Raw genomic sequence first — 144,179 nt, forward strand, 5'->3', positions numbered from 1 at the left:
GTGAGAAGGTCCCAAAATGATCCCACGTTACCCCCTTTTTCTTCTCTTTTGTGAGGAATGCAACACTTGCACCATTTGTTCTGCAGTCTAAATCATCATGTTATATGGGCATTGACATCCAACATGACATCTGTAATCTACCCTGAGAATGTCTCAAGTCATCCATGGTGTTATCTGTGAACGCTATCCTTCCAGGTTGCAGACGTGCACACCTTCATGGCCTTTAGCTGCGCGGATACAAAGGTTATGCATTAGCAAGCGATGGGGGGGACATTATCTTATCATGCGTGACCTCACTGACATTAGGCTGCTACAACACAGCGCTTTTAAGGCCATAAATCACTATTTTTTTTCATCAATTGCTGTAGAATTATTATAGAGTAATACCATCCAAACTTTAGGAGGAAATAACACACATGCACCACCTCTACCGTCACGACCTGTAAGACACACACACACACACACACACACACACACACACACACACACACACACACACACACACACACACACACACACACACACACACACACACACACACACACACACACACACACACACACACACACACACACACACACCAATCCAACCAATATATGGGATACTCAAGTAACAGAGGTGGTAGAGGCGCTGCTTCGCCTTTTTTACGACTGAGTCTATGTGTGTTGTCCATGTCAGGTCCTCTGAGATGTGGACCCCCAGGTACTTGAAGCTGCTCACCGTGTCCACGGTAGCCCCGTTTATCCTCAGTGGTGTGTGTGTCTCCTGCTGTCTCCTCCTAAAATCCACGATCAGCTCCTTGGTTTTACCAATGTTCAGGAGCAGGTTGTTGTCCTGGCACCAGCGTTCCAGTACCTCAACCTCCTCCCGGTAGGCTTTCTCGTCGTTGTCCGAGATCAGCCCCACCACCACTGTGTCGTCCGCAAACTTCACTATGGAGTTGGAGCTGAACTTGGCCAGTCGTGTGTGTAAAGTGAGTACAGCAGGGGGCTCAGAACACAGCCCTGGGGGGACCCGATGCTCAGGGTGATGGTGTTGGAGGTCTGACCCCCCACCCTGACCGCCTGGGGTCTTTCACTCAGAAAGTCCAGTACCCAGGCGCTCAGAGCGGAGCTCAGACCCAGCTCGATCAGCTTGTCCACCAGTCTGGTGGGGACTATGGTGTTGAACGCTGAGCTGTAGTCAATGAACAACAGTCTCACATAGCCCCCCTTCTGGCGGTCAAGGTGAGAGAGGGTGCTGTGCAGTACTTGTGTGATAGTCTTCAACCCTCCCTAGACCGGCAAGTGGGGGGCAAATGCGTGCAACGACCAGGAAGGGAGGGAAGGGAATTGGCATAACGACTAAAATTGGGATGGGGGAAACAAATACAGAAAAAGGGGGAGAAAAAGTAGACAAAAAAAATTATAATAATAAAAAAAAAACAGGAGACAATACCTGGGAAGTACCAACATCAGTGAGGATAGTGACATGTTTATTTTTCCACATATTACCTTCTATTCCATTTACTGTTGGCTTTTCAGTTTGTGTAAGGAGTCCCATTTCCATGGTAATAATTCACAATATTCCATTTACTCAAGTACTGTATATGGGGATATTGGTGATGAAAATGCATGTCAACATTTTATCACATCAAGTCAAGTGTTCCTTTATTAATCCCCTTGGGGAAATCCTAGTGGCATAGCAGCAGGGGGGGGGGGGGTACAGGTAGGATAGGTAGTAATAATAATAGAACATAGAACAAAGTGCAAAGTAATAATGATAATATAGATAACAGTAGTAGTAGTGAACAGTAGTGGGTGGCAGGGTTCAATCAGACAGTAGTAATAAAATAATGATGATGGTATAGCCTACATGGTCCAAACTAGTAACACACTGCCCCAGAGTCCATGCTGTGTTTATTATTAAGCGGGATATGAGCTGGTATCAGTAATACTACTTAGTGCATGTAAATGTAGTCAATGCTTACTTCCATTACAAGCATCTATGGCCTTCTTACATAGGAATTCTATCCTTACTGGTTCTCCTGTTACCTACAAACCTTCATATTTCATCATTATTGTATTATACCATTTCACCATAAGCACACTACACAACATAACCTGGTTAGATTGAGTTATGTGTTGTCGACGTGTATTTGTGTAGAAAGAAATGCTAATTTGATGCTTAATATAGGCAAATTGCTATGAACACTGAACAGACTGAGACGCTGTGTGGGACGTTTATCCTCTCAGAGACTGGTAATAAGTTGATTAAATTCTGCTTCCAGCTCCAAAGACTGGGACACGTAATGGTACATCCCACTCATGGTGTCTTCAGGCCAAGGTAATACTTAAGGTATGTATCATCTTTAACATTTTAATTTTTTTAATACATCTCCCCTGATACAGTTGATTTCCTTATGGTTTTAATACTATATCCTATTCCCAGTCTAGTATGCAAATGCAGCATACCTTCTTTCTTAAAAATGGTAATCTGGGTAGACTGTATGGTTTACATCCTCCTCCCCCGCGTAAAATGCATTTGAATTATCATTCAGGATTTCCACTACGCAAAATTGAGAGCCTTTTTGTTTTTAGCAGAAGATTTTTTTTGTATATATTTATTTTTTTATAAACAAGGTAACCCCTGCATTATGCATTCAAATTATGTGAAGTATTATAAAAATCCACAGAAAAATAGGCAATTGGCGTGGGTTGTAATGAGAAGTTTTCTGTCACGTTCTGTCACTAAAAAACTATTTTATTTACTACAAACTGTGAAGATGTTGTTCATCATCTTGGAATATGCAACACTGGCCACTATAAGTAAACACCAGAACAAAATATGACAACACAGTGTATGGAAAACGTGCAACAAAATCAGTGATTTCTTCAAGACATACGCAAGAGCCCTATACAGTACATACGGCACGTGGTGTAGTGGTTAACACTGTCATCCCTCACAGCAAGAAGGTCCAGGATTCGGGGGGGAGGGAATAAGTGCTTACCCTACAGACCCCAAGAAGTGCTGTATATTTATTCTATATTGTTTAATATAAATGCATTTTTTATTCCAATCCCGATTTGTATTTGAGATTCCCAGATCCCATCGGACTTGACTTCTTTGTGTCCCTCAATGAGTGTAATACCAGCATTCAACTGTATGCGCCACAGCGGTTTCTATCATCATCATCATCACCACCCACGCTATGCATAAAATATATAGGTCCGCGGAGAGGCATGCTGAGGAGGCCGTGCAAACTGCAATGGAATATGGGGCATCTCTCTCTCTTTACCTAATATTTTGATTCTATCCTGACATTTTTCAGTTGGAAGGGCAATCTATATGCGCAACGGCAAAAAAAGACATTTAAAATTTTATTTTTTTTCAAAAAGGGCACTTTTTTTATGAGGCTCAAAAAGGCAGGTGCTCAAGCACCCCTTGGGCTCTATGTGTGCACGTGCCTGTACCCAGGTGGGGTATCTCCCGGGCCTTTCTGTGTGGAGTTTGCATGTTCTCCCTGTGCTCGCAAGGGCTCCCCCCCCCGATAAGAGAAACCCAATGGAAAAACATGCACAACCAACAGATTGCTGACGCTGTCGCGTCCCTAACGAAGACGGACAGGAGCACTTGGATTGGTCCCCGGGCATGGCCCCTCGTCGACGCCCTGTCTGCTCCCGGCTGCCCTTGGGGGGAAGGACGACGGGATGGGTTAAGAGCAGAGCTCAATCGCATCTTTCTTTCTACCACAAGACGCGGCCACTGATGGGTCCATGGGACTTGGATAAGTCCTGTGGACCCAACTCTGGCCACTGACCACATGAGCGAACGGGTACATACGCACACAATACACGGCCACTGATGGATCCGTGGGACTTGGTAAAGCACTATGGACCCAACTATGACCACTGATAAAAACGTAACTACACTAGCATTATAAGACCTAAACATTGCTACCTACCATACAAGTGCATTGGTTTAGTGCATTTCCGGTTGCCACTGAGCGGAAATGTTTGTGCGGACCTGTTCTCCCAAACTGGTAAGCAAATGACTGTTTTTACGTTATTTTCATTTTTACGTTACTATTATTATTATTATTATTATTATTATTATTATTTTTAACATTGATCTTAACTGATCACTATGACTTTATTGCTTTTATCGTTATATATGCCTATAATTGTGTACAGCACTTTGAGCTACATGACATGTATGAAAGGTGCTTTATAAATACTTACTTACTTACTTACTATATATTTTATGCATAGCGTGGGTGGTGATGATGATGATGATAGAAACCGCTGTGGCGCATACAGTTGAATGCTGGTATTACACTCATTGAGGGACACGAAGAAGTCAAGTCCGATGGGATTTGGGAATCTCAAATACAAATCAGGATTGGAATAAAAAATGCATTTATATTAAACAATACAGAATATACAGCACTTCTTGGGATCTGTAGGGTAAGCACTTATTCCCTCCCCCCTGAACATTTATGGAGATGTATGGGCCTTTTAAGTCAGTGATAAAAGTGTCTTTCAAGGATAAGTGAGCTCCTGCACTGATTATTATAGTTCAATATTCAATATTTGATCACCAAAACCCCCCAAAAAGCATACAAATCGGGCTTGCGCGCGCGCTCGGTTAAAACACACACAGGTACAGTGCCCTTTTCAGCCTTTGAGCACCTGCCCCTCTAAAGTCCTGTGCATGTCCCTGATGAGAACAATGGACAACCAAGCTGAAATTAACGTTAGATTGCTCTTACCTGTGGCCGATGATAATCCAAAAAGAATATTCCAATTATTTGATTGCCATCTGCTAGATCGTATGTCCATTTGGCCCACGTCATAACCCCCAAAAGCATAATGATTCTGGCGTCCAGAAGGCGATTCAATGCGATCGGGTGTATATCTTGATCCACATTACAAGATAACTCCGCCCGGATGACTTTCAATGACACACAGAGTCATACTTCCTTCAGAAAGTAAGTGCAACATCGGCCGCATACCACCAGGCGGCGGTATCGGACCGTTGCGATCTCAGACACATTGCCACTCAGTTCCACAGCATACCAGGATGAATTATGAATGGAAATAGCGAATAAAAGAAATAACGATCATAATAACATATATATACGTGGTTGGCGTTCAACGATTGGCGGGCTAACACGTATTAAGTCGTTGTTGGCGGCCATTGAGTTAAAGGAGTTGTAAAGGATATCAGCTAGCTAGTCCACAAACAAGTAACGCTACAATGCGAAAACATCCACAGCAACTGTGACAATTTATTTATCACAGGTTAACCAATGATAATCTAATCTCCCATTGCAACTGATCACACTGGTCCCATTCATTTGTTTACATTTGAAAGCTTCACGTATTACAATACTAACCTGACATCTCCTTTCAATTAACAGAGGGCCACGCCCCCTCAACACACTGAGAGTCGGCTGTGTGCTAAAACACTTATAACTAGAAAGGTGCGCTCAGTAGAGTGTGAATCGCCATCATTCTCACATAGAGCTAGGTTTCACATCACCAAGATGATGATGGCATTAGCCAAAAAAAAATACTTAACCTGCAAGCACATGACTGTTCTAATAGCACAATAGTGCTGTAACACAAGTCTGTTCTGACAGCACTATAGTGATGTAACACAAGTCTGTTCTGACAGCACTATAGTGATATAACACAAGTCTGTTCTGACAGCACTATAGTGATATAACACAAGTCTGTTCTGACAGCACTATAGTGATGTAACACAAGTCTGTTCTGACAGCACTATAGTGATGTAACACAAGTCTGTTCTGACAGCACTATAGTGATATAACACAAGTCTGTTCTGACAGCACTATAGTGATATAACACAAGTCTGTTCTGACAGCACTATAGTGATGTAACACAAGTCTGTTCTGACAACACTATAGTGATGTAACACAAGTCTGTTCTGACAGCACTATAGTGATATAACACAAGTCTGTTCTGACAGCACTATAGTGATGTAACACAAGTCTGTTCTGACAACACTATAGTGATATAACACAAGTCTGTTCTGACAGCACTATAGTGATATAACACAAGTCTGTTCTGACAGCACTATAGTGATGTAACACAAGTCTGTTCTGACAGCACTATAGTGATGTAACACAAGTCTGTTCTGACAGCACTAGTGATGTAACACAAGTCTGTTCTGACAACACTATAGTGATGTAACACAAGTCTGTTCTGACAGCACTATAGTGATGTAACACAAGTCTGTTCTGACAGCACTATAGTGATATAACATGTAACACAAGTCTGTTCTGACAGCACTATAGTGATGTAACACAAGTCTGTTCTGACAGCACTATAGTGATATAACATGTAACACAAGTCTGTTCTGACAGCACTATAGTGATGTAACACAAGTCTGTTCTGACAGCACTATAGTGATGTAACACAAGTCTGTTCTGACAGCACTATAGTGATATAACACAAGTCTGTTCTGACAGCACTATAGTGATATAACACAAGTCTGTTCTGACAGCACTATAGTGATATAACACAAGTCTGTTCTGACAGCACTATAGTGATGTAACACAAGTCTGTTCTGACAGCACTATAGTGATGTAACACAAGTCTGTTCTGACAGCACTATAGTGATGTAACACAAGTCTGTTCTGACAACACTATAGTGATGTAACACAAGTCTGTTCTGACAACACTATAGTGATGTAACACAAGTCTGTTCTGACAGCACTATAGTGATGTAACACAAGTCTGTTCTAACAGCACTATAGTGATGTAACATGTAACACAAGTCTGTTCTGACAGCACTATAGTGATGTAACACAAGTCTGTTCTGACAGCACTATAGTGCTGTAACACAAGTCTGTTCTGACAGCACTATAGTGATATAACACAAGTCTGTTCTGACAGCACTATAGTGATATAACATGTAACACAAGTCTGTTCTGACAGCACTATAGTGATGTAACACAAGTCTGTTCTGACAGCACTATAGTGATATAACACAAGTCTGTTCTGACAGCACTATAGTGATATAACACAAGTCTGTTCTGACAGCACTATAGTGATGTAACACAAGTCTGTTCTGACAACACTATAGTGATGTAACACAAGTCTGTTCTGACAGCACTATAGTGATATAACACAAGTCTGTTCTGACAGCACTATAGTGATGTAACACAAGTCTGTTCTGACAACACTATAGTGATATAACACAAGTCTGTTCTGACAGCACTATAGTGATATAACACAAGTCTGTTCTGACAGCACTATAGTGATGTAACACAAGTCTGTTCTGACAGCACTATAGTGATGTAACACAAGTCTGTTCTGACAGCACTAGTGATGTAACACAAGTCTGTTCTGACAACACTATAGTGATGTAACACAAGTCTGTTCTGACAGCACTATAGTGATGTAACACAAGTCTGTTCTGACAGCACTATAGTGATATAACATGTAACACAAGTCTGTTCTGACAGCACTATAGTGATGTAACACAAGTCTGTTCTGACAGCACTATAGTGATATAACATGTAACACAAGTCTGTTCTGACAGCACTATAGTGATGTAACACAAGTCTGTTCTGACAGCACTATAGTGATGTAACACAAGTCTGTTCTGACAGCACTATAGTGATATAACACAAGTCTGTTCTGACAGCACTATAGTGATATAACACAAGTCTGTTCTGACAGCACTATAGTGATATAACACAAGTCTGTTCTGACAGCACTATAGTGATGTAACACAAGTCTGTTCTGACAGCACTATAGTGATGTAACACAAGTCTGTTCTGACAGCACTATAGTGATGTAACACAAGTCTGTTCTGACAACACTATAGTGATGTAACACAAGTCTGTTCTGACAACACTATAGTGATGTAACACAAGTCTGTTCTGACAGCACTATAGTGATGTAACACAAGTCTGTTCTAACAGCACTATAGTGATGTAACATGTAACACAAGTCTGTTCTGACAGCACTATAGTGATGTAACACAAGTCTGTTCTGACAGCACTATAGTGCTGTAACACAAGTCTGTTCTGACAGCACTATAGTGATATAACACAAGTCTGTTCTGACAGCACTATAGTGATATAACATGTAACACAAGTCTGTTCTGACAGCACTATAGTGATGTAACACAAGTCTGTTCTGACAGCACTATAGTGATGTAACACAAGTCTGTTCTGACAGCACTATAGTGATGTAACACAAGTCTGTTCTGACAGCACTATAGTGATGTAACACAAGTCTGTTCTGACAGCACTATAGTGATGTAACACAAGTCTGTTCTAACAGCACTATAGTGATGTAACACAAGTCTGTTCTGACAGCACTATAGTGCTGTAACACAAGTCTGTTCTGACAGCACTATAGTGATATAACACAAGTCTGTTCTGACAGCACTATAGTGATATAACACAAGTCTGTTCTGACAGCACTATAGTGATATAACACAAGTCTGTTCTGACAGCACTATAGTGATATAACACAAGTCTGTTCTGACAGCACTATAGTGATGTAACACAAGTCTGTTCTGACAGCACTATAGTGATGTAACACAAGTCTGTTCTGACAGCACTATAGTGATATAACACAAGTCTGTTCTGACAGCACTATAGTGATATAAAGTCTGTTCTGCTGCATTCGATTTATTTTTTAACACAGGAAAATGGCTTCACATTTGCATACAATCTCTGGCAACATTGAAGAGGGACGATAATATGAATTCATCCCAAACTCGTGACTAAAATGTGATATACAACAATGAAAGGGGAAGATCAACCTGAATCCATCCCAAACTGATAAATAATAATGTGATATACACATCAACATTGTAATGCTACAAACAGCAATGCACGTCACTTGACTGTATCACTAACCGCAAAGGAAAACGATTCATCATAATCATTTTCTGATTATTTCCTGAGCTTACATCTAAAACACACCACTCTTTCCTCATTGACATGCATGGCTCTTCAAGCTGCCATCGCATAGTTAAATACAGACTATTCTCCAGATATGTCATGCAAATTGAATGAGATATGATCAACAACTGAGATACAGATGTAGAGTCTGGTTAGCAGCAGGGCACCTCAAAAGCAGATACACTGCATACTGTACATACATGAATGCAAAGTAAACATACACATATCAAGCAACCATCTGCATTTGTCACAGAGGCCTGTGTTATGAGACTAAATGAATTAAAGCCCCAATGTGGGATTTTGAGCGTAGCAATTATGGGTATGGGAAGATTATTGAAGAATAAGATGAGCGCTCTCGTTCATTCAAACAAATAATCGAAACGCAGGCCTGTTTCACATCAATGTTTCATTCTGGTAATCTAGAGCATAGGGCTGTGATGAACAAACTCATCCACTCCTTTTCATGGAGTATATGTTACTAATCATGCCAGGAATAAAAAACATTGAAATTACACTGCATCTAATCATGAAAAGTTTGTGAATTCCAGTTCGCATAATTGCATGCGTTCGTGTCCCTGCAGTAATTGCATGCATTGGTCACACCGTTTGAGGAAGTCGCTGTTTTAATTACTCAAATGTCTTGCAGTGTTGCACAATGGTCTTCATACTCCAGGTACACAATGAACACTACAGAGATGCCAGAGAGTCATAATGGATAGTTAAAATTGTCAAATAATGCAGCTGAATTTGGGAAATATTCATTCAGATCTTGTAACAAGATAGAAAATACAGCAAGTGATGGAATGTGGTTGAATTGCTTTGAACCACAAGGGACGTCAACGCAGTGGGTTGAAAAGTTATCCTTGGTGGAACCGAGTCAAACCTACGTATGTCTGCACTTTATGTGCTCATTTCATGTCTATTCTATTCTACTAAAACTGAATCGAACCATAAACAAGGTGGCCTGTTGGGATGTTATATCCTAATGTGAAAAACTGTGATTGTATGTATTTGTGCTCATTTTACCCTTGCTATTTTTTTTTTTGCATTTTTACAGATCATCAGATAGGACAGGCAGAGGAAAGTTGGGAGAAGATTTGGGGAGGACATGCAGCATAGGTCCCCGGGCCGGATTCGAACCCCAGACGCTGTGATTATAGTGTGAGCGCACTTACGTGGTGCGCCACCGTTTTATTATTATTATTATTATTATTATTTATTATTATTATTATTATTATTATTATTATTATTATTATTATTATTATTATTATTATTATTATTATTATTATTATTATTATTATTATTATTATTATTATTATTATTATTATTATTATTATTATTATTATTATTATTATTATTATTATTATTATTATTATTATTATTATTATTATTATTATTATTATTATTATTATTATTATTATTATTATTATTATTATTATTCAAGTCGATGTTCTGAGTCAAAGAGGTCTCAAGTTAAACCCGAGTTCCCAAGTCGAGTCAGATAGTTGAAATAAAAGTCGTCTAACCATCGCGACCTCGCAGCACAAACAAGCTAATCCCAGTACAGACTTTTCAAACAATCAGCAGCCAATGTTGAGATAAGAGATAAGATAAGATATTCCTTTATTGATGCCCTTGGGGGAAATGCGGGCATCATAGCAGCATGGGGCAGGGGAGGTACAGATATGGGCAGGGTAATAGTAGAAAGATGTAAATATAGGCAATACAATTAGATCTGAATATAAAAGTATGAGAAAAAAATAAACTGTGTAAATAAACTCTAAAATAAACATTTAGGTGTTAATTGGTGCTGATTACGCTGTGTATGGTTACTTGTGTTCATTTCTTTTCAGGTGAACACTTTCGTAATTCGGAGACCAAACAAGGCCTTCACGGAGTTACTGGGCCGACGAGCTCCTGGGCTTAGCAGCTCTCTCCGCTCTGCTCGTCACGCGCCAGTCGCACATCTGCACGGACTGCACCTATATATCAAAGCCGCGCACGAAAACATTCCTGAGCGTAAAGCGGAGGTGATTTGTGTGCCCTTCTCCTCTTTTTTTTATTAAATTTCATCTGTGATCTAAATGTTCGCTTGGGCTAAAAGCGAGCCCCTTTTAAATCAGTCATCCGTCCCGAACTTAGACCTGCACCACATTAAGACCCCGGCACTGACATCACGAGCCCCCCCTCCCCCCTCGGCTCCCTTCATATATTTTCTGTTGTCCTCAACAGATGGACAATCTTGCAGCCAGAGGTTTTTTAAAAAAGTGTTTAATAAATGTAATACAACCTATATAGTGTTGAAGAAAGGGGCCTAAACCAGAAGCAGGTGCGCGGCTGCGGCGAGAGACTCGGGGAGGACATGGCGGCTGTTACAGAGGAGACCTAATATGGCTCAACATGTGGACCCGGCAGCCATGCAATAACGGCCCCCGCTTACATCCTGGACAGTTTATGGCCGTCAGAGTTGTTCCCTCGGAAAAAAAAGGAGAGCGAGGCCATACGTTGCCGCTCGCTAATTTATAGCGTGATGTTTTATTTTATATACACCAATGTGTACTCCGTCAGAGGAGAATAATATATAGGTGACGTTGAAATGTGGCGTCTTTGATGTTTTTTTTTTAATCTCGGAAGGATGGAGTGGGATTGTTCTCCTATAGGGGGTGGGTACGTTAATGAACGTTTTTGGTGAGTTATTGTCAAGTTAAGGGGCAGCGTCGTCATGACCCTGGTGGTGTATACCGGGATGCGCGGTGCCATTTCACTCAACTCAGCCTGACACACAATTAACCGCGACGAAATACGGTGGTAAAAGAGGAATGTCAATCATGGATGGAACAGGATCAGCCGGGAGTTGTACATTATTGTGACTTGCATTAGAGCCACGATTAGCCTATTCCATAATTACGCAGTGTGTATCTCTGTTGTATAATTATAATAATTATGCCAAAGTATAATTAAAAGATACATCTTGTTTGTTTTAATTTTTAATTTTTATTTTATTATCTGCCATGATCATACCTATCAATCTAGCATCAATTCTGACCAGAAGCTCCTCCATAGTACCACGCATGAGCAGGGTGTGTGTTTCTGGGTGCTAGAGTTGGCTTTCTCCCGGCTGAAGGTCTATCCAATGCTATAGCACACAACAGTGAAACACGCACCTTGTCATAGATGCAAAGCTATAACTGGTTTTACACAAAGTGCATTAGGGGCAGAGTGGCTAACCGTGAATGAGTGAATGACTGAATACGACAAGACAAGACAAGATAAGATAAGATAAGATAAGATAAGATAAGATAAGATAAGATAAGATAAGATATTCCTTTATTGATCCCCTTGGGGAAATCAATTCAGGCATCAGGCAAATGCAGGCATCATAGCAGCATGGGGTAGGGGGGATGGAAGGTACAGGTAATGGGCAGGGTAATAGTAGAAAGACATAAATACAGGCAATACAAATTCTAGTGCAGTAGACAAGTAAAAATAGGCAGTGTAAACAATATAACAATATAATTAGCTCTATATAGTATAAGCATATGAGCAAGTAAGCAGTGTAATCAAAGGTGCAGATGAGGGTCTGTATGCCCTATCAGTTATATTATACATTACTATAAATATGGTTACAATAAACACTAGAATCTATATACTATGAGTAAGTAAATCAAAATAGAGGTGTTGTAGAGGTGTCGTAGATGTGTCGTAGAGGTGTCATAGTGTCTATTTGTATGTCTGCACTTTATGCATTGCTTTTATGTAGTTCTCTGCTCATTTGATGCCTGTCTATATTTATGCCAATTTTATGCTCATTTTTGTGAGGGCTGGGTAAGGACTGCATGCTGCCCAACAAGGGGGTGTGCCGAACATTCTACCTCACGCACCTGTGAGTGGTTGGCAATCAGCTCATAGGGAAACTACTAGTACTGCTGGTTGCCTTCCACTCATTGCCAGGTCGTTCTGTACACTACCATCTACCGCCGTTTCCTGGAGTGGGACATCGTCTTCGCTCTCTATACTTCCACGGGAGGATCCCTATGTTCTCACTCCAGACATCGTGCCATCCGTTGCTACCATCTACCGCTGCGTCTCTGGGGTGAGACGTCGTGCCCGCTACTGCCCTACTCCCTCTTCGTGGACCTCATTCCTGGGGTGAGGCCTCGTCATCGCTCTCTATAGTTCCACGCGAGGATGCCCGTGTTCTCACTCCGTTCCCCTTGGACCCCCTGTTTGCTGCTTTGCCCGTCGGCAGCGTTCTGGTCGGGAAGATGCCCGTGTTCTCACTCTGTTCCCCTTGGACCCCCTGTTGGCTGCTTTGCCCGTCGGCAGCGTTCTGGTGAGTCTGTATGAGACCAGACTCCGAACTTTCGTTTTTCATCCATGGACTCAAGAAGATTTTCCTGTGTACTTTTTGTTCGCTCTTTAAAGGGACAGTGCTGCATTTTTTGTGTTCATGGACTCTAGTTGTATTTCACCCTTAAAGGGTCAGTTCATTATGTCTACATTACTGCTGTGAAGCATGTTGGGTTGTAATTCCTGTATGAAAGGTGCTATACAAATAACATGTAATAATATTATTATTATTATCTCCCTTCCATGCATTTCAAAACACAAAAACAATGGTAGTTAAAAACAATCTAAGTCAGGTAATCATTAGTCTATATTACTACCTTATATTCTGACTATTTTGGTTCTTGAAGTGGTTTTTCTATAGCGAGGTTTTAACATTAAAGTGAACCGGCACGTTTGCTTCTTCCCACCAGCCAGTATGGTGGCAGAGTGAGTACAACACAACAAGCTCATTCATAGATAACTGATCGATTGGTTTAGTTTAGTTTATTTTGACAATCAATAACAAATGCACAGCCAACAGTCATGCGTACATTATAAAATCAGTGATAATGTAGCAGTGAACAGTGATAGAGGCAAAGGGGCGGTACAGGGATAAGGTGGAGCTTCAGTTTGAACAGGCTGAGGTATGTGGCAGGGCCTCAGAACGATGACAGACTACAAAGGCAGCCCCCCCATGCTGAACACTGATGTCTCCTTGGCAAATGAGCTCAATACTTTCTATGCACGGTTTGAGGCTGTAAATTCCAACAACAGCCTACAGGCCACTGCAATGGAGAGTGGAGCCACTGCCGGTGGAGACTCAGGGGGCTTTCTCATTAGGAACGGTTGCTCCGCTCCGTCCTCGCTCCGTCCTGAGTGCGAACTCCAGTGCGAACTCCCCCCCTCCCTCTCCCCCCCTGGTTTGTGTACACACTGCAGTCTGGTTCGCTCCGGTTTTTGTTTACGGTTTGCGTTTTGAGCGTGTAAGCTGCCGTAGGCGATGATGTCACTCTCGAACGTCAACAGGAAGAGTTTAACACACGGTGATGGAAACTGGATGCTGATATAAAGAAACGAATAACCAATAAATATGAAGTTATATTTGAACCTCTGTTGTCAAGCCTTGTCAATATAACCCACCCCCTTCCTTCACAAATGGAACTGGTGTGGAGTCCGCTTTGAGCGTTTCCTGGGTTAGCGGCTAACGCTAGTTAGCTTAGCCTATTTATGGGATAACTTCGCAGCTAACATTAGCCCACTGCTCGCGTCAATTATATTGCATGTCACTGGTCTATAGAAATAAATGCATTCGAACAAGAAACCAATGTATAGACATAGCAATGGCAAAAAAAATTGCCAGGCCTAATGCGAGTCAGGGAAGTCTTGTGCTTGTAACGTGGCTTCATCTCGAAGTTTTCATCCACTGAGCCGTGAGGCTCAACATGCTTGTTTGGTTGAGGTCTGAACTCGCCAAATTGCCCATAAATATTGTTTTTGTGGGTATTGTCCAGTTGTTGCTGTATGTTTTTATCTGCCCAAAATTCAAGCAAACATGAAAGCATTACAGTAAGCTTGCCCCCCTCTCCTCCCGCGCGCACCCGAAACCACCTATTCCAGCGGTGCAGGTTTGGAGCGAATCAGCGTCCCCGGGGACGGGGGGGAGCGTTCTCATCAGGGACGATCACACCCTATTTTGGTGCGATCGTGCTCTGATTCGACCCCGAATGGCTATGTGAAAGCCCCCTCAGTGTTCAAGTTAACAGAGCATGAGGTGAGGAGGACCTTTATGAAAGTGAATACCAGGAAGGCAGCAGGACCGGACGGCATCCCCGGTCACGTCCTAAAAGTCTGTGCCGACCAACCGGCCCCGGTATTCACTGACATATTCAACCTGTCCTTAGAACAGTCTGTCATCCCCACATGTTTGAAAAAGTCCACTATTTTCCCTGTACCCAAAAAATCCACGCCCGCTTGCCTCAATGACTATCGCCCTGTAGCTCTCACCTCCATAGCCATGAAGTGCTTTGAGAAGCTAGTGAACGGCTACATCTGTTCCTCCCTCCCCAACACAATGGACCCCCTGCAATTTGCATATCGCCCCAACAGGTCCACGGAGGACGCCATAGCCCATGTGCTGCATCACACCTGGACAAGAGGCAGGGGAACTATGTGAGAATGCTATTTATTGACTACAGCTCAGCATTCAATACCATAGTCCCCTCCAAGCTTGTATAAGCTCAGAGACCTGGGCTTGAACTACGACCTCTGCCAGTGGTTCTTGGACTTCTTGATAGGAAGAACCCAAGTGGTGAGAGCAGGCAAATGCACCTCCTTATCCATCACTCTCAACACAGGTGCCCCCCAGGGCTGTGATCTGAGCCCACTCCTCTACTCGCTTTACACACAGGACTGTGTGGCAAAGCACAACAGCAACACAATCATCAAGTTTGCTGACAACACAGTTGTGGTGGGCCTGATCTCTGCAAACGATGAGAGGGCCTACCTGGGAGAGGTAGAGAACCTGGCGCTGTGGTGCCGGGAGAACAGCCTCTCCCTGAACGTCAGCAAAACGAAAGAGATGATTGTGGATTTTAGGAGGTCGGGGGCTAGGGACTACAGCCCCCTCAGCATCGACGGGGCACCGGTCGAGAGAGTGAGCGGTTTTAAGTACCTCGGAGCCCACATATCCGAGGACTTGACATGGACCACACACATCAACAGTGTAGTGAAGAAGGCACGGCAGCGCCTCTACTTCCTTAGGCGCCTAAGGAAGTTCAAAATGAGTCAGAAGATCCTTAAGAACTTCTACTCATGCACAATAGAGAGCATCCTGACTGGTAACATCACCTCCTGGTTTGGAAATAGCACCGCACACGACCGCAGCAGACTGCAGAGAGTGGCCCGTTCAGCCGAGCGCACAATTGGAGGTGGACTTCCCACTCTCCAGGACATCTATACCAAGCATTGCAGGGCCAAGGCTAAGAGAATAAGACTCTAGTCACCCAAACAACTGCCCCTTTGCACTTCTGCAGTCAGGCAAGGGCTACCGGAGTCTCATGGCCAGTACAGAGAGACTCAGAAGGAGCTTCTATCCCCAGGCCATCAGGATGCTCAATGACTCTATGTAACATCATGAACCCATCCATCTACAATTCTACACTCATTGCACACACATTCACATGCACACACTCATTTTAAATAAACACTCACTTTAACACTCACTTTAGACACTACATTATATTTATCTATTATTAAAGGATTTGCACTACATTTATTCCTCATTTGCATTTGCACTTTGCCTTAAAAGTTTTGTACCTCATTAAGTCTGCATTTGTATCTCATTGTCTTTCACTGTACTTAGATTGTACTTAGGTTGTACTTTAGTTTGTATATTGTATTGTATATTGTATATTGTATAGTGTTTACTTTACTTTACCTTTACTTTTTTACTGTATGAAGCACATTCTCAGGGGATCATACAGAACAAAGCATTTCACTGTGAAGTACATGTACGTTTATATGTGACAAATAAAAAACAAACTTGAAAACTTGAACTTGAAACTTGAAATCACAGAGGTTGACACCAGTGGTGGTTCTAGACCCTTTTTAGGGGGGCTGTAATATTAGCCCCCCTAAGATTACATTTTTCTTTTTGGGAATTACATTTAAAAATTTTGTATTCTTGTTTTATTATTATTATTACAGACATGGATTGCCGGTAGTAGCCTGTTGACCTCATTGGTTAACTATGAAAAAAAAAAAGAGTCAAAGACGTTGGTAATGTCAAGTCCGACATTCAACACAAGACGTGGAAGCAGATGTAGCTAGCTACCTACTGTAACTAGTTTAGTAATAGTGAATTTGCCAGTGCTGATGGGCAACAAGACAAGTATGTTGAAACGTTAGCTAGCACTATATAAAATTACTGACTATTCTGACAGAGAACGTTGTCAAATTGGTCATTAGTTCCATGGTGTTGGTGTAATAATAGTGTCAAAGAACGTTAGCTAATGTTAGCTAGCTGATGCTATTCGCTAGTTAACTATCAAGCTAATGTCAGTTCAGCTAATGTTAGCTAGCTAGCCCAGCTAATCTGCTTGTTACAAAGGCTTGTTGCTGCCACGCAAAATGAAAAAAATATGTCGTGGCCTCAAAATAGTATTTTGTTAGCTCAAAATGTATTTTGTTCCCCCAAATTAATCAATTTGAGGCCTAAAAATAATATTTTGTGGCCTCAAAATAGTATTTTGTTCCCTCATGATTTGAACAAACCTTCACTCACTGGAAATGTCTTTTTCCCATAGATGGATATACGAAAATGTGAGTCTCTCTCTCTCTCTCTCTCTCTCTCTCTCTCTCTCTCTCTCTCTCTCTCTCTCTCTCTCTCTCTCTCTCTCTTTCTCTCCCTCTCTCTCCCTCTCTTTCCCTCTCTCAAAAGCAGTGAGCGCTCCGTAATATGATCATGATCATTATGATCGACTGGAATATTTTTTTTTTATAATAATAGGTTTACTACTTACATACTGTAGTTGTCTACTTAATACTGTAGTTGTTCATTAATGTTACCTAAATATCAAGTGAATTGTATAGAAACAACTCAAAATTGACTATTGCACAACTGATTTGACAAAGAAAATCCACCAACCAGCATTTATACAGGTTCTGTGTAAAGATATAGAATACAGGGGTATTGTAAGGTCAACCAGGTAGAGATGGAACGATAGGTTATGTATATAACCTAGTTATATGAGTACTGGCTGAGCGTCCTGCTCTTCGCCATCGAGATATACCTCATCTCCAGTACCTAGTGTACTCCATCAACGAATAAAAACAAATACACCCAGCACCTGCCAAGCCCCGCCCTAGTGACGTACTATATAGCACTAGGCGTGGTCACCACTCGTTCTTCCTCGGAAAAAAACGTTTCCTAAGAAAAGTTTCCCCAAGGGACCTCAAGGCAAGCTAAGAGCAGGACGCTCAGCCAGTACTCATATAACTAGGTTATATACATAACATATCGTTATATTAGTCGTACTGGCGAATCGCGTCCTGCTCTTCGCCATCGAGATATGGGGACAGAGAAGACGCGAGGACCGACAAATGCACCCCCTGAGGACCCGAAAGCCCACATCAGGGGGGAGGGGAGTCCCGTCACCCCATCCTTCCTAATGAAGAGGGGGCAGCAGTCAACTCCACCCGAGTGCGAACAAGAGGGAACTAGAACCTCTTGAACGCACAGCACAGGCGGAACCACGTGTGACACAACACATTGTGGCCCACACCCACACACCCCTGCTACCCCACCAAAGGACGGGAAGCAGGAGAGGTTCCAGACCTCAGAACCGCCTGGGAGACAGAAGTCAGGAGTCATGTCCATGAGGTAAAACCTTACGAAGGGACCCGGTGAGGACCATGAAGCCGCAGCACAGATGTCCTCCACCGAGGCCCCACCCAGCAGGGCGGCAGAGGCCGCCACCCCACGAGTGGAGTGCGCCCTGACGCCCCCAGGGGGAGCCAGCCCGGCCAACGTGTAGCAAAGGGCAATGCCCTCGCACAACCAATGGGACAGTGCCTTACCAGCACGAGAGCCACCGTAACAGACAAAGAGCTGATCGGTAGCCCTGAGGCCCTAAGTACGGCTGAGGTAAATCCCCAAAGCCCGGACCGGACATGACAGGTGAAGGCCCGCCTCCAACTCACTAGCGTGAGGAGGCGGATGAAACGCCTGAACCATAATATCCCTGGAGCGGAAAGAACTCCAGATATTTTTTGGCACGAAGGCTGGATTAGGCCGCAGAGTGGCACCGCTATCGGAACGAATAGACAGGCACTCGGGCCGCACCGAGAGAGCACAAAGCTCACCCACGCGCTTAGCGGAGGTGATGGCCAGCAAGAGCGCAGTCTTGAACGACAGCTGTTCCAACGGCGCTTGCTCAAGAGGCTCAAACGGGGCCATGGACAACCGACCGAAGACCAATTGAAGATCCCAGCTCGGAGCCAGAGAGCGTTTCACCGGCTTAAGGCGTCGAACGCCAAGCAGGAAACGCTTCACAAGAGGGTGGCTGAACAATACAACACCCTCCGGGCAGCATGGATCGTCCAGCTGCCCCCCACTGCGTCGGTCCAACACGTCCCTCCCCAACCCGTGAGGGAAGCGTCGGTGAAGACCGTGACGTGTGAACGCCTGCTGCCCATGGGGACCCCATTGGTGAGGATACCAGGCCTCCTCCAATGGGCGAGATCCCCCCATATCGACAAAGGAACCGTCAACCGTTTCCATTTGTCCCTCACCGGGTCTATTCTCATACTGGAGAACCACCTCTGTATCCTCCTCATGAAGAGGAGGCCAAGAGGGACCACAGCGTGAGCAGATGCCATCATACCGAGCAGGCGCATCACCTGCAGCGCTGTGACCGTCTTTCCAAGACGGAAACCCCAGAGCGCGTGGAGGATAGACACCCTCCGTTGCGGGTTGAGGGTTACAATCATGGGTCTTGACCTCAGAGTCAAGCCCAAGTACTCCACCTGTTGACTGGGAAGAGGCGTACTCTTCTTCCAGTTCACAGCAAAACCCAGCCTGGTGAGGAATTCCACCACCAGCCTGGTATGAGACCTGGCAACCTCCTCCGACCGGCTGCGGAGCAACATGTCATCGAGATAGAATAGAATTCGTATCCCCTGACGACGTAGAGGCTCCAGCGCAGTCTCTACGCACTTGGTGAATGTGTGGGGAGCCAGAGAGTAGCCGACGGCAACCTCTGGTATTCGTACGCTATGCCCTGAAACAGGAACCATAGGAACTTCCTGTGAGGAGGGAAAATCGGGATGTGAAAATACGCATCCTTCAGGTCTATGGAGGTGAACCAGTCTCCCACCCTGACAGCAAGTAGCAGGTGTTTGACGGTCAACATCCTGAATGGTCTCGCCACAATCATACGATTGAACGTGGACAGATCCAGTATAGGTCTGACCCCTCCCGTTTTTTTGGGCACCAGAAAATAACGGGAGTAGATGCCTGACATCGCGTCCTCTCTCGGGACCACGACTACGGCCTGCTTCGCCAACAGAGATTGGATCTCGTCGGCCAGAGCTGTCACCGCTGCTGACCCTGACAATAAGGTCTGCACCAAACCTGAAAACGGAGGGTGGGGTTGTGCGAACTGCAAAACAAGCCCCCGCCTCAACGTTCTCTCTACCCATCCCAACAAATGGCATTCTTGTCGCCATATGTGATAATAATCCCAGAGCGCACCCGCCGTCAACTGACGCTGGGCCGCACGGAACAGCAGATAGGTGGCCCGGTCCCTCCCGCTGTGCGTAGCCTCTGACCCCGCCAAAGCGGACAGGGCGTTCGCACCCAAGGGGGGACCCCGACAGAAAGGGCCGGTTTGATACGGGAGAAGCTGCCATCAAACTAGTTGACACACGCTCCCCCACTGAACACCCCTCCAGAGCATGCTGAGGAGTTGTTCTGCAGCCAGACATGCAAGGCGTGAGGACCCCATGGGTTCCTACACACCGTAGCCCTGCAGTGATATTGCTACCACCCAAATCACGCGCGCCTCTTCTTTGCAGACCACTGCCGATCTCGCGGGAGTGGGAGGCATCAACGTGATACCCCGCCTGGCGAAGGCGAGGTCGGGGTAACCCGTGCTGAGCATTCTTACGAAGAGGCCTCGAGTCCCCCTGCTGACCACTGTCAATAGTGGCAGCCGTAACACCAGGCTCACCAATCGCACAACGTGTGGTGCGGGAGCCACGTGACAGCACAACATTCTCACGGACAGACCCAGGCTCAGCCATCAACTGGGTGTCAGCCCCTGTCCCCATGAGAAGCGAAACGTGGGGCCGCATGCGCTTCAATGAAGGTTCGCGGCCCGCAGCCAAAGGAAAACGATCAGAGCCCCTCTTCCGCTGGTGACGGAGAAAGGAGAGATCGAGGAGCGGGCTGCTCGCGGCAGAATGGCGACGGCTTGTATATTCCAAGCCGAGCACATCCAACATGGCCGATCCCTCGGCCGCCAAGGCTGTCGGCCTTGTGGACCCCTGGTGACTCTCCGCCCAGGGTACCACTGGCGGGGGAAAACATGGCCGCCTGTCGAGGGCCTCGCCACAGTCGCTGACGAGGCCGTGCTCCAACCTCTGGCTGCATAGCGTGAGGCGGTGTGGGACCTAGGTCAACAACCGCCTGCGTCTCCGCAGAACGACCAAAGAGTCCTTCTGTGGAAAAAGGAACCGTGAGGAGAAAAAACCTTTCTTCCTCCCCAAGAGGAGATTGCTCCAACCAGAAATGCCTATTAACAAGCGTTGATAGCATCCTAATCCTCCCCGCAGTTACAGCTTGCGACTGAGTCAAGATCTCTATAACACCAAAAACATGCAAAATGTTTTCAGCGTCGGCTGGTCCTGTAGCCCCACTACCCGACGCTAATGTGGACAGAAAAACAGTCAGCTGAGCCACAACACTGGCCGCCGCTAAATTCCATCCTGTAGCAGTATAACTCTCATCAGTCCATACTGCCACCCGCCGGGCCGACTTGCTCTCAAGCATCGGCTTCCGGGTGGGACACCGTTCAACCCCGCCGGGGCACAGGATCGATGCTACCTGGCTATCTAGCCACGGCACACCCGCCCTGCACCCTGTTGTCAACCCATTCACCCGTAAAAAGGGTAAATAAGACTCAGCAAAACCCCCCACATTAGCTACCGACTGACCTTCATCAATGAACCGGTTAAGAGGAGGGAAAAGCGGTGACATCCCACGGCGGGGAACATTAGAACAGTGACCCAGCATTATAGCATTAGTGTTAGCAGCGCGCTCCAGGATCGCCTGGAAAACGTCCACTTCAGGGGAACGTTCACCAAAACATCCCGCCCCTGGCGCCGACACACAACTCGGTTGTGTAACAAAACAACCAGCATTACTAACACTAGCATTAATGCCTGATGACACAGGGCCTACCTGTGTACGAGCCGGCTCGATAGCCAAACCTCGCACGCTGTCCCTCGATCTGCTGCCACAAGACGAGGAAACATCAAGATAGACCCTACGTGTCGTTGGAACATGCCGCGAAGATTCCAGGGGTAGGCAAATCTCCGGTAAGCACTCAATATTGCGTAATTTCTCTAAACTTTTCATAACAACTAGTTGCAAAGGGTGCAAGCATCCGCTATGATGGAAACGAAAATAGAGGAAGAGCGAGTGGTGACCACGCCTAGTGCTATATAGTACGTCACTAGGGCGGGGCCTGGCAGGTGCTGGGTGTATTTGTTTTTATTCGTTGATGGAGTACACTAGGTACTGGAGATGAGGTATATCTCGATGGCGAAGAGCAGGACGCGATTCGCGAGTACGACTAATATAACAGGATGAGGCTTTAAGCAGTTCCTACAGTCAGGTGTTTATTTGCAGAGGTGGAATCCATTTTGTACGTTTTTAAAAAGCAGACAGATGTGCCGAAAATGAAGAAAGAAAAAAAGTTAAAAGAGTAAAAGAAAAAGAAACATCTCAATGACAGAACAAGCAGGAATAAAAAATAGCTGTGACATTTTTGTGATAGGCCACTCCCACGACCACGCCCCCTTTTAGCCCCCCTATGACGCCCACATTTCCCCAAGTGGATCAATAAAGGAATCTCTTTACCTATAGAGCTGCTGGTCGCAGCTAAAAATCAAACCAACAAATGCCTAGTCTGCACTATAGATTGTGCCCATTGATTTAGGCCCTCTGCAGAAACAGCTGACCACCCCCTTGGTAGTCAAAACAGTCCTCTACCTTAAATCAATTAACCCACCGTAAACTATTTGACCTGAGATGCAATACGTCAAACATTACATAATTAATTAACAAACTAAACAAGCAGTTGACATTTATATTTACATTCAGTCAATTAGCTGCTGCTTATATACAAAGCGACTTACAAATTGTGAACAAGTCACCAGGAGGGGTACATCTCTGGCAGCTAAGGGTCAGTGGCATTGATCGTCAAACAGTGTCGAACTTGAGTGTTACACTCTGAGTGCATAGTAGTATAGACATACAGTATTAGCATGATACTGTAGGTAGTAGTATAAGGATAGTAACATAGTACATTGTAGATAGTGGTAAGGTACATAATAGTAAAAGATGAAGGTTAATTTTTTTGTTTTGTTTTTGTTTATTATTTCAGATATTGATTGATTGTTTTTAGTTGACGGCGGAAAATTGTCCAAGTTTCATCTGTCCTGACTGTGGTGGGAAGTTTACAAGTCACCATTTCAATATTATGGGTACTTCCCAAATACTAATTGCAACACCCCTTTACAACACTTGGCACATACTCCAGGGAACCTCTAAAAAAAAGACTTGGTTTGGCATTTCCAGGTCTTTGGTCTAATACAAGGAAACGTGAGGGGTGACAGACAATTAATTGCTGCACATTTCAACTATATTCAACAGTATTTCCTAGAAAAATATATCTGTAATTTGTTCAAGGAAGGTATTGAAAGGAAATAAAGTTTGTGCACCACCAGACCACATGCAATGTGATGTTGTAATGCTATTGTTGGCAGGCCTCTCGACGTAATACTCACTCTGTGATTGACAGTGTGCTCAAGTAAGCATTTGCCATGCACAGGAAGCAATTAACAAACGTTTCTTTATTCTGGCACGGTGTAATTAATCAATCAGTTGTTCTCTGCCCTGGTTCCGTGGTGGTGGTGGAACAACCTTCCCACCACAGTCAGGACAGCTGGAACACGCTCGATCTTCTGCCGCCAACTAAAAACACACGTACTCAATCAATATCTGAATTAATAAAAAGAAAATAGTAATAACATTTTCTCGGCTGCTATAATGCACTCTTGAGTGAAGCACTTTGAGTTTGGCACTATTAGACAAACAATATACCACGTAGCCTAAGACCCCTTTCTGGCTTTGTTCTACACAATAATGTAAGTCGCTTTGGATAAAAGCATCAGCTAGATGGCTAAATGTACATTTTAATTCAAATGAATGCCAGTGCAAAGTGTGTATAAAAAGGTGTGTGCATTTTACACAGATTACATGGGTATATTTTGCAGTCATTGGTCATTCCATTCAATAACCCCACAACTTTAATAAAAATTTTAAAAAAAGAGCGAGAAAGTATAACATTTTATAAAAAATTATTCTTTGTTATAATTGTTATAATTGATGTTTCCGAACAACAACCGATGCAAAACAGAGACGGCGATGAGATACAGATTTATTTCCGAATCACTTGTTATTTCTGTGCGGCCTAATATTTCACTGAGCCGCAGCATTTCATTTGGAGATGTGCTCGAGATAAGAGCAATAATCTCCCCGTGATGGACGGCCCAACCTCGACCCCCGGGCCTGTGGTATGTACACACCACTGCACACTCGCAGCGCACGGAGAAAACCAACATCGGCAGGTGTGTTTGGTTAAGATGTACTTGTCAAGTGGGGTGACATGCATGTCTGTATTCATTCAACTGAAACCCTTATCTGCACCTCCATGCCCCCACTCAGAGACAAGGAGAGGTCCCATGTTTCTATGATTTACCTCTTCCAAGTGCCCCCCCACCCCCCCCCACCCCACCCCACCACACACACACACACACACACACACACACACACACACACACACACACACACACACACACACACACACACACACACACACACACACACACACACACACACACACACACACACACACACACACACACACACACACACACACACACACACACACACACACACACGTTGACACATACAAGCACACATGAATGCATGCATGCATACATGCACACAAAAACACACGCAAAAACACACACCTAGACACACACGTGAATGCATGCATGCATACACACACACACACACACACACACACACACACACACACACACACACACACACACACACACACACACACAAGCACACACACAAGCACACATGAATGCATGCATACACACACACACACACACACACATAAACACAGACACTCACACACCCATTGTACATATGTATATACTGAACACTGTGACTTCTATTTTTACTTCTATTTTTACATGCTATACTATTTTATTTCACACTTATCTTGTCCTGCACAGTCTCTGGAGCGTAACAGTAAGAAGCATTTTGTATAAAAGTATTCTGTACTTCTGTATGACAACTATTAAAGAAACTTGAAACTTGAACTTGAACTCACACACACATTGACACATACAAGCACACATGAATGCATGCATGCATACACACACACACACACACACACACACCCCCTCCCTGTCGACGCACATACACAAGTCACAACATGTTTACAGGAACGTTTCGGAGTTGTATTTGGAGTGTATTTCGTGACTGTTGGGAACTAGGCTACACTGGCACACCTACTTCCAGTGAATGACGCTAAGCTAGGCTAACAGTGCGGCTGTTCCCTAAGCCTAATGCATACACAGAGAAGAAGAGGGTATGTATCTGCTTGTCTAACTCCAGGGTAGCTGGCAAATAAGCTAATTTCCCAAAAGGTTGGCGTTAAACATTGGACTTACCCCATTCAGTGCAATGTGTGACACCACTGAGACACAATTCTCTTGTAATCGGGCTCTGTGCTACCTGGAAAAGGTTCTCCAAATTTACATTTTGAGCTGACGCTTTTATCCAAAGCGACTTACAAGTTCGGCTTTCCACTGACACGATGCGTGCACATGGGTGCAGAGTTCCACACCCAGACCGTTCCACACCCAGACCGCTCCTCCACACCCAGACCGCTCCTCCACACCCAGACCGCTCCTCCACACCCAGACCACTCCTCCACACCCAGACCGCTCCTCCACACCCAGACCACTCCTCCACACCCAGACCGTTCCTCACCCAGACGGTTCCTCCACACCCAGACCGCTCCTCCACACCCAGACCACTCCTCCACACCCAGACCATTCCTCACCCAGACGGTTCCTCCACACCCAGACCGCTCCTCCACACCCAGACGGTTCCTCCACACCCAGACGGTTCCCACACACCCAGACCGTTCCTCACCCAGACGGTTCCTCCACACCCAGACCGCTCCTCCACACCCAGACGGTTCCTCCACACCCAGACCGGTCCTCCACACCCAGATCGCTCCTCCACACCCAGACCACTCCTCCACACCCAGACCGCTCCTCCACACCCAGACCGGTCCTCCACACCCAGACAGTTCCTCCACACCCAGACAGTTCCTCCACACCCAGACCGTTCCTCCACACCCAGACCGGTCCTCCACACCCAGACAGTTCCTCCACACCCAGACCGGTCCACACCCAGACCGCTCCTCCACACCCAGACCGGTCCACACCCAGACCATGGCTGATGGATGCAGTTAGAGAAGAAGGACAGAGCCTGAGACCGCTCAAAGAGGAAGTGCCAAAAGACCCGCCTCCCCGGTGACATCACTACTTATCATGACATCTTGTCAGCATTCTCCAAAAACATTATTGGTGCCAAAGCCTGCCAAAGTGATGCCACTTTTATTTATTTTTTAACCACTTTTTCTCCCATTTTCTATATTTTCTCCCATCCCAATTTCGTATCATCCAATTCAACCCTGCCCTGTCACGAACGCTGTTTCTTGCCTCCCACAAGCCGGCTGCAATGTGGACTAAGTCATACATAGCACAAGTCCCCTCCGGTACTTGAGGTAACAGCAGTCGCATCTTTTCACCTGCGCAGCTCGATCTCTCAGTGGCGAGGAGTAACGCGTGGGAGGCTCACGCTGCCCCCGACACTTCCTGATTCTACTGCGCAGGCGCACCAACCGACCTGTAGGAGTCGCTGTCCACAACGCCCGATCCCCACCCATCAGTTTCCCACCCCCTAATACGGCCAATGTGTATTAGTATGAAAGACCAGCTAAACTGAAAGCAATGTGGAGCGCTGGGCTCGAACCGGCAAGCCCAGCGTCTCCGTCATTCGTGGCGAGCGCCATGCCCACTACGCCACGTAGCCGCGCCTAAAGTGATGCCACTTATCGATTTCATGCAGTTATCGATAAATCGATAAGTGGTCTCAGCCTTTCTTTCACCATAACATTGAGGTCCCACTACATGCCAGCTGGACCCAATACCCACCCCACTCCTCCAGACCATCGCAGACCATCGTCTCAAGATGGCGCAGCTCAGGTTAGTCGCCGTCAGTTTTGCTCAGCAACGATTGTGCACACTTTTAGTTATTATGTTTGTTTTTACTACTTTTTTTATAGAAACATCACTGGCGGGGATGTCATACGACCGCCAGTCACTTATTGACCTAAACTCCGGACTTAAAGAGGAGTTTAGAGACACTTTATGCCTAGATTGGCCATCGGAGATCAGGCGGGACAAGGACAAAGGAGTCGGCAAGAAGAAACACAGAGGGAAGAGAGGAGGAATCAGACTGAGGTTAAAAAGATCTGCTTACCGCCCGGCAATCCCATCCATCTTTCTGGCGAATGCACGTTCGTTGGAGGGGAGGATGGACGATTTGAGAGCAAGGGTCCGATTCCAGCGAGATATGAGAGACTGTAACGCTATGTGTTTCACGGAGACATGGCTGAAGCGAGCGACCCCGGACCATAGCGTCTCTCCCTCGGACTCCTTCACTGTCTTCCGAGCGGATCGCACGGAAGCCTCCGGTAAGAGCATCGGCGGGGGTGTCTGCCTCATTACCAACAACGGCTGGGTTAATCCCAAGGAGGTAAAGGTACTCTCCCGTTCATGCTCGCCGGATTTGGAACATCTGGCCATTCAATGCCGCCCATTCCACCTACCCCGAGAATTCACGGCCATCATTTTGACTGCAGTATACATCCCTCCCCAGGCAAACACCGCCAGGGCCCTGGCGGAACTGGTGGAGCATCTCAGCATTCATCAGATAAAACATCCGGATGCAGCCATGATCGTAGCTGGCGATTTCAATCAGGCAAATCTGAAAACATTATGCCATCCTTCTTTCAGCACATCGCCTGCTCCACCAGAGGAGGAAATACGCTGGATCACTGCTACACCCCGTTCAGAGCCGGCTACAAAGCTGTACCAGCTCCGCCACTAGCGGGGGCGACTAGCACGTCCGACCATGACTCCATTTACCTGATCCCTGCGTACAGACAGAGATCACGTGACGCCGTCGTGTCACGTGAGGCAAAAAAATTGTCCGACCAATCAGAGGCCACACTTCAGGACGCATTCGAGGACGTAGACTCATGGGGGATGTTTCAAGGAAGCGCCAGTGACGTCAGCGAGTTCGCGGACAGCGTTGTATGCTTCATTACAACACTTGCGGATAGTATTATCCCCACAAAGAAGGTGCGGGTGTTCCCAAACCAGAAGCCGTGGGTGGATAGTACTATCAGAGCAGCTCTGAAATCTCGCACCACTGCCTACAACCTGGGCAGAGAGTCAGGAAACATGGAGGAGTATAAGGCTAAAGTCTATACTCTGCGCAAGGCTGTTAAACTTGCAAAACGGACGTATGCTGACAAAATGGAGACACAAATGGCACAGAATGACACAAGAGGCTTATGGCGAGGACTGAGGACGATAACTGACTACAAAGTCAGCGCCCCCTCAATGGGGAGCGACGACGCCTCTCTCGCGGACAAACTCAACTCTTTCTACGCTCGGTTTGGTGCAGACAGTGGAGCCGCTAGCTCAACGGCTAGTGACGTCACTAGCGCGTCGGCTGTTGTGGAGGGGCATCCGCGGGGGGGGGCAGGGACGCTCTCTCATTGTCGGTACACAGTGTGAGAAGATAATTTATGCAGGTGAACACCAGAAAAGCTGCTGGCCCAGATGGAATAACAGGACGCATACTTAAGTCCTGCGCTAACCAGTGTTCACTGCCATATTTAATCGATCCCTGGCGGAGTCAGTGGTCCCTGCCTGCTTCAAGATGTCTACCATCATCCCTGTACCAAAGAAAACCTCCCCAACATGTCTCAATGACTACAGACCGGTGGCACTCACCTCTGTGGCCATGAAATGTTTCGAGAGGCTGGTCAAGGATCACATTTGTGCCTCCCTCCCCAGTGATATGGACCCTATGCAATTTGCATACAGGCCAAACAGGTCCACTGATGATGCGGTCTCCCAAGTACTGCACAGCACCCTCTCTCACCTTGACCGCCAGAAGGGGGGCTATGTGAGACTGTTGTTCATTGACTACAGCTCAGCGTTCAACACCATAGTCCCCACCAGACTGGTGGACAAGCTGATCGAGCTGGGTCTGAGCTCCGCTCTGAGCGCCTGGATACTGGACTTTCTGAGCGAAAGGCCCCAGGCGGTCAGGGTGGGGGGTCAGACCTCCAACCCCATCACCCTGAGCATCAGGTCCCCCCAGGGCTGTGTTCTGAGCCCCCTGCTGTACTCACTATACACACACGACTGTGTGGCCAAGTTCAGCTCCAACTCCATAGTGAAGTTTGCGGACGACACAGTGGTGGTGGGGCTGATCTCGGACAACGACGAGAAGGCCTACTGGGAGGAGGTTGAGGTACTGGAACGCTGGTGCCAGGACAACAGCCTGCTCCTGAACATTGGTAAAACCAAGGAGCTGATCGTGGATTATTACCGTGGACAGGGTGAGCAGCTTTAAATACCTGGGGGTCCACATCTCAGAGGATCTGACATGGACAACACACATAGACTGAGTCGTAAAAAAGGCGAAGCAGCGCCTCTACCACCTGAGACAGTTAAGGAAGTTCAGAGTATCTGGGAAGATACTCCAGTCCTTCTACTCCGGAGCTGTAGAGAGCATCTTGACTGGAAACATCACTGCCTGGTATGGAAACAGCACGGCACAGGACAAGAAGGCCCTACAGAGAGTGGTGCGCTCAGCTGAGCATACTACGGGTATTGCACTACCACCCCTGCAGGTTCTATACAACAAGAGGTGCAAATCCAGAGCCTGCAGAATAATGAAAGACCCTCACCACCCCAACAACAGCCTGTTCATGCTGCTGAGGTCAGGCAGACGCCTGCGAACACCAGCTACTATGACAGAGAGACTTTGGCTCAGCTTCTTCCCCCAGGCCATCAGAGCCTTGAACACTGAACTCTGACACACAAGCACACATGAGCACACACACGACACACACACTGTACATGCTCACACACTAGCAGCCACTTTAACATGAGCAAGCACACACTCATGCTGCACACGCCCACACGTATGGCCACTAAGGAAAGGTCACTTTAAGAATAGTATAGTATAACTGAGATTGTATAATATAGCATGTACAGAAAGACCCAGTGCCTCAACCGTAGCTAACAGTGTATTGCACTACCACAGGACCTAGCATGTCCTACCATGCTCTGTAAATAACTTATGTACATATACCGATATGCCCTACTCTGTTTACTTGTTTTATTGCACAATGTCGTTCTATTGGATTCTATTATATGTTATTACTATTGTATTATGCACATCGTTGCAGGCAAGACCACCCGCATTTCATTGTATACTTGTATGCCGTGACAAATAAAACTCTTGACTCTTGACTTTACTTGACTCTTAACTCACCAGTCATCCTCCCATTCCTGCCTGCAACCATCAACTCCTCTCTCAACTCCGGGCTGGTTCCCACCTCTCTGAAACAAGCCAGAGTCGCACAGCTCATCACAAAAAGCCAACCCTGAACCCCACTGTCATAGATAACCATCACCCTGTCTCTCTTCTCGCTTTACTCTCTAAATCACATGAAGGTGCCGTATCCAACCAGCTCACTGATTATCTATTACAGAACAACCTCCTAGATTGTGGGGCGGCGTGGCTCAGGGGTAGAGCGGGTCGTCCAATGATCGAAGGGTTGGTGGTTCGAATCCCGCTCAAGCCCATGTCCATCCCACTGCCGTTGTGTCCTTGGGCAAGACACTTAACCTACTTGCCTCGTATGAATGTGTATGCATGTGAATGAATGTTGGTGGTGGTCGGAGGGGCCGTAGGCAATGATTATTCGCCACGCTTCCGTGAGTCTGCCTCAGGGCAGCTCTGGCTGCAATTGTAGCTTACCACCACCGGTATGACTGTGTATGAACGAATAATGGACTCTGTAAGCGCTCTGGGGTCACTGGGGTGTCATGAAGAGCGCTATATAAATCCAATCCATTATTATTATTATTATTAGATCCCTAATCAGTCAGACTTCAAGACTGGTCACTCCACAAAGACGGCCCTCATAGCGGTCACAGAGGCTCTTCACTCAGCAAGAGCGAAAGGCCTCTCCTCTGTCCTGATTCTCCTGGACCTGTCAGCAGCCTTCGACACATCAACCATCAGATCCTCCTCACATCCCTTGCAGGAATGGGAGTTGTAGGTTCTGTGCTGACATGGCTGTCATCCTACCTCAAGGACTGCTCCTACTACCAAGTATCATGGAGAGGCACCCTGTCGCTAGACGACCCACCTGTTGTATCCCCGCACAGGGAGCCCCATGTCCCCGCGCCAGAACGTTATGATGGAAACGTCTCTAGGTGTCGAGCCTTTCTTTTTCAATGTTCATTAGTATTCGGGCAACAGCCACACACCTTCCAGAGTGAGAAATCCAAAGTCTCCTAACTGTCAGGTCTGCTCACGGGTCCCGCGCTAGAATGGGCAACCGCCCTCCACTTTAGTCGTTCCTCCCTCTGCGATTCATACTCTGCATATATCGGCGACATGCGAAAGGTCTTCGACCACCCTCCCGGGGATTCAGATAGTACGGCCGCATTGTTTACAATCCACCAAGGTAATCGCAGCGTGAGCGAATATGCAATTGAATTCTGTATCCTAGCAGCAGGTTCCGAGTGGAATGACACGGCATTACGAGGTGCTTTTCGCCAAGGCCTCAGCGTCGTCCTAAAGGATGAATTGGCGTCTAAGGAGAAGCCGTCTTCCCTTGACGAGTTAATTAATTTAGCCAGAGAATTGGACACGCGCCTCCGCAAACGCCGCCGTGAAAAGGTTAGTGCCGCCCGCCCTTCATTGCCCAGCTCGTCTCGCTCCCCTCCCTCTGGGCGCGCTGTCAATAGTGTGCAGCTGCAGAGCCACAGCGCCAAAGACTGGGAGCCTATGGAGCTTGACCGCTCTCGCCTCCCTCTCAGCGAACGCCATCACAGACTCAAGACGGGGGCATGTTTGTACTGCGGGCAACTCGGCCACTCCATCGCTTCTTGCTCGATTCGCCCAAACGACGGGGCTCGACAGTGACGCTGGGCGCATGTACGAGCCTTAATTATGCTCCCAGCTCCGGTCCAAATATGCAATTCAATGCCACGCTTTGTCACAATGGTCAATCGCTTCCTCTGTCCGCGCTGGTCGATTCAGGCGCTGACGAAAACATCATTGACGCTGGGGTAGTATCCCGCTTCCGCATTGCCACTGACGCCTTGCCAATTCCCTGCGATGCTCTAGGTCTAAACGGGAGGTTCCTCTCGCGAATAACCCGCCACACCAAGCCTCTCCGCCTCCAACTCTCAGGGAATCATAACGAGGACATCCGTTTCCACGTCACTAATTCCCCCCATAATCCTATCGTTCTTGGCATGCCTTGGCTAAAGCTACACAACCCTGTAATAAACTGGCCAACAGGCTCAGTCATGAGCTGGAGTGCTCACTGCCACGCCTCTTGTCTACAGTCAGCTCGGCCGCCACTGGGAATAGCTGGTTCTCCCGTTCCCGACGAACCTATTGATCTTTCAGCTATTCCTCCAATTTATCATGATTTAGAGGCCATTTTTAGGAAACAACAGGCTCTCTCCTTGCCACCTCATCGCCAGTATGACTGTGCTATTGATCTGCTCCCGGGAGCAACGCTCTCCGCTAGTCGCCTGTTTAACCTCTCACGCCCGGAGAGGGAGTCCATGGAGAAATACGTCCACGAGTCCCTGGCCTCAGGCATTATTACCCCCTCCTCCTCCTCTCCAGTCGGCGCAGGTTTCTTTTTCGTTTCCAAGAAGGATGGCTCCCTTCGCCCCTGTATTGATTACCGGGGTCTCAACAACATCACCATGAAGAACAAGTACCCTCTGCCATTGATTAACTCTGCTTTTGAACCCCTGCAAGGTGCCACCATTTTCACGAAGCTGGACCTTGTCCGTGTCCGGGAGGGGGACGAGTGGAAGACGGCCTTTAAGACCCCGCTCGGTCACTTCGAGTACAAGGTAATGCCCTTTGGGCTGACCAACGCCCCTGCTGTCTTCCAGGCCCTTGTCAATGACGTTCTCCGTGATGTCCTTAACCGCTCTGTTTTTGTTTATTTGGATGACATTCAGATTTTTTCCCGCTCTATGGAGGAGCACGTCCAGTACCCTTACACTGGTCAGATTGGCTGTGGGAGAGAATGTTTCACCATAGTCTATCCCCTCCCTCTGACTGAAACCCTTAGCTACAAACCTAGCTTTGTATTTATCGTGGCCTTCAATTCCCTCCTTGATTGAATACACCCATTTTCCTCCCACTGTCTGTCTGCCCTCTGGTAACTTGGTTAGTGTGAAGGTGTGGTTGTCCTCTAGGGACCTCATCTCCTCGTCCATCGCTCTCTCCCATTTACTTGCTTCAGGGGACACTATGGCCTCTTTAAAGGTCTGAGGGACCCCAATGACTACCCTGTAGCAGTAATCAACGGTGATGGGTGTACTGTCCTCCTCATCACTCCCTTTCCGGGCATAGTCTGTCAGATACTTTGGGGGTTTGTGTTCCCTTGAGGGATACCTCCCACTGCTTGGGGCACTTGACGTCACCCTCGGGTGCTCCTCGTCATCGCCCTCTGGGGGTTGCTGACTGTCTGCCTGCACGACCGTACTAAGTACACTGGGTTGATGTGTCTCTGTTTCTACACACCTTACTCTGGAGTCCAGCTCTGGCTCCTCTGTCTGTGACAAACTTGACTAGCCTATGTTTCTGCACTATCCCTTTACCGGGATAATAAACCAGGAAAGCGGGGCTTCCCTTGTCGTGCCCTACAAAGAGCCCTTTTACACACCTGGACTCTAGCTTTCCTCTGTCCTGCAGGTACGCATAACACTCTGATCCAAATCGGTGCATTCTGGCTAGATTACACTTCTTTCCTGTCAGTGCTGTATATGGGGTGGTGCCCGTGTGCTTATTGAAGCACCTGTTTCTGGTGTAAGCGGCTTCTTGTACCGCATAGTGCCATAGGCTCTTAGGTAAGTTACTGCCTACTAGCTTACACCTAGCCATCTTGAAAAGAGTGCGCCATTCTCTCTCTGCCACTCCGTTCTGGTGTGGGGAATATGGACATGATGTCTCGTGTCTTATCCTGTTCTTCCTCAATAGTGATTGAAACTCTCTGTTTGTGAATTCGGTCCCGTTGTCGGACCTCAAACATCTTACTGTACCATAAGGGGCTATGTCCGCCAGGAATTTTTCCGTGACCTGGAGTGTGTCACTTTTTGCTTTCAGAAAGTAAACAAACACTGCCCCTGTGTACACGTCTGTAAAAGACTGTACATATCTAAAGCCTCCTATGGACTCATTCCTTACTGGACCGGCAATGTCTGTGTTAACCAACGCAAGTGGTACTTTAACTTTTTCTGTGGGATTCCTGTTTCTCGATTGAGCAAACTTCCCCTTTATGCACACAACACATTCTTTATCAGGTCTATGCTTTTCGCCTTCAATGTGCATGCCACTGTCAGTAAATCCTCGTAATTACAATGACCCATAATCTCATGCCATATCTGAATGTTGTGGCTGACGGTTACTTTACACATATTATTGTCATTACACTCTGTTCTCAGGTAATACATTCTCTGATACACTTCTATGTCAAATTGCATACCGTTGGGCTCTACAAGAAATGTTTTACCTTCCATGAATGACACTCGTTCGCAGTAGCAGCTATTACAGAGAATAGTCCTTGTGGGAACGATGGCACATAGAGAGCGTTCCTTAACATCACTGTACGCCGGCGCCCCCCGCTGTCCGTGAGGTATACCTGTGCGTCCCCTCTTCCTCTCGCCAACCCGTGGATGCGCCTTCCGTCTGCCAGCTCCATGCTGTGTCCCTCCGGGCGGAAAGTTCTTCAAAGTTCTTAAACAGACTCCTGTCGTTAATGACGTGGGACGACGCACCTGTGTCCACGATCAGTCCCTTCCTTTGGGCCTGTTGCAGCTGCGTTGGCCTGATGACGTACGCCGTCTGCGCCCTGGGTATGAAGTCCTCTCGTTCCGCTACTCTCCATTCGTCGCCTCGATCCGTCTCACGCCGACCATTGCCGCCATCTTGTTCATGCGCGTGTCGCGCGCCCTGGTCGCGTTTCATCATGCACGCTCTGCTTGCGTGCCGCGTGGATCTGCAGGGGCCACACCAGACAGTCCTCGTGCAGTTCCTTCTCCGATGGCCTTTCTCTCCGCATCGCCAACACGCCTGCTCCGTCGTGGTTCTGGTCCTCTCCCTTGGCGCCCTCTCTCCCGCCTCCGCGGCGGCTGGTTGGGTATCTTCTGAGGCCTCGAAGTTCCTTAACTTAGCCTTGATCTGTCCCAACGTCATGTCCGTTGAACCGTGTGTTACCAGGAGTGTGAACGGTTTGTACAGCTCCGGTAGTCCTCTCATTATCATCGCCATCATTAGCCCATCGCTTGGTGCTTCTCCGGCACCCCTCAATGGCGTCGTGATCCGCTCCGCTCTGTTGACGTATTCGGTCACAGTCTCGGTTGGTCCCTTCCTCAGGGTCGTCAGTGCTATGTAGAGGGCCATGACTCGGGGTCTCCCTCGCCCGATGAAATGCTCTCTCAATACCGCCAGGCTTTATCTGCCTCTGTCTTTAGTGTCGCGGAATATCAGCCCCAAGCTGGTGTCGTCGAGCATCGGCGCTAACTCACAGTACGTGCTTGCGTTACACTGGTCGTCTAGGGCTTGCTCTCCCGCCGTCAGTTCTCCCATGGGGGCCGCCAGGATCGTCTCCTTCAGCCCCCCGTACCGTGCATGTAGCATAGCATGCGCTCTTCCCAGAGTTCATAGTTCTCTGCTTTTCCATTGAATGGTGGCCCTTTGTTCCTCCCTCTGGCCGCCACGCGTTCTAAGGGGTGGTTCTCCCCCTTGCCTCCGTTGTGTTCAGCGGGCCCCACGCTTTCTGAGGTGGGGTTCTCCCCCTCGCCTCCGTTGTGCTCAGCATGCTCCGTCTCCCCCGGTGCCGCCTCCTCGGGGCTCTTGGTTGCTGCCTTCCAGCGACTCCCGGCTGCTGCCTTCTTGACTCTCCTGTGAGTCTTCTTGGCTTTCATGTTCACCGTTGGTGGTAGGTGTAGCTTTAGCTCTCGTTGGCCTAGCGTCTAGCCGCGCGGTGCTCCCGGCGCTAACCTAGCCTATACTTCAGCTAATCTTGCTACCCTTATTATTTCGCCAAGGCGTTATCTGGGCCCATAACCAGTTAACAGAATTCGGCTATAGGGCAACAATAATGTGGTCAAGATGCATGGTTTCTATCTTGAGCCCAAACTGGCGTGGTTTATTTATTCACATGTTCAGCAGCAGTTATTACAGGTCCTCTCTTACTGAGAGACATGGGGGAGAGAAGGAAGTGTTAAGGGATACATTCACTTTTATACTTGCCCCAAGGAGGTGTACCTGGGTGGTTCCGCCTAGAGCGCCCTCTAGTGGGAACAGATATATATGCAACTAGACAGTCACTGGTGGAGACAGTTATATATGCAGGTAAACAGTTACTAGTGTAAACAGCCATATGTACAGTTAGACAGTTACTAACAATCCTACACAGAACCTCTGATCTCAACAGAGGCGCCTTTCAAAACACCCAAGGTCACCTTACAGGGCATAAAAACAAAACAGTCAAGATTAAAACAATGATCTTGGCAAAAGTGTCAGTGCAGTTAAAAACAAGACAAACAATGTATAAGTATGAAATGTAAAACAGTGGCACACAGGGTACAGTTGTAGTGAGTATGCCCAGTATGCAAGGCAGTTAAAAGACAAGGTTAAGAAAAGAATAAGATAAACAACAAGAAGTATACAAAACAGTGAATTTAAAATAACAGACAAACAAACAGCAGGGGGTATTGGGCAGTGACAGAGATTATAGTATAGTGAATATGCGAGTTTGAACAGATGGGTTTTCAATTGTGATCTGAATGATCGTTTCCCTCCGCCCACTCGCTGACCACTTAGAATGCTTTCAAAATGGCAGCAAACAGCCGAGAGATAGTGGTTTATAGCCACAGACATGGGCCCAACATGAATGCTGTGTTGTATCAAATGGAACAAAAGGAAGAAAGGAGGGTTATTACCAGTCGAGGATAGAGTCAAACAATTAAAACTAAACCACATGTATGATATACAGCTAATGGTAGAGCCCCAGAGTACATGTCCTCAAATGTGGATATGGTAAGAAACAAACACCACTGTAACACAAGAGCCAGCATTATGTCCTGCTGTGTTCCTGGTGTAAAGAGTAAGAGGGCCAGAAACTCATTATTTTACACTGGTATCTTATGGAACAGCCTGCCTATATGCACATCAAGCAAAGCCAGACTAAAGCGCTTTTAAAAACAAAAGTAAAGGCGCTTCTTTGGGAAGGAGTGTAGGTTTGAGATTACATTTTTTTTCCATCTTCTCTTAGTGTAGTGCAGAGTACGAAACATATTTTATGTCTTCTCTTATGCCTTTTATTGCGTTTCTATTGTGTTTATTTTTTATTGTGATTTGTTTTTATTGGTATTGTGTTTTTTTTTATTGTGTTTTACTGTGTTTTTATGTTTTACATCGAGGACCACTTTGGAAATAAGTGTTTTCCAGAGAGTGCAGGGTAAAGGAAGGAAAAGGACACTTTAAGAAAATAACTTGTTGTGATTGTTGTATAGTATAGTAACAGCAAGTATAGCATAGGGATATAGAAGAAAAACTGCACATTGTATATGTACATAGGATCCAGTGCCTTTAAGCGTTTTATTAACATGTCTATTTACCATGTCTATTCTTTTTTTTTTTTTTTTTTATTATTATTACTATTACTATTGTTTTTATTGCACAATCGAAGCGTGCATGGCTAACCGCATTTCACTGTATGCCCTGGTATGTATGTGATGAATAAAACTCTTGAATCTTGAATCTTGAATGATACTTCAATGTTATGTATGATACTTGTAATTTTCCTAATCAAATCAAATCAAATCAAATCAAAATCAACATAAAATAAAATTACTGTAGCATTGTCCGACTAACACTGTTAACGTTAGCTGGACATTTACGGTGGCCAGTTTCGAATAGCAGCCTCCCGTATGGTGCTCTTTAAGAGCAGTTTTGAATGTGGGTAGGGATTCACACTTTTTACGGCTGTGGGTAGGGTGTTCCACATTGTTGTGGCATAATTGCGAAACATGTTTAGTCCCTTGTTTGTGCCGAATCTGGGTTGCACATGATTTGTGGAACTCCCTCTGGTGTTGTGGGCGTGGTATTCACTGACCTTTGGGAAGTATTTCGACATGTACATGGGTACCTGAGTGGTGTAGTGTATCTTGTAGACCAGGCCCATTGCAAGTTGCTGTACTCTGTCGTCTACTGTAAGCCATCCTAGGTAGTCAAAGTGGGCAGGGGTGAGGTGGGTTTTAGGAGTAAGGTGAAGTAGTAGTTTGATTGATTGATTGAAAACTTTATTAACAGATTGCAGAATGGGTACAATACAGTACAGCTCAATACACACAATTGTTAAGGGGATGCAGACCAGAGAAAGACTTTCGTCTTGTTTACATCAGGGTCCCCCATTTTCAATTCATCAGGACATATATGACATACATGACATACAGATAGTCAGTACTGCTACATCTATACATTTTTGACATACCAGATTTGCAAATACAGTACTGTTTGTGATACAGAAGGAGTCAAGAAAAGGGAGTATATACATTTGACGTAGAAACTGTACATTGGAGGAGGTTGGGTGGGGGGGTTGGGTACATTGGGATATTGACAACCATACTGACCAGTTTGTTTTGTGATGTTTGTAATCTTGTTTTTAGCGCCTTTGAGGTGCTTTGGTACCATGAGGTGCAACGTGCAAGCTTAGTCGTAGTACCCTTGGATGAATGCTCCTGCCAGAGTCTTCAGGGTATTCTTGTTTACCAGAGAGGAGATCCGGTACAAGAATCTAGTTCGTTGGTTGACTTTTTTGATTACATTGGATGCCATTTTGTCACAGGAAAGATTTGCCTCTAGGATGGAACCCAGGTATGTAATTTCATCTTTCCTTGTGACAATATTGTCACCCACTGTAACTGAGAAGCTGTCGGTCTTGCTGAGTTTGTTATTTGATCCGAAGAGAATGGACTCTGTTTTACCCAGGTGTAATGATAGTTTGTTATCAGCGAGCCAGGTACAGATTCTGCAGAGTTCTGAGGTGAGGGTTTTTTCAACCTGTAACTTGTTCTTGTCAGAGATTAGCTAAGTGTCTAGTACAATCACAAAGAGGGTCTATGACCATTACATTTTCTGGTTCACAGACTTCCTGTCCACATGTGTACCAAATTTGAGGTTGATATGTAAAATGACTGACATTATATACAGTAATCACTAAACAATCTCTAATTACTATGTAATTATTAATAGTAATTACTAAACGATTGTCTCACTACAATGAAATGGCTATACTATGGGGACTGACATCATCACACATGAATACAGCTGGGCTCATTGGATCCACAAGAGTATCAGCTTTCCAGTCATATCAAATTCATGCAATTCCGTTGTAGAAATAGTCAATTTTTTTTTTTAAATAATTGTAGGTGAAAATAACATATTTGTACTTCATGCAAAAAGCTGCATGGCATAACGTGGGCATGTCTGTAAAGGGGAGAGCCATTTTCAGGTGAGAGGTCCAGGGATTCCTTTTATTTGTTTCTCCTCGTCAAAATGTACCATATGGAGCATTAATTAGCCCCCCTCCTGACGAGCTATAGCATGACAACGTCACTATAGGGGACCTGGACAAAGTGGTTAAAAACATTTGTGGAAAATCTAAATTGGAGACTATAGCCTATAGCCGCAGCATAGTCATAGCCAGGAGGATGTGGGCCTGGTGTATAATCAAGTGGGCTGACGATGCATCACTCTTGTTTTTGTGTCACGGGCAGCTTAACCAGCCCGCAGAGCGACCGGCCCGCCCGCCGGGATTTCACTCACGGTGCTCCTGATGACCAGTCTGCTATTACGGATGCGCATACACATGCGTGCACGTACACACACACACACACACACACACACACACACACACAGACAGACACAAACACAGACACACACACACACACACACACACACATACACACACACACACACACACACACACACACACACACACACACACACACACACACACACACACACACACACACACACACACACACACACACTCACTCACTCACAAAGTGTATTCGATAAAATAATTATGAGCTGACTTCTAGGCTGACTATCTACTCCACAGTGGATTTTTTCATTTTCTTTTTCTTTCTTTCTTTCTTTCTTTCTTTCTTTCTTTCTTTCTTTCTTTCTTTCTTTCTTTCTTTCTTTCTTTCTTTCTTTCTTTCTTTCTTTCTTTCTTTCTTTCTTTCTTTCTTTCTTTTTAATAATAATAATAACAATACTAGTAATAATAATGATAACAAACAAATATAAAAAATGTATGATAATAATAATAATAATGATAATAATATACGTATAATCTAAAATAATAATTCGAATGTGTTTTAAAAGAACACGTTATTATTATTATTATTATTATTATTATTATTATTATTATTATTATTATTATTATTATTATTATTATTATTATTATTATTATTATTATTATTATTATTATTATTATTATTATTATTATTATTATTATTATGGAGAAAGAATAACACAATGAAAGGGGGTGGCACTTCAACTTTCACCGATACTAGGGGATGTGACGTCAGACGCGGAAGTGAGGCTGGCCGAAAATGGATAGCAACAGCTAGCTGCACTGTGGCTCAGATCTAAGCGCATACACAGGCTATTGTGTAACGGATATTTAATAAGATGAAGGAATGAACGACTTTCTAGAATCGGTGAAAATGACACTGAGGTAAGTGGCGATGTGTGTGCTGCTTTGTGTGTAAGCTAATTGTTAGCTAACTAACAAGCTGCTGACATGGCTAGCTAATGTTAGCTCCTGTAGTACAGTCTTTCCCATTCGAAACCATAGCACTGCTTAACGTTATCCAGGGTTGTGTGTTTAACTGCTTATTAAGTGCTTACCGCTGTGTGTTTTTGTTGAAATGGCTAACTAAATAGCCATATGACTTAGTCATGAATCGGTTATGAATGTGTGGTTCGTAGACGGTAAGAGAAAGGCAGAAATAACACGTTGCTTAAACCGGTAAGCCAACGTTAGCACTACATAGCTGCATGACAGCACTGCTACTGTGTGTATTAGTCATGGTGCTGCTGGGAATAGTCATGTAACTCTCATTTCTTCTCTCCTGATTATGTCCATTCAGATGACTCACCAACCATCGGCTTGGACATCTGTGATTCGCGACGAAAGGATGAAGCTAAGTTAGCTCTTGTTTGTCAGACAGCTGCCATGGCTTGAGAAGACTGGCTACTGAAAAGCACACAAGACGGGACACACCAACTGGGGCAGCCGCTAGTGAATCATGTATTTGCATTCTGCACCGTAACACTTAATAGAAAGTGAACGACTCTCTGACTCCACATCGATTTGAATGGCTAAGAATAGATGAACTGAGCCGACCATGTCGCTGGCTGAGCAGTCCCAGAAGTGGTTCCCGACCCACGTCCAAGCCACCGTCCTCCAGGCCACAGAGTTACAAGCGAAGGGCAAAAATGCCTCCAACGATGCTTACACCATCATCCAGCTGGGCAAGGAGAAATACTCCACGTCGGTGGCAGAGAAAACCCTCAACCCTGTCTGGAGAGAGGAAGCCTCCTTCGAGCTGCCCGGGCTGCTTCTGGAGGGCAACCCAGAAATATACGAACTCTGTCTCATAGTCATGCACCGCTCGTTGGTGGGAATGGACAAGTTCTTGGGTCAGAGGTCCATCAACCTGAATGAAATCTTCGACAACAAGGAGCGAAGAAAAACTGAGTAAGTGCCCCCCCCCCCCCACACACACACACATGATAGCCACATATTCTGATGGGAAAGGGTCAAAGAATGCTGTTACTCTAACTATACAGCCTTCCCAGAATAGACAGTTATTCAGGTAAAATGCTACCGGTCATCCCTCGATCATCCCTCTCGAGACACCGAACTGCACAACACAGTCATGAAATAAGTCTTGTGAGCCCAAGCAGAGAGTAGCGTTGCTTCACAAGAAATCACTGTGTTATTGTACCTGTGAAGCCAATGGTTTCATACAGTATGAGTTTTAGCACAAACAAAGCTACTGTTTTGCCCTGCTGCAGTAGACCCATGTCTGATACATACAGTATTTCTGACCAATTATAGAGGAACAAAGCATCCACTGTAAATGTTTAGGAGGAAGTGGAAGATATTTGCACAAGTATGCAGGAACAAAGGATAATACTAGAGTGAACTTCCTATGATTTGTTATGGTTATGCAGTATAGCCCAGCCATATTAGGCCAGGTCTTTTGTCACTGTCTCCTGAATGTAGCTATACAATTATATAAAGATAATAATAATAACTTTTGCACCTGTCGTTTGAAACATCTTTGCAGTTTGCACCACAGATAGATTGCCAAAACGGACACAACCACTTCACGTGTTACATGTTTGTTGACAGTTAGGGATGCAGTGATACTCAGCTATCCAGATTTTCCCCAATACTAAAATCCCATACCAAGAGCTATAATGCAACATGTCAGAAAAAAATCTAAGCAAAGCTCCTTCATTTTTTACACTCTTGAAAATTTAGTGTGTAGAGTGTACAAAAATGCAATCTATTTCAATCATGTCTTGTCTAGCGACCCCAAATGAATGGTCTTAAGGTACAGTCTATGTGATGGATAAGGTACTGTCTATGTAATCTATCATAACGGTACTCTGCGCGTTGGCTTAGCACTCGGGTGTCAGCGGTGAAAAAGTGTCACAGTTGCATCCCTGTTCATAGCAGGCTATTTTTTTTGATCCACCTTTTCTCCCATTTTCTATATTTTCTCCCATCCCAATTTTCTTTAATCCAATTCAACCCTCCCCTGTCACGAACGCTGTTTCTTGCCTCCCACAAGCCGGCTGCAATGTGGACTAAGTCATACATAGCACAAGTCCCCTCCGGTACTTGAGGTAACAGCAGTCGCATCTTTTCACCTGCGCAGCTCGATCTCTCAGTGGCGAGGAGTAACGCGTGGGAGGCTCACGCTGCCCCCGACACTTCCTGATTCTACTGCGCAGGCGCACCAACCGACCTGTAGGAGTCGCTGTCCACAACGCCCGATCCCCACCCATCAGTTTCCCACCCCCTAATACGGCCAATGTGTATTAGTATGAACGACCAGCTAAACTGAAAGCAATGTGGAGCGCTGGACTCGAACAGGCGAGCCCAGCATCTCCGCATTCGTGGCGAGCGCCTTGCCCACTACGCCACGTAGCCGCCCTCATAGCAGGCTATTTTACGCTACTTCGTTCATTATATCCACCCTTGTCTGGCAGTGCACCTCCACAGAGAACCGGGCGGAATCACTAATAATAATAACTTCATTTTATATAGCGCCTTTCAAGGGACCCAAGGTCGCTTTACATAGGGGGGGGGAATAACAAAGTAACAGACAGTGGACAGACACAACATATACATATAAAGTGAGAGATTAGGGGTTAAAGGCCAAGTTGAAGAGGTGGGTTTTGAGCAGTTTTTTTAATGAGTCCAGAGTTGGGGTGGTGCAGAGTTCTGCGGGGAGGGAGTTCCAGAGGGTGGGAGCTGCCACATTGAAAGCTCTGTCCCCGAAGGTCCGCAGTCTGGTTCGGGGGATGGAGAGCTGACCAGTGTCCGTGGATCGTAGGGACCGTGACTGAGTGTAGGGGTGGAGGAGGTCAATGAGGTACTGGGGTGCCAGAGCGTGAAGGGATTTGTAGGTGAGCAGGAGGGTTTTGTAGGTGATGCAGGATTTGATGGGGAGCCAGTGGAGGTGGATGAGGGTGGGGGTGATGTGCTGCCAGGGTTTGGTGCGGGTTAGAACCCTGGCAGCTGAATTGTGAACATACTGGAGCGTGTCCAGGGTTTTGCTTGGCACCCCGGACAGGACCCCGTTGCAGTAGTCCAGGCGGGAGGTTACAAAGGCATGGATGAGGTAGAGCCATATGGAATCCGCGATCACGGAATCGCGGACGGAATCGCGGAATTGAGCAATAAAAATGGAATCAACTATAAAAATAAATTAAAAAATGTTTTCCCTTTTTTTTCCTTTTTTTCCTTTTTTTTGGGGGGGGGGACTTGTACAGCACTTTGTTCAACTTTGTCAGTGCTGTTAAGTTTAAACCTTTTTAAATCTTAGACAAACAAAACACTTTGCTTTCATGAAATATTGTAAGCCGTCATTTGAGGCTTTATATAAAAGCAGCACAATGAACACAAATCTGTCAGTGCCGAGTCCGACCTCATCTTAAATAACAAACAGCATTGCTTGTTGTAGTTAACAAAGAGAGGCAGAGTTGATTTTGCTAAAATATATATAATTTTTTATTTTTTTTTGTAATCGAATTTTATTTTCATATTTGAATCCCATGCCCATCGAATGAAGCTTCGAAGTATTTAAGACAGCCCTATTAAATGGACTGTTATATCTTATTAAATTGTGGACATTTATTCATTCCCACTTATTAGACACTATTTCTGATGGTAAAATGAGCGTACAAAGCAAAATTCTGAAATATTAAAACGGAAAAAACGGAATTTGGAAAAAAATAAAATGGAATTTGGAAAAAAATAAAACGGATTTCATATGGCTCTAGATGAGGGTCTCAGCTGTGGAGTCTGAAAGTGATGGTCGGAGTCTGGATATGTTTCTGAGGTGGAAGAAGGCGGATTTGGTGACGGAACTGACATGGGCTTGGTAGGAAAGGGTGGAGTCCAGGATAACGCCCAGGTTGCAGACCTTTGGGGATGGGCACTGTCGTTCTCTAATGAATGCAGTCTTTAGTGTAGCTTACTGTAGTTGGTGAACTGGTCTGGCAAGGTCACCGCTGAACAATGCATTCATAGTCTTGTCAAGTTTCTTTATCAGTCATATGCATGTTATTGTTAACGCAAGGTCAACGGTATAATTAAATGTGTTGGGGGCGAGAGAAGAGATCAGATCAGCAGTAGGAGCACCGGGCACGTATATGGAAAAAGAGGGTTTGTGCGTAAAAGTGACTAGTGTATACATACAACAGTAGTGCACGAGTGGTATGATGAGATGTAAAAGTGACGAGTGTATACAACAGTAGTGCACGAGTGGTATGATGAGATGTAAAAGTGACTAGTGTATACAACAGTAGTGCACTAGTGGTATGATGAGATGTAAAAGTGACGAGTGTATACAACAGTAGTGCACGAGTGGTATGATGAGATGTAAAAGTGACGAGTGTATACAACAGTAGTGCACGAGTGGTATGAGATGTAAAAGTGACGAGTGTATACAACAGTAGTGCACGAGTGGTATGATGAGATGTAAAAGTGACGAGTGTATACAACAGTAGTGCACGAGTGGTATGAGATGTAAAAGTGACGAGTGTATACAACAGTAGTGCACGAGTGGTATGATGAGATGTAAAAGTGACGAGTGTATACAACAGTAGTGCACGAGTGGTATGATGAGATGTAAAAGTGACGAGTGTATACAACAGTAGTGCACGAGTGGTATGATGAGATGTAAAAGTGACTAGTGTATACAACAGTAGTGCACTAGTGGTATGATGAGATGTAAAAGTGACGAGTGTATACAACAGTAGTGCACGAGTGGTATGATGAGATGTAAAAGTGACGAGTGTATACAACAGTAGTGCACGAGTGGTATGAGATGTAAAAGTGACGAGTGTATACAACAGTAGTGCACGAGTGGTATGATGAGATGTAAAAGTGACGAGTGTATACAACAGTAGTGCACGAGTGGTATGAGATGTAAAAGTGACGAGTGTATACAACAGTAGTGCACGAGTGGTATGATGAGATGTAAAAGTGACGATTGTATACAACAGTAGTGCACGAGTGGTATGATGAGATGTAAAAGTGACGAGTGTATACAACAGTAGTGCACGAGTGGTATGATGAGATGTAAAAGTGACGAGTGTATACAACAGTAGTGCACGAGTGGTATGAGATGTAAAAGTGACGAGTGTATACAACAGTAGTGCACGAGTGGTAGGATGAGATGTAAAAGTGACTAGTGTATACAACAGTAGTGCACGAGTGGTATGATGAGATGTAAAAGTGACGAGTGTATACAACAGTAGTGCACTAGTGGTATGAGATGTAAAAGTGACGAGTGTATACAACAGTAGTGCACGAGTGGTATGAGATGTAAAAGTGACGAGTGTATACAACAGTAGTGCACGAGTGGTAGGATGAGATGTAAAAGTGACTAGTGTATACAACAGTAGTGCACGAGTGGTATGAGATGTAAAAGTGACGAGTGTATACAACAGTAGTGCACGAGTGGTATGAGATGTTCAAGTTCAAGTTTGTTTTTATTTGTCAGAACAAAATACCGGATACTTTATAATGAAATGCTTGTTTCTTATGAGCCTCTGAGAGTGTGCTACATACAGTAAAGAGAAAGTAAGTAAAAAAATTAAGAAGTAAAAAGAAGGTAAAGTCAATATACATATATACAATATACAATGCAGAGTCAAATGAGTACCAGTGAGGTAGAATGCAGAGGTACAAAACTTGGCGTAGAGGGGGCAAATGAGGTTATCTCTTTAATAATAGATGCATATAAAGTGAATACAGTGAGTGGTAAGGTGAGTGTTTGTTAAAGTGAGTGTATGCATGTGGATGTGTGTGCAGTGTATACATAACATGTAGATGATGGGTTGTTACATAGTGTCATTGTCATTGAGCATCCTGATGGCCTGGGGATAGAAGCTCCTTTTGAGTCTCTCTGTACTGTATGTAAACGTGACGCGTGTATACAACAGCAGTGCACGAGTGGTATGAGATGGATGGAATGAGATAAATAGAATGTGATACTAGGTGCATTATGACAATGAGGATTGTGTGAATAAGTAAAAGTGACAAGTGTATACAACAGTATTACACATTGGGTATGTAGTAGTCCAGGTTCAATAGTGATGTTTATGTGAACAGTGTGGACAGCAGGTAAGCAGATATGCAAATCGGTACATGGCGTTTTTTTTGTTGAGAAGCCTAATGTTCCATACACTCAGTCGCAGATGACGGTGTACAACTGTTCCAGGGCATATCGTCACTTATTGGCCGCAAAGGGATCGGACAAGTGTGCGATAACTGAAATGTAACTTGCAAATAGCCCACGTTGTGGTGAGATAAAGTGGACACGGTTTCACATGGTCAGAGGCAGTTAGCCTACAGCAGCTGAATGTGGTGGAGCTGGCTAAACATGTCTTGTTGGTCACTAGGGTGCAAGCCCAGAAGGGGGCGAAACCCTATTGTGATTGGTAATTTAATTGTAATGTAATTGTAATGCGTCACCTTTTAATGCAATATGGCCTGCCAATAGACCAGCAAAAGATACGCGATGTCACAAAAATGTGGCACTACAACAAACATTGAACATCGCACTTTCAAACGGCCATATCTCACGAACCACATACAGTAGAGATGTGAAACCTGATGCACTTTATTTCCCCTCATAATGAACAATTTAGCTTCAAGGACCCATTTAAGTCCACCATTGTGGTGGAATCCCTTTGTTTGTCCTAACAATAGCTCACACCTAGAGAGCCAATGTCCCTAAACCACACCCTGCTCTATCCACAAGAGAGCGGGATCCCCTTCGCCACCTCTCCCAGCTGGCCAGGATGGAAGCACTCCTCTCAGACAAAGCTCATTTCATCCATTACGTTACTAGGTGTTTCGCTTTTAAAACCTATATTGATCATGGAGAACCAACTACGACCATTATGGATGAGTCTGGTTCCTCGACAACCATTATTGGATTTACCACAAATTAGAATCTATAGTATATTTTCATAACTTAAACTGCCCTCGGAGGAAAATGGAGCCTGGAGCATTATATTTTATATTATATTTTAAACTAAGGCCCCGTTTAGACGGAAACGCTAGCAGGTGAATCCGCAAAAATATTTTTTCGGATGTGCCTTTCGTACGGAAACTGCGTTTTTACGGGGTGAAACCGCAAAAAAGTGAGACTACCTTCCAGGGTGGAATTCCTTGAAACGCAAAAGCTTTGCGCTCTCGTCTAAACTGTAAAACCGTATAAATCTGTTAAAACGATGACGAAAGGGTTGTCACGGCTCTGGTCGCGCGTACTGCTTACGTCACAGGTAGCAGGTATGCGCCAGTAGCCGAGACGTAAACAAAGCAAGTATGTCTGACTATTATCAACGGAGATCACCTGAAGGCTACATTGGCAGTACTTTTAACCCTTTCACTGCCACACGACAGAAGGTTAACCCTTTACTATCACACAACCGGCTGTCGTGTGGCAGTGAAAGGGTTAAATACACAAGAATCTGTCCCGCGGCGTGAGTGGACCCACTGTCTGTGAGTGACTCTGCTTTGGTGCAATCACATTCCCCATCCACAGTCTGCGAATCAGAGGCAGAGTAGGGCGGGTCTTCACAGCACGTCATGTGACATATGCGCCAATCGTGTGACAGCGGGGCTCCGTCGTTACAGCGTCGTCTGCACGGAGAATTTCACCCCAAAACGCTCGTCTAAACGTAAAATTAAAAGTGAAACCGCAAGATGACTTTTGCGGTTTCTGTTCACAAAACGCTCGTCTAAACGTAGCCTAAAATGCTACCTGAAAAGTTCCTGTTTCACTTTTGTTGCTTACAAAGGCTGCATCCACAATTCTATTTACAAATATCTTCTAGGCTTAGTTTAGACTACACTTGTTTCACAGAGCTTCATATTACTTTTGTTTTGTTTTATGATTATATAAGATAGAATCATTAACATAGTAATTATACTATTTTATGAACTAATTTCTGGTTCTGTTAATGTAAATAGGAATGGACTGCATTTATACAACAGCTTTTACCCAAAGCACCTCACAACTTATGCCTCACATTCACCCATTCACTCACACATTCATATACCGACGCCGGAGGCGACCATGCAAGGTGCCAACCTGCTCAATGGGAGCAGTTAGGGGTTAAGTGTCTTGCTCAAGGACACTTGGACACGCTGCAGGGAGGAGCTGGAATCGAACCGGGAACCTTCCGATTACCAGACGACCGCTCTACCTCCTGAGCCACTGTCGTATGTAATGTAAATTAATCCCCCTCCTCCAAAAGTGCATAGTGTCCCTTTAACTCATTCAGAGCCACGCCCCTTTGACCATATTAGGGCTAGCGTGCCAATAAGGAAGTCAATGGGAGGACGGGGAAATTTGTGAACGGTTAAACTATATCTTAAATTATGGCTATGGGTCTAAAACACCCCTCGCTTATCAATGACTTGCTTGCAGTCAACATGTACGAAACGGATTGTTTTTTCATTGGTACATTTCCGTTTTATACCATTTTGAATACGAGTATAGTTTTGGAGATGTCTAGTAATTCCAGAGAAATTCCACGATAATCGCCCTTTACTGGAATACACAAAACACGTTGTGATTTTTCGGCTGATTTATGAATCGTTTTCAAATAAACGCTAGATTATCGATGATATATGTGTACTTATGCACGCTAGAGAAGCAGGCTGAAAAATCGATTATCCAATGCCGTGGTCAGCTCTAACGTTACACACACACACACACACGATGCGATGGCGGAGAAAAAAACATCTGATTAACCCAAGACTGGTAAAATAGAGTCCTTACCTCACATCAGATGTTCTGCAAAAATATTAATCGAATTCCTGATCGCCATTCCAAATATTGATCGCGTTTATTGATCCAACGTTATAGCACTAAAACACATAATCGGCGCTTCTCCCAGTGGGGGGACTCAATGCAATAGTATTCAGCTGCATGCCCGATAAGTAAAACCTTTTTTTGATGCACAGTCCCACCCAATCCAATCCAATGATGTGCAATACCATCCGGGAGACGATAGGCGGCGGTATTTGCCCTTTTCGAGCTCAGACCCATTCCCAATGATAACGTCAGGCTGGATGGATGAAAAATGAATGGATATTGCTAATAAAAGAAATAACGATTTAAAACCCGATTTTTCTCTGGTTTTCTCAGGTCTTGGCACTCAGCGCATGGCGAGTTAACCCGACTAATCTTGTGGTTGGCACTGAATGGGTTAATAACCCGGCCATAAATGCCTTGATTTTGATGTGGTTTGGCATGTTAGAAGATGGTGCCAAGTAGGGATGGGTACCGAATTCGGTACTTTTGAGGCACCGAACCGAAACACGTCGGTACTACCGAGTATCGAATCAAGTGAGAAACCGAAAAAAAAATTAAAAAAAAACTTTTTTTATTTTTTACTTTTTTTTACTTTTTTTTCATGTCAACGTTCACACGCACAATATATGCTTACCTAGGATTTGACTTGATTCAACAACAAAGCAGTCGGAGCAATGACAAGCCGAAAACTGTCAAAATTGTAGTTATTTGAAGTTTGGATTTTTTTTACGACTGAGGTAGGTAAATAAAATTTCTTGAGACTAAAGTACAGAAAAAAGGTACCGTTGGGTACCGGTATCGATTCACAGGTACCGGTACTGTGCCAAGCCATACCACCGCAAAAACAGTGGCACAAATAATCCTCATGGGCGCCCTATAACAAACATTGAATATAACAAATTCAAATGGCTGTATTTCATGAAGCATATACAGTAAGAGATGTGAAACTGGCTAGACTTGTGTATTGCCTCATGTTGGAACAATTTTACCTCAAGGACCTATGAGCTATTTCCTGCCATTTTACCTTTTTTTCCCGCCAATTTCAACCACACTTGCAGCATAATGTTTACAGGGTATAAAATATATATTTAAAAGTATTGAATTCATAATTCTCAATATAAGGCCTTAAAATGTATTAAAAGGTCTTAAATTTCATTTGCACACGAGATTAAATAATATTAGGCCTAAATTAAATGTTTTTGTATTCAAGTGGTTGTTTTTTGCGGGGCTTCCGGGAGCTTGGTGCAGCCGCCACTTCAGTGTCGCTATGTGCTATTTTTTTACTAGTATGGTCTTGAAATTGGTAATAAACTTTGCTCTAAGTGGTATTAAAAAAGTCTTAAAGGAATACGCCAACATTTTGGGAAATGAGCTCACCGTCTTCTCCAGAGAGAGACAAGAAGATAGATACCAGTTTCCTCTCTGTGCGTTCAGTAGAAAGCTATTTGGCTGCATGTTAGCCTAGCTTAGCACAATGAATGGAAGCGGACATGACCGGTTAGCCTAGGCATTGTCCAACTAACACCTCTCCCGAAGGCTAACCGGTCATGTCCGCTTCCATTCATTGTGCTAAGCTAGGCTAACATGCAGCCTACTGAACGCACAGAGGAAACTGGTATCCATCTTCTTGTCTCTCTCTGGAGAAGACGGTAAGCTAATTTCCCAAAATGTTGGCGTGTTCTTAAAATTTTTACTTGCAGATACCCTGCTTTAAGGTAAAATAGTTTTTGTCCAAGCCAGCTGAATCGTCTGAAAAACACAGGCGCAAGTTTGTGAAAATGGCGCAAAACGCATGCATCAAAAACCACATGAACATCAAACATGGCTTCCGTGACTTTGTTTCCAATACGGAAGTCGTTCGGTAATGTCTGTCGGTTACAATGACGCCAAACGTCTGCAGATCTGTTATAAACGGCCAGACATGCATCCAAATAAAATGTCCACACGAAACGCCCATAAAGTTCATTTTTTCATTAGTTCTTATTTTCCTCCAGTTCACAAATCATAACACCAGTGTAAGTGACTTGCACCAGTGTACAGGCAGCTTGCAGCTACATTTGTTATTATTCCCACTTACTTGCACGTATTTCCAGAGATGGGAATGGAAGTAGCCTAACACCCTATTATCAAGTCGGTACTAATTCTACTCTTACTTTTCTTCGGGAGGTGTTGGCTGTAAAAGCGGATCTCTTGACACACACCCGTACGCATTTGTTTAACCGTACAGTGACTTAACCAAACAGGAACAGAATAGCGTAACCGAACTGGATCTGGTGTTAATTAGCCAACAGCACACTTCAGCATGCACAGACATTAGCACACTTCCTCTCTTGCCCATCAGCTGGGGCGCATTCGCGATATGTCATAATCAGCGCGGACGGTCGTATTTGTTTTAGGTGCTCGGGAGGTGACGACGCACCTCCAGGGTCTCGCTTCTGCGTTTTCTTTTTATTCAACGCAGAGCCGTAATGGATACGTACACACACACACACACACACACACACACACACAGCCACACAGCCTGTTGGCCTAATCTCACGTAGAGTAGACACAATGACACACAATGAGGCTCAAAGTCTAGATATTATATCCACACGACCGCACCGCAGCGATCCCGCGCCCCTCGCGGTCCCGTGGCCCGTCCGCGGTGTTTTCCGACTGACACATCAGGGGAAGGAAAGTACGTCTTGATATCCGAGTAGGCAGCCCCTAATTATCGCACACCTGTGTTTGTTGATTGTGAGGAGTTTCCCAGCGGTCCGGGCAGAGAGGGAGTATTGTGGTTCCTTCCTAGCAGAGGGAGGTTTATCTTGGCCTTGACACGCACGTGAAGCACACATGCCCCGGCTCTGGCTCCCGCTCTCGGGGGGCCTCAGGACGGCGCGCGCGGCCTGGGAATCGAGACTCGACGAAGGCCTTTTTTCATGTCTTTTCACAGGCTCTTTCAGCCACACGCTAAAGAGACTGTTTCAATTTAGATCTCTGTTTCGGGGTCGTTTTGGGATCCCGCTCGTCCCCCACGGGGGGCTTTGCCACGAGGGTTTAGAAATTATGCAAGAGTAGGAACAACGCAACTCAAATGAACACACAGCTCAGCCTAATCAGTGCAACGGCGACACAAGATGTTATGAGAAAGAAATGATATAGCGATGAAACAACTTAAAGAAGAGTCTAGGCCTATAGTTTGTAGAGAAGAGTCTAGGCCTATAGAGAAGTGTCTAGGTCTATAGAGAAGTGTCTAGGCCTATAGAGAAGAGTCTAGGCCTATAGAGAAGAGTCTAGGTCTATAGAGAAGAGTCTAGGACTATAGCCTATAGAGAAGAGTCTAGGTCTATAGAGAAGAGTCTAGGCCTATAGAGAAGGGTCTAGGTCTATAGAGAAGAGTCTAGGACTATAGCCTATAGAGAAGAGTCTAGATCTATAGAGAAGAGTCTAGGCCTATAGAGAAGAGTCTAGGTCTATAGCCTATAGAGAAGAGTCTAGGTCTATAGAGAAGAGTCTAGGCCTATAGAGAAGAGTCTAGGTCTATAGCCTATAGAGAAGAGTCTAGGCCTATAGAGAAGAGTCTAGGCCTATAGAGAATAGTCTAGGCCTATAGAGAAGGGTCTAGGTATATAGCCTATAGAGAAGAGTCTAGGTCTATAGAGAAGAGTATGTCTATAGAGAAGAGTATGTCTATAGAGAAGAGTCTAGGCCTATAGAGAAGAGTCTAGGCCTATAGAGAAGAGTCTAGGCCTATAGAGAAGAGTCTAGGCCTATAGAGAAGAGTCTAGGCCTATAGAGAATAGTCTAGGCCTATAGAGAAGGGTCTAGGTATATAGCCTATAGAGAAGAGTCTAGGTCTATAGAGAAGAGTATGTCTATAGAGAAGAGTCTAGGCCTATAGAGAAGAGTCTAGGACTATAGAGAAGAGTCTAGGTCTATAGAGAAGGGTCTAGGTATATAGCCTATAGAGAAGAGTCTAGGTCTATAGAGAAGAGTATGTCTATAGAGAAGAGTCTAGGCCTATAGAGAAGAGTCTAGGCCTATAGAGAAGAGTCTAGGTCTATAGCCTATAGAGAAGAGTCTAGGACTATAGAGAAGAGTTTAGGTCTATAGAGAAGAGTCTAGGCCTATAGAGAAGAGTCTAGGTCTATAGAGAAGAGTCTAGGCCTATAGAGAAGAGTCTAGGCCTATAGAGAAGAGTCTAGGTCTATAGAGAAGAGTCTAGGTCTATAGAGAAGAGTCTAAGTCTATAGAGAAGAGTCTAGGTCTATAGAGAAGGGTCTAGGAATAATAGAGAAGAGTCTAGGTCTATAGAGAAGAGTCTAGGTCTATAGGTCTATAGAGAAGAGTCTAGGTCTATAGAGAATAGTCTAGGTCTATAGCCTATAGAGAATAGTCTAGGACTATAAAGAAGAGTAGGCCTATAGAGAAGAGTCTAGGACTATAGAGAAGAGTCTAGGCCTATAGAGAAGAGTCTGTCTATAGAGAAGAGTCTGTCTATAGAGAAGAGTCTGTCTATAGAGAAGAGTCTGTCTATAGAGAAGAGTCTGTCTATAGAGAAGAGTCTGTCTATAGAGAAGAGTCTGTCTATAGAGAAGAGTCTGTCTATAGAGAAGAGTCTAGGTCTATAGAGAAGAGTCTAGGTCTATAGAGAAGAGTCTAGGTCTATAGAGAAGAGGTCTAGGTCTATAGAGAAGAGTCTAGGTCTATAGAGAAGAGTGTCTATAGAGAAGAGTCTGTCTATAGAGAAGAGTCTAGGTCTATAGAGAAGAGTCTAGGTCTATAGAGAAGAGTCTAGGTCTATAGAGAAGAGTCTAGGTCTATAGAGAAGAGTCTAGGCCTATAGAGAAGAGTCTAGGCAAGAGTCTAGGCCTATAGAGAAGAGTCTAGGCCTATAGAGAAGAGTCTAGGCCTATAGAGAAGAGTCTAGGCCTATAGAGAAGAGTCTAGGCCTATAGAGAAGAGTCTAGGTCTATAGAGAAGAGTCTAGGTAGGTCTATAGAGAAGAGTCTAGGTCTATAGAGAAGAGACTAGGTCTAGGTCTATATAGAAGAGTCTAGGTCTATAGCCTATAGAGAAGAGTCTAGGCCTATAGAGAAGAGTCTAGGCCTATAGAGAAGAGTCTAGGCCTATAGAGAAGAGTCTAGGCCTATAGAGAAGAGTCTAGGTCTATAGAGAAGAGTCTAGGTCTATAGCCTATAGAGAAGAGTCTAGGTCTATAGAGAAGAGTCTAGGTCTATAGCCTATAGAGAAGAGTCTAAGTCTATAGAGAAGAGTCTAGGTAGGTCTATAGAGAAGAGTCTAGGTCTATAGAGAAGAGTCTAGGTCTATAGCCTATAGAGAAGAGTCTAAGTCTATAGAGAAGAGTCTAGGTCTATAGCCTATAGAGAAGAGTCTAGCTAGGTCTATAGAGAAGAGTCTAGGTCTATAGCCTATAGAGAAGAGTCTAAGTCTATAGAGAAGAGTCTAGGCAGGTCTATAGAGAAGAGTCTAAGTCTATAGAGAAGAGTCTAGGTCTATAGCCTATAGAGAAGAGTATAAGTCTATAGAGAATAGTCTAGACCTGTAGGTCTATAGAGAAGAGTCTAGGTCTATAGAGAAGAGTCTAGGTCTATAGCCTATAGAGAAGAGTCTAAGTCTATAGAGAAGAGTCTAGGTAGGTCTATAGAGAAGAGTCTAAGTCTATAGAGAAGAGTCTAGGTAGGTCTATAGAGAAGAGTAGGTCTATAGAGAAGAGTCTAGGTCTATAGAGAAGAGTCTAGGTCTATAGCCTATAGAGAAGAGTCTAGGTCTATAGCTTATAGAGAAGTGTCTAGGTCTATAGAGAAGAGTCTAGGTCTATAGAGAAGTGTCTGAAGTGTCTAGGTCTATAGAGAAGAGTCTAGGTCTATAGAGAAGAGTCTAGGTCTATAGCTTATAGAGAAGAGTCTAGGTCTATAGAGAATAGGGGTGGGAATCATCAGTTGCATCACGATACGATACGATATCGATTCTTTGGACAACGATACGATATTTGCCGATATCACAAAGTCTGCCACGATACGATACGATACGATTCAATTCAGGTGCCTGCGATCGATATGAGGCGATATTATGTGCCCATTTAACACAATCAGTCACATTTAGATCAACTAAAAAAAGGCTACGGAAATATCAATTGATGTATTTATTTTTGAGCTCTTCCAGACATTTAAATGAAAAACAATCTATTGTTTTTAATACAAATAGACCTCCTGTTCACTTTTGTTTTTATATATTGAGCTTTAACACACACACAGACACACACACACACACACACACACACACACACACACACAGTCCCCCACAGCCCCCACCCCTCCTCCTTCCAAGTCCCCTCTTCACTCTCCTGTTCTCTCTCACGGTTAGCTGCTTAGCTTTTAAGCAGCCAACGCGACGTTCATTTAGATATTTAACGCGACGTTGGCATAAAGGAATGGCGACGATGCAACGCCTGTTATATGCATTTGACCCGTTGCGCGGAAAAACTGCACAGACTTATATCGGCTCGCAAAATAGACGCTCTGTAGTGCTTTAGAGCAGACGCAAACACTGCTGTAATGTATACACGGAGTTTCACAATACTGGGCGCCGGCGGATATGACTCGCGGGGATTTTCAAAATAAGAGTATCGCAATATGAATCGATCTTTTTACGTTGCGTCGATCCTATTTGATTATTGATAATAGATCGATATATCGATCTGGATCGATGTATTGTCCCACCCCTAATAGAGAAGAGTCTAGGTCTATAGAGAAGTGTCTACATTTACATTACATTTAGTCATTTAGCCGACGCTTTTATCCAAAGCGACTTACAAGTTCTGTACGACAAGCCATCAGGAAGGGCACAACTCTATCAGCTGAGTAACAATGTTCATCAAAGTGTTGAGTGCTACAGTGTAGGTTAGTTTATTAGGACAAGTGCATGACAGTATGGTTAGTTAGGGTTAGATATATATATATATATTTTTTTTTTTTCTTTTTTTTTTTCAGATAATGGTTGAAGAAGTGCGTCTTTAGTCGACGGCGAAAGATTGGATGTCTTTCGGCTGTCCTAACTGGGGTGGGTAGTTCATTCCACCATTGTGGGGCAAGGATTGAGAATAGGCGACTTCTCTTTGATGACTCTAACCCTCCCGGAGCTTGCATAGGAGTAGGTCTGAGGCGGCCAGAAGATGCAGAGCGTAGGGGTCTTGAGGGTGTGTAGTTAGAGACCATTGACCGGAGGTAGGCGGGAGCAGTTCCCTTTGCCGCACGGTATGCTAGGTCGAGGGCCTTGAAGCGGATTCGTGCAGCAATGGGGAGCCAGTGCAGGTCCCTAAGAAGTGGGGTGACATGGGCCGACTTCGGTAGGTTTGAGATCAGGCGGGCCGCTGCGTTCTGAATGAGTTGAAGAGGCTTAGTGGCAGTGGCCGGGAGGCCAGCGAGCAGTGCGTTGCAGTAGTCGAGGCGGGAGATGACTGTTGTCTAGGCCTATATAGAAGTGTCTAGGTCTATAGAGAAGAGTCTAGGTCTATAGCTTATAGAGAAGAGTCTAGGTCAGGGGTCTCAAACTCAATTTAGCTGGGGGCCGCTGGAGGTAGAGTAAGGGTTTCAACTTAGTATTCCTAAAAAAAGTACAACTGATCCAATCTTCTACAGAGAAGAGTCTAGGACTATAGAGAAGAGTCTAGGACTATAGAGAAGAGTCTAGGTCTATAGAGAAGAGTCTAGGTCTATAGAGAAGAGTCTAGGTCTATAGAGAAGAGTCTAGGACTATAGAGAAGAGTCTAGGTCTATAGAGAAGAGTCTAGGTCTATAGAGAAGAGTCTAGGCCTATAGAGAAGAGTCTAGGCCTATAGAGAAGAGTAGGCCTATAGAGAAGAGTCTAGGCCTATATAGAAGTGTCTAGGCCTATAGAGAAGAGTCTAGGTCTATAGCCTATAGAGAAGAGTCTAGCTAGGTCTATAGAGAAGAGTCTAGGCCTATAGAGAAGAGTCTAGGTCTATAGCCTATAGAGAAGAGTCTAGCTAGGTCTATAGAGAAGAGTCTAGGTCTATAGCCTATAGAGAAGAGTCTAAGTCTATAGAGAAGAGTCTAGGCAGGTCTATAGAGAAGAGTCTAAGTCTATAGAGAAGAGTCTAGGTCTATAGCCTATAGAGAAGAGTATAAGTCTATAGAGAATAGTCTAGACCTGTAGGTCTATAGAGAAGAGTCTAGGTCTATAGAGAAGAGTCTAGGTCTATAGCCTATAGAGAAGAGTCTAAGTCTATAGAGAAGAGTCTAGGTAGGTCTATAGAGAAGAGTCTAAGTCTATAGAGAAGAGTCTAGGTAGGTCTATAGAGAAGAGTAGGTCTATAGAGAAGAGTCTAGGTCTATAGAGAAGAGTCTAGGTCTATAGCCTATAGAGAAGAGTCTAGCTCTATAGCTTATAGAGAAGTGTCTAGGTCTATAGAGAAGAGTCTAGGTCTATAGAGAAGTGTCTGAAGTGTCTAGGTCTATAGAGAAGAGTCTAGGTCTATAGAGAAGAGTCTAGGTCTATAGCTTATAGAGAAGAGTCTAGGTCTATAGAGAAGAGTCTAGGTCTATAGAGAAGTGTCTACATTTACATTACATTTAGTCATTTAGCCGACGCTTTTATCCAAAGCGACTTACAAGTTCTGTACGACAAGCCATCAGGAAGGGCACAACTCTATCAGCTGAGTAACAATGTTCATCAAAGTGTTGAGTGCTACAGTGTAGGTTAGTTTATTAGGACAAGTGCATGACAGTATGGTTAGTTAGGGTTAGATATATATATATATATATTTTTTTTTTTCTTTTTTTTTTCAGATAATGGTTGAAGAAGTGCGTCTTTAGTCGACGGCGAAAGATTGGATGTCTTTCGGCTGTCCTAACTGGGGTGGGTAGTTCATTCCACCATTGTGGGGCAAGGATTGAGAATAGGCGACTTCTCTTTGATGACCCTCCCGGAGCTTGCATAGGAGTAGGTCTGAGGCGGCCAGAAGATGCAGAGCGTAGGGGTCTTGAGGGTGTGTAGTTAGAGACCATTGACCGGAGGTAGGCGGGAGCAGTTCCCTTTGCCGCACGGTATGCTAGGTCGAGGGCCTTGAAGCGGATTCGTGCAGCAATGGGGAGCCAGTGCAGGTCCCTAAGAAGTGGGGTGACATGGGCCGACTTCGGTAGGTTTGAGATCAGGCGGGCCGCTGCGTTCTGAATGAGTTGAAGAGGCTTAGTGGCAGTGGCCGGGAGGCCAGCGAGCAGTGCGTTGCAGTAGTCGAGGCGGGAGATGACTGTTGTCTAGGTCTATAGAGAAGAGTCTAGGTCTATAGAGAAGAGTCTAGGTCTATAGCTTATAGAGAAGAGTCTAGGTCAGGGGTCTCAAACTCAATTTAGCTGGGGGCCGCTGGAGGTAGAGTAAGGGTTTCAAGTATTCCTAAAAAAAGTACAACTGATCCAATCTTCTCACAAACTCACTAAAACCTCACAAACACCAGCAACTGAGCATTCTCAGTGGCGTGATTTTTAAACGTAGCCTATGTGTGCGAATACGCTCTCTGATTGGCTAGCCGCGTACAGCGAAGACCCTCTCTGATTGGTTTAGCGCCGAAGGGTCTCTTCCGCCTTGTACATATATATTCTCTGCTTCAAAGTGGTTATGCTTTGGCCCTCTTTCGAAGTGGGTTATGCTTAGAGTTAGGGTTAGGGTTAAGGTTAGGGTTAAGGTTAGGGTTAGGCGGAAGAGACCCTTCGGCGCTAAACCAATCGGAGAGGGTCTAGGTCTATAGAGAAGAGTCTAGGTCTATAGAGAAGAGTCTAGGTCTATAGCCTATAGAGAAGAGTAGGTAGGTTTAAGAGTCTAGGCCTATAGAGAAGAGTCTAGGCCTATAGAGAAGAGTCTAGGTCTATAGAGAAGAGTCTAGGACTATAGAGAAGAGTCTAGGTCTATAGAGAAGAGTCTAGGTCTATAGAGAAGAGTCTAGGACTATAGAGAAGAGTCTAGGTCTATAGAGAAGAGTCTAGGACTATAGAGAAGAGTCTAGGTCTATAGAGAAGGGTCTAGGCCTATAGAGAAGAGTAGGCCTATAGAGAAGAGTCTAGGTCTATAGCTTATAGAGAAGAGTCTAGGTCAGGGGTCTCAAACTCAATTTAGCTGGGGGCCGCTGGAGGTAGAGTAAGGGTTTCAAGTATTCCTAAAAAAAGTACAACTGATCCAATCTTCTCACAAACTCACTAAAACCTCACAAACACCAGCAACTGAGCATTCTCAGTGGCGTGATTTTTAAACGTAGCCTATGTGTGCGAATACGCTCTCTGATTGGCTAGCCGCGTACAGCGAAGACCCTCTCTGATTGGTTTAGCGCCGAAGGGTCTCTTCCGCCTTCATACCAGCGGCCATCAGGCTCCACAACAGTGGGCAGCGACTAGCAGCCTCCAGGCCCCACAACAGGGGGCAGCGACAGCGACTGCTACCAGACATTGACCTGGGACTTATAGGAACCCAAGGGGGACAAAGTAGACTACCCTGGTACTTTGATTAATGTATACTCAGTAGATAGTAAATTATTATAACACTACCTCTTGCATACTGCACCTCATGTGACACTGTGAATAATGTGAATATTCCTCAGCTAGTCAGATAGTAAATTATATTGACCATATTGATCAAATTGTTTACACTGCCTGTGTTGTCTTTTACTACCTGTATACTGTGTTGTTTTACTACCTGTACCCCTCCCCCCCCTCCCCCCCATGCTGCTATGATGCCTGAATTTCCCCAAGGGGATCAATAAAGGAATATCTTATCTTATCTTATCTTATTCTCTGCTTCAAAGTGGTTATGCTTTGGCCCTCTTTCGAAGTGGGTTATGCTTAGAGTTAGGGTTAGGGTTAAGGTTAGGGTTAAGGTTAGGGTTAGGGTTAGGCGGAAGAGACCCTTCGGCGCTAAACCAATCGGAGAGGGTCTAGGTCTATAGAGAAGAGTCTAGGTCTATAGAGAAGAGTCTAGGTCTATAGCCTATAGAGAAGAGTAGGTAGGTTTAAGAGTCTAGGCCTATAGAGAAGAGTCTAGCCCTATAGAGAAGAGTCTAGGTCTATAGAGAAGAGTCTAGGTCTATAGAGAAGAGTCTAGGTCTATAGAGAAGAGTCTAGGTCTATAGAGAAGAGTCTAGGACTATAGAGAAGAGTCTAGGTCTATAGAGAAGAGTCTAGGACTATAGAGAAGAGTCTAGGTCTATAGAGAAGGGTCTAGGCCTATAGAGAAGAGTAGGCCTATAGAGAAGAGTCTAGGCCTATATAGAAGTGTCTAGGTCTATAGAGAAGAGTCTAGGCCTATAGAGAAGAGTCTAGGACTATAGAGAAGAGTCTAGGTCTATAGAGAAGAGTCTAGGTCTACAGAGAATAGTCTAGGACTATAGAGAAGAGTCTAGGTCTATAGAGAAGAGTCTAGGTCTATAGAGAAGAGTCTAGGTCTATAGAGAAGAGTCTAGGTCTATAGAGAAGAGTCTAGGTCTACAGAGAAGAGTCTAGGACTATAGAGAAGAGTAGGTCTATAGAGAAGAGTCTAGGTCTATAGAGAAGAGTCTAGGTCTATAGAGAAGAGTCTAGGTCTATAGAGAAGAGTCTAGGTCTATAGAGAAGAGTCTAGGCCTATAGAGAAGAGTCTAGGCCTATAGAGAAGAGTAGGCCTATAGAGAAGAGTCTAGGCCTATATAGAAGTGTCTAGGTCTATAGAGAAGAGTCTAGGCCTATAGAGAAGAGTCTAGGTCATAGGTGTCAAACTCACGGCCCGCGGGCCAAATGCGGCCCGCCACGTCATTTGATGTGGCCCCCCAAGAGCTCTAGTAAAACATTTTTTTTTTTTTTTTTTACATTAATCTTGGGTTAAAAAATAGCGGTGTTAAAATAATTGTGGGTTAATGCATTAATAAAGCTTTGACAGCCTTAGTTATTACACATTCTTACACATACATGTGTGTTGAACATCTGAGGTATTGATGAAGTAACAAAGGAAAAAAGCCAAAAGCACTTACTCCTCAGACATTCTTTGACAATTTTACAGCCCAAAATACAAAAAAGATCCAGGCGGAATAGGTAACAAAGGGTTGAAGAAATATTGTCTGAACTGTCAGATGCAAGCTGGCTGTGTGACATAACCGAGCATCTCGCTCAATTGAATAAGAAGCTGTAGGGATGCAAACAAGTCCCACCCAAAACTTGACCAATATAGTTGTGAACTGAGACAACCCTTATTTTGTTATTTTTGAGTACAGTTACAGTTGTGTGTTCATGCAGACGCATAATAGCAATTTCATTACGAATTGAAAATGGGGGACCCTGATGTAAACAAGTCGAAAGTCTTTCTCTGGTCTGCATCCCCTTAACAATTGTGTGTATTGAGCTGTACTGTACTGTACCCATTCTGCAATCTGTTAATTAAAGTTAATTAAACTATCTTCCATTAGTTGGATGTATGGCCTCTGCAAGGTTGTGTGCAGCCATTTGTTTTTGTAACATCTGCTACATCTGTCCCACTTGTGCTTTTCAGCTCACAGGTGTTAGTTCTGCCCCTCTTGACTGTGACAAAAAGGTTTTGAACAAACTTAATGTCATAGCTTGTATTTGATGATATTCTTCTTTGTTATTTACTTGAATGGTTTGATCATTGATTGATGGAGTAATATGGGGTTCTGATAAACTAAAATTATTTGTTAAAATAACATAAGCTAACATATATTTTTACATCTATGCAAATGCATATGCAATATGTATAACTTGAATAAGTAATAAATACAGAAACAACATGTTTAACAATATGTAAATGAGTAGCTACATTTATTTTACATTACATTAACATTTATACAGTCTTTGGCCCTTTGAGGGCAACCATAATGCTGATGTGGCCCTCTGTGAAAATGAGTTTGACACCCCTGGTCTAGGTCTATAGCCTATAGAGAAGAGTCTGTAGAGCCATATGAAATCCATTTTATTATTTTCCAAATTCCATTGAATTTTTTGTCCAAATTCTGTTTTTTTCCATTTTTCAGATTTCAGAATTCTGTATTTTGCCTTTTACGCCCATTTTACCATCAGAAATAGTGTCTAATAAGTGGGAATGAATAAATGTCCACAATTTAATAAGATATAACAGTCCATTTAATGTTTTTAAGTGCTGCAACTCAAATACAGTTCAATTTTACACAATATTTTTCAAATAATATTGTGACAAAATAAAAATAAGAATTTCAAGTGTAAACAAGATACAGCTAGCTACTTTTATCACAATGTCAGTAGCCTAGCTATATCTATTCTATTGTGATGGAATATAGTAATGCATAATGTATGCACCTTTAGTTTATTTCATTTATAAAGGACAGTGTGTAGGCCTACTGACAATCATGATTTGCAAATAGATGGGTGCACCAGATTTAGCAAAAAGCTATAATTTCCATCTATAGTCCTATGTACTGTACGTTACATAGCTATTTAAATCACAATAGTGTCAGTGATTAGCCTCGCCTTCTAGCTGTATCTATTGTGATCACCAGAGATCATCGTTAGAGAGCTGGTGTGTTTTGGGAAGCACGGTCCTTGTTCCTGACATGGCTTTTGAAGTGATCTTCGCACGTGTTTTTGCGGGTCCAGTCCCCACGGTATGTTGACAGAATTTGAAAAACACCTTATCGACTGAAGCATAAAAGTCATTAGGATACTGCTCTGAATTTAGGGCTTAGTGCGGAATTTCTTACGACGTTAACGACGCACCGAAGCAGCCAGACGCTTGGATATTTCTGTGTTGTGTGTAACACGCTGTAGCGTCCCCGATCATGTTCGCGTTCAGGGCACGAAATAAATTTTTTGACTCACCGGCCAGTGGCGGGTAGATGGGAAAATTCTACCCGCCAAGCATATTTCTTACCGGCCAAAAAAAATACGCATTTTTGTGTCACGTACAGTGTTGTGCTAGTTACTGAAAAATAGTAACTCAGTTACTTTACTAGTTACTTCATTTCAAAGTAACTTCGTTACTGTACTAGTTACTTACACCCAAAAGTAATGAGTTACTGTGAAAAGTAACTATTTAGTTATTTAAAAAAAAAATAAAAAAAAAAAATTGCTCAAGTCCCATGCCCCATATACTCAAAATCGGTTGATCAACTTGACAGTTTCCATTCACATCACCGAACTCTGCTAAGCAATGTGGTCTAGAGCGTTTCATTATATATTCCCTCCCCGCTGTATGTATATTTCTCTCCCACCCACCCACCCCCTCCTAATGTACAGTCCCCTCCCCATCATATGTATATACTCTGTCAGGATCTAGGGGTAACAGTACTGTATATTTGAATACCGCTTATGTCACAAATGTATCAGTACTAAATACCTATATGTCCCTATGCCATAAATGTCATGTATGTTGTGTATGTCATAAATGTCTATATGAATTGAAAATGGGGGACCCTGATGGAAACAAGACAAACGTCTTTCTCAGGTCTGCATCCCCTTAACAATTGTATGTATTGAGCCGTACTGTATTGTACCCATTCTGCAATCTGTTAAATAAAGTTTTCATTCATTCATTCATTCATTCATCCATTCATTAATTCATTCATAACCATCTTGCAGCGTTGTTATCAAAGCATTGCAACGTTAGAATAGTTAGGATATCAATTGTGCATGAAAGGACTATATTTATATTGTTTGATTAGTATTATGAGATTCCCTGGCAGATTTCGTACAGTCAAAATCCGTTGATCTTGAGTTTCAGTGAACACATTGCACTCACCGTCACCAGTCTGCGGTGGTCGAGATGTAACGTTAGTCCAGTTGACTCCAGCAGCCCTTCAAACATGTTCTTTATCTCGTTTCCATGTTGTATATTAATTATCTCTCCAAGTAGTTGCTAAATGGTTTGTTAGTTCGTTATTATTACTGCGTTCTTATTATGTATTTTCATAGCGAGCGTCCTCTTGTTGTTTACTGTAGAGAGCGCCTATTTCTTTCAGAACGTCAGTGGCCAATCAGAAGTGCGAAACCAGAATGAGGCTACGGAAAGAAATAATAATAATAATAATACTTCGTTTTATATAGCGCCTTTCAGTCTACAGTAAACAAAACAAACGCAGGCGAAATAAGGACGCTCGCTATGAATCTACATAAAAAGAATGCAGTAACGAACTAACAAACCATTCAGTAACGTAAGTAGCGTTACTGAATTTCAAAAGTAATGCGTTAGAGTACTAGTTGCGGCAAAAAGTAACTTCGTTTCTGTAACGCGTTACTTTGTAACGCGTTAGTCCCAACACTGGTCACGTATATAAAAAAAATTCAGTACATTTCAAGTAGATATGCTATTACGTTGAAGAATAGACACTTAAAGAGGCCAGAGTTAAATGTGTACTCTCTCTCTCTCTCTGAAGTGACTTCTCGCTATCTGCAAACAGCTCCACTGTCTGTGTGTATACTTAGTAGCCTCCAAATGCAGCCAGGATTCTCCGGCGCTGCAGCCGGACCCTATTGGTATACTGTGTGTTGGTCAAATCACATTCAGCATGCCCTCAGCTCGAATACGCATCGAATCAATGTTATAAAACATTGATATCAGGAGCTATCTGTAGCTATTGCTAGCCGGCTAGATAACGTTAAGACAACGCCTCAGTGAACTATTTAGTTTACTGGGACATATAGAGCTCTAACGTGAGCTAACGTTGCCTACCGAGCGAACGGATGTATTATGCACTCGACTATTGCTGGAGCATTTGTTGATATCAGCAGCTATCAGTAGCTAGCCAGCTAGATACCGTTATTAGACAATGCCTCATGTATTAAACTTAGTGATAAACAAGGAGTGGTGCGATTTAGGCAACACAAAGGAACTGTCTAACCACTGCTCCCCAGACCTGGAGTTTATCACGATAAAATGTCGACCCTTCTTCCTCCCAAGAGAGTTAACGTCCATCATCCTCATCGGAGTGTACATTCCACCACACGCGAACACTGGGGTCGCACTTTCAAAACTTCACAACGAGGTAAACAAACTCCAGGTAGCTAATGTTGACGCTGCCATTTTGGTCTTGGGGGATTTCAACAGCGCGCGTCTTAAAAAGGTGCTGCCGAATTTCTATCAGCATGTGACCTGTCCCACCAGAGGCGAGAACATACTAGACCATGTATACTCGCAATTTAAGAATGGGTACAAGTCACAGGCTCTTAGTCCATTCGGTAAAAGCGATCACGCCGCCATCTTCCTTTTGCCAAAGTACAGACAGAGTCTCAAGCGAACGCCGGTGGTCTCGCGAGAGGTTAAGCGTTGGGCCGTGACGTCAGTGGAGTCACTCCAAGCAGTGCTGGGAAGCACAGAATGGAGTGTATTCCGTGATAACACAGCCAATATTAACGAATACACCGAAACGGTGATTGACTATGTCTGTACTCGGGTAGAAGTAATAATCCCCTCCACCAAAATGAATATCTACCCAAATCAAAAGCCCTGGGTAGACAAATCCGTCCGTGAGGCTCTGAAAGTGCGCACATCAGCATACAACACCGGGCTGGTGACAGGCAACATGGAAGAACACAAGATGGCAAGATACAACGTCAGGAGAGCAGTAATAGAGGCAAAACGGCGTTACAGGGATAAAGTTGAACTTCAGTTTGAACAGGCTGACTCTAGAGGCATGTGGCAGGGCCTCAGAACAATGACAGACTACAAAGGAACCCCCCTCAAACTGAACAGTGACATCTCCTTAGCAAATGATCTCAACTCCTTCTATGCGAGGTTTGAGGCTGTGAATAACAACACCAGCCTACAAACCACGGCAATGGGGGGGGGGGGGGTCTGCTGATGGAGACTCAGTGTTCAGGGTAACAGAGCATGAGGTGAGACGGATCTTTAAAAAAGTGGATATCAGGAAGGCAGCAGGACCGGACGGCATCCCCGGCCGCGTCCTAAAAGTCTGTGCCGACCAACTGGCCCCGGTATTCACTGACATCTTCAACCTGTCCTTGGAACAGGCCGTCATCCCCACCTGTCTGAAGAAGTCCACCATCATCCCTGTACCCAAAAAATCTACGCCCGCTTGCCTCAACGACTACCGCCCTGTAGCCCTCACCTCCATAGCCATGAAGTGCTTTGAGAAGCTAGTGAAGGGCTACATCTGTTCCTCCCTCCCCATCAACCTGGACCCTCTGCAATTTGCATATCGCCCCAACAGGTCCACGGAGGACGCCATAGCCCATGTGCTGCACACAGCAGCATCACATCTGGACAAGAGGCAGGGGAACTATGTGAGAATGCTGTTCATCGACTACAGCTCAGCATTCAATACCATAGTCCCCTCCAAACTCATAGCCAAGCTCAGGGACCTGGGCTTGAACTATGACCTGTGCCAGTGGGTCCTGGACTTCCTGACGGGCAGACCCCAGGTGGTAAGAGCCGGCAACTGCACCTCCTCATCCATCACGCTCAACATAGGGGCCCCCCAGGGCTGTGTTCTGAGCCCCCTCCTCTACTCCCTGTACACACATGACTGCGTAGCACAGCGGAACAACAACACCATCATCAAATTTGCTGATGACACAGTAGTGGTGGGCCTGATCTCTGCCAACGACGAAAGGGCCTACCTGGAAGAGGTAGAGAACCTGTCACAGTGGTGTCAGGAGAACTGCCTCTCCCTGAACGTCAGCAAAACAAAAGAGATGATTGTGGACTTCAGGAGGTCGGGGGTCAAGGACTACAGCCCCCTCAGCATCGACGGGGCACCGGTTGAGAGAGTGAACAGTTTCAAGTACCTCGGAGCCCACATATCCGAGGACTTGACATGGACCACACACATTGACAGTGTTGTGAAGAAGGCACGACAACGCCTCTACTTCCTCAGGCGCCTAAGGAAGTTCCAAGTCAGTCAGAAGATCCTTAGGAACTTCTACTCATGTACAATAGAGAGCATCCTGACCGGCAACATCACCTCCTGGTTTGGGAATAGCACTGCACAAGACCGTAGCAGACTACAAAGAGTGACACGTTCAGCCGAACGCACAATTAGAGGGGGGCTTCCCACCCTCCAGAACATTTACAACAAGCGGTGCAAGGGGAAGGCTAAGAGAATTATTAAGGACTCGAGCCACCCGAACAACTGCCTCTTTGAACTGCTGCCGTCAGGCAAGCGATACCGGAGTCTTAAGGCGAGCACAGAAAGACTCAGAAGGAGCTTCTATCCCCAGGCCATCAGGCTGCTAAACGAACAATAATCGCTAAACGAACAATAATCACTATGCAACAACCATCAAATGCACACAGCACACACACCCACACGCACACACTCACTCAAACAAACAACACACTGCAGCACCCACTCTCCACACTTTAGATCACACAAACACACTTACACTTTATATTTATTGATAAAGGATTTGCACTACAACTCGTACACCTACTGTGAATTGTACCTAAACTGCACCTCGTCCATTTATGCCTTGCACTATATAGTATTGTATATTAGTACACTGCACAGTATTGTATATTGTATGGTAACTACGTCTACGAACATTGTACATATGTCTAAACTGAACACTGTGACCTCTTTTTTTTACTTCTAATTTTTACTATGTTTTTATTTCATACTTATCTTGTCATGCACAGTCTCTGGAGCGCAACAGTAAGAAGCATTTTGTACAAAAGTATTCTGTACTTCTGTATGACAACTATTAAAGAAACTTGAAACTTGATGCACCGATGTGAAAATTGTGGCCGATACCGATAACCGATATTAATATTGCTGTTCTGGCCGATACCGATATTTACCGATGTCGATATCTCTGTATAGAAAACACTTTTTTATGATAATCAAATAAAGACCTATTTTCCAAAACGCATAATTTTTGTACTTTTGTAACTTATTTTCAGAAATGACTGATATTTTGAAACTATTTAAGGCCAAAACATGTAAAAAAAAAAAAAAAGATAAAAAAAATATATATATATATAAAAAAAGAAAAATTATATCGGCCCTATCTTGATATCGGACCGATACCGATGTGTAAAAAAACGGCCATATCGGCCGATATTATATCGGCGGCCGATATTATATCGCATCACTAATTAAACTAAAAGTGAATAGTTGACTGGGTCATTGTTTAAACAGTAACGTTAGCTCACGGAGGTCCGCACTAGACTAGAGCAGACTGCCTCTGTGTTGATACGAGCAGAAGCACGGACTGGGGCGGATATGACTCGTTGCCACGGGTTTTTTCAAAATAAGAGTATAATATGAACCAAACGTTGCTAACTGCCGGAGCCATCAATATTATGACTGGAGCTGCGCTTGGGGCGGAAATGAGACCCGCACAGGATTTTCAAAATAAGAGTATGGATATGAACTACACGCCAGGTGGCGGGCAGACCTCTCAGTGTCACTTGCCAAACCGAAAATCTGCCCGCCAATGGCGGGTGGCGGGCTCAAATTTTGTGCCCTGTTCGCGTTGCACCAAACGTTCCATATTCTCCCGAACGCGGAATTTCAGTCCAGATTAGGGCAAATTCTGCAATATTCCACGTTTTACAGTTGATTCCATTTTTATTGGTCAATTCCGCAATTCCGTCCGCGATTCCATGAACGTGGATTTCATATGGCTCTAGAGTCTAGGTCTATAGCTTATAGAGAAGAGTCTAGGTCTATAGAGAAGAGTCTAGGTCTATAGCTTATAGAGAAGAGTCTAGGTCTATAGAGAAGCGTCTAGGTCTATAGCTTATAGAGAAGAGTCTAGGTCTATAGAGAAGAGTCTAGGTCTATAGCTTATAGAGAAGAGTCTAGGTCTATAGAGAAGCGTCTAGGTCTATAGCTTATAGAGAAGAGTCTAGGTCTATAGAGAAGAGTCTAGGCCTATAGAGAAGAGTCTAGGTCTATAGAGAAGAGTCTAGGTCTATAGCTTATAGAGAATAGTCTAGGTCTATAGAGAAGAGTCTAGGCCTATAGAGAAGAGTCGAGGTCTCTAGCATTAGCCTATAGAGAAGCATCTAGGTCTATGAGTCTAGGTCTATAGAGAAGAGTCTAGGTCTATAGCCTATAGAGAAGAGTCGAGGTCTATAGAGAAGAGTCTAGGTCTATAGCCTATAGAGAAGTGTCTAGGTCGATAGAGAAGAGTCTAGGCCTATAGAGAAGAGTCTAGGCCTATAGAGAAGAGTAGGTCTATAGAGAAGAGTCTAGGTCTATAGCCTATAGAGAAGTGTCTAGGTCTATAGAGAAGAGTCTAGGTCTATAGAGAAGAGTCTAGGTCTATAGCCTATAGAGAAGTGTCTAGGTCTATAGAGAAGAGTCTAGGTCTATCCTATAGAGAAGAGTCTATCCTATAGAGAAGAGTCTAGGTCTATAGCCTATAGAGAAGAGTCTAGGTCTATAGAGAAGAGTCTAGGTCTATCATATAGAGAAGAGTCTATCCTATAGAGAAGAGTCTAGGTCTATAGAGAAGAGCCTAGGTCTATAGAGAAGAGTCTAGGTCTATAGAGAAGAGTCTAGGTCTATCCTATAGAGAAGAGTCTAGGTCTATAGCCTATAGAGAAGAGTCTAGGCCTATAGAGAAGAGTCTGGGCCTATAGGCCTTTAGAGAAGAGTCTAGGCCTATAAAGAATAGTCTAGGCCTATAGAGAAGAGTCTAGGCCTATAGAGAAGAGTCTAGGTCTATAGAGAAGAGTCTAGGCCTATAGAGAAGAGTCTAGGTCTATAGCCTATAGAGAAGAGTCTAGGCCTATAGAGAAGAGCCTATAGAGAAGAGTCTAGGCCTATAGAGAAGAGTCTAGGCCTATAGAGAAGAGTAGGCCTATAGAGAAGAGTCTAGGCCTATAGAGAAGAGCCTATAGAGAAGAGTCTAGGTCTTATAGAGAAGAGTCTAGGTCCTATAGAGAAGAGTCTAGGTCCTATAGAGAAGAGTCTAGGTCCTATAGAGAAGAGTCTAGGTCCTATAGAGAGAAGAGTCTAGGTCTATAGAGAAGAGTCTAGGCCTATAGAGAAGAGTCTAGGTCTATAGAGAAGAGTCTAGGCCTATAGCTATAGAGAAGAGTCTAGGTCTATAGAGAAGAGTCTAGGTCTATAGAGAAGAAGAGTCTAGGCCTATAGAGAAGAGTCTAGGCCTATAGAGAAGAGTCTAGGCCTATAGAGAAGAGTATAGGCCTATAGAGAAGAGTCTAGGCTTATAGAGAAGAGTCTAGGTCTATAGAGAAGAGTCTAGGTCTATAGCTTATTTGCTTCACACGTCCCCCTTGTCCCAGAATGGCATAGAAAGAAAAATAGACGGAAAGCCTTTTCCGTGACAGAAGTTGGTTAATGTCGATGTAGACTAGTATTTTGAATGACAATTGCCCCTAAATGGTGTTGTTGCTACTCGGCCTGTGGAAGCGAACGAGGAACTGAATATATAGAAGCACTCGTTCTCATTAGCATGTATGAACCGCCGTGTTGCCCTGTAATAGGGCTTTGTAATTTCCCAACTGCTTGTCGTTGCAGTTCTGAACAAAGGCCAGATTTGTGCAAATGTCACCCTGTTTTGCTCACAGTGGAGGCATGAATCCCATTACTTCCAGTAGAAAAAGCAGAGAGGTTAAACAAATAGGAGCGGCGGAGAGCGCCATGAAATGGCTCACATTATTCCACACAGTCGGCTATTTCCTAGATTCAGTTTGCAAATAATAATGTTTATCCTTTGAATAATAAATTCTTAGTTAGGCTATGTTGAAGAAAGTTGAAATGACAGAGGCTGGCGTGTTCCCGTGTGCCGGGGTCTCTGCTGACATTAGCCTCTCTGATGAGTTGGCCCTAGTTCATAAAATATAGCATAAAAAAACATCAAGGTAGAACAAATATAATATCTATATATATTAGGGCTGTCCCCGACTAAGGATTTGGATAGTCGACTGTGATTGGCCGAAATTTGCCGATAGTCGACTGGTAGTTGACTACCCCCCCCCCCCCCGAATGCAAAAAAAAATTATTATACTGTATATAAATATTATTATGTATCATTCCATTTGGGCTGTGGGGGGTGCTTAATGTCTGAAGGAGTCGACTGAAGGCTTCTTGTTCTCTGTGGAAGCATGTAATTGGTCCACTGATGGATACATCTTGATATTTGTCTAGTCTAGTGTGTTCATTAGACGGGTGAAATCCTCTTTCAGTGCCTCGGTGCCCATTTTCTTGGGCAGTTAGCCTCGCAGCTATGCGCGCCATTAGCGTTAGCCACGCTTCTAGGCCTCTTTGCTTAAAAATAAGTAAATATATATATATTTTTTTGTGCATTCGACTAAGAAGTTGGCAATCGACTACGACTCCTTTCGATCGATTAGTCGACTATTCGACTAATCGGGGTCAGCCCTAATATATACATCTATGAATATATCTATAGGCATTTCTTTCTAGGGCTGCCCCCTCTTAACACTTTTTCCGCCAATAACGTCATACAACGGGTTTCAAGTTCATGCGAATTCTGCCAGATCACGGCGTACGACGTTATTCTGATCATATTTTCGCCATGGTATTCATATTTCACTCACGGAGCCTTGGCTAATGCTGTGGAACTCAGCACAACTCTGCAACGCTTCAATACTGCCACCTGGTGGATGATCGGCGAGTTGCCAAACCGGATATGCCCGTTGGAGCTCGGTGCGTCTCCCAAATCCGTCCGGCCACTCGTATATCGTTGCGTGACTCAAGACACACACCGTGGATATGGATGGATCATTGCTAGAGCTGCCGCGGTATTGATGTTTTCCTTACCGCACAAATTTGCGAAATATTTCCTACCGCTGCGGTTATTACCGCACACACACACACACACAAAAAAAAAGTTTGAATGCATTTTTTTTGTAGTCTACTCTTTATAGCATATAGCCTGCCTCTAGTCTAAATGTCTATCTTTAGAGGATGACTTTGCAGCATGAATATTGTTTGGGATTCGGCAAGCACGCATTCGTTAAAAGTGAAACACGGATTCGAAGTATCCCCTCTGTTCCCCGCCGGTTACCCCCCGACCCTTTCTTCTTCTTATTATTATTATAACGTTACTACTTATGATTACAAAGGCATTCGTTTTGTGGCATTACGTTATATAGTTACACGTTCGTATTTACCGGACCATAGCAAGGCAAGCGTTACTCAATTCATATCTCAGTTCCTTTCTTTGCTCAGAGCGTGCAGAGTTGTACCCATTCTGCGGTCTGTTAATAAAGTTTTCAATCAGACAAGTGTATAGAACGAAGGGCTTTTATTATAACATTTCGTTGCAGTAAAATCATTATGCCTCGTTCCCTGAGGAGCGACGGTACGTCGGTAATCCACTCCGGTCTCCGGTGGGAGCTAACGTATATTAGCCGTGTTGTGACTGTGAGCTCTGATCAATGGCTGAGATTCAGGAAGTAAAAGCACTGCAAGACGATCCAACGTGTGACGCGTCTCTCTTCTGACCAATCACTGGTCTGCAATGTTTCACATGACTTTTCTGGTACCCAATAGGGTCGCTTGGAACCTCGATAGAGGAGTAGGGTATATCTGCAGAGCCGCAAGCCCAACGAGAGAAGGGTACTTTCAGGGGAGGAAATTAGGCCACTTTACTCGCCAAATGCGAGTATTTTTTACGTTTGGCGAGTGATTCATGAAGACCACTCGCCAGTCTGGCGAGTTGACAGTGCCACGAGAGCACTGCACAAGACCCGCGGACATATATAATGTTTAATAAAAGTTCCCGCAGTACTGGCCAACCCGCGGACATATATAATGTTTAATAAAAGTTCCCGCAGTACTGGCCAACCCGCGGACATATATAATGTTTAATAAAAGTTCCTGCAGTACTGGCCAACCCGCGGAAATATAGAATGTTGAATAAAAGTCCCGTGGTACTAGCCATCAGTCAAGGAAGCACTCGCAAACAGATAACGTTAAACACAGAAGATGGAAAACAGACAGACTGAGCAACGGGGAACTGCATCCTGATCCAACCCTAGTACAACTCTCGAGTCCAAGGCAAGGACACATTTAAATTACAGAGGTGTATGTTAGTCTATTGCGCACCGGACTACGACGTAAGGTTAGACATTTTATTTCATGCTCAAAAGCCCATGGCTTGCACATCGCAGTCACGAAAGGGGCTAGCTCAACCAGTGCACAACAGCAGACCAACCCAACTGACGATACCACAACACTGACGGTACTTCACAGCACTGTCGTAAGGCCACCGTGCCCATAGATATATATAGACCGTGCCCATAGATATCTATGACCGTGCCGTCTTAAAGGCACAGTGAACACTCGGATGCATACACAACATTGACGTGGCTTGACAACCGAGGTTCAAAGTTAACTTGATTGACTGATTGAAAACTTTATTAACAGATTGCAGAATGGGTACAATACAGTACGGCTCAATACACACAATTGTTAAGGGGATGCAGACCAGAGAAAGACTTTCGTCTTGTTTACATCAGGGTCCCCCATTTTCAATTCATCATAACATATGACATGACATACACAACATACAGATAGACAGTACTGCTACATCTATACATTTCACATCTATCTATCTATACACTTCACAACATACTTCGGTTTTTTTCTTTCACTGCCCAACCCAGTCCAACCCAGCATCTTTCACTGCCCAGTTCAGCCCAACCCAGTCCAGAATAGATCCCTCTTTCATGTTAATATGTGTTATGCTAATATTGTGAAGAGTAGAGACTGTTATTAATGTTTTATGCTAATAAATATTTTAAATAGTAGAGACACGGTGTGATTATTACTATGATTGAAAATCAATTTAGACGAAGACATACAAAGAAGTAATTATCACAATTAGCGATTTTTTTTGGCTGGTAAAAAATCAGTTTGTCTGGTAAAAAAAATCAGATACTCGCCAGTTGGCTGGTAAGCCAAAAAGTTAGTTTCCTCCCCTGGGTACTTTATTATTATAAAAAAAAAAACAGCGGTGACGCGGTATTCAGCCTACTCTTGCGGTGGGCGTGATGTAACGGCGATACCGCGGTAATGCGGTAATCGCGGCAGCTCTAATCATTGCCATAACTCAATAATCCACATGATTTGGGCGTGTATTAGTATTATACAAACCGGAAATTGATCGCCTCGATCCCCATCACATAACTGGGATCTGTTTGCTCCAGTATCATCGCCCAACGGTAAGAGTAGGCTGCCGTGAGTTTCAGCGTTTTTGTTTATTATTATCGATGCAAACTGCTCTGATCTATATATCACCCATACTACATAAATCATTTAACGACGATCACGGAATTATAAACGACCCCCCCCTCCCCTCCGTTCACCCGCGCATGATCGGTCATAACGGTTAGGACCATGTACAGTTGAAATTTTTAATATAGCGTGTATCGGCAACAAATGGCATTTGATAATGTATATATGCATTTATGCCTATATCTCACGTTCTAGGATTTACTGCAGAAAACGATAAAAACATATTTATATTCTAGACTGTATTTTTGTATGGATGTGTGAATGAAAAAGTAAAACGTTCCTACATCCTGAACGATAGATAATCGATGTTGAATGGGCCATAGTAATGTCAATTTAGCAATACAATTTAAAAAGTTATAGCCCTGCAAAGAAGGTAAACATCTCCATAGGCTTACAGTGCTGGCAGTGATCAAACATTGATGGATATAAGCGTGGCAGAGAAAGTGTTAATTGTCTAATTCTAGTTTTTCTAGTTTCTTTTTTCACTTTTATGTTTTCTTGAAAAATGATGAGCAAAATAATAAGTATATCTCTGCATTTCATCTTCAATAGGCACCAGATTGAAATGGGGCTTTCTGCAGGACTGCATTAATTTGCAGGAATGTAATGATGTCAATGCAGATTGTACAGATGTGTAGATTAAATAAGACAAAATCCAGACTAGGAAATTCTTACGTTGGGGATACAGTAGCCCTAATCTTTCTTTATCTTATTGTCTTTGTGAAGCGCTTTGTATATTATTTTACGTTTTGGAAAAGTGCTGTATAAATTAACTACATTATTGTTATTATTATTTATATTGTTCAATATTGTAAGGATTTTGATCACATTATCACTGTTTATGGCTGTTTCAAGTTCTGCTGTTTGCTTAGCAGATTTCCATGAAGCCTATTCTTCTTCATATGAATTATAATTGGCTTCCTGATGCGTCGGCCTCAGCTGTTCCCACTAATAGAGAAGGTAAAGCCTCAGCTGTTCCCACTAATAGAGAAGGTAAAGCCTCAGCTGTTCCCACTAATAGAGAAGGCAAAGCCTCAGCTGTTCCCACTAATAGAGAAGGCAAAGCCTCAGCTGTTCCCACTAATAGAGAAGGTAAAGCCTCAGCTGTTCCCACTAATAGAGAAGGTAAAGCCTCAGCTGTTCCCACTAATAGAGAAGGTAAAGCCTCAGCTGTTCCCACTAATAGAGAAGGTAAATCCTCAGCTGTTCCCACTAATAGAGAAGGTAAAGCCTCAGCTGTTCCCACTAATAGAGAAGGCAAAGCCTCAGCTGTTCCCACTAATAGAGAAGGTAAATCCTCAGCTGTTTCCACTAATAGAGAAGGTAAAGCCTCAGCTGTTCCCACTAATAGAGAAGGTAAAGCCTGCACTCTTGGAATTACATTCGTACACCTCGTCATTGACAATCCAGCGTTAACCCTTTCACTACCACACTACAGAAGGTTAACCTTTCACTACCACACCGCAGATGGTTAAGCCTGTAGTGTGGTAGTGAAAGGGTTAACCTGCTGTAGTGTGGTTGTGAAAGGGTTTAACCCTTTGTCGCATGGCAGGGAAAGGGTTAACCTTCTGTATTGTCGCAGTGAAAGGGTTAACCTGTTTGGTAGTGTGTTAGTGAAAGGGTTAAACGAAGCCTCCCTCTCCTTCAGCTGGTACACCCTGGAGTCCCGGCCGGGGAAGAAGAGGAAAGAGCGCGGCCGCATCCAGGTCAGCATCCAGTTCATGAGGAACAACATGACGGCCAGCATGTTCGACCTCTCCATGAAGGACAAGCCCCGCTCGCCCTTCTCCAAGCTCAAGGACAAGATGAAGGGTCGCAAGCACGACAGCGTCTCGGAAACGTCCTCCGCCATCCTGCCCCGCTCCTCCGCCCTGAGCGACTCGTCGGAGCCCAGCCTCCAGCCCGACGCCTCGGAACCGCAGGCCCACACCGAGGCCAAGGCCAAGAGGCCCCTGCTGGCCGCCTCCCACAAGCTCTCCGCGGCCCACTCCATGTCGGACCTCATCGGGACGCACTTTCGACCCAAGCTGGACTCCATGAACTCCATAGATGAGAGCGGTGAGGAGAGGAGCTTTCTCCGTGATTTTTAGACACAAACTACTAACAAATTACGTTATTGATGCAGTGCATTTATAGTTTATTTTTTCTGTGGATTTGGTGGAAAAATCTTGAAATCAACTCAAAACTTTCTGCTCAGTTTGTTGTTTGCTTGATCATAGAATATCACTATTACATTGTAGGTATAATTTTATTGTAGCAATTTCCATGGATGAATTTGATATTTAGTTGACCCAAAACCCCGACCTGACTGAGACCCAAACATGCAGGTTCTAGATCACGTCACGCTCAAACATCACTATTAACAAAGACTGGGCTTTTACAAGTTAAAAGAAAGGAGTGTCATGTTTGCTCTTTCATACCACCTACAGTTCCCTGGGTGCACTGTCTCCTATGATATTACGTTACATTACTTTAGCTCCACTGGGGTAAAGGGCAGAGTGAATCCTAGGATTTGTAGGCCTTGAATGACTGAAGTGGAAACATCACTTGACGTGGTACCCAATAACACAAAAATAGTATATTAGAAACGAGATTAATTTCCATTGCCTGGTTATAATGTTGGCAAATTCAATTCAATAGCAATGACACAGCTTAGATAGGAGTCTAGGCCTATAGCTTATAGATAAGAGTAGGCCTATAGTCTATAGATAATAGTATAGGCATATAGATAAGAGTATAGGCATAGGCATATAGTCTATAGATAAGGGTCTAGGCCTATAGTAGGGCTGGGCGATTAATCGATTTTATCGATAAATTCAAATGAATGATTTCATTTAGGATGAAATTTTTTTCGATTAAAATCGTAAATCGGATGTGGTGTGAAAAAATCAGAGATAACATTTTTAGGCCATATCGCCCAGCCCTAGCCTATAGAGAAGAGTCTAGGCATATAGTCTATAGATAAGGGTCTAGGTCTATTCAATGTTGAAACATTTCCTGTTTCGGGGGAAGACGTTTCCTAAGAGTTTTCCCGGCTGATTGAAACGTACCGACTTGGGCTCTCGCGCTCTTCCCTTCTCCTCCTCCAGGCAACGCGGGGGGCCCTCACCGGCGTTCCCAGAGCGAGGTGCAGGGCCACCCGGACATCGAGGGGCACGGCGACCCCTTCACCGACATCGGCGACACGCTGCCGCAGAAGTACGCCACGCTGCCGCGCAACCGCAACCCGTTCGAGGGCGAGCAGGGCCAGGCGTGGGACCGGCCCGAGCGCAAGGAGAAGAAGGAGAAGGTCAGCCTGCTGGAGCGCGTCACGGGGAAGAAGGACGGCCGCAAGGTCGGCAACGGGGGCCGCTCGGGAAGCTCCGGGGACCTGCGCTCGCCCAACCCCTTCAGCGGAGACGCGCAGGGAGACACCAACCCCTTCAGCTCCCACTACAAGACCAGGTAGAGTAGACACTGTCTCAAACAAGACAGTGCTGAGGCTTAACTAGGGGGTGGTCCCAAGGGGGGCTGTGCCCCCCCCCTGTCCGGGAGGCAAATAAATGTGCAATGAAGAAAGACGTTTGCTGCAATTTCCTGCAAGTTAAAACAGAATCAGCTTTTATTTGTCATTGTATAGCATACAACTAAATTGTACTTGCCACTCTAATGGTGCATAAAATAGAATAAAATACATACATAAAAACACAGGACACAGTTAAAAAGGTCAATAAAATAGCTAGGTATTATGTGTATACCGTAATTCCTCTAATAGTAACCCCGGCTTGTATTTGTTTCAACTGTAGCGGATACCAGGCTTGTATTAGGAGGAGGCATGTATAAGAGAGAGGCCTATATTTCTGATTTTCAAACAGATCATAATGAATAAATCAACATTTGTGTCAGTTTGAACCCAGTAAAATGTACTGGTTTCATTTATTGAAACCAAGTACTGTATGAAATACGGTAGTAAACAGTGCAATTACAGGTGGTCAAAAAATGTCAAATAAAGTAAAATAGTGCAATCACAATACTGGTATAATAATAACTTCGTTTTATACAATTCTGAGGTAGGCTTACTCTCTTGGTAAACATTAACACCATACCATTATATGGTATTTACTGCACAGCCAGGCCAGCATATAACAACAATAACAAAATATATTGCCTATGGTAAATCCGTTGAGGGAAATACCGTAATTCCTCTAATATACATGAAACCCGGCTTGTATTAGGAGGCCGGCTTATAATTGCTTAGCTCAACAGCGCACCCGGTCATTAATAGAGACCCGGTTTTTAATTGAATACCGGTTACTATTAGAGGAATTACGGTAGTATAATAGTTTTAACATTGAACACAAAATCTCACACACACGCACTGTGGAATAGAGGACCGGGCCATCACATTTTAGACAATGATGTGTCTGTTTCTAAGCTGGCCCAAAGCTTTCACTGCCAAAAATAAATAAATAAAATATAATAATTTGTTTAGGGAAAGCCCTGCACAGCGTTGACTTTTGAAATGGTCAAAAGTGGCAATTATTATAAATACTTGGGAAGCGGTGTTTCCTCTGACGTAGTTATTTGTGTGGAACCACCGTGGTAGACGAGCCACAAATGGATTCCTGCATGACGACATCGCAATAACCAAGCCTAGAGGTCGCCGTCTAAAATATCTACAGGATCCAGATCTAGACACCTGAGTTTTTGTGTGAACACCCTGTCCCTCTTCACTGTCGCCCGTCATTAAAGAAGTGTTTCCTCTCAGTCGGATCCATCGCCTGTGTTCCGCAAACGGAAGCAGCCCGGTCGGCGAACGCTGTGGCTAAGTTCTGGTTTATCAGAGGGGAAGGTGTCATCAGTGGCTCTTTAGAGAGCCTGGGTGAGCGATGTGGCTAAGTTCTGGTTTATCAAAAGGGAAGGTGTCATTAGTGGCTCTTTAGAGAGCCTGGGTGAGCGATGTGGCTAAGTTCTGGTTTATCAGAGGGGAAGGTGTCATCAGTGGCTCTTTAGAGAGCCTGGGTGAGCGATGTGGCTAAGTTCTGGTTTATCAGAGGGGAAGGTGTCATTAGTGGCTCTTTAGAGAGCCTGGGTGAGCGATGTGGCTAAGTTCTAGTTTATCAGAGGGGAAGGTGTCATTAGTGGCTCTTTAGAGAGCCTGGGTGAGCGATGTGGCTAAGTTCTGGTTTATCAGAGGGGAAGGTGTCATTAGTGGCTCTTTAGAGAGCCTGGGTGAGCGATGTGGCTAAGTTCTGGTTTATCAGAGGGGAAGGTGTCATCAGTGGCTCTTTAGAGAGCCCGGGCTTGATAAGGGAGCCCTCTGAGCTATAGTAATGAGATCTTTTGGAGAGATAGACCACCCAATTAACCACTTATCTCTCCAGAGGCGTGAGTCCATCATCTTCACTGCTGCCTCTCTGCCATACAGTAGCTTAGCGGTCATTTAACCATTTCACTACCACACTACAGAAGGTTAACTCTTTCACTACCTTTCACTAGTGTGGTTGTGAAAGGGTTAACCCTTTGGTAGTGTGGTAGTGAAAGGGTTAGCGCAGAGGCAGATGAAATGAAGCGGCTCGGTTCGGACCGCAATATTAGTCGATGATCCTACCCACACAACCGGGAGGAAACACTGTGCATTTTAGTCCATAATCCGACGCCTTCACGTCTGGGAATTGATTGTTTTTATTTTTTAAATGTTTTGCAGTGATAAAAAGCCTGCCAGTAATGAAGACATCACCTACAGCCGAAAGAAAACCAGGGACGGCCACGGCAAGAAAAACGTAAGACATTTCTTTCTCCTTACTCTTAAAAACATTACTTTTTGAACCCATGTGGCATTGTTTTGTTTTGCAACCTTTTCATTAGGATGCAAAAAGATGAAGACTAACCCCAGACGACAGAACCACGTAGTTGCTTAGCGGATCGCAAACCGATCACAGCCTTTTAATTGAGAACTCTCGCCGCTGCTTGACCAATAACAGCTGGCGACGTTGATCTCCGAGGCTGCCATATCTCCGGGAAATTCAGAGGTGTCATTCAACTAATTAGCTGCTGAAAACGGTCCCAAGGTCAGGTGTGGAAGCATGTCACACTGCTTCTGTAATTGGAGGTTTTTGTTAAGCTTTAGACATGTATCTGTCATAATTTCTTTATCCCCCCCCCCCTCCTTCTGATAAGTATGTGCAGCATTTGTTCCACTTTAGTTTATCTTCTTTTGAAATCAGTTTGTTCCCGCTAAGATATCTCTCTCGTTTCAGTTCAAAGAACGTAACATTTCCCTCCAATTTTACCGGGTGAAACTGGTGTATTGACTTAGTTGAGGAGTATGAGCGGGGGCTATGAGCGGGGGCTATGAGCGGTGGCTATGAGCGGTGGCTATGAGCGGGGGCTATGAGCGGGGGCTATGAGCGGTGGCTATGAGCGGGGGCTATGAGCGGTGGCTATGAGCGGGGGCTATGAGCGGGGGCTATGAGCGGTGGCTATGAGTGGTGGCTATGAGCAGTGGCTATGAGCGGGGGCTATGAGCAGTGGCTATGAGCGGGGGCTATGAGCGGTGGCTATGAGCGGTGGCTATGAGCGGTGGCTATGAGCGGGGGCTATGAGCGGTGGCTATGAGTGGTGGCTATGAGCAGCGGCTAAAGTGATGCCTAGATGAGAGAGCGGACGCTCATAATGGCTTTCCTCACCTCACTCTGTGGGTGTTGAGGGTGGCCCCTGCGCACACGCCACGGCTCACAGCAGAAATGGCATTTCCCATTTCCTCTGCTTCCAGGCCCTAATTAACCACTGGGGTGGGAGGGAGGGGTGGGGGGGGGGGGGGGGGGGCGGGCGCTGTACAGCCAGAGATTTCAAAGCACCAAGCCTTTTAGATTCTCAAAGCTGAGCTCATTAGAAACCGTAATGAGACAACTGGAGAATGCCAAGTGTGCGCCTTATCTCCTTCCTCACTAGTGATCGCAGAAAAATGGTCATCATTATCATTATCATGTTCATTTCCTGGCCTTTGTCAGCGCAGCCACTACAGGCCTTGATTACAACGTTGTGTGTGTGTGTGTGTGTGTGTGTGTGTGTGTGTGTGTGTGTGTGTCTTTCTTTCTTTCTTTCTCTCTCTGTGTCTTATGTCTACGATGAAGTTGAAGGAGCCTGAATAACAATCTTCAGTCCGATAAAGTATCACTTTTATACAAATATCCCTGAAAACAAAAATATACGAGTAAATATCAGTAAATTGCTTGAATAAAATGGGGCGAACATCACAATTGGTGGTTTTTTAGCTTCCATTCCAGTCACCATTGCATAACTCTTGTGTATTACACCTACAGTATGTGCAGCAACCCCCTCGCTACCCAGACTATAGATATAGACTATGTACCTCTCTATGTACCTCTCTGTAGACTCTCTATGTACCTCTCTGTGTACCTCTCTATGTACCTCTCTATGTACCTCTATATGTACCTCTCTGTAGACTCTCTGTGTACCTCTCTATGTACCTCTCTATGTACCTCTCTGTAGACTCTGTGTACCTCTCTATGTACCTCTCTATGTACCTCTATGTACCTCTCTATGTACCTCTCTGTGTACCTCTCTATGTACCTCTATGTACCTCTCTATGTACCTCTCTGTGTACCTCTCTATGTACCTCTATGTACCTCTCTATGTACCTCTATGTACCTCTCTGTGTACCTCTCTATGTACCTCTCTGTGTACCTCTCTGTGTACCTCTCTGTGTACCTCTCTGTGTACCTCTCTATGTACCTCTCTATGTACCTCTCTGTGTACCTCTCTGTGTATCTCTCTATGTACCTCTCTATGTACCTCTCTATGTACCTCTCTATGTACCTCTCTGTGTACCTCTCTATGTACCTCTCTATGTACCTCTCTGTGTACCTCTCTATGTACCTCTATGTACCTCTCTATGTACCTCTCTATGTACCTCTCTATGTACCTCTCTGTGTACCTCTCTGTGTATCTCTCTATGTACCTCTCTATGTACCTCTCTATGTACCAGGGTTAGAAATTAACATTTTTTTTCAAGGGCTTTTTTTGCCCCCCTTAATTGATTTTCGGGGGCTTTTTTTTGTATTTCGGGGGCACTGAATTTTTATGATAAACGGTAGGGGTGGGACGGTTCACAAAATGGAAGGTTTGGTTCATATCACGAATTTGGGGTCACGGTTTTCAGTTCGATATACGTTAATTTTTATTAAAAAAAATGTAACACTCAAATCTAAAAGTCAAGATAGACTGCGCTCACAAATTATAACACTGGGTGCTGAAATCCCGTCGAGTATAATAGAAAAAGAAAGCAATACGCTTGGACCAGCACTCACAGATTTTGGTATATTTAATGGCAGCCTGAAACAAACATGTTTCGGAACATAATCGTTCCGAAACATGTTTGTTTCAGGCTGCAATTAAATATACCAAAATCTGTGAGTGCTGGTCCAAGCGTATTGCTTTCTTTTTCTATAACACTCAAATCTAAACATGTTTCTCATTTATTAAAAATAAAATAAAAGGTTTACAGTGTTTACAGCCTTAAATAATGTTTGGCACACAAAGACCGAACTGACTGAAAAATATAGGCTACATTTGTCAAAGTATTAATTTAGTGCAAATAAACAATATGCTCAGCCAGCACTAGACTTTCCTTTCTTTAATTAATATAAACACACAAAAACAATGTCAACCATGTTTAAATTCCCTGCTTGTCAGTTCTTAATGGAAAGATTCGTTTTCTGCTTGAAATTATTATGTTTCTGTCTACATATATTTAGACTAACATTATTTAAATATTGAGTGCAACTGTGGTGGATTACGTAATTCGGTGAGTTGGAACTATCTATGGGTTGGCGCCGGGTCCCCACGGACATTTTAGCGTGTGGCACCGCCACCTTCAGCTCCGGTCACGTTAGGAGCAGTTCATAACGTCAACAAGCAGCGCGAAAGCGGCAATAGTCCCGGTTGGAGTTAGTAAAACACAGTTGTATGTTAGCCTTCTTGGATGTTGAATAAACGCCTATCATTGTCTTTAAACACCCCGCCTCTCAGACTCCCATTTCCTCAAACAAGGGACTAAACACGTTTCGCAATTATGCCACATCAATGTGGAACGCCCTGCCTAAAGCTGTAAAGGAATGTGAATCACTACCCACCTTCAAAAACACTCTCAAAAAACACCTACGTGAGACTGCAATTCGAAACTGGCCCCTACAAATGTCCTAACCTAGTTGTACAGTAAATGACCAAGTAAGGCTTTGTCAACATTCCAATGTACAGTGTAAAATGTGTGTGTGTCCCCTACCCAACCCCCCCCCCCCCCCCACCTCCAATGTACAGCCCTCACCCAACCCACCCAACCCCACCCCACCAACCTCCTCCAATGTACAGTTTCTACGCCAAATGTATATACACTCCTTTTCTGGACACTTTTGTATCACAAACAGTACTGTATTTGCAAATCTGATATGTCATAAATGTATAGATGTAGCAGTACTGTCTATCTGTATGTCATGTATGTCATATATGTTATGATGAATTGAAAATGGGGGACCCTGGTGGAAACAAGACGAAAGTCTTTCTCTGGTCTGCATCCCCTTAACAATTGTATGTATTGAGATGTACTGTACTGTACCCATTCTGCAATCTGTTAATAAACTTTTCAATCAATCAATCAATCAATTCAAACCTCCTCTGCTACAGTAGCTAGTAGCTACGGTATTAGCTGTTGTTGTGAAGGGCTAGCTAGCTAACAGCTACAAACATTGTACAAACTGCTAACGCTATGGCAAGATGTGTGTAGGCCTATGTAATGTTAATGGCTATGTTTTTAAAGTCGTAATGAAGATTGATTTATATTGTGCGTGCCATTTTTACACAAACTGACTAGCACCTGGCTGCTGCTGCAGCCAGTGCAGAACACCGGCTCCGCCAAATGATTTTTTTTTATTTGCGCGTCATCTGAACCGTATACGATACACAGACGCTCCATTACCGGATAAATATATATATATATATAATTAGTAAACTGTCGGGGGCATTAAGTGCCCCCCTTAACTGATTTTCGAGGGCATTTTATCCATTTTCAAGGGCATTATGCCCCAAGCCCCCGTTAATTTCGAACCCTGCTATGTACCTCTCTATGTACCTCTCTATGTACCTCTCTATGTACCTCTCTATGTACCTCTCTATGTACCTCTCTATGTACCTCTCTCTGTACCTCTCTCTGTACCTCTCTATGTACCTCTATGTACCTCTATGTACCTCTCTATGTACCTCTATGTACCTCTATGTACCTCTGTGTACCTCTCTGTGTACCTTTGTGTACCTCTCTGTGTACCTCTCTGTGTACCTCTCTATAGACTCTATGTACCTCTCTGTGTACCTCTCTATGTACCTCTCTATGTACCTCTATGTACCTCTCTATGTACCTCTCTATAGACTCTATGTACCTCTGTGTACCTCTCTGTCAGACCTGTCAAATTGACAGCATCTTGTTCATGTTTAAAAATATGCTTTTTGTTTAACAACCATATTTGATCCTAATATGTCAGTTCTAGGCTATTAAAACATTTACTACGATTACTAGGTTTAAAATACTTTAGCAATCCGTGACATCACTGCGGAGGGGTGGGGCTCACCTGGTCACACCTGTGGCGCAGTTTTTGGGAGAGTAAGTGTAGTATCTCCCTCTCAATACGTTTCCCTTGTGTTGCCTGTGTGGGATGAGCCACTCCGAAACCTCTTCTCTCAAGTCTTCCTTTCATCAGACGTTTAATGTGGGAGGCGATTTCCATTTTGTTTCGAGGCCCCACAGTAGCCTGTGTTATTAGGACCGATACGACACCCAGTGAGTGACCCCGTGGTTTGTACTCGCCTCGTCTCCATAGAGCACCGGTGGTTGGGAGAAGGTCTGGGAGTGGAAGCTGATAAGTGAGGTATTTTAGACAAGGCTGCTCTTATCTGTTTGTGGGAGGATGTCCAGCATTGAAGTGATAATGCGCTACCTCATTAAAACCCGTTCCAGCCTTTCTCCGTCCCCAGCCGTGAGATCTGAACATACCGTACACACACCGCTTTGTCCAAATAGATGGTCTCCAAAGACCAAACTTGGACCCGGGTCGAGTGTTTTAGATGTTTATAAGTTTGACATTTTCTTCTGGAAATCTTTTAGTCGTTTCCCATGGGAGAAAGTAATAATAAAAAATAAAATCCCTTTGTTATCAAAACTATGTTTTGTGCCTGAACTATTTTGGTGTGAAAATCAGCTCACTGGGTAGAGAGCCTGGCAATAAGCCTGGTTGAGGGTTCCATTTCCTCAGGGGCCATCCATACTAAAAACGTATGCACTCATGGCAAGGCACTATTGAATAAAAGCGTCCACCAAACGGTAAGCATGTATTTTAAAACGGTGAACTCCTCTCAGGTTATTTGTGCAGAATGTGTCACCAGAGCTTTTTGTGTTCTTCCACTGGAGGGGGAGGGGCTTCTCTGTACTTCCACTGGAGGGGGAGGAGTTTATCTGTACTTCCACTGGAGGGGGAGGAGCTTTTCTGTACTTTTGCTGGAGGGGGATGGGCTTCTCTGTAACTCCACTGGAGGGGGAGGGGCTTCTCTGTACTTCCACTGGAGGGGGATGGGCTTCTCTGTACTTCAACTGGAGGGGGAGGGGCTTCTCTGTACTTCCACTGGAGGGGGAGGAGCTTCTCTGTACTTCCACTGGAGGGGGAGGAGCTTATCTGTACTTCCTCAAAATCGGAGCCGCTGCTATGTGATGCAACTAATCCTGTGAACCTATCATGGTCGCTATCGCCCCTCTGGCCACACTGTCATCCAATGTTAACGTGAAATTCTAACGTGAAACTCGTATTATAAGTTGATGCATCTAGTGATCTACTGTATGCACAAATGTTTGCCCTTTTTCTTTTTTGCAAATCTCTTTCGATTGTGTAACTTAAGAAGTATTGTGTTTGGGTTCAACTAAATCTTTGGACCTTTATGTTACAGTGTTTGTTTTTTTAGGTGGAAAAAGAGATGGTTAACAGACTTTGGGGAAGAGGGGCAGGTTCACACATCCTTGATTCTCAATGAGGGTAAAGGTGTAGAGATGCTACATTTTCAGTAGTTTATTGAACAATTTGGTGGAAAAACCATAACAAACCAATTCTAACTTATTCAATATACAACAAAAAAAGTTTTTAAAAACATGCGTGGAGGGGATTGTTAATGTTAAAAGAACACGCCAACATTTTGGGAAATTAGCTTACCGTCTTCTCCAGAGAGAGACAAGAAGATAGATACCAGTTTCCTCTCTGTGCGTTCAGTAGAAAGCTATCTGGCTGCATGTTAGCCTAGCTTAGCACAATGAATGGAAGCGGACATGTACGGGTAGCCTATGCATTGTCTAACTAACACCTCTCCCGAAGGCTAACCGGCCATGTCCACTTCTATTCATTGTGCTAAGCTAGGCTAACGTGCAGCCAGATAGCTTTCTACTGAACGCACAGAGAGGAAACTGGTATCTATCTTCTTGTCTCTCTCTGGAGAAGACTGTAAGCTAATTTCCCAAAATGTTGCCGTGTTCCTTTAATATAGCTTGCCGATGTCGGCAAGAACAACTTTTTCCGAATCAGAACTTTATTTTTGTAAAAACCGTTATTAGTAAAACTGTCCATGATTATTATTATTCAACATTTTGAGATGCCACAAGATCAAAACATCTGCCATGAGATTCTGTGGTATTGTCGGTGCTAAACCCTTGGAGAAGGGTCTTTTCTTTACACACGCTCTCAATTAGCCTTGATTAAACCGGGAACAATGGATAAACACATGGCAGTTTATGTCACATTATTACCAACACATCTAATTAGTCTGTTTAGTCTCCACATCATTAATAGGCAGCATAAGGGTAACCTTGACTCTTGTCTCAGATCACATGCTGACATTTCAGAGAAAATCACGCAGCTCTTTGTCTATTTTAAGGTAATGTGCCTATTAAATATATATGCCAGCTTAAATAATGCAATCGATTTGGCTACATTGGAGTATTGGAGTGTAACGCTATTAGGGATGGGAATTTGAAGGTATATCAATATTCTAATATTCTATTGAAAGGACAGGAACTTGTATAGAAGAAATATCACAAGCAATAGTCCAATTAACAGCTGCCTGCCTTACATTAGCATGTAGCCTGTCAACCAGCAATCACAAATCTCTGTCAGGGTAGCAGCACAGCCTACAGCAGCAGCAGTTTCACTTTCGGTACAGTGATCTTGCCTTTAAAATAAAAGTGTGAGAACCCTTTATTTTTTATGCCTTAAAATAAAAGCATGAAAAAAGTTAAGTTTGGTTGCCGCATTCTTGCGAGAATACCGAAATAATTTCGAATAGTTGAATATTCAAATAACCACGCCCATCCCTAAACACTATTAGACTAAAGGCCAGTTTACATGTGTGATTTATTTCACGCAATGTAGGTGGACAGTTTTATTAGCAGTTGACCTATCTCAACCTCTGCCCTCTTTTCCTGATCCTCCAATCACAACGGTCACTTCCCTCGGACAAACTTTGTTTGTCAATTGTGATTGGAGGATCAAGAAAAGAGGGCAGGGTTTGAGATGGGTCAATTATGATAACTCTGTTCCTCATCATCCCCCTTAAAAATCCACTTAAGATTTGTCTTGTTTGCCAATCCCCATCTCCATGTTGGAGACAATATTGTCCATCTAAATTGACTCAAAAAGTTGGACTATTATCTTAGCAGGTAAACAGTGCCTGTGGTTGCAGTTTTATCTAGCGTAGTGGGCAATGTGCTTTGCAGACTTGGAATGATAATATCTGCATTCCATACAGTAAATCAAATAAAATAAAATGTATTTGTAAGGCCCGACAACACACGTTAATGTCTCCATGGGCTGGACACGTCTTCTTTAAACAAGTCAAGAAGAAACATCACAATAAAACAAAGACAACAAGGTCTGAGAGACGTTGAACCAAGGTTGGCTAATAGTTGGAAAGGGTTGTCAGTGTACATTCCCATTGATTTAATTGTGAGGACCATCGTTTAAGTTCCTTGGACCAACGGTTTCACAGTCAGTACCTGTGGTCAAAGGTTTACCCGGAGTAAGTGCAATAATGTAAGCAGTAAGGGTGGGACGATACATCGATCCAGATAGATAAATCGATCTAATTATCAATGATCCAATAGGATCGATGCAATGTAAAAAGATCGGTTCATATCGATACTTTTATTTTTGAAAGTCCTGTGGCCAAACAACAGCAGTCGCACGTGAAATGCCCGTGTGTGTAGACATTACAGCAGGGCTCCAGAGTGCGCCTATTTGATCGCAGTTTGCGACCCGAAATAAGTCCCCGCTTTTTTTCTTTCTTCGCAACGGGGCAAATGCATCTAACATGCTTTGCATCTTCGCCATTCCTTTATGCCCATGTCGCGTTAAAGACATAAACTAACGTTAGCTGCTTATGCTAACTAAGCTAAGCTAACCCTGCTCAGAGGCATAGAGAAAAGAGTTCCATTAGTGAGGAAATGGGGGGGGGGTATCTCTCTCTCTCTCTCTCTCTCTCTCTCTCTCTCTCTCTCTCTCTCTCTCTCTCTCTCTCTCTCTCTCTCTCTCTCTCTCTCTCTCTCTCTCTGTTCAATGATTTTAAGTAGCAAAATGTTACACTATAAAAACAAACTAGATAGTTGATGATAATAAACATCTATCTTCATTAGCTGAAATATTCTAAAATCATTAAGTCTGCTATAAGCCATTCTCCCTTTCTGTGTGAGACAAGACCAGATTAGGGCAGAGGAGTTTGATAGTATTTACTGAGGATGGACAGATAATGTTGATATTTAAACATAACAAATATAATACATAAAAAATGTATACATGATCATGCAACATAGAAAAAATTATTGTAGGAACGGTTTGGGAGAGGGAGGTAGGGAGGGGTTTTAGGTTGTGAGTTCCAAAAAAGGGAACTTAAAGTTTAAAGCTCAATATATCAAAACGTGGCACTTTACAGTGAACAGGAGGTCTATTTCTATTAAAAACAATAGATTATTTTTCATTTAAATGTCTGGAAGAGCTCAAAAAAAAAAATGTTAAATAATATTTCCGTTGCCTTTTAGTTGATCTAAATGTTACTGCTTGTGTTAAATCTGCATATATCGTCTCATATCGATCGCAGACATCTGAATCGTATCGTGGCAGACTTTGTGATATCGGCAAAGAATCGATATCGTAGGGCGACTAAGTGGCGCAGTGGGCAAGGCGCTCGCCACTAATGCAGGAGATGCTGGGTTCGAGCCCAGCTCTCGGCACAGCTTAGCTGGTCGTTCATACTAACACAATTGGCAGTGTTAGGGGTGGGAAGCTGGTGGGTGGGGATCGGACGCTGTGGACAGCGACTCCTACAGGTCGGTTGGTGCGCCTGCGCAGCAGAATCAGGAAGCAACGGGGGCGGCGTGTCCCTCCCACGCAGACCCTCGCCGCTGAGAGATCGCGCTGTGCAGGTGAAAAGATGCGACGGCTGCCTCCTCGTGTACCGGAGGGGACACGTGATGCAAGGCTTTGTCCACATTGCAGCCGGCCAGTGGGAGGCATGGCCTAACAGCGTTCGAGACAGGGGAGGGTAGAATTAGACAATACGAAATTGGGATGGGAGAAAAATAGAAAAAGGGAGAAAAAAGTAGATAAAAAAAAAATCTATCGTATCGTGGTGAAACTGGTGATTCCCACCCCTAGTAAGCAGCTTGCTATTCTAACTGGTGATGAATTTGTTTACATTATTATTGATATTTTTTGATCTCCTATCCCACGCTAGTAACCTGTTACCGGAGTAGAATATGACTCAAAATGCTTGGACCTTTATGTTACAGTGTTTTTTACAGTTGGAGAATGACAAACCATTTAGGTGGAAAAAGAGAATGTTGACAGTAGTTTATTGAACATTTTTGGTGCAAAAACCATATCAAACAAATTGTTATTCAACATACAACATTTTTAAAGTGTTTAAATATGTGTGGTGGGGATTGTTAATGTTAATATCGCTGCTTGCAGATGTTGGCAAGAACAACTTTTTCAGAATCGGAACTTTCTTTTGTTCAGTATCAAACCGTCCATGATTTATTATTCAACATTTTGAGATGCCACAAGATCAAAACATCTGCCATGAGATTCTGTGGTATTGTCGGTGCTAAACCCTTGGAGAAGGGTCTTTTCTTTACACACACTCTCAATTAGCCTTGATTAAACCGGGAACAATGGATAAACACATGGCAGTTTATGTCACATTATACCAACACATCTAATTAGTCTGTTTAGTCTCCACATCATTAATAGGCAGCATAAGGGTAACCTTGACTCTTGTCTCAGATCACATGCTGACATTTCAGAGAAAATCACGCAGCTCTTTGTCTATTTTAACATAATGTGCCTATTAAATATATATGCCATCTTAAATAATTCTTCTGTCAATGTCCACGCCTGATAATCTGCCACATTCAGTTCTTATTCTACAGCTGTGGCTGGTCTCTTAAATTATCACAAATATTTGTATTTAACTTTTAAAGCAAGTACAACTAACACAATCTTGCTGTAACTAAGAGGTTTGCTGAAAAGATTATCGTTTTTGTGCATAGATCACAAAGATCTATTACCGTAACTTATAATGCACATTTCACGTGGGCATTTCCAGGTTGAGAACCAGATGACAGAGGCCAAATGGGCAATAGTGAACATGAAATACTTAACCTACAAACAGAAGACTGTTCTTACACCACAATGTTGATGTAACTAAGACATTTTCTGTCTTATCTTATGCATAGGTATATCAACTACAATACGAGTGTAGTATAGTGTAGTATCGCCCTCGTACATTCAAAAGATGGAATGTTACCTATGAACGGAGTTGCATCCATATATTGGATCAGAACTATAGGAGTTATGGCTGGGGCAGTCACACACGGACACACACACACACACACGGACAGGAGTGAGTACAATATCCCCGCCACACTGTGTGCATGGATGTAATAATAATAATAATATATGCCATTTGGTGGATTGTTTTATTCAAAGCGACTTACAGTACCGTCCATGAATGCATGTTTATCATTTAAATAAAAAAAAATAATAAAGGGTGGCCCTCGATGGAACTCAAAGCCCCTAACCTTGCCGGTCGTGTTAGTGCTGGCGGGCGACGGTGGCTCAGGAGGTAGATCGGTCGTCTGATAATCCGAAGGGTCCTGGTTCGTTTCCCGCTCCTCCCGGGCAGCGTGACGAAGTGTCCTTGAGCAAGACACGCAACCCCTAATTGCTCCCAATGAGCAGGGCGGCACCTTGCATGGTCGCCTCCGCCATCAGTGTGTGAATGTGAGGAACCTTTGGATAAAAGCACTATATAAATGCACCATTTACCATTTTTTTTTGTGCCATGATGAGTCGAATGCATCTGATGTCTTAAAGTCGCAAGGTTCAAGTTCAAGTTTGTTTTTATTTCAAGTCTGTTTTTATTTGTCGCATATAACGTACATGTACTTTACAGTGAAATGCTTGGTTCTGTATGAGCCCCTGAGAATGTGCTTCATACAGTAAACGAGTAGTAAAAGAGGAATACCACTATACAATATACAATACAATATACAAGCTAAAGTACAAAGTAAAGGTCTGGCGCAGTTGATCGGAGCTCCTCCTTGTTGTTTGCAGGTGACGGCGGTCCGGGAGAGCGTGGCCGCCTACAGCAGCCTGTCCTTCGAGGAGGTGGTGCAGGATCTCATCAAGCACAAGGAGGTGGTGAAGAGGAAGGACGCCCACATTAGAGAACTGGAAGACTACATCGATAACCTGCTGGTGCGCGTCATGGAGGAGACGCCCAGCATCCTGCGGACACCCTATGAGCCCAAGCGGAAGGCGGGTAAAATCTCTAGAAAGTAGTGATCAAAAGAGCAGGACCGGGGCGGCGGGGGTTGAATATGAAGGTTTAGTAGTAGAGGTTATGGGTGACGTACATTCGGTGGCAAACTTGACCAATGCCAAATTTATGCTTGTTTTTATTTCTTTACCTTTTTGAAGAACAGTTTTATTCAACAGGATATCATTTTATATATATATATATATATATATATATATATATATATATCGATTTTCTACGTTTCGGCTACATATGAGTTTATATGCAGGTTTTTTCCCCCGTTTTTCTTTCTTTCATAGAAGTCGAGATTGATGGACTTTATCCCAAAGTTTAATTTTTTCATTTTTCTTTGTCATTAAATTCATGTTATGAACGTTCCATGTGACCTTAAAAAAAAATATATAAAGCCACAAGACGCCCAGTTCAGAAATGTGGCCACATTGTCGATCCTGCTGGTTGTTGGCGTGGAAGTTTGAAGGTACTTGCACACTTTCAGTGGTTGGAAATCTCATTCCCTTCCCTGCAGCTTTTAGTGCGTTTTGTAGGTACTTTAAACAAGGTGAAGAGTTAGACCAATTTTAATCAAAATGGTTCCTTTTTTTTTTACTCAGAAATATTTAATTTAAGCCTTGATGTATCATATGCATATGTGGATTCACACAGGCCCAGAAGGAAATATGGCCACCATCTTGTACAAAAACCCGGAAACTCTTGCAGAGTGTGAATGTAGCCAAATTCATGTTTACCAGATGCTCTAGTAGCAGTCGTGTCCGGTTCGCTGAAAGATGTCAGTGGTCAAGTGTGTAATATGAAAATAGCTGTAATTACAGTGCTGTGTTTCTGTTTACACTTAAGCACACATTTCAAAATTGCTACACAAACTATAGTAGCGGCTAGTGGGTGTCGACCTCCCTTCCAGAGGAGTCTCTCTTGGCCTGCTCCAGGCTCCTGCTCTGCTCTCACCACCTTCCAGAGGAGACTCTCTTGGCCTGCTCCAGGCTCCTGCTCTGCTCTCACCACCTTCCAGAGGAGACTCTCTTGGCCTGCTCCAGGCTCCTGCTCTGCTCTCACCACCTTCCAGAGGAGACTCTCTTGGCCTGCTCCAGGCTCCTGCTCTGCTCTCACCACCTTCCAGAGGAGACTCTCTTGGCCTGCTCCAGGCTCCTGCTCTGCTCTCACCACCTTCCAGAGGAGACTCTCTTGGCCTGCTCCAGGCTCCTGCTCTAGGCTCCTGCTCTGCTCTCCTCTCACCACCTTCCAGAGGAGACTCTCTTGGCCTGCTCCAGGCTCCTGCTCTGCTCTCACCACCTTCCAGAGGAGACTCTCTTGGCCTGCTCCAGGCTCCTGCTCTGCTCTCACCACCTTCCAGAGGAGACTCTCTTGGCCTGCTCCAGACTCCTGCTCTGCTCTCACCACCTTCCAGAGGAGACTCTCTTGGCCTGCTCCAGGCTCCTGCTCTGCTCTCACCACCTTCCAGAGGAGACTCTCTTGGCCTGCTCCAGGCTCCTGCTCTGCTCTCCTCTCACCACCTTCCAGAGGAGACTCTCTTGGCCTGCTCCAGGCTCCTGCTCTGCTCTCCTCTCACCACCTTCCAGAGGAGACTCTCTTGGCCTGCTCCAGGCTCCTGCTCTGCTCTCACCACCTTCCAGAGGAGACTCTCTTGGCCTGCTCCAGGCTCCTGCTCTGCTCTCACCACCTTCCAGAGGAGACTCTCTTGGCCTGCTCCAGGCTCCTGCTCTGCTCTCACCACCTTCCAGAGGAGACTCTCTTGGCCTGCTCCAGGCTCCTGCTCTGCTCTCCTCTCACCACCTTCCAGAGGAGACTCTCTTGGCCTGCTCCAGGCTCCTGCTCTGCTCTCACCACCTTCCAGAGGAGACTCTCTTGGCCTGCTCCAGGCTCCTGCTCTGCTCTCACCACCTTCCAGAGGAGACTCTCTTGGCCTGCTCCAGACTCCTGCTCTGCTCTCACCACCTTCCAGAGGAGACTCTCTTGGCCTGCTCCAGGCTCCTGCTCTGCTCTCCTCTCACCACCTTCCAGAGGAGACTCTTGGCCTGCTCCAGGCTCCTGCTCTGCTCTCACCACCTTCCAGAGGAGACTCTCTTGGCCTGCTCCAGGCTCCTGCTCTGCTCTCACCACCTTCCAGAGGAGACTCTCTTGGCCTGCTCCAGGCTCCTGCTCTGCTCTCCTCTCACCACCTTCCAGAGGAGACTCTCTTGGCCTGCTCCAGGCTCCTGCTCTGCTCTCACCACCTTCCAGAGGAGACTCTCTTGGCCTGCTCCAGGCTCCTGCTCTGCTCTCACCACCTTCCAGAGGAGACTCTCTTGGCCTGCTCCAGGCTCCTGCTCTGCTCTCACCACCTTCCAGAGGTGTCATCAGAAGGAAGTGCTACAGACGCGTTGGAGCGTTTACACTATTGGTCTAAAAGCCAGTTTACATGTGTGACATTTTCAGGCAACGTTAGGTGGACAATTGTATCAGCAGTTGACCTATCTCGACCCTGCCCTCTTTTCCTGATCCTCCAATCACAACTGTCGCTTCCCTCGGACAAACTCTTGTTAGTCTGTTCCTCATCATCCCCCTTAAAAATCCACTTAATATTTGTCCCATTTGCCAATCCCCATAAATGTTAAAGGCAATATTGTCCATCTAAATTGACTCAAAGAGTTGGACTATTGTCTTAGCAGGTAAACAGTGCCTGGTGGTTGCAGTTGTATCTATCGTAGTGGGCAATGTGCTTTCCAGACTTGTAATGATAATATATGCATTCCATACATTATAGGTCTGAGAGACGTTGAACCAAGGTCGACTAATAGTTGGAAAGGGTTGTCTGTGTACATTCCCATTGCATTTATTTGCTTTTGATTACATTTTATTTGTGAGGACCATCGTTTATGTTCCTTGGACCAACAGTTTCACAGTCAGTACCTGTGGTCAAAGTTTTACACAGAGTAAGTGCAATAATCATAATTATTAAGCTTGCTTAATATTCTGATGATGAAATTGTTTACACTTTTAATCATATCTTTTGATCTCCTATCCCACACTAGTAACCTGTTACCAGAGTAGAATATGACTCAAAATGCTTGGACGTTTATGTTACAGTGTTGGTTACAGTTGCAGAATGACTGATTTCTTGGAGATTGTGTCTTGGTACCAAGCGGTAGTTATTTGCTATGGCTGGTGTTTATCAACTAGCGGTTTCGGACCTGAAAGTGGGTCGTAAGAAATTCATACAGGGTCACAGATGAAGAACAACTTAAGATAAGGGCAATATTACGTCATCCGATATGCTGGGTCACTACTCTGTCAAATTTGGGTACCCATGAAAAGTACCAGTAATAGAAAGCTACTTGGAGAGACTTATCTTTATTGTGAAAATATTACACTGCCCATTGATGCGTTGTTAGATATTATTTTGAAGTAAGGTACTGTATGGCTCTACTGTGTCACGATACCACCTCCAACCCCCTCCCTAGCAGAAAGAATTGTATTTATTGCTTTAATGGTGTATAATACTTTAAGATGTGCCAAGATTTTTGATTATTTGAAACCAGGACTGTGTAGAATCAACCATGTACAACTAAAATACACGCGTATTTAAGGTAATTGTACGATGGTTGAGTCCACATGGTCCCTAGTTTAGAATGAGAGGAAAATCCTACTGCAGACAATAGCAGTAATACAAAACTGACATTCATATTTGCTCAGCAGTTTATGTATGATGTATGTATGAAGAACTAGTACTGAAACAACTTTATGACTCTACATGTTTACTGCAATTCATATGTATTCACATTTGATGAAACTGCTATCATAACGCCATTATGTACAGTGTCTTAAAGTGATATTTAATTGAAGTAGAACATTTTCCTTTTTTTTTTAAGCATGGATACCCTTATATGAATATATGCCCCCCTGGGTCTGTACTAGTAATATCCCTTGCTTTCATTTTGAAAACTTAATCCAAAAAGTAATATTTATTTAACACATAAAAGGTACAATGGAAACCAGTATTTATTTTCTGTTTTAATACTTTTTGAGAAGTAATTTTGCTTTCAGTATTTGTGAAACCTAATTTGCGGGGCATCTAATGTCGGAAGGTTGAGCACTCATGAATTCTTTCAAAATATACATGTTGAGGGGAAAAAAATGTTCTACTAAAGTTAAATATTGCTTCAAGCAAGACTTACATAGGTAATTATTTAGATTCTTAGCAGCCAGTTGGTGTAATTTAAGGTCACCAATAACCGTTTGTCAGTCTAGTCAGTGTCATCTGATGTCAAAAGCTATCTCTACTAATTTCAGTGTTTAATAATGGGGCTGTCGGAACTAATTCAAACAAAAGTTAAATATGAATACTATTGAAATTGATGTAAAAAGATATACTGTATATATTATGAATTGTAATGGGAATTCATTAATCGAATATGTAAAAACAACTGTATATTTGTATTGGTGCGTTCTTAAATGCTGCTCTTGAACGCACCCCTGGCTCCCACAGATCTTGTGGTACAATACCCTTTGCTTGCTAGTTTTGTAGAAATAGGTGTCCGGCATGCAAGCTAAACAGCCATGCACTGATTGCATTGGAAATGATCATACTGAAGATGGTCGATATCTACTGTCGATATGTCTACTCATTCTGTGAGTTTGTGTAGATAAACTGCCAATTTGTGTTGCAAAAGCACAGCCCATGTGCCTACTGATTTCCCTTTGGTAGGCGGACTAACGTTAACCGCAATGGAGGATAAAACACACAAGGATCTTGTTAATTCTATGCCCTGCTTTCTTGTGGTAACAATATGTAAATGTTATTCATATTTAATTTATTGTGGACAGCCCTATTTCATAACACCTATTTGCAGCTCACTTTATTACACTAATGTTATGACAACATATGCTCTTTCAATCACAAGATCTGTGCTTTGGTCTGTTATCAGTTTATACTGGGCTCCAAGGCAAAATGTTAGTCATGAACACTACTGATTATTCTCTTAACACTGACTACATACATATTTTTTAAAGGTTACCCAAAGGTTACTGTCTTAGAAATGGGTTTTAGTGGTAACCCCTGCTAGTGCTAGCCTTGTTAGCCATGCAGTGGTATTTTTATTTAATGTAAGGGTTTACATTTTTACTTGTTATGCTTATTCCTATTTTATAGAGAATGGTGCCATGTACAGTGTTACAAACATGCTTTGTATGAGGATATACTGTACTTTTGCCCAACGTTTTACACTAGGATACAAGTGTATATCAAACTATCTCAATCAGATGAGACTCATCCAAAGTACCTGTCCTGTTTTTGTTATTGTCTTTTTATTTATTTCATGACATCCAGAAGTTTGTAAATTACTAATATTTTGTTCCAGACCTACGTTTTGCTATATTAGACCTTTACACTGTCTGTATGTATGGTATCAAATAGCAGATGACACCAAGTGCTATATTGTCTATATTTTATTTAAAAAATAATAATAAGTACACCACACTACACAGACACACACCTCACATTTATCATGTACTAACTTATACGTTTAATATACTTCCTGCTGCTGAGAAATTGATTATCCATATGAAGGTACCTGATTTTGAACTTTGTATTTATTTTTCAGAGCCAAAGTCTCCCACAGCTGAATGTATTTTGGTTGGCTTTGTAATCCATCATTGTTTAACACTGTACAGTAACGAGGCTGATGTTTGCCTTTTAAAAGTATTTGCTGTATCCAAAAGAGGCCATTTCACTTTGCCCCTCCGTTCTACATTAGTGACCATGATTCAGCTGACTCTTGTGTAAACACAGTGATATATCAATGTCTTTGACGTGACATATTACTTAATTTTATAACACAGCTTCATCCCCCATAACAGCATGAATTATGATCATTGTAGAACAAACAATGGTAAAAACAAAATTTGAATACATTTCTTTATTATTTGTACCATTATGGAGTCTGAGGTAGGCAATAGTGATGAGATAAGCTGGGTGAATATACTTACTGTAACGGGACAATTTATTTTGGTTTAACCCATGTATTTATATAGAATTATATAAGAAAAAGTTTGAAATAATTCTCACCCTTGAATTATTTGTAAAATCTGCTGTGCAACAAAATTTACTTAACAAGTTTTGTCTGAAAAATTATTTCCTTCAAATGCTTGTTAAAGAATTCAAATAAGAAGAAAATATGCTGTAGTAATTATTTGCCCCCTTGTTTAATTTGAGGCAGAATTAAAATGTGCACATTCCAATTTTACTCAGGGTTCTTCTTTTGGGTGTATGGGTTTTGGATGATTGTTATTTATTTGTTATTTCTTGCAGCAAAGCCAATATTGGCGCCCTTCAATCATCTTTTATTGACTGTCTTAGATTCTGCTTCAGAATAGGTTGGAGACGTTTCTTATGGATGATATTTGAGTTCAGTTCCTTATGTCTCAAAGCAAAAAATACACAATCGCCCTCCCAACACTATAGCGCCCTCCAAACACTACAGCGCCCTCTATAGTGCCCTCCAAACACTACAGCGCCCTCTATAGTGCCCTCCCAACACTACAGCGCCCTCCCAACACTACAGCGCCCTCTATAGTGCCCTCCCAACACTACAGCGCCCTCCCAACACAACAGCGCCCTCTATAGTGCCCTCCCAACACTACAGCGCCCTCCCAACACTATACAGTGCCCTCCCAACACTACAGTGCCCGCAATAATTCTTGCCCGAAAAAAGTCTGAACTAATTTAGTTAATTTTGGTTTATCACCTTGATCTTATACTCACAATATGAGATAAATCAAACCTTAGAGTAAATGTTATTAATAGATCTTTATCACAAAATAATATTATTTTCTCAAATATGCATGTTACAATCATTAACACCCCAGGAGTGTCATGCACTCACAACATGTAATATGAAACACTGAACACATATTAGTCACACGGACAGACAAGACAATGTAGTCTTAATTGGAAAATGTGGGTTGATTAGTTCAAATTATTAACACTGTATATGAAAATAAATAGTAGTAATGTTTTCTTTACACTTTGTCATAAAATGTACTTTGTGTAGATTTTAAATACAATTTAAAATATTTTGTAGCATCAGTATGCAATGAAATGTAAATAAATTGAAGGGGATGAGTTCCAAAGTGACTGTTTATCCTTGTATACCTTGGTATATTTTGCATCCAACTAATTGAAGTGTGGAATAGAATCGGATACAGTAAGATGCAATAACGTTCCATAAAATTTGGCCATATTTGTCGGTGGTTTGGTTTGATATATATATAAAGATTACATTCATTAAGATCAGTAATTTTATAGTGATGCACATGATTGTGATATTTCATCGTTTGACTAAAACATTGCAAAAAGCAAACATCGTTCAAGTGTCCAACCTCTCCCGTACAACATTGCAAACATGGAAACATGGACATTTTACCATAATGTTGATAAAGCATGCATTTAACCTTTTGACGAAGATGACGGAAAGCCCAAGTAGGATCTCCCAAGCCTCATCTGGCAGCCTTCAAGGCTTCTACTGATAATATGACAGTGCTTGCCATATAGGCCCACTTACAGCTGCCAGACACTGAGGCTTAAGCACCAACTAAATCCCCTGACGTTGCTTGTAATGTGGCACAGAATTTGGGAGGAAATGGTGCCTGCCTAAATAAAAGATCTCCACGGCGAGAAAGGCCTGGTTGAGTCTGCACAGTTCTGCGCCGGCTCCAACCTGGTACATATAGGGCCATATGGTTCTAAATAATATTACTAGTTTAGTTTTGCGTAAAATTTATTAGAGACGTGCGGTTAAAAGAGTTTACAGAGATGGAGGTCAATAAATGAATAAATGCTTGCATACATTTATTAATTAATTAATAAAGGACACCTGCTATTTGAAAGTGATCGCTGGCATGACGGTAAAACAGTAACACTTTAATGTAGGGGTCACAAATAATGATTAAATATATAGGAACTAATGAGGAACTATATACAACGTGTAGGAACAAAATAGTATTCAACTCATGGTTCACTTTTAGAATTGGAGGTAGAAGCGGGTAGAAAATGGGGATTTGAAAGTCAAATCGATAGTTCTTTACTGAATGTGTCTGGAATCCTGCCATTCTGCACTGGTTTCATTGTTTGATTGATTGAACATTTTATTAACAGATTGCAGAATGGGTACAATACAGTACGGCTCAATACATCAGGGACATCAGGTCTGTCCCTGCACTGGGACATCAGGTCTGACACTTGAGAAGCAGAATATGGTATTTAATGAATTAATTCATCATTATTTGATACTTAACAATTATTATTGTGCTCCCTGAAGTGTCACCATTAAAGATGGTTGAAGATATCAGGAGACCATTGCTTACAAAACAGTGATAACTGTTCCAAAACAGTAATTTTTTTCCTTGCAAGAATGGATATATGCTGGATTTTGGAATGAAGCCCTCCATTCACACTCAAACACTACAAAATGGACACTTTCTCTGTGAGAGATCTTGGCCTATAATTTTGTCTCTGATTGTACATGCTTATTTAATTTATCTCTTAATTGCGTTAGAAGATTGTAAATCTTTGTGTGAGTGCAGTTGAAATTTGCTGTTGGAACATGTGTCATTTTTGCATGTGAATCATTTCTTGTACCACAATTATATGCAATTTTATATCCATAAATTACATGCCGTTTTCTTTATCTAGAGATCCAAACTCTCTTGTCATTCTGTGTCTATGGCACTTTGACGATGTATTAGATCAAACTCATGATTGTACAGTTGGTAATTTGTTGTTGCTTTGTTGTCATGGTGACGGCAGTGTACTTTCCAAAGGGAGAGAGGGAGTGGATTTTCTTTTTTATTTCTTCAGAAAAGGTTATATGCAAGACTTTTGAAATTGAGTGGGAGGAAACATGAATGTCTGGTTTTGATATCTGTATGATTGTAACCCTGGAAACAAATTGTGATATCATAACATATAGGGTATGCCTGGGAACAATGTACCATAATGCTGGTCACTGGTGACTATTTAGCCTGTGTGTAAACTCCTATCATAAGCATTCAGTGATGTATTTCTCCAGTATCCATGCCCTTCTCAATACATTTGGTTTCTACAGTAAAAAGAAAAAAATATTGTTTTATTATTTAATTGGCAACGATCCACTGGATGTCATTTGAAAGGCACAAGCAAGATTGTATTGTTCTTTTCAATAAACTTAAAAGTAAATCTTCTGTTTTATTTGTCCAATTTTTCACTGTTATAATGTATACAATGGCCCAGCAGGGGCAAAGGGACACACCTGGGGCGAAATAATATTGATCACATTTGAAAATAAAGTTTTACAAATCAAAGCCTTACATTTCTAATTTGTCTACTTAAATATTTTTTTATTTTGCATAGTGAAAGTATAACACCACCATAATACAGACTGACATACAGTAGTGACAGTCATCTTAATTACGCTCCATTGCATAAACATGATGCACTATCTGACAAAATAAAATACAAATGCAATACATTCTCTCTTCCACCTGTCCTGTTATTAACACTTTAAGGACCAGCCACATATATATACGTGTTTCGGTGCCATGCGTTGTGGACCAGAGGCACGTATATAGCCGTGGCAAGTTGTTATTGTTTTATTCCATATTAACACTTTGTATGCCACACACGGCTAATCTCGGGTTTACGATTGTGACGTTGAAAGCCACTCACGGCTTTTCTCTGTGTTTTTTATTTAATTTTTTTTATTAGCGATCTGAAATCATATTGCATCACACAAGCCTACCCTCGCCTACCCAGGGACCGCCGCCGCTCAGATGTGAAAAAAGCGCCCCCTATCGTCTCCCAGATGGTAAATCACCCTTTTGGAATGGACTCAATGAAAATGAATGGGAAAAAAAATATTCCAGTCCACATTTTCCAGTCCACTGATGCAGCCGGAGTTACCAGAGTTCATTCTGGAGCCTCTGAGCCCCGCGGATCATGAGTTCTACTGTATACACGTTAGATCTATACACTTATCGATTTTTTCGAATGGTGATCAGAAATTTGAATATACCATTTGGATACCATCTGATGTCAGGTAAGGAATCTATGTTATCAGTGTTAGGATAATCAGACTTGTTTTCACAGAGATATAAGCTTTTTTGTGATATGTGCTCTATCTGTTTTCACTGTAAAAGCCATGAGGAAATGAAAGCAGCTATTATCAGCGCGCGGCTCGAACGTGCGTGCGTGCACATATACGATCGATCATCTAGCGTTTATTTGAAAACGATTCATAAATAGGCCGACGGGTGCTTTTCAAAATGCTATCAAACGGAAGTGAAGCGATAAAAAACCAATCTGCCATGACAACATTGACTGGAAAATGATTCTTTCATAAGCGACGGGCAGATTAGACCCATAATAATTTAAAACATAGATTAGGCGATATTAACGTTAACATTGGCCGTGGACCGTGGCATCAAGGGGGTAAAAAGGAAAACCCGGCGTGGCATACAAAGTGTTAATAACCGGATCAAGATCCCCGATCGACTCTGCAGATCTACCCGCCTCTGTGGAATCGGCAACATGCAATACCGGCCAGATCCTCTTAGGGGCGCCATCGCTCCACTGCAGTATCATTGTGGGCGAATGGAATAAAAAAAAATGTTTACCCTCCAACGGAGTATCATATTACTCTGATCACAAACCAACAGCATGCACCATGTATCACGTTTCGAAGCGGAGATTTCACCATGGAATAAGGGGATTTATCATCAACCAATGGACATATCGATCTACCAGATGCCGATCGATAACGGGGAAATGCTGCCGGGTATCACACAGGCTGACGGTAAGACATTTATCACCTAATTTATAGCCGGATCGGAGCTTGCTGTGCAACGCAGGTAATCGATCTGTGAATGTGGCTACTTACACGGACACTGTATTGGTAATCAATAATACTAATCGACGTCCCCCGCCGCCCCCCTTTCATCCATAGATGCTCTGGGATAGTCCGGATCATAAGCAGTTTATGTTATTTCATTAGCATATATACAACGGAAATGCCGTTGAATATAACGTTAGTAGCCTTTAGCTCTATAACTAGCTTTCCAGAAAATAGATGATACGAAATCTGCGATAAAGCTTATATTCACGGCGCTATAAAATGACAACCTACCGATGGATATTTTTTTTCTTTAAGCCATTCTGAAGGGACGTTTTATGCACTCAATTGACAATGAGAATGGACAGATAGCAACACTATAAAGTATAGATATAGCTGTTAGAAAACCCACATGTTTGTTTACATTCCCCGGTCCTCTAGCCACTAATTAGACTAAGCCCATCGGTCGTCAAAGTGTTAATACTCTTGTTGGCCAAGTTAAAAGTACCTCTAGTTCCCACTTACAGAAGTGGAAGTTAAACCCTGTTTAGAGTTGTTGATTGTGTTGATCTGTGTCCAGCTTTTGTGTTTGCTTACTGGCCGCGAGAGCGACTCCTCCTTTTTGTCCCGGAGAGATGCCCATGCCTGGTACGTCCCGGAGAGATGCCCATGCCTGGTAAGTCCCGGAGAGATGCCCATGTCTGGTACGTCCCGGAGAGATGCCCATGCCTGGTACGTCCCGGAGAGATGCCCATGCCTGGTACGTCCTGGAGAGATGCCCATGCCTGGTACGTCCCGGAGAGATGCCCATGCCTGGTACGTCCCGGAGAGATGCCCATGCCTGGTACCTCCCGGAGAGATGCCCATGCCTGGTACGTCCCGGAGAGATGCCCATGCCTGGTACCTCCCGGAGAGATTCCCATGCCTGGTACGTCCCGGAGAGATGCCCATGCCTGGTACCTCCCGGAGAGATGCCCATGCCTGGTACGTCCCGGAGAGATGCCCATGCCTGGTACGTCCCGGAGAGATGCCCATGCCTGGTACGTCCCGGAGAGATGCCCATGCCTGGTACGTTGTGGCATCATCTGATGAGGGTTGCTTGTTAAAAAAAACTCATCTAATTTTCCTATGAGAGCAAGGTGTGTGTGTGTGTGTTGCTTTTGTGGTCCACCGCTCCACACAGCAGGTTACAACATGACCTCAGCTTGTCAACTCAACTCTCTCTCCCCCTGAAGAGCCTCCTGCCTCCCAGAACTCAACCCTCTCTCCCTGAAGAGCCTCCCAGAACTCAACCCTCTCCCCCTGAAGAGCTTTCTGCCTCCCAGAACTCACGGCCTCACTGCAGAATCCACCAGTGTTCTTACCGTAGTGCTGGGAATGGAAGATTGATCAAACTGGTAACCATGCGGTACAACACTTTGTTTCTTTATAGACGTCTGCATCGCACATTATATAGAAGTCTGAATCGCACATTATATAGACGTCTGATTCGCACACTAAACACTAAGCAGAACACGCAAATACAAAATGTATTTGTATTTAAAGGGGCACTTCACCAAAAAACAATGCTGATTTATTTTGCACATAATCTCACACACTTCCAATAATGAAACCGCTTTGCACACGTTCACTTAGCTTGACAGTTATTGCGAGTACATTAGTCTAAATATGGTGATGTCTTACCAGTGATGATCAGGGAGAATGCATCCTTGTTAATTATTGTTTTATTGTGGATCCCCATTAGTCTACACCAAAGTGAGACTACTCTTCCTGGGGTCCAAACATTAAAAATACAAACACACACAAGAAAGTAAAATAGAAATATAAAACCACAAACATTGAAGTACTCACAAGAAAACATCACAACGAACAAAACGGTGAATAAAAGCTCACTCAATATTCATAAGTTATATATCACAATTCTCAACCATAAAATACAAATGACATATTCAGTCCATAAGAACAAAACACACAAAACAAAATTACAGCACCATGACATTATGTAGATGAAAAAATAGCAATACTTTGTCTTATAGGGACTGCTTATCATTTTATTGAGCTGTAATTAACACAACACAAACATCCAATGTCCCCGATGACATCACTGGTGGCCATATTCAAACTCATTTACTCTCAATAACTCAAAACTAAATGAGATTATGTGCAAAATAAATCAAATCAACAACAGAAGAATGTGCAACAGTGTTCCTTTCATATGAATATAATCTTAAAATGTTAAATGTTGCATTTATCTTAAACTAGAAGCTCAGCCTGTGTTGTCGGTTTTCAATTTGAGAATTCTTAACATTTTTATTGACAACCTCCAAGTCATATTATTTTACTTTGAATATTATATATCATTTCTAAATTCAACAGTATCACTGAAGAATTAATATCGGATCCTCCTTGTGGATTTAGTCTTTAGTCCCACGGAGGAAAGTGAAACCATTTAATCATTGTTGGCTTAAGCTACATTATTGGTAGCCGCCGGTACCAAGGCATGATTAAACTTTTATCTTTGTGCGCAAAGTCGTATGCTATTGTGAAAGACACTGGACACAAATAACTGTGTAATTGGGCTTTATGTAGGTGTCACCTGTTGTATACATGAGCTAATTGAAACACTCATTGTCATCCTTACACAGTCATCAACAGATTGGATTTCAGAGGCCCTGGCTCTCGCATGGCGGTGGCACACGCCACCTGAACGCTACCTAGATTAAAGCCCATTAGCGCCTTTGTTCATTATATCATATGGCTGTAATTTGAGGAAAAATTTACCCGGCGCGTGTTATGTAAGTGAGTAGGGGTGTCGGAGGCCTGACAGCCTGCTCGGAGCACAACAACACCCACGCTGCCAGGCCACGCGAGGAGGCGCACGGCCCACACACAGGTCACCTGCGCCTCCCTTTAAAAATGGATGGGCGTCACAGGCGCGGATCGGTGTCACCCGGCACGCGTCTGAATGGAAGTGCCCGGGGCAATCATGGAGAAACTCATATGAGGAGAAATTTGCCAGATGGATGGGGTGTTTTTTAGGGGAGAAAAACAGACTCCGTGGGATGAACGGGGGCCAGATGTCAAGGTCAACCCACCTCAAACCCCCTCGAGCATCGGACCACACCCACTCCTCTTCCTCTGGCGGAGGGCTAAGCTGAATAGCTGCTGGGAGACAAATCAGGTGTCAAACATGCTGCGTACTCCAGGGAAGAACCTACTATTGTACATTGTGTCTCTATTGTCTGTCCTTGATCGCTGCCACGCGTCTGGCATCAGGTGAACAAAGCCACGATGACAGCCAGGACAAAGAGAGGATCTCCCCATAGGTGTATAAATAGTCAAAAGGCCATGATGCCTGGAAATACAGTATATTGAGGTGATTTAGATGGTAATTGTTGCAAGCTATTATGACCAACAACATTTTGCTCTTATAAGGTTGTAACAGCCTACTGTGTTTTCCACAAACGTTTTGTCCCAGTTCCTATTACTGCTGCCTGCAGGCAATATTGCCCATTGCCTTGAAAAGTTGCCCATATCGTCATCTCCGAAAAGCAAGGGCTAATGATAAACGTTAGTATTACCAAAGTCTTGTAAAAACCGTCTATGGTAATATAGTATTATTAGGGCTGTCAACATTTATAGAGTAACACAAATAATGAATTTACCAAAAATTCTAAAATGTGCTGCCTCATAGCTTATAATAATTGTATTTAATTAATTGAATTGCAGCAACTTCAAATTGACTGACTGAAAAAACATACTAACTGTTAAACATTTCGTTCTATGAAAGAAAAGCTTTAGTTACATTTCAGTGTAGGCAATGCATTAGTCCTCAGTTTATTTTGCTGGTACATTTGCTGTTAAATGATGTTGCTGGTAAATTATGTTTTTATAAATGTTTATGCATGCTGAAAATTACACTTTTCAAAACTGGCAAAAGGTATTTTTTTTATATTAAATAAACAGGAAGGAAAAATGTTCTGGTACTAAGCATATACATACTACATCAACAGTTTTAAGTTGCAAAAGCTATAGCCTACCAAATATATATTTATTTACTGTATATATATATATATATATATATATATATATATATATATATTGTTATTGTTATTTATTTTTATGTAATTAGCGAAACACTTAAAAAGCTGTGTTTTTACATTCCCAGTGTGTATAACTTAGATGTGCACTTTTGTTTCAACAAAGTAGTGAAATTGCCCTTTAATCAACACATTAATAGAACGAACCCCAGTATTATGTTCCCCAGTCAGTATGTTCCCCAGTCAGTGGACGGCCAGGTAGACGCAGCAGTGCTCCAGTCCCAAACATGACTCCCAACATTGTGTCAGCTGTCTGGGGGAACAGGTTGAGGTCGTACAGCCCCGCACACGTTTGTTAATATTTTAAAATAAATTGTCATTAGTTTATGAAGTTAAAAGTTGCGCTAGAATGTTCAGTGGTTACTATGGGATGTAGATCTGATCTAGACCTGGTAGAAATAGGTCATAATATAAGCAAGTAAATAAGTTAGTAAACCTGTATTTTTGGATGAAAAATCCCATAGAAAGGGAATGAAGACACTGTTTTTCATTCAATCAAGTTCAAGTTTACTTGTATTTGTCACATATACATTACAACCCCACAGTATCATGTTCCCCAGTCAGTTTGGATAGATATCGGTCTGTGGATCCAGGGTCTTTGACATTAGAGAACCCGCCAGACATCGTGGACGGCCAGGTAGACGCCGAGCAGCAGCAGTGCTCCAGCCCCAAGACACGACTCCCAACATTGTGTCAGCTGTCTGGGGGAACAGGTTGAGCTCGTACAGCCCATGCTGGAGGTGGCAGAAAAGAAAAGAAAGGCGCTCCTCTGGCAAGCTGGCGAGAGCGCCTTGTCTCATTATCACCGTCTGAGCGGCGCGTGCCGAGGACTCATCACCTAGAACCGCAGGAACGCAAGCTGTCGGCAGACCCTGGTTTTTGCCTTTAGTAATTTTTTGCCTGTAATTGGCACCACAACGAGCCTGTTGGGGGATTTACCGGGGTGTGAAAACGGTGAGAAATCCAAATGTCAAATCCAATTTGGAGGTAAATGAGGATTCTTATGTCTGTAATCGTCAACAATGGATAAGTGAGTCTGACGGCTGCCGCGGATCAGTCAGGAGGTTCCACCAGGTGAACCCTGACAACCAGCAGGTAAACACTGACATGATGACCACCAGGTAAACCCTGACATGACAACCACCAGGTAAACCCTGACATGACAACCAGCAGGTAAACAGTGACATGACAACCAGGTAAACCCTGACATGACAACCAGGTAAACCCTGACATGACAACCAGGTAAACCCTGACATGACAACCACCAGGTAAACAGTGACATAACAACCAGCAGGTAAACAAACCCTGACATGACAACCACCAGGTAAACAAACACTGACATGACAACCAGCAGGTAAACAAACCCTGACATGACAACCAGCAGGTAAACCCTGACATGACAACCACCAGGTAAACCCTGACATGACAACCACCAGGTAAACCCTGACATGACAACCAGCAGGTAAACCCTGACATGACAACCACCAGGTAAACCCTAACATGACAACCAGCAGGTAAACCCTGACATGACAACCACCAGGTAAACACTGACATGACAACCAGCAGGTAAACCCTGACATGACAACCACCAGGTAAACCCTGACATGACAACCAGCAGGTAAACCCTGACATGTCAACCAGCAGGTAAACAGTGACATGACAACCACCAGGTAAACACTGACATGACAACCAGCAGGTAAACCCTGACATGACAACCAGCAGGTAAACAAACCCTGACATGACAACCAGCAGGTAAACAAACCCTGACATGACAACCAGGGCCCTGTTTCTTGTACGTGGTTCAACTAAGTCGATCAAGATGTCATTATCCAGCTTCAGTTAACCCGATGTTTGAAGCCGGGATTTTCCTGTTTCACAAAGGTGGATTCAGTCTCGTTAACTCAAGCCAGACTTGCGACTCAGGCTAAATGCGCGCGGCCGTTTTAGGTGAAAAGCCAGCACGTATCGATGGCAGAGATCCTGATTCTCAACGGCATTGATTGATTAATTGATTTAAGACTTTATTGACAGATTGCAATACGGCTCAATCGCCTCGCCGACAAGTTAAATGCGTTATCTATAGGCTAATTCTAAGTCCCTCATTACCTCAATCAATCAGATTATATTTCTTTAAACTTGCCTGCTGGATTGAATAATCAAATGAGATCTTGCTAGTGAAAATAATTAGTTAACTGTTATACAGAATTACGATACGGCTCTCTTACCCATTGATTGATGTATAGTCAATCTTTAACTTATCTCCAATGTGGTCTAACGGGTTGTTCTTTTGACTTTCACACGGACGACCGGGGTTCGAGACCCTAGTCGTCTCCTACTTTTTGCAATATAGGAATAATTCAATTTGGTGCACGTTGAGAGCTATATAAAGAATGCCATCCTCAATGCATGTAGATTTATAATATTTTAACTTAAAACCAGGCTACTTTGGCGTATAATCATTAATATTATATTCAAAAAAATCATATTGGAAACACCGGGATTTGAACCCCGGTCGCTGGGTTGGCAGGCTTGAGCACTACCGCTGGGCCACTGGGCCAGATGGGATAAATTCATTGTTTATACATTAATGAACGAGAGACCCGTGTTTAGAATATCCTTTGTTTTGAATGAAGTTTATCTCTTTATCCTCATTCATTAATGTGACGTCAACGGCTCATTCAATTTCTCAAATCCGTCAAACAGCGCATCTCATCAGACATCTTAATCCCAGTTACAATTAAAATAACCACATAATGTGTACATCGCACGAGCGAGCGCCACCGTCGCCACGGTATATATAACGTGCATTATTTAGGACAAAGTGAATTTAGTATCAGCATTTTGGGTCTATTTTACATTTCAAAAGCCCCCTCTGGAAGAATGGAGCACAAAAACGTAATTCAGAATGGTATAATGCAGATCGTAGACTGTGGGAATAGTTTCAGGAAACGGGCTGTCACTTCTTTGCGGGGGCGTGGCGATAGTTCAGGCTAACTTGAACTTGAACTCTGCTTTCGACCAGGCTCAAACTTTTGGATATGTTGTCATGGTGATTTGGAAAATCCACGTACATGAAACCGGAAAGTCCGGCTAACCCAGTTATCCAGTTAAAGTTATCCGGCTAACTCAGTTATCCAGGTACAAGAAACAGGGCCCAGCAGGTAAACAAACACTGACATGACAACCAGCAGGTAAACAAACACTGACATGACAACCAGCAGGTAAACAAACCCTGACATGACAACCAGCAGGTAAACACTGACATGACAACCAGCAGGTAAACAAACCCTGACATGACAACCAGCAGGTAAACAAACACTGACATGACAACCAGCAGGTAAACAAACACTGACATGACAACCAGCAGGTAAACAAACCCTGACATGACAACCAGGTAAACCCTGACATGACAACCACCGGGGCCCTATTTCCCGTACCTGGTTCAACTAAGTCGATCAAGAGTCCCATTATCCAGATTCAATTAACCCGATGTTTGAATCCGGGATTTTCCTGTTCCTCGAAATGCTGATTCAGTCTTGTTAACTCTAACCAGACTTGAGACTCAGGATAATTGCGCGCGGCCGCTTCAGCTGAAAAGACAGCATGTGTCGATCACAGAAATCCTGATTTTCTAACGGCATTGATTGATTGATTGATTTAAAACTTTATTAACAGATTGCAGAATGGGTACAATGCAGTACGGCTCAATAGCCTCGCCGACAAGTTAAATGCATAATCTATAGGCTAATTTTAAGTCCCGCATTACCCCAATCAATCAGATTATATTTCTTTAAACGTGCCTGCTGGCAGTAGGTTTATGGAATGGATAATCAAATGAGATCTTGCTAGCGAAAATAATTAGTTCAACTCTTTCAGAATAACGATAAAAACAAGCCCAAATAGTATATCTAATTGATACGAATTATATTATGAGGATATCTGTATGTGCTTAGGTATTATGTACTATATAAATACATGGTTTCCAAAGAGAGGCTTCGAGGGAGGCTTGCAGTTACACTATTAATCAGGTTTTAATCTGTTTCGGACCTAATCCATACATGCATTGAATTGATTACCATTTGGTTTATACCAGTGACACCTCATGTTCATCATCAGATAACAGTGCTTGAAAAGATAAATGCATTTTCTCAAATTCATTCATCAAAAACGTCAAAGGCTCATTCAATTTATCAAGTCACGTCACGTCATCAAATCCATCAAACAGCGCATCTCCTCATATATTTTAATCCCAGTTACAATATCACAATAACAGTGATACAATTAATAGACGCTTCAGCTTGAATGAAACGCATCCGGGTGCTCCGTTAAGCAAATATACAGCGAAGAATATTAAACTAATCAGAGCCAAACACCCGATAGGTTTCATTCTTAAAAAATATTCCAGCGGGATTCACATTTGCAATGATCCGTTTAGTCCGTTATTAAAATAACTCTGTCGCGACTCGCAAGCGCCGTATCCGTATAAATATGACGTGCATTATATAGGACAAAGTAAATGCATAGGCTGAATATGATTTATTATCAGCGTTACTGCAGACCTATTATTTTACATTTCAAACGAAGCACAAAAACATAATTCAGAATGGCATGATGGGATCTAGACTGAGAAATATTTCAGGAAGGGAGCTGGGATTTCTTTGCGGGGGCGTGGCCATGGTTCATCCAGCTAACTGAACTTAACCCTGCCCTCGACCAGGTGCAAACTTTTTGATCTGTTGTCATAGTGATTTAGACAATCGAGCGTCGGGGAATGGAAAGGTCTGGCTTAAGTCAAGCTATGCTGAAAATTATCCAGCTAACTCAGTTAGCCAGGTACGGGGAACGGGGCCCAGGTAAACCCTGACATGACAACCACCAGGTAAACCCTGACATGACAACCACCAGGTAAACCCTGACATGACAACCAGCAGGTAAACCCTGACATGACAACCACCAGGTAAACCCTGACATGACAACCAGCAGGTAAACCCTGACATGACAACCAGCAGGTAAACCCTGACATGACAACCAGCAGGTAAACCCTGACATGACAACCACCAGGTAAACACTGACATGACAACCAGCAGGTAAACCCTGACATGACAACCAGCAGGTAAACACTGACATGACAACCAGCAGGTAAACACTGACATGACAACCACCAGGTAAACCCTGACATGACAACCAGCAGGTAAACCCTGACAACCACCAGGTAAACCCTGACATGACAACCACCAGGTAAACACTGACATGACAACCAGCAGGTAAACCCTGACATGACAACCACCAGGTAAACACTGACATGACAACCAGCAGGTAAACCCTGACATGACAACCACCAGGTAAACCCTGACATGGCAACCAGGTAAACCCTGACGTGACAACCACCAGGTAAACACTGACATGACAACCAGCAGGTAAACCCTGACATGACAACCACCAGGTAAACACTGACATGACAACCAGGTAAACCCTGACGTGACAACCACCAGGTAAACACTGACATGACAACCACCAGGTAAACACTGACATGACAACCAGCAGGTAAACACTGACATGACAACCACCAGGTAGCCTACATGTAAAGCCTGACAACTTCACAGTTGGATACGGCACTGTTGCAGGGGACTGTTTTGATTGATTGATTGATTGATTGAAAATGTTATTAACAGATTGCAGAATGGGTACAATACAGTACGGCTCAATACACACAATTGTTAACACTTTAATCGCCAAGGACGCCTTAACACGTCATTCCCCGCCATGCTAATTCTGCCAATGACGCCGTAACACGTCATTGAGATCAATATTTCAAAAATCTGTGATCGCAATCATATTTCTCCCGCGGAGACTTGAGATCTACTGTTGATCCCCTCTCAACTCTCCAACGGTTCAAGAGCGCCATCTGGTGGCCGATCGGCGGATCGCCCAAACCGGAAACGGAAACTGGTGCTCATCCAAATTCGGTCCAACCACTCGCTATAGGTCCCGGGACTCGAGCTCGACACAATGGATAGCGATCCGTTACCAATAACTCGATAAACAACATGATTTGGACGTATATACTATTATACAACCTGGAGATGGATCGCATATTTCAACATCCCATAATAGGAATCTTTTTGCTCCACGCTCATCGCCCAACGGCCCGAGGAGACTGGGGTAAGTTTCAGCGTTTATTTTTACCGTGTTCGATACAAACTGCTCTAATGATCATATCACCCACACTACATGAATCATCTAACGTTGGCCACGGAATTATAAACGACCCCCCCCCCCCCCCCATCCGGTCAACTCAGATGATAAGTAGTAACTTCTAGAAGCACGTCCATTTGAAATTTTTTATCTGGCGCCGATCGATATCAAACTGTATTTGATCATCAATATAATGCATTTAGGGCTATAAATCACGTTCTGCAGAATGCTGCAGAAAACGATAAAAACATATTTATACTTTAGACCGTATTTTAGTATGAATATGTGAATGAAAAAGTATAACGTTCCTACATCCTGAACGATAGATAATTGACGTTGAATGGGCCATAGTAATGTCAATTTAGCAATACAATTTAAAAAGTTATAGCCCTGCAAAGAAGGGGAACTTCTCCATAGACGAATAGAGCTGGCAGAGGATGGTATAAGGATGTACATAAGCGTGGCAGAGAAGGTGTTAAGGGGATGCAGACCAGAGAAAGACTTTCGTCTTGTTTACATCAGGGTCCCCCATTTTCAATTCATCATTATATGACATACAGATAGACAGTACTGCTACATCTAGACATTTATGACATACCAGATCTACAAGTACTGTTTGTGATACAAAAATAGTCTAAAAAAGAGAGTATATACATTTGAGGGGGAAGAAACTGTACATTACCATTCCGTAAATTGAGCATGTTTGGAAGCCTACAGTATAGTGGCTTGCAAACCTTTTTCAAGGACGAAGGACCCCCACATGTAGACCCTCCTTTGTCTCAGGGCCTCATCTGAGAAGATGTTTGTTGTTGGATACGATTTAGTCCAGGATTCTGTAGCTGAAATCACCTCCTGGGACTCCCTCAGTGACCCTTGAGGGTCCCCTGACCCCTGGTTGAGAACCACTGGCTTATATTATACACTAATAACACATTTAATTGATTCACCATTAGTACAGTATGTGCAGCATATGTAAAATAGTGATGGCAAATCAACAAAGAGTGGATTACTTACAGTGGATTGTGATCACGGCAGCAAATTATTTTACACGGAGGAGCCCGGTTTTGCTCACTGTCTGCATCAGGGCCAAGCTGTAGTTTGCATGAGATACTGTAATAGATCACATTAGAACGTTACCGCTATAGCTCAGTAAGAGCTATGTTAAAACGAGAGTAATACAATCAATCAATCAGTCATCTCCTGCACTTCGCAGCACAGAAGGGCTCTGCTGGAATGCGGCTAAGCTGCACATGTACCAGCCAAATGACTCCAGTGGGGAATTACCATGCCGTAAATCCAGATGTCATAAGGATGGCTGTAGCCTATTTCACGGTGAAGAAAAAAGAAGAAGAAAATCTGTGCAACTTGTTTCCATTGCTGTCGTATAGAAGGTCTCTCTCCGCAGGGGCTCCAACTTACCGCTGCTGGCCAATCTAAACATGTTTGCATCCAAACGTGACCTCAGATCACAGGGATCGCAGAGAGGAGGCGTCTGGAGTGTTGCTCTGCAGCTCCCCCTCACCCCGCCTCACCTCGTCCCAGCAGGTTCTCTGAAACAAGACATCTGTGAGATGTAAAAACGGAGAGAATAGCTAATAATCATAATAATAAGGGGGCACCGCACCAGTGGCCCCGGAGGTAGAGCGGTCGTCTGTTAATCCGACGGTTCCCGGTTCCATGACTGTCCCCTGATGAGCAGGACGGCACCTTGCACGGTCGGGTCGCCTCCGCCATCGGAGTGTGAATGTGTGAGTGAACGGGTGAATGTGAGGCATACGTTGTGAAGCGCTTCCATTATCTTCTCTAGCTCATTTATAATTAGCGGTGGGTTTCGATATATCGGTAGTATCGATTGATACCTATCGCGTATCAAAAAAGGCTGTGATAACGAAATTAGGCATTGAGTCAGTTGCACGTTTGTTGCGAGATATAACATTTCTTCTGTTCAACTACGATCCAAAATCGAACAAAGCCTCTGATTGGTTCGCACGGCACCAGCAAAGTAAGGTGTCATAAAAGTAAGGTATCGGGGAAAAAGTATCATTTTGATATCCCAGGCATTGTTATTGGCACCGTTATCGAAATCTTTCAAACAATACCCAGCCGTAATCCTGTGTAAATACAAGGTGTGTTACTGCTTGCAGGTTTAAACCCTCAGACAGATTGAAGCTTTAGTTATTGTTATACGCCGCAAAGCCCATTCAAACTGTGGATATTTTCACTCTCAAGTATCAGTGTCTACAGTTTAAGATCCATCTTCATTACTTGTTTATGATCAAATCGAATGGATTCGCTAAAACGGGGGACCCTTTCAGTTTGTTTGTTTTTAATTATATCTCACTTTTATTTATTTAAAATCTCGTGTAAGTAGCGAGCAAACAACACACACAGTAACCACTGGCATCAGATAGTTGGCAGGTGCCAGGCCTCATTATTGCTAATTAAGATGTAAATATGCTGTCTGGCACTTGACTTGTCCGTTACAATGTGCCATTTTCACCATCAACCTCGAAAAAGTGCCAAGGTAGACGACAAGTTGAGGGTACCGGGCGTCGGTAGCGATGTGACGGTGTGTGTACTCTCTGCGGGCACACTTCAGTTCGCCTGGCATCCGACTGACAGAGACCCGCGGCTGCCAGCAGCCAAACAAGCCGAGGTTTTGAGGGGAGAGAGGGGTTGTGTATTTGGGCTGAGCTCAACCAAGTGTTCTGCCAATGTCTTTCGAGTGTCTGGCTTCATCATGGTCCCTCTCACACTGAGCCCCTTGTTGTCGCGCTGCGCTCTCCGGTCATCTAAGATGATGGCAAAGGACAGCGACGTCCGCCAGCAGGATGTGATGACATCACAGGACGACGCAACCGACGGACAATACTAACCTGTTTTACTCCAGTGTGTGGCTTTGGGTCTGAACCAGGGGGGGGGGTTCAGTAGTACCTGCTGTTTTTGGCACCGTTAACATTCTGCGCATTTCAGTAGATTATGTGGTTATAATTTGAAGTTAAAAAAAATCCTGCCGCCGCCTTCGGTTTGGTATGATGTCACGCTCATAACAGCAGCCACGCTGAGGCACTGGGGTCCACCTGGAGAGGGGAGATGTAGATGTACTGTATGAATACAATGAGTTACCTTTCATCACACAGCTAATAGGTTTACTTTTGGTTGTGAGACGTTATATATAGTTACTTTCCACTTTGGTCATTGTGTCTTTTTGTGTGTTTTTCTGTCTAGATATCATATCACACCGTTCAGGATGATACTGTGAAAAGAAAACCATTTCACTCTGTGCTTTCTCACACAGGAAAGACAAAAATAACAATAAATGTGTATGTATATATATATATATATATATATATATATATATATATAAATAGGTAAAGATATGTCATATAAGCAAGTAGAGGGAATGAAGTCTAAAAGCAGACTTCCCAAGTTCAGTACAAACTAGGTGCTTTAGGTGCGTGTGAGCCTAAGTCATTGGAACGTGTACCATAGGGTCCAGGCGTCCACTCCAGCAGAGAAGTAAGATAAATCAATCTCCAATTATGGCTTCATACTGTTTCATTTCATTCACCGTTTGGGAATGATTTCCCTTCACTTTGTATTGAGGGTGAAGGGGACAGTACTGAATTGGCTGCTGATCGGATAGATGCAGGCGGCTCGTTATGAAGCAGGCAGCTGATTGGATAGGCCAGATGATGCAGGCAGCTCGTTATGAAGCAGGCAGCTGATTGGATAGACCAGATGATGCAGGCGGCTCGTTATGAAGCAGGCAGCTGATTGGATAGGCCAGGGGTCCATTCCAAAGGTTGATAGATTTGTCCATGTGTCTCTTCCTCGCATCTCATCCTTGAGAACCCTTGGTGATGTCACAGGGAAACCGAAGAGGGTCATTGGAGGAGATATCACTCAGTCATATGGCAGGCATCATGTCATTGTGAGCGCTGCACATGCACAGTTACAATTGGGCCCGGGTTACCACCATTCAACGTGGTCCTCAAACACTCCACCAGAGCATGCACCATACCCCAAACACTCCACCTCATGCACCATACCCCAAACACTCCACCTGAGCATGCACCATACCCCAAACACTCCACCTCATGCACCATACCCCAAACACTCCACCTCATGCACCATACCCCAAACACTCCACCTCATGCACCATACCCCAAACACTCCACCTCATGCACCATACCCCAAACACTCCACCTCATGCACCATACCCCAAACACTCCACCTCATGCACCATACCCCAAACACTCCACCAGAGCATGCACCATACCCCAAACACTCCACCTGAGCATGCACCATACCCCCCATCTCCCATTGGACGGCTGGCTGGCTGGTGACGAGGAAGCTATGTGTATGTTTGTACGACCAATAAAAAGAGAATTGGAAAATAAAAACACATGCGGATACCTGGGCTACATGCCAACGGTTTAAAAATGCTTCCCTTCCTCCATCCTCGATTTCTCCGTGACCCGGAAACGGAAGAAGTTGTCGGCTCAGTTCCAAAGGTTTCCTCACTTGTCTCCTTCAGCGGAGGATAGGTCTGTAGGAGTTCTCTGATGTAGGCTGTTATAAACGTATAGCGCTCCTCCCGACAAACAGCACTTGGAATGGACTCGTGCGTTCTCCGCTGGAGGAGACTGTGGAACCTCTGTGTGTTTCCTACGGCTCTGAAACGACCTTAAATATGGTGACAATCTTTCAGTTTAATTTATTATTATTACCGTACTTTTCGCACTATAAGCCGCACCTGACTATAAGCCGCAGCAGCTAAATTGAATGATGTGTACATATATAAGCCGCACTGGACTATAAGCCGCATGTGTTTTAATGTTTAATTACCATATGTAAGGAGTGGAGCTTGAGGCTTAATTTGACTCAACACGGGAAACCTCACCCGGCCCGGACACGGAAAGGATTGACCGATTGATTGCTCTTTCTCGATTCTGTGAGTGGTGGTGCATGGCCGTTCTTATATTGAGCTTTAAGTTCCCACCTCTACAGAGAATGACTCCCATTGGGACACAATACTGTCGGACAAATAACATTAACTCATTTACAAGCAAATAAGGGAACAGATAAATAACATTTCAATGCAGTAAAAAAATAAATATTTCGATTTTCGGGTTTTGTCCACATATAAGCCGCACCGTTATATAAGCCGCAGGGTCGAAAAATGGGGGAAAAAGCCGCGGCTTATAGTCCGAAAAGTACGGTATTATATATCTTTAACATTTTAAGGGACAGGGAGGAATCGAGGACGGAGGAAAGGAGGCATCTTTAGACCTTTGGAATGTACCCCAGAAGCACCGCGATTTGGGCTCTGAGAAAAGAAAACACAACGGCCCTTTTCATAAATGTTCTCTTATTCCACGTAAACCAGTTCACTAAAACATGAGAGCAATGGGCAGCTGGTGAATTCTGATTCATATTTGATCTGCAACACATCATTTGGCAGGTTGAACTGAGCGTCGTGAGCCAGCGTGTGATGCTGCCCTTGGCCACAGCATGGATGTCAGCGGACTGATGACACTTCAGTTCAGGTTAGTGAGGGCAACGGAATATCATCTGAACTTGTCTGTAACATTAGGCGACGCACCTCTGTTGAAAGTGGTGATTTTTGGCTGGCTAGGAAAATTTAGAGATATCATATTTTGCAGTTTCATTAAAACATACAGCAAGCATTATGTAGGTAAATATAAAATGTTTGCGTTTTTGTATAAGCTGCATAATGTACACCACGCTACTGAAAAAGCTTGGCCATTTTTCTCAAGATGACTTATTCCCTTCATACAAAACACTGTAAGGCCCAAATTAAATTGACTATCAACTTCAGAGGCCAGAATGTGGGACCTACTGTATAAACACATTTACTATCCAATAGCATTGTGAGGCTGAACAACAGGATTCATTGACTATGTAAATGTATTCAAAATCAAATTTAAAATAAACATTAAAATACTTTTTTTTAAATAGCTAAAAGCTAAAAGTGATGTTGTAATTTTGCGACCGAGGGTCTTACACAACATACATTAAACCCATAAGAGACTCACATTCTGGAAAGATGTGTCCCAACAATTATCAATACTCGTATCTTGGAATATACCTGTACACCCCTCGGTATTACTATTGAATGATGTTTTTGAGTTTGCAGTGAATCCACAATTAAAGAGATTGGTTTTATCGGGTATCACAGTAGCTAAAAAAACTGATCGCATCACGCTGGTTTCAACCGGAAAAAATGTGCCGGAAAGTGTGGTTTCTTACATATCTCGATGTGATTTATCAAGAAATATCTACAGCAAGAATTCTGGGTCTCAATGAATCCAAAATGTCAATGTGGGTAGAAGTGGTGGAGAGAATAAAAGCTAGCTTATAATGGTAGTGTCTGGTTAGGAGTGAGGGATAATGGAGGTACTATCCAAGAGGGGGTCCGGGAGGGGGGGGTTCGAGCTGGAGCATATGTGTGTAGGGTTTTAGAAAATAGGTATTAGGGGTATATTCTATACTAACATTTATATAATTGTAATTTCGCTGGATATACACTGTATACGGTTAAAATGTTATTATAGACTATTTTTGTTTTATCTTGTTTCTGTACTTGCATGTATTTTAACCACCTTTACGGAAAGTTTCATTATGCATTGTGTGTTGAGTACTGACTTTTAATAATTGTTGTTCTGCAATAATAAAAAAAAATATAAAAAAAAAAAAATCCATACTCTAAACTATGGACAATTTAAAATCAAAAAAAAAAAAAAAGAGACTCACATAGACCCACAGTCTTTTCTGGGGGGATAGCAGGTCAACAGTTGATGCCACATAGAAGTGGTGACATCATCTGAAGGCTGGGAACCTGAAGATTAATTTGAGATGCAGTTAAGCGCTGTGTGTCAAGTCTTTCCTAGTCATAAGTCTGTAATAAATATTGTGTTTTGGTTAGACGCCCAGAGCTTAAGAGTGTATTAGAGCTTAGAACATTATGGCCATTCCAATGCAAGATCTTTGGGTTGATTGATACCATTTCTTAAACAGACTTGGTGCAACTTTAAAACAAATTTAACCACTTGAGATTGATACACATGGCCAAAATTCCCTCCAAAATACCAAGACCTTGAATAACAGCATGGAAAATATTTTTAGATTTTTTTTGATTTGGTATCAAAAACATTTGACATTTGGAGATTTCAGTGAAAAATTGCATTTTTCTGCAATTGGATGACAAGCACTTCTGTTACTTATTTCTATTTAAGATTTGTCTTGGTCAACAACCTAGGAAAGTTATACATCTCCTGAAGGCCCCAGGTCTCTAGTTTATGGTTGTAAAATTTAATAAAAAAGGTTGATTATCCTAGAAGTCACAATAGGTCATTTGACCACAATATGATCACAATAGGTCATTTTATACAAAAAAAAACTCACTACAATTAAATGGCGACTAACATCATCATACATGTTAATTGGGCTCATTGGCTCAACAAGCGTCTCAGCTTTCCAGTCAGACCCAATGCAACTCCAAGTTTATGGACCCCAGTATGCAGAAATAATCAAATGCACCATTTTTAGAATAGGCTCACATAATATTTGTACTGCATGCATGGTTCTTGCCCAAAACTGCACGGGATTAGCATAACGTGGACATGTATGTAAAGAGGATACTCATGGCTACCCATAAATACTCGTGGCTACCCATAAATACTTGTGGTTACCCATAGATACATGTGGCTACCCATAAATACATGTGGCTACCCATAGATGCATGTGGCTACCCATAAATACATGTGGCTACCCATAGATACATGTGGCTACCCATAAATACATGTGGCTACCCATAGATACATGTGGCTACCCATAAATACATGTGGCTACCCATAGATACTTGTGGCTACCCATAGATACTTGTGGCTACCCATAAATACATGTGGCTACCCATAGATACATGTGGCTACCCATAAATACATGTGGCTACCCATAGATACTTGTGGCTACCCATAGATACTTGTGGCTACCCATAAATACATGTGGCTACCCATAGATACTCGTGGCTACCCATAGATACTTGTGGCTACCCATAGATACTTGTGGCTACCCATAGATACTTGTGGCTACCCATAAATACATGTGGCTACCCATAGATACTCGTGGCTACCCATAGATACTTGTGGCTACCCATAGATACTTGTGGCTACCCATAGATACTTGTGGTTACCCATAGATACTTGTGGTTACCCATAGATACTTGTGGCTACCCATAGATACTCGTGGTTACCCATAGATACTTGTGGCTACCCATAGAGACTCGTGGCTACCCATAGATACTTGTGGCTACCCATAGATACTTGTGGCTACCCATAGATACTTGTGGTTACCCATAGATACTTGTGGTTACCCATAGATACTTGTGGCTACCCATAGATACTTGTGGCTACCCATAGATACTTGTGGCTACCCATAGATACTTGTGGCTACCCATAGATACTTGTGGTTACCCATAGATACTTGTGGTTACCCATAGATACTTGTGGCTACAGTACCCATAGATACTCGTGGCTACCCATAGATCGGTCAAAAGCGGTGAGTGGTCAAAAGGACCCTTTTGAGAATGGCCATGGCAGTTTCTCCCTTGACTTAACTTGGAGCGTTATTTAGCCCACTCCCTGACACGCTAGCAGGACATATGATCCCGAGTCTCAAGCTGCATAGATCCAGACATGTGATGATCACACATCTTGAGAGCGGTATGTGTTGTATGTATGCAGGTTTCATTGAGACCACACAATAAAGACTAAGATCAACACATGCTGGCCGATCATGTTGCGGTTTCCCCCTCCAAACGCTTGGGGCGGTTGTGGCCTAGTGGTAGGTGACTTTTTATCACAGGGTCGCAGGTTAGATCCCTGAGCCTGTAGGATGGGGAAAGTGAGTAACCACACTCTCCGCTCCTTGGCGTCAAGTGTCACACTGGTATGCCCTTAAGCAAGGCACTTAAGCCCCAATCTGCTCCAAGCAGGGAGGGGAGGTGCAGAGCAGGCATGCTTTGAAACACAATGGCATGCGTCATCTCAGACAATGCAGCTTTAAACCTCAAGTGCTTTGAGGGAAACACTGTGTGTGTGTGTGTGTGTGTGTGTGTGTGTGTGTGTGTGTGTGTGTGTGTGTGTGTGTGTGTGTGTAGCATCTCAGATACATACTGTATGTAGGATTGTTGCCCAATACCTCCTCCCATCAGATGCAGACTGATTTCATTGAATTTTCAAATCTCAAAATATTAGGCGGCTGGGTGGCGCAGCGGACATTGCGCTCGTCACCAACGCAAGAGACACCGGGTTCGACTCCGGCTGTCGGCGTTGCCTCCGGCTTGGGTCGGCCGTCATACTAACTCAATTGGCAGAGTTAGCGGGTGGCAGTCGATGGGTGGTAATCTGGACGTTGTGGACAGCGACTCCTACAGGTCGGTTGGGGGACGCCTGCACAGCAGAGACAGGAAATGGCGGGGGTAGTGTGAGCCTCCTACACGTTACACCTCGCCAATGAGAGTCCGCGCTGGCAGGTGAAAAGATGTGACAGGCTGCCTCCACATGTATCGGAGGGGACATGTGATGCAAGGCTTCTATCCTCCCTACAACCGACCAGTGAGGGGCATATGCAAGCAATGTTCAAGACAGGGGAGGGGAGAATTGGCACAGCGAAATTGGGATGGGAGAAAAAATAGAAAAAGAGGAGAAAACGTGGATTAAAAAAAATCTCTAAATATTCAAACTCGAAAGGCAACTGAGGTTTCACAAAATCACACAACATAAATCATACATAAGACAACAAGACAAGGCAAAAGTAAGGATAACAAATCATTTAAAACACGTACAACTTGATTGATTGGAGATCAATGTTTTAAACTCTGCAACAGAGGGGATAATCTTAAACTTTAGTTCAGCTAGGGGGCATCATAGCAAAATGCAGATTTACCCTGTTCCAAGCAAACGCGAGGGACCTTAAAGGGGAACTATCTTATAAATTGCCTTTTCCAGCGTTTAGCATTGTTTTCTAGCAATGTGGGGTTGTATCAACACTATCTATGTTCAGATGAGACAAGGTCCTCCCCCACTGAACCAAGCCATTCTGATTTGACTGGTTTGCTGACGTGAATTAGGCACTGATCTGCATATCTCAGCCCCTGGTTGTAGCCACCGCCCACAATCAACAATTCGCTCAACAACGGAGCAGTGGAAATAATGCGAAAGCGGTTTTAGACAGACAGACACTTGCACTTCCCCAAAAGAGAAAAAGCGAGAGAGAGAGAGAGAGAGAGAGAGAGAGAGAGAGAGAGAGAGAGAGAGGGAGAGAGAGACTGATAGAGAGAGGGAGAGAGAGAGGCTCATACAGAGCGATCTCTCCTATGTCTCTCCCCGAGTCCCCCTGCATTGCGACTCGAAGCACACACACGCTCGCTCTCGGAGCGATCTCTCCTCTCCCTCTCTATCTCTCTCTCCCTCTCTATCTCTCTCTCGCTTGCTCGCTCATTCTCTCTCTCGCTCTCTCTGTATCAGCATTCGCGTCACATCAACCTGTTGCAAAATATATTCGTATTCCGATCTGTGCAATAATATTCACAGGGGTATATATTGTCATTTGAAACAAGTTACCAATGCATTGTCCCGTGGGATTATGCCCCCCCGCGGTGAAATTAATTAGTCTCCCTCTATCTCTCTCTGTCTGCCAGTGCAGACTGTGGGTGACTGTCATACAGTGCATTGCGAGTATGGGCGGAGCCCAGCCAAAAACAGCTTGGAATCTTGAAGGGTAGACAATGCTGCTCTACAGAACTTGATTAGAAATACAAAACAATGAATCAAAATAAAAAATAAAACTTACAGATGTGTTCCATAGACTCACAGGAATTGTGTAAAATTGCCCAAATAGTGAAAGAAATAGTAAGATAGTTCCCCTTTAAGGTCCAGCCAGTCACTAGAACGGGTTCCATAGGTTCCAACATTTCATTCCAATAATGATGTAGTATTAGGAGGTAGTTTACCAATAAGGGCCTTAAAAATTTACAAATACCAGTGTTTGTCTCCATCAGAGAGGACCAACCAACCTTCTCATAAAGGACACAGTGATGATGAGTGTCATATCTATAATTAGTGATGCATCTGAGGGCAGAGTGATATACAGAGTCCAAGGATTTAAGGGTTGAGGCTGCAGCATGCCTATAAATTACATCACCATAGAACCAAGACTGATAAGAAAACTGCTTCAACAACTCTTCCTACTAATAAAGTGTGTATGTATAAGGATACATAAAGTGTATATGTATAGGCCTACACAAAGTGTGTATGTATAGGCCTACATAAGGTGTGTATGTATAATTAACAATGTTTGTCCTTGTTTTTGTACGAGAGAGAGAGAGAGAGAGAGAGAGAGAGAGAGAGAGAGTGAAACCCCTCAATAAAACTTACTTTGTATTTCATATGCTATTGTAATCCTCTCTGCCAGCGGTTTTGTAATGGTGTAAATGGTTATTTATCTCAGATTAATTTGATTAGAGTCCCTTTAAGTCTCGGCTGGTCTGGAATGCCCACGGAGCTTCTCTCTTCATGGGGAGGAAACACCAAATGGATCTTTCCAGCCAATCACGTCTCTTTTTGTAGATTAGACTAATCATTAGAGGATTGGTTAATTAATTGGTCAATTGCCTAATTGTTCTGTTCCTTAATTAGACGCAGCGGAGGAATACGTGGCTTTGTTCAATGACCCTCGTTTACAGTAATGTGCTTGTCACTGAGGTGTCGTTTTGTTTTATCGTCCACAGCAACACAGTAACCGCATGCAGCGCGCCACTCCCAGCACCCGTACACACACACACACCCACCCACACACACAACTGAAAAGAAAGGGAATATGCCACTCAAATTGACCAATCTCAAACTCGCCCCCTTTTCTTGATCCTCCAATTACAAAGAAAAGAGGGCAGGGTTTGAGATACGTCAATTACACACTGACTCTAATGACAATACAGTATAGTCCCATTAGACTGCTTGTTATGGCGCTAGGAATTATTGCGTAGAAAATGAGCAAAGCATCTGCTCCACGGGAACTCTGCGGTGGTTTGTGTGCATGTGTGGAGCGTGTTTCCTGGCGTGGTATATACAGTAGATATGCCTTCAAGTGCATGTCCGAAGTATAGGATAGGGAGGTGTAGTCTGACGTCACTTTAGTTTCCCGCGCGGTCCACCCGTATAGGGATTTATCATTGGGAAAATGTATTATCGGCTATTGTAATAATTCTGCCTCATGAACATTGGCAAGCTTTCCATTTTTGCACAAAATGAGTTCCCTTCTATCACTTACATTATTGTTTAAGCATTTTTGGTTGAAACAAAGTTAGTTATAAGGTTTTTAATTTGTAGTTAAAAAAGAACTACACTTACCAGTAGAACGCCTGTCGTTCAGTGCTGTCGCCTAAATACACGTCATGGCCATTGTGTAGTTCTGTTACAGCCACAGCCAGGGCCTTCCTCTCCCCTGTCTGGCAGCAGGTATCCTTATATGGGCTTCTTCCTGTTTCCACCTCATCATCACTCTGTCTACCTGGGCCGGTCTACACACCTGAGACTCATCTCATCATCACAGAGCCAGGATAAGAGGCCTGCACCCCTGCCACTCCTCGTCCGAGTGTTGTTTCACCTGTCTTGGTAATAGGACTCTATCTGAACCTGCCATACTATATATATATAATTATGTATAGTGTATGTCGTGACCTCTGTACCTGCCTCGTTCTAACCCCTGCTCTTCTGTGTGTAGGATCTGGATCGCACACCTCCGGCCTACACCCCCACCCGTGGAAGTCATAATTATATGTTGGGAAATTCTGATTTTTCTATGATATCCGGACTGCTGAGGTGTGATGTTTGGGGGGGGTCTGATACACACACACGCTTAAAGTTTAGATAAAGATAATTTAGCATTATTACTGGCTGGCTTATAGAGGAAATGGCTGGCTTACTGGATGCATTCTTTTGGAAATGAAGGAATAAATGTTTTGTTTTACTGCCACCGTATTGCTGTTATTTCTGTCCAAAATCAGTCAGCAACATAACGTCTAACAAGGCAGTCAGGTTACAGCAACATAACGTCTAACAAGGCAACATAACTTCTAACAAGGCAGTCAGGTTACAGCAACATAACGTCTAACAAGGCAGTCAGGCTGCAGCAACATAACGTCTAACAAGGCAGTCAGGCTGCAGCAACATAACGTCTAACAAGGAAGTCAGGCTGCAGCAACATAACGTCTAACAAGGCAGTCAGGCTGCAGCAACATAACGTCTAATGAGGCAGTCAGGTTACAGCAACATAACGTCTAATGAGGCAACATAACGTCTAACAAGGAAACATAATGTCTAACAAGGCAACATAACGTCTAACGAGGCAACATTACGTCTAACGAGGCAACATAACGTATAACGAGGCAGTCAGGTTACAGCAACATAACGTCTAAAGAGGCAGTCAGGTTACAGCAACATAACGTCTAATGAGGCAACATAATGTCTAACGAGGCAGTCAGGTTACAGCAACATAACGTCTAACGAGGCAACATAACGTCTAACAAGGCAGTCAGGTTACAGCAACATAACATCTAACGAGGCAACAACGTCTAACAAGGCAGTCAGGTTACAGCAACATAACGTCTAACAAGGCAGTCAGGTTACAGCAACATAACGTCTAACAAGGCAGTCAGGTTACAGCAACATAACGTCTAATGAGGCAGTCAGGCTGCAGCAACATAACGTCTAACAAGGCAGTCAGGCCACAGCAACATAACGTCTAACAAGGCAATCAGGTTACAGCAACATAACGTCTAACAAGGCAGTCAGGTTACAGCAACCATAACGTCTAACAAGGCAACATAACGTCTAACAAGGCAGTCAGGCTGCAGCAACATAACGTCTAACAAGGCAACATAACATCTAAGAAGGCAACATAATGTCTAACGAGGCAACATAACGTCTAACGAGGCAACATAACATCTAACGAGGCAGTCAGGCTGCAGCAACATAACATCTAACGAGGCAGTCAGGCTGCAGCAACATAACGTCTAACAAGGCAACATAACGTCTAACAAGGCAACATAATGTCTAACGAGGCAACATAACATCTAACAAGGCAACATAACGTCTAACGAGGCAGTCAGGCTGCAGCAACATAACGTCTAACGAGGCAGTCAGGTTACAGTAACATAATGTCTAACAAGGCAGTCAGGCTGCAGCAACATAACGTCTAACAAGGCAGTCAGGTTAGAGAAACATAATGTCTAACAAGGCAGTCAGGCTGCAGCAACATAACGTCTAACAAGGCAGTCAGGTTAGAGAAACATAATGTCTAACAAGGCAGTCAGGCTGCAGCAACATAACGTCTAACAAGGCAGTCAGGTTACAGAAACATAATGTCTAACAAGGCAGTCAGGTTACAGCAACATAACATCTAACAAGGCAACATAACGTCTAACGAGGCAGTCAGGCTGCAGCAACATAACGTCTAACAAGGCAGTCAGGCTGCAGCAACATAACGTCTAATGAGGCAGTCAGGTTACAGCAACATAACGTCTAACAAGGCAACATAACGTCTAACAAGGCAACATAACATCTAACAAGGCAACATAACATCTAACAAGGCAACATAACATCTAACGAGGCAACATAACGTCTAACAAGGCAGTCGGGTTACAGCAACATAATGTCTAATGAGGCAGTCAGGTTACAGCAACATAACGTCTAACAAGGCAACATAACGTCTAACAAGGCAGTCGGGTTACAGCAACATAATGTCTAATGAGGCAGTCAGGCTGCAGCAACATAACGTCTAACAAGGCAGTCAGGCTGCAGCAACATAACGTCTAACAAGGCAACATAACGTTTAACAAGGCAGTCAGGCTGCAGCAACATAACGTCTAACAAGGCAACATAACGTCTAACAAGGCAACATAATGTCTAACGAGGCAACATAACGTCTAACGAGGCAGTCAGGTTACAGCAACATAACGTCTAACAAGGCAGTCAGGTTACAGTAACATAACGTCTAACAAGGCAGTCAGGTTACAGTAACATAACGTCTAACAAGGCAGTCAGGTTACAGTAACATAACGTCCAATGAGGCAACATAACGTCTAATGAGGCAGTCAGGTTACAGCAACATAACGTCTAACAAGGCAGTCAGGTTACAGTAACATAACGTCCAATGAGGCAATATAACGTCTAATGAGGCAGTCAGGTTACAGTAACATAACGTCTAACAAGGCAGTCAGGTTACAGTAACATAACGTCTAACGAGGCAGTCAGGTTACAGCAACATAACGTCTAACAAGGCAGTCAGGCCACAGCAACATAACGTCTAACAAGGCAGTCAGGCCACAGCAACATAACGTCTAACAAGGCAGTCAGGCTGCAGCAACATAACGTCTAACAAGGCAGTCAGGTTACAGCAACATAACGTCTAACAAGGCAGTCAGGCTGCAGCAACATAACGTCTAACAAGGCAGTCAGGTTACAGCAACATAACGTCTAACAAGGCAGTCAGGTTACAGCAACATAACGTCTAACAAGGCAGTCAGGTTACAGCAACATAACATCTAACAAGGCAACATAACATCTAACAAGGCAACATAACATCTAACGAGGCAACATAATGTCTAACGAGGCAGTCAGGTTACAGCAACAATGTCTAACAAGGCAGTCAGGCTGCAGCAACATAACGTCTAACAAGGCAACATAACGTCTAACAAGGCAGTCAGGTTACAGCAACATAACGTCTAACAAGGCAACATAACATCTAACGAGGCAGTCAGGTTACAGCAACATAACATCTAACAAGGCAGTCAGGTTACAGCAACATAACGTCCAATGAGGCAACATAACGTCTAATGAGGCAGTCAGGTTACAGCAACATAACGTCTAACGAGGCAGTCAGGCCACAGCAACATAACGTCTAACAAGGCAGTCAGGTTACAGCAACATAACGTCCAATGAGGCAACATAACGTCTAATGAGGCAGTCAGGTTACAGCAACATAACGTCTAACGAGGCAGTCAGGCCACAGCAACATAACGTCTAACAAGGCAGTCAGGCTGCAGCAACATAACGTCTAACAAGGCAGTCAGGTTACAGCAACATAACGTCTAACAAGGCAGTCAGGCTGCAGCAACATAACGTCTAACAAGGCAGTCAGGTTACAGCAACATAACTTGTAACAAGGCAGTCAGGCTGCAGCAACATAACGTCTAACGAGGCAACATAACGTCTAACAAGGCAGTCAGGTTACAGCAACATAACGTCTAACAAGGCAGTCAGGTTACAGCAACATAACGTCTAACAAGGCAGTCAGGCTGCAGCAACATAACGTCTAATGAGGCAGTCAGGTTACAGCAACATAACGTCTAATGAGGCAGTCAGGTTACAGCAACATAACGTCTAACAAGGCAGTCAGGTTACAGCAACATAACGTCTAACAAGGCAGTCAGGTTACAGCAACATAACGTCTAACAAGGCAGTCAGGTTACAGCAACATAACGTCTAACAAGGCAGTCAGGTTACAGCAACATAACGTCTAACGAGGCAGTCAGGTTACAGCAACATAACGTCTAACAAGGCAGTCAGGCTGCAGCAACATGACGTTTAACAAGGCAGTCAGGCTGCAGAAACATAACGTCTAACAAGGCAGTCAGGCTGCAGCAACATAACGTCTAACAAGGCAGTCAGGCTGCAGCAACATAACGTCTAACGAGGCAGTCAGGCTGCAGCAACATAACGTCTAACGAGGCAACATAACATCTAACAAGGAAGTCAGGCTGCAGCAACATAACGTCTAACAAGGAAGTCAGGCTGCAGCAACATAACGTCTAACAAGGCAGTCAGGCTGCAGCAACATAACGTCTAACTTGGCAACATAACATCTAACAAGGAAGTCAGGCTGCAGCAACATAACGTCTAACAAGGCAGTCAGGCTGCAGCAACATAACGTCTAATGAGGCAGTCAGGTTACAGCAACATAACGTCTAATGAGGCAACATAACGTCTAACAAGGAAACATAACGTCTAACGAGGCAGTCAGGTTACAGCAACATAACGTCTAACAAGGCAGTCAGGTTACAGCAACATAACGTCTAACAAGGCAGTCAGGTTACAGCAACATAACGTCTAACAAGGCAGTCAGGTTACAGCAACATAACGTCTAACGAGGCAGTCAGGTTACAGCAACATAACGTCTAACAAGGCAGTCAGGCTGCAGAAACATAACGTCTAACAAGGCAGTCAGGCTGCAGCAACATAACGTCTAACAAGGCAGTCAGGCTGCAGCAACATAATGTCTAACGAGGCAACATAACGTCTAACAAGGAAGTCAGGCTGCAGCAACATAACGTCTAACAAGGCAGTCAGGCTGCAGCAACATAACGTCTAATGAGGCAGTCAGGTTACAGCAACATAACGTCTAATGAGGCAACATAACGTCTAACAAGGAAACATAACGTCTAACGAGGCAGTCAGGTTACAGCAACATAACGTCTAACAAGGCAGTCAGGCTGCAGCAACATAACGTTTAACAAGGCAGTCAGGCTGCAGAAACATAACGTCTAACAAGGCAGTCAGGCTGCAGCAACATAATGTCTAACAAGGCAGTCAGGCTGCAGCAACATAACGTCTAACGAGGCAGTCAGGCTGCAGCAACATAACGTCTAACAAGGCAACATAACATCTAACAAGGCAACATAACATCTAACAAGGCAACATAACGTTTAACGAGGCAGTCAGGTTACAGCAACATAACGTCTAATGAGGCAGTCAGGTTACAGCAACATAACGTCTAACGAGGCAACATAACGTCTAACAAGGCAGTCAGGTTACAGCAACATCGTCTTGTTGCTGTTGCAAAAGCTTTCTTGGGGTCCTACTAATCACCCCAAAGTACCAGAAAATACCAGAAAATACCAGAAACTACCCCAAAATACCCCAAAATATACCCCAAAATACCAGAAACTACCCCAAAATACCCCAAAGTATACCCCAAAATACCAGAAAATACCCCAAAATACCAGAAAATACCAGAAACTACCCCAAAATACCAGAAAATACCAGAAACTACCCCAAAATACCCCAAAGTATACCCCAAAATACCAGAAACTACCCCAAAATACCAGAAAATACCAGAAAATACCAGAAACTACCCCAAAATACCCCAAAGTATACCCCAAAATACCAGAAACTACCCCAAAATACCCCAAAGTATACCCCAAAATACCAGAAACTACCCCAAAATACCCCAAAATACCAGAAACTACCCCAAAATACCCCAAAGTATACCCCAAAATAACAGAAACTACCCCAAAATACCCCAAAATACCAGAAAATACCAGAAAATACCAGAAACTACCAGAAACTACCCCAAAATACCCCAAAGTATACCCCAAAATACCAGAAACTACCCCAAAATACCCCAAAATACCAGAAAATACCAGAAACTACCAGAAACTACCCCAAAGTATACCCCAAACTACCAGAAACTACCCCAAAATACCAGAAAATACCAGAAAATACCCCAAAATACCCCAAAGTATACCCCAAAATACCAGAAACTACCCCAAAATACCCCAAAATACCAGAAAATACCAGAAAATACCAGAAAATACCCCAAAATACCCCAAAGTATACCCCAAAATACCAGAAACTACCCCAAAATACCCTAAAATACCCCAAAGTATACCCCAAAGTACCAGAAAATACCAGAAAATACCCCAAAATACCCCAAAGTACCCCAAAATACCCCCAAGTATACCCCAAAGTACCAGAAAATACCCCAAAATACCCCAAAGTGTAATAGTGTAATAGTGTAATAGTGTGATAGTGTGTAATAGTTTAATAGTGTAATAGTGTGTAATAGTGTGTAATAGTGTAATAGTGTGTAATAGTGTAATAGTGTAATAGTGTGTAATAGTGTAATAGTGTGCTAGTGTAATAGTGTAATAGTGTGTAATAGTGTAATAGTGTGTAATAGTGTGTAAAAGTGTAATAGTGTGCTAGTGTGTAATAGTGTAATAGTGTGTAATAGTGTAATAGTGTAATAGTGTGTAATAGTGTAATAGTGTGTAATAGTGTAATAGTGTAATAGTGTGTAATAGTGTGTAATAGTGTAATAGTGTGTAATAGTGTAATAGTGTGTAATAGTGTAATAGTGTGCTAGTGTAATAGTGTAATAGTGTGTAATAGTGTAATAGTGTGTAATAGTGTGTAATAGTGTGTAATAGTGTGCTAGTGTAATAGTGTAATAGTGTGTAATAGTGTGTAATAGTGTAATAGTGTAATAGTGTGTAATAGTGTAATAGTGTGTAATAGTGTAATAGTGTGTAATGGTGTAATAGTGTAATTTTGTGTAATAGTGTGTAATAGTGTAATAGTGTGTAATAGTGTGTAATAGTGTAATAGTGTAATAGTGTGTAATAGTGTAATAGTGTAATAGTGTAATAGTGTGTAATAGTGTAATAGTGTGTAATAGTGTGTAATAGTGTAATAGTGTGCTAGTGTAATAGTGTAATAGTGTGTAATAGTGTAATAGTGTGATAGTGTAATAGTGTGTAATAGTGTAATAGTGTGTAATAGTGTAATAGTGTGTAATAGTGTAATAGTGTAATAGTGTGTAATAGTGTAATAGTGTAATAGTGTGATAGTGTGTAATAGTGTAATAGTGTGTAATAGTGTAATAGTGTGTAATAGTGTAATAGTGTGTAATAGTGTAATAGTGTAATAGTGTGTAATAGTGTAATAGTGTGCTAGTGTAATAGTGTAATAGTGTGTAATAGTATGTAATAGTGTGTAATAGTGTGTAAAAGTGTAATAGTGTGCTAGTGTAATAGTGTGTAATAGTGTGTAATAGTGTAGTATAATAGTGTGTAATAGTGTGTAATAGTGTGTAATAGTGTAATAGTGTAATTTTGTGTAATAGTGTGTAATAGTGTAATAGTGTGTAATAGTGTAATAGTGTGTAATAGTGTAATAGTGTGTAATAGTGTAATAGTGTAATAGTGTGTAATAGTGTAATAGTGTGTAATAGTGTAATAGTGTGGTAGTGTAATAGTGTAATAGTGTAATAGTGTGTAATAGTGTAATAGTGTGTAATAGTGTAATAGTGTGTAATAGTGTAATAGTGTAATAGTGTAATAGTGTAATAGTGTGTAATAGTGTAATAGTGTGTAATAGTGTGCGTGTATGTGTGTGTGTGTGTGCGCGCGTGTGCGTGTGTGTGTGTGTGTGTACGTGTGTGTGTGTGTGTGTGTCTGGGTCTCTGGCACTCAAGATGGATTCCAACTTGTATGGCATCTTGATGGAGGAGCTGTGGAACAAGGGAAACCAACCAGGGGGGGAGAGAGAGGGGGAGAGAGAGAGAGAGAGAGAGAGAGAGAGAGAGAGAGAGAGAGAGAGAGAGAGAGAGAGAGAGAGAGGAGGGGGGGGGGGGGGGGGGAGATGGAGAGAGAGAAGGGGGATAGAGGGAGATGGAGAGAGAGAGAGAGAGGGGGGAGATGGAGAGAGAGAGAAGGGGGATAGAGGGAGATGGAGAGAGAGAAGGGGGATAGAGGGAGATGGAGAGAGAGAAGGGGGAGAGAGAGAACGGGGAGAGAGAGAGAGAGAAGAAGGGAGAGAGAGGGAGGGAGGGAGAGAGAAAGATGGATAGAGAGAGAGAGAGAGAGAGGGGGGAGATGGAGAGAGAGAGAAGGGGGAGAGAGGGAGATGGAGAGAGAGAAGGGGGAGAGAGAGGAAGAGAGAGAAGAAGGGAGAGAGAGGGAGGGAGGGAGAGAGAAAGATGGATAGAGAGAGAGAGAGAGAGAGGGAGAAGAGGGGGAGAAGGAGCTATTTATATAGCTCTTTTATCCAAAGCGCTTTACAATTTATGCCTCACATTCACTCACACACCGACGGCTGGGGCGACCATGCCAAGTGCCAATCTGCTCACCGGGAGGAGCAGGGCTTAAGTGTCTTGCTCAAGGACACTCTGACACGCCGCCGGGAGGAGCCGGAATCGAACCGGGAATCTTCTGATTAACCAGACGAGCGCTCGGCTCTACCTCCTGAGTGAGCCCTCTATGTTTTTTATGTCTCACTATTTGTCTCACTAAACCTTTACTGCGTTAATCCCTTCCTGGATGCAGCCAGAGTACAGAGTGCCTCAGTCACTACAGCCATAATGTGGAGACACACACACACACACACACACACACACACACACACACACACACACACGCACACACACACGCGCACACACACACACACACACACACACACACACACACGCACACACACACACGCACACTATTACACACTATTACACTATTACACTATTACACACTATTACACTATTACACACTATTACACACTATTACACTATTACACTATTACACTATTACACTTTTACACACTATTACACACTATTACACACTATTACACTATTACACACTATTACACTATTACACTAGCACACTATTACACTTTTACACACTATTACACACTATTACACACTATTACACTATTACACACTATTACACACTATTACACACTATTACACACTATTACACTAGTACACTATTACACACTATTACACTATTACACACTATTACACTATTACACACTATCACACTATTACACTATTACACACTATTACACTATTACACTATTACACACTATTACACACTATTACACACTATTACACTATTACACTAGCACACTATTACACTTTTACACACTATTACACACTATTACACTATTACACTATTACACACTATTACACTATTACACTAGCACACTATTACACTTTTACACACTATTACACACTATTACACTATTACACTATTACACACTATTACACACTATTACACTATTACACTATTACACTATTACACACTATTACACTATTACACACTATCACACTATTACACTATTACACACTATTACACACTATTACTACTATTACACTATTACACTATTACACACTATTTGGGGTACTTTGGGGGTATTTTCTGGTATTTTCTGGTACTTTGGGGTATACTTTGGGGGTATTTTGGGGTATTTTCTGGTACTTTGGGGTATACTTTGGGGTATTTTGGGGTACTTTGGGGTATTTTCTGGTATTTTCTGGTACTTTGGGGTATACTTTGGGGTATTTTAGGGTATTTTGGGGTAGTTTCTGGTATTTTGGGGTATACTTTGGGGTAGTTTCTGGTATTTTCTGGTATTTTGGGGTAGTTTCTGGTAGTTTCTGGTATTTTGTGGTATTTTGGGGTAGTTTCTGGTATTTTGGGGTATACTTTGGGGTATTTTGGGGTATTTTGGGGTAGTTTCTGGTATTTTGGGGTATACTTTGGGGTATTTTGGGGTAGTTTCTGGTATTTTCTGGTATTTTGGGGTATTTTGGGGTAGTTTCTGGTATGTTGGGGTATACTTTGGGGTAGTTTCTGGTATTTTCTGGTATTTTCTGGTATTTTGGGGTAGTTTCTGGTATTTTGGGGTATACTTTGGGGTAGTTTCTGGTATTTTCTGGTATTTTGGGGTAGTTTCTGGTAGTTTCTGGTATTTGGTGGTATTTTGGGGTAGTTTCTGGTATTTTGGGGTATACTTTGGGGTATTTTGGGGTATTTTGGGGTAGTTTCTGGTATTTTGGGGTATACTTTGGGGTATTTTGGGGTAGTTTCTGGTATTTTCTGGTATTTTGGGGTATTTTGGGGTAGTTTCTGGTATGTTGGGGTATACTTTGGGGTAGTTTCTGGTATTTTCTGGTATTTTCTGGTATTTGGGGTATTTTGGGGTAGTTTCTGGTATTTTGGGGTATACTTTGGGGTAGTTTCTGGTATTTTCTGGTATTTTGGGGTAGTTTCTGGTAGTTTCTGGTATTTTGTGGTATTTTGGGGTAGTTTCTGGTATTTTGGGGTATACTTTGGGGTACTTTGGGGTATTTTGGGGTAGTTTCTGGTATTTTGGGGTATACTTTGGGGTATTTTGGGGTAGTTTCTGGTATTTTCTGGTATTTTGGGGTATTTTGGGGTAGTTTCTGGTATTTTGGGGTATACTTTGGGGTATTTTGGGGTAGTTTCTGGTATTTTCTGGTATTTTCTGGTACTTTGGGGTGATTAGTAGGACCCCTTTCTTGAGATCATTAAACACCCCTATAGTGAACATTTTGTTATCCATAGCTGTTGCTATGTCCTCCACTATGTCTGTCACAGCTGAAGCAGTGGATCTATTGGACCGAAATCCATACTGACTCTCACTCAGTAACATATTATTTTCAATGAACTGGTCTAATTTTTCTTCAAGTATTTTGGAGAATTGTGACAGTAGTGACACTGGTCTATAGTTAGTAAATTGATGTTTGTCTCCGGTTTTGAAGAGAGGGATAACGTAAGGTTATCCTATAACCCTAGTTATATGATACTGGCTGAGCGTCCCGCTCTGCCTACTGAGATATAACTCATCATCTCTAGCACCTAGTGTGCTCCAGGAAACAACAACAAATGCACCCACTTGCACGTGACCACGCCACTCCCATGTGCCCTATATTACACTGGAAGTGGTCGCGCCTCACCCTTCCTAGTTCGATTTCCATATGCGGAAACCCCAAGGGACTTCAGAGCGGGATGCTCAGCCAGTATCATATAACTAGGGTTATAGGATAACCTTACGTTATATATCAACTGGCTATCGCGTCCCGCTCTGCCTACTGAGATAAGGGCAGAGCAGACAAGTGGCCGGTACAAATGCACTTCCTGAGGGCCCGTAAGCCCCAGCCAGGGAGGAGGGGAGTCCCGTCCACCCGCCCGTCCTAACGAAGGGGGGGAGGCAGTCAACTCCACCAAAGTGCGAAAAGGGGGGGGAACCAAGGACCCCTGAACGCACAGCGCAAGCGGGACCACGTGTGACACAGCACCCCGCGGTCCACACTCACACACCCTTGCTAGCCCACCTGATGGCGGGATGCAGGAGAGGTCCCGGACCTCAGGACCGCCTGGGAGACAGAACCCCAAGACATGTCCATGATGTAAAACCTAACGAAAGGACTCGGGGAGGACCAGGAGGCCGCAGCACAAATTTCCTCCACCGAGGCCCCCCCTAACAGGGCAGCAGAGGCCGCCACAAGATTCGTATCCCCCGACGATGCAGAGGGTCCAGCGCGGTCACTACGCACTTGGTGAAAGTGCGAGGAGCCAGAGAGTAGCCAAAGGGCAGCCTCTGGTACTCGTACGCTACGCCCTGAAACAGGAAGCGTAGGAATTTCCTGTGAGGAGGGATCCTTCAGGTCTATGGAGGTGAACCAGTCTCCCACTCTGACAGCGTTTAACAGGTGTTTGACGGTCAACATTCTGAACCTTCTCTCCACAATCATAAGATTGAACACGGACAGGTCCAGTATAGGTCTGACACCTCCCGATTTCTTGGGCACCAGAAAATAGCGGGAGTAAACGCCACGCATCGCGTCCTCCCTTGGGACCACGACGATGGCCTGCTTCGCCAACAGAGATTGGATCTCGTCGGCTAGAGCTGTCACTGCCACGGACCCTGACAAGAGGGTCTGTACCAAACCCAAAAATGGAGGGTGGGGTTGTGTAAACTGTAACACCACCCCCTCCCTCAGCGTTCTCTCCATCCACCTCGACATATGGCACTGCTGTAGCCATACGTGATGATAATCCCAAAGCGCACCCGCAGCCAACTGGCGCTGGTCCGCCAGGAACCGTAGATAGGAGGCCCGGTCCCTCCCGCTGTGTGTTGCCAACCCTGGACTCGCCAACCGCGCAAGCAGGGTGTCTCGCGGAGTCGGGATATCGCACCCTGACTCTACCAACGAGGCAATCGCACCCAAGGGGGGACCCCGACAGAAAGGGCCGGTCTGATACGGGGAGAGCAGCCATCACCCCACTGAGCATCTTCCCGGCATAGACTGCTGAGGACAGCCTGTTCTGCAGCTGGACATGCAAGGTGTGTGGTCCCCACACTGCCCGATAGGGTGAGTCCCTACACACCGTAGCCCTGTAGTGATATTACTACCACCCAAATCATGCATGCCTGACTGACCACCGCCGGTCTTCCGGTCGGGGGAGTCACCAACGTGATACCCGGCCTGGCGAGGGCGGTGCTGGGGGAACTCACACTGCGACCTCCTGGGTCTAGAGTTCCCCATCTGACAACCTTTTTTAGATGCAGGGAAACCTGCTCCGTCGACAGACACAACACCAGGCTCACCAAACACAGATGCAGGACGTGGTGTGGGAGCCGCTCGACAGCACAGCATTCTCACAGGCAGACCCAGGCCTAGCTAGCAACTGGGTGTCAGCCCCTGTCCCCATGAGAAGCTAAATGTGGGGCCGCTTGCGCTTCACTGGAAGAACGCGGCCCGCAGCCAAAGGGAACAAATCAGAGCCCTGTGTCCCGTAGTGTAGCGGGGGGAGTAGCCGGAGAGCGTGCTAGACACAGCTAGACGGCGACGGTTTTTTAGGGCGTGCTCATCTAATGTAGCCGATCCCTCGGCCGCCGAGGATGTCGGCCTTGTGATCTTCTTTGTGCCCAGGGTATCTCAGACGGGGGAAACATGGTCGCCGGTCGGGGGCCTCGCCGCAGCCGCTGGCGAGGCCGTGCTCGCACCTCTGGCTGCGTGGTGTGGGGCGGTGTGGGGCCCAGGTCAAATACCGCCCGCGCCCCTGCGGACAGACCAAAAAGTCCCTCTGCGGAGAGGGGAGCCCTGAGGAGGGGAAGTCTCCTCTCCTCCTCAAGGGGAGACTGTTCCAACCAACGGTTAAGAGGAGGGAAGAGTGGTGACAGCCCCTGCGGGGCACATGGGAACGGCTCCCCAAGCATCTTAGCATTAGCATTAGCTGCGCCCACTAGGATATTTGGAAAAACATCCAAAAGTTAGTCATGATGACCACGTTCATCCAAATATCCTGCCCCCGGCGGCAACACATCACCCGGCTGTCTCACGAGACAACGAGCAGTATTACATATACTAATGCCTGCTAATACAGGCCCTACCTGGGCGCAACGCGGCTCGACTGCCAGCCGTTGCGCGAAGTCCCTCGGTCTGCTGTCATGCGACGAGGAACAAACAGGATAGGGCCGTCGTGCTGTCAGGACGTGCCGAGAAGGTTCCGGGGGCTGGCAAATTTCTGGCGAATTCCCAACATTGTGCAATTTCACCTTTATCAGCGATCAGCGTCAACGGCGTGTAGCCACTGAGAAAGAAGTCTGCTTTTTACCTAGCCGTTTGCGTTTTAGTTTGCAAACGACCAGGTGGGATGCAGCTTAATCTCCGGATAGGAGAAGTTATATAAGTGGGGGGGGGGGGGGGGGGTTTGTGTTGTTTTTTGTTTTTCTTTCCAGTCGACTTGCTCTGTTTTATTTTTGTTTTCACGCTCACGCTCGGATCTCAATAGAACCTTAACAAGTGAATATATATCTATTATAGTGTTCTACTCCAAACGAATTACACTCAATCATACTGCATCCTTTTTAGACTATGGCTCATTTGAATATCCTGATCTGGAATACAGGGGGTCTCAATATATTGCATAAACGTACAAGTGTATTAACGTGGCTAAAAAGGAAGGAAGTGGACCTTGCTTTACTGAATGAAACGCACCATTTATTGGCGGATAACGCAAAACTGGCAAATAGTTTTTACCATAACATAAGTTCTTCTTCTTTTAGTAACAAGGCCCGGGGGGTAGCCATAATAGCTAAGTGAAATTTGAATATCAAACTGTTAGATGTGTGGTCTGATGCAGATGGTCGAATTACTATTGCTAAAATAGAATGCTCTAACCGGAAAATTGCACTGATTTCTGCATATGCCCCTAATTTGTATAACGCGAACTTTTATGCTGTACTAACTGCAGCTATGTTGAAACTATCTGATTACTCATTAATAGTAGGAGCTGATTTTAATGCAGTTTGGGATCCATTGATTGATAGATCCAATCATGCGGAATCCTCTGATCAGAAGCAAGCTACCACAGCCCTACAGGCCTGGTCTAAGGACACGGGGGTAATTGATATGTGGCGTTCGCTCAACCCATCCGCGAGAGATTACTCCTTCTTCTCGTCGAGACATAAGACCTTTTCCAGAATTGATTATGTTTTTTCTTCCCCACATCTCTTTGATAGCTTTGATGTTGACTTATTGATTTTCTTGATCAAATCAACCTACCACAGATCTCGGAAGATAGTGCTAAGCTGTTAGCTGCACCTATCACGCTAGTTGAATTTAGAGAGGCGATTGCGGATATGCAACGGGGCAAGGCTCCCGGATGGGACGGCATTCCACCGGAACTCTATCTTGCATTCTGGGATGTACTCGGCCCCTTATTACTCTCAATGATTTTAGACTCAATCAAAGAGGGCAATTTCTCTAGAGATGTCAATATGTTTCAAGTTTCAAGTTTCAAGTTTCTTTAATAGTTGTCATACAGAAGTACAGAATACTTTCATACAAAATGCTTCTTACTGTTACGCTCCAGAGACTGTGCTAGACAAGATAGTATCAAATAACATAGTATAGCATGTAATTTAGAAGTAGAAAATGAGGTCACAGTGTTCAGTATAGACATATGTACAATGTTCGATGCAGAATAGACGTAACTGAGTTACCATATAATATACAATACTATGCAGTGTACTAATGTACAGTACTATATAGTGCAAAGCAGAAATGGGATGAGGTACAATTTAGGTACAATTTACAGTAAGGTGTTCGAGTTGTAGTGCAATCCTTCATCAATAAATAAAAAGTGTGGGGAGTGGGTGCTACAGTGTGTTTGTTTAAAGTGGGTGTGTGCTATAAAGTGTGTGGAGTGGGTGCGACAGTGTGTTTGTTTAAAGTGAGTGTGTGCGTGTGGATGTGTGTGCTATGTGCGTTCATATCTGTTTTACTCAAGAAGGATAAGGACCCCACCGAATGTGGCAGCTACAGGCCCCTAAGTCTCCTCGGAGCCGATTTTAAGCTATATGCCAAGGTTCTAGCCACCCGACTTCAAAAGCATATGACATCTCTAGTTCACCCTGATCAGACCGGCTTCATAAGAGGCTGCCTTGTTACTGACAACATCAGACGTTTACTGCACGTGATTGATGCCAGCAACGATGTTGCAGTCCCTACAGTGGTCATGTCCTTGGACGCAATGAAGGCATTTGACAGATTGGAGTGGTCTTACTTCTGGGCAGTTCTTAGAAGGATGGGGTTGGGTGAGGGTTTCATTCATATGATCAAAGTTCTCTACACAGGGCCTTCGGCCATGATCTTAACGGGGAAGTTCTGCTCGCCACTCTTCTCTGTCTCACGCTCTTCCAGACAGGGTTGTCCTCTTAGTCCTGGACTTTTCGCCTTATCCCTCGAACCTCTAGCTCAATACATAAGACAATCCCAAATTATCTCCTGTTTCAATTCAGGGCACACATCACCATATTATCAGCTTATACGCAGATGATGTACTCCTGTTTATGCAGAATCCCTCCGTCTCTCTACCTCATCTGCTCAGCGTGATAGATGAATTTGGCAGCCTGTCCGGCTTTAAGATCAATTGGCCAAAATCTGCTTTTCTTCCACTTAATGAGCCTGCGAAGGCCACCATCCTACCTGCAAACATACTTATGGTGGAGCACTTTAAATGTCTCGGGATTGAAATATTCCCCCACTATTAGCCAGACGGTAAGGTATAATTACTCCAGCGTGGGTGACAGGATTACGAATGATCTCAACAGATGGTCCAAATAAAAAAAATCACTATACCTTGGCCTGTACGTCAATAATTAAAATGAATATTTTACCCAGAATTAACTTTATCAGCTCCATGCTCCCGTTACCTCCTCCTGTTGGTTACTGGCAGAAATTGCACTCTGCCTCATATAAATTCGTTTGGAACAATAAACGCCCGCGCTTGAAGAGATCAACTGCCCAAAGGAGTAAACTCGATGGGGGCTTAGCATTTCCAGACTTTAAATATTATTTTCAAGCTTTCTCTCTGAGACCTCTGATCACTTGGTTTGACGCTCAAGCAGCCGTATCTTGGCGATCATTGGTGGAGAAGTTGGTGTCCCCATATAGACTTCAGGATATTGTGTATACCAACATATCAATTAAACAATGCAAATTATGATTTGGCCCTCTTATCACACATGTGATCCAGACTTGGCGTGACACCCAGAAAGTGGGTACTAAACACCATCAATGGCACACGCATACCCCTCTATTTAATAATAATCTACTCCTTATTGGACAACAACCTATTAGGTTCCCTAGATGGGAAAAGAAAGGCATCCACACGTTGGGGGATATCTTTGATAACTCTGGTCTCCGCTCTTTCCAGGATCTATCCAACGGATATGATCTCCCCGGAACCTCCTTTTTTTATTTACAAATAAGAGCAGCTCTGAAGGCTCATGGCGTTCCATGGGATGCTCCACTAGTGCATCACCGCTTTCACAAATTATTTTATGACAAAGAGACATCGAGAGCCTTCATTTCTGACTTTTATCGCCATTTACTCATGTCCTCGTATAAAGACCTCCCCCTGGATACGATTTGGAGAAAGGATGTCCCGGAGTTGGATGTAGATTTTGATTGGGATACAGTCTGGGAAAATGTTC

At 43.8% G+C, this 144,179-nt stretch overlaps 1 protein-coding gene across 1 annotated transcript; it reads left to right on the forward strand.

Annotated features, from left to right (window-relative positions):
- Positions 1 to 41,190: 41,190 nt before the first annotated feature.
- Positions 41,191 to 93,514, forward strand: rab11fip2 (RAB11 family interacting protein 2 (class I)). Its single transcript, XM_084321331.1, has 6 exons — positions 41,191 to 41,307; positions 41,723 to 42,333; positions 77,089 to 77,498; positions 78,530 to 78,884; positions 81,127 to 81,202; positions 93,137 to 93,514. Exons 2-6 carry the CDS (start codon positions 41,981 to 41,983, stop codon positions 93,362 to 93,364), a joined length of 1,422 nt encoding a protein of 473 aa, XP_084177457.1. The 5' UTR covers positions 41,191 to 41,307; positions 41,723 to 41,980; the 3' UTR covers positions 93,365 to 93,514.
- The last annotated feature ends 50,665 nt before the right edge of the window (positions 93,515 to 144,179 follow it).

The sequence above is a fragment of the Notolepis coatsorum genome, assembly GCF_963971535.1.
Source record: "Notolepis coatsorum genome assembly, chromosome: 9".
Lineage (NCBI taxonomy): Eukaryota > Metazoa > Chordata > Actinopteri > Aulopiformes > Paralepididae > Notolepis > Notolepis coatsorum.

Excerpts from the sequence above, each read along its gene's own strand:
- rab11fip2 (XM_084321331.1), top strand. The coding sequence starts at position 41,981 with ATGTCGCTGGCTGAGCAGTCCCAGAAGTGGTTCCCGACCCACGTCCAA. Across the intron at positions 42,334-77,088 it reads AAGGAGCGAAGAAAAACTGA|CTGGTACACCCTGGAGTCCC; the intron begins GTAAGTGCCCCC and ends CCTCTCCTTCAG. Across the intron at positions 78,885-81,126 it reads AGCTCCCACTACAAGACCAG|TGATAAAAAGCCTGCCAGTA; the intron begins GTAGAGTAGACA and ends AATGTTTTGCAG.